General features: G+C 44.1%; 11 protein-coding genes across 15 annotated transcripts; 8 read left to right on the top strand and 3 right to left on the bottom strand.

The window, feature by feature from the left end:
- The first annotated feature begins 13,359 nt into the window (after window positions 1-13,359).
- Window positions 13,360-16,809, top strand: LOC121620441. The gene has a single exon (XM_041956479.1). The coding sequence runs from the start codon at window positions 13,360-13,362 to the stop codon at window positions 16,807-16,809; it is 3,450 nt and encodes a 1,149-aa protein (XP_041812413.1).
- A 6,515-nt stretch (window positions 16,810-23,324) lies between these two features.
- Window positions 23,325-24,614, top strand: LOC121620301 (MIEF1 upstream open reading frame protein-like). Of its 3 annotated transcripts, none has more exons than XM_041956304.1 (2): window positions 23,325-23,401; window positions 24,365-24,614. In XM_041956304.1, exon 2 carries the CDS (start codon window positions 24,402-24,404, stop codon window positions 24,612-24,614), a length of 213 nt encoding a protein of 70 aa, XP_041812238.1. In that variant the 5' UTR covers window positions 23,325-23,401; window positions 24,365-24,401. The 3 variants fall into 3 exon arrangements, with proteins under 3 accessions (XP_041812238.1, XP_041812237.1, XP_041812239.1); XM_041956303.1 differs by lacking the exon at window positions 23,325-23,401 and adding an exon at window positions 23,706-24,253; XM_041956305.1 differs by lacking the exon at window positions 23,325-23,401 and adding an exon at window positions 23,707-24,022.
- Window positions 24,615-25,050: 436 nt separating this feature from the next.
- Window positions 25,051-30,020, top strand: mief1 (mitochondrial elongation factor 1). The gene is made up of 4 exons (XM_041956301.1): window positions 25,051-25,197; window positions 25,325-25,505; window positions 25,960-26,231; window positions 26,680-30,020. Exons 1-4 carry the CDS (start codon window positions 25,051-25,053, stop codon window positions 27,517-27,519), a joined length of 1,440 nt encoding a protein of 479 aa, XP_041812235.1. The 3' UTR covers window positions 27,520-30,020.
- Window positions 30,021-30,065: 45 nt separating this feature from the next.
- Window positions 30,066-35,626, bottom strand: napsa (napsin A aspartic peptidase). The gene is made up of 9 exons (XM_041956302.1): window positions 35,464-35,626; window positions 34,928-35,081; window positions 34,201-34,324; window positions 33,557-33,675; window positions 33,211-33,410; window positions 32,850-32,972; window positions 32,395-32,539; window positions 32,066-32,164; window positions 30,066-30,909 (listed from the first exon to the last, which is right to left on the bottom strand). The coding sequence occupies exons 1-9, from the start codon at window positions 35,529-35,531 to the stop codon at window positions 30,748-30,750; spliced, it is 1,194 nt and encodes a 397-aa protein (XP_041812236.1). The 5' UTR covers window positions 35,532-35,626; the 3' UTR covers window positions 30,066-30,747.
- A 4,488-nt stretch (window positions 35,627-40,114) lies between these two features.
- LOC121621149 lies at window positions 40,115-47,046 on the top strand. 2 transcript variants are annotated; one of them, XM_041957486.1, is made up of 12 exons: window positions 40,115-40,249; window positions 41,971-42,069; window positions 42,271-42,405; window positions 42,514-42,666; window positions 43,231-43,344; window positions 43,534-43,623; window positions 44,137-44,217; window positions 45,173-45,304; window positions 45,429-45,512; window positions 45,662-45,701; window positions 45,914-45,968; window positions 46,197-47,046. In XM_041957486.1, the coding sequence occupies exons 1-12, from the start codon at window positions 40,244-40,246 to the stop codon at window positions 46,927-46,929; spliced, it is 1,722 nt and encodes a 573-aa protein (XP_041813420.1). In that variant the 5' UTR covers window positions 40,115-40,243; the 3' UTR covers window positions 46,930-47,046. The 2 variants fall into 2 exon arrangements, with proteins under 2 accessions (XP_041813420.1, XP_041813421.1); XM_041957487.1 differs by having other exon boundaries at window positions 40,122-40,249; window positions 41,988-42,069.
- Window positions 47,047-47,312: 266 nt separating this feature from the next.
- On the top strand, window positions 47,313-50,194 carry atf4b (activating transcription factor 4b). Its single transcript, XM_041957053.1, has 3 exons — window positions 47,313-47,480; window positions 48,212-48,670; window positions 48,833-50,194. Exons 2-3 carry the CDS (start codon window positions 48,316-48,318, stop codon window positions 49,828-49,830), a joined length of 1,353 nt encoding a protein of 450 aa, XP_041812987.1. The 5' UTR covers window positions 47,313-47,480; window positions 48,212-48,315; the 3' UTR covers window positions 49,831-50,194.
- Window positions 50,195-51,706: 1,512 nt separating this feature from the next.
- On the bottom strand, window positions 51,707-58,020 carry si:dkey-110g7.8 (GTPase IMAP family member 8). Its single transcript, XM_041957336.1, has 6 exons — window positions 57,576-58,020; window positions 56,213-56,768; window positions 55,182-55,279; window positions 54,881-55,012; window positions 54,059-54,649; window positions 51,707-53,950 (listed from the first exon to the last, which is right to left on the bottom strand). Exons 1-6 carry the CDS (start codon window positions 57,604-57,606, stop codon window positions 53,877-53,879), a joined length of 1,482 nt encoding a protein of 493 aa, XP_041813270.1. The 5' UTR covers window positions 57,607-58,020; the 3' UTR covers window positions 51,707-53,876.
- A 900-nt stretch (window positions 58,021-58,920) lies between these two features.
- adsl (adenylosuccinate lyase) lies at window positions 58,921-63,986 on the top strand. The gene is made up of 12 exons (XM_041957100.1): window positions 58,921-59,185; window positions 60,923-61,126; window positions 61,352-61,396; window positions 61,723-61,802; window positions 61,956-62,127; window positions 62,222-62,268; window positions 62,469-62,559; window positions 62,725-62,794; window positions 62,905-63,052; window positions 63,159-63,339; window positions 63,434-63,610; window positions 63,718-63,986. The coding sequence occupies exons 1-12, from the start codon at window positions 59,042-59,044 to the stop codon at window positions 63,802-63,804; spliced, it is 1,446 nt and encodes a 481-aa protein (XP_041813034.1). The 5' UTR covers window positions 58,921-59,041; the 3' UTR covers window positions 63,805-63,986.
- Window positions 63,987-64,911: 925 nt separating this feature from the next.
- On the top strand, window positions 64,912-67,828 carry tmem150b (transmembrane protein 150B). The gene is made up of 6 exons (XM_041957897.1): window positions 64,912-64,976; window positions 65,623-65,682; window positions 66,489-66,556; window positions 66,731-66,858; window positions 66,973-67,150; window positions 67,415-67,828. Exons 1-6 carry the CDS (start codon window positions 64,912-64,914, stop codon window positions 67,621-67,623), a joined length of 708 nt encoding a protein of 235 aa, XP_041813831.1. The 3' UTR covers window positions 67,624-67,828.
- A 21,219-nt stretch (window positions 67,829-89,047) lies between these two features.
- pdgfbb (platelet-derived growth factor beta polypeptide b) lies at window positions 89,048-100,961 on the top strand. Its single transcript, XM_041956896.1, has 8 exons — window positions 89,048-89,928; window positions 93,982-94,078; window positions 95,254-95,310; window positions 96,419-96,612; window positions 96,725-96,919; window positions 97,369-98,215; window positions 98,862-99,013; window positions 99,185-100,961. Exons 1-7 carry the CDS (start codon window positions 89,863-89,865, stop codon window positions 98,993-98,995), a joined length of 1,590 nt encoding a protein of 529 aa, XP_041812830.1. The 5' UTR covers window positions 89,048-89,862; the 3' UTR covers window positions 98,996-99,013; window positions 99,185-100,961.
- Window positions 100,962-105,052: 4,091 nt separating this feature from the next.
- Window positions 105,053-113,615, bottom strand: csf2rb (colony stimulating factor 2 receptor subunit beta). 2 transcript variants are annotated; one of them, XM_041957146.1, is made up of 15 exons: window positions 113,526-113,615; window positions 111,856-112,085; window positions 110,121-110,238; window positions 109,713-109,894; window positions 109,455-109,609; window positions 109,185-109,329; window positions 108,771-108,903; window positions 108,509-108,663; window positions 108,022-108,155; window positions 107,754-107,928; window positions 107,525-107,621; window positions 107,210-107,276; window positions 107,023-107,102; window positions 106,754-106,916; window positions 105,053-106,506 (listed from the first exon to the last, which is right to left on the bottom strand). In XM_041957146.1, exons 2-15 carry the CDS (start codon window positions 111,959-111,961, stop codon window positions 106,096-106,098), a joined length of 2,121 nt encoding a protein of 706 aa, XP_041813080.1. In that variant the 5' UTR covers window positions 111,962-112,085; window positions 113,526-113,615; the 3' UTR covers window positions 105,053-106,095. The 2 variants fall into 2 exon arrangements, with proteins under 2 accessions (XP_041813080.1, XP_041813079.1); XM_041957145.1 differs by having other exon boundaries at window positions 105,054-106,506; window positions 107,748-107,928.
- Between the last annotated feature and the right edge of the window lie 11,231 nt (window positions 113,616-124,846).

Here is a 124,846-nt window from a genome sequence, read left to right as displayed (position 1 = left end):
GGCCTTCCTCCATATTCCACAGGTCCCTCCAACTAAGTTTCCTCTTCTCAACACCTTCCCAATTCAACCATTGTCCCTGTTTGGCTTGACCAACTGCTTTTGCCCCTCTTAACAACTCCTCCTGCCTACGCACCTGTTCCACTACAAGCTTTCTTTTCTCCTTTAGACCTGCTTTATTCCACACTGGTTTGCCTGGGCCAAGCCCCAAGCCTCCCCGGCCAAATTGAACATTTCCTACTATTTCTGCATGCCTAAGAGCTGCCTCTGCCTCCTGCACTGCTGCCCTTGGGTTCCATTTCCTTCCCCCAGAAGGATTCGGAACCACATTGCTAACTAACATGTCCTTACTCCCAGATAATAAAAGTTCTGTCTGGGAGTAACTGATTAATTCCCCACTGTTGGTCACCCAAAACATTAAGACCTATTTGCGGCATAACAGTATCTAGTTCAAGATTCAAGATTGCCTTTATTGTCATTGAGCATGGACATGTCAACAACATTTGCATTGCATAGAAACAAAGATAATAAGAAAGACAAGAAAGATAATAAAATAGAGACACATGCAGTAAAAATATGCCTAAATGCAATACAAATATACCAGAAATAAAATATGCTAAGACAATAAAATATACCAAGAGCCGCTGAGAATATACTAAAGTTTATATGCTGAAATGCAGCTGACAATTAGGTAGGAGTGTGTGTGCTTAAATGTTATGTATACAGAAGGTGCAGGTGAAGGGGGAGGTGAAGGTTGACAAAGTGCAGTGTGCAGTGGCTCATAGACCTCACAGTCTCTCACTCTAGTGAGGGGCTGCAGGGGGTAATAGCTCTGACAGCTCTGGGGAAGAAGCTGTCCCTCAGTCTGTTGGTGGTGGTGCAGATGTTCCTGTACCACTTTCCTGATGGAAGCTGTACAAACAGTCTATGGCCCGGATGGCTGGGGTCCATGGCGATGGATCTTGCCCTCTTCCTGACCTGCAGGAAGAGGGCAAGAGCCTGAAAAAGACCTGCCTTCATATATAAAGTCTAGGTCAGGTAGTGGGCAGCCCACAATGCCCTGTGCAGTATTAACCACCTGTGTTTCCTCTCCTGTGCCGTGCAGCTGCCATACCACACTGTCACACTAAAGCAGAGGATACTTTCAATTGTGGCCCTGTAGAAGTTGTCGAGCAACCGAGAGGAGAGTCCAGCCTGTTTCAGTTTCCTGAGGAAGAAGAGTCTTTCCTGTGCCTTCTACACCAGGTGGGAGGTGTTCATGGACCAGGAGAGATCAAATGTAAGGCCCAGATCACATAACACTGTACTTATAGTCATTGATAGTTGATAACATAAGGGGGAGGAGACTTTGACCAAACTGATCGGTGAGTTGCCATGCGGATGTCATGTAAAGGAGAGTGGGCTGTCTCTGAGGTCATCCTTTCCCTTGAGATCACAAGGTTTTGGGGAAATGAGGAGGTGGGGTCACTCCAGGAAAATATCACTGACTACCACTGAGGGCTTTATAGTGCTTTTCCTTCCACAAAGTTTTTTAACACTTTAGTTACTTGCTAAATAATCATTGATATAAAATATAATCAACAAAATAAAGTATAATGCATTTGTAGCCAAGTAAACAGGGGTTACTGTGTTTTTTGTGTTAGATAGATAGATATACTTTATTTATCCCAAGCTGGGAAATTGCAGGAAGATGATGCAGCTTCTCTGTCTGGTGAAGACGGTAATCATTTGGCACAGCTGCAGTCTCAGATTTTGGAACTGATTAGAAAACATGATGTCAAGCATTGCTAATCTGGGTGATGTCCAAACAAGGTCTATTGTTTACATTCCAAGGGAAAAACAAATTTTGTGGTGAGACGGGAAAAAGATGTGGTCACTGTAGATGAGTTTATAGAGGAAATGGAACGGGCGATAAGAGCGTGGAGAGGAACAAGTAGACTTTATCCTTTCATTGCTTAAGGGGTCGCTTTAGAGGAGGTCAAGCTACCTATGGGAGGGCAGCCAAAGCAGCCTAGTGATCTTTTCTCATATTTGAGGGGAGCCTTTAGAGAGAAGCGCACAACACCACAACTGCTACATGCTTTCTATGCCCGCAGACAGGCAGATGGTGAAGATTTGCGTGATTATTCACATGCCCTCTCCCAGCTGCTTAATTCAGCTCTCCAGCAGTCCCCTAAAGCAGTACCTGATACACAGCTAGCTTTTAGAGATCAGTTCATTGAGGGGGTGCAGGACTCGGCACTAAGACGCGAATTACGTAGGCTTGTTAGAGAGAAACCTGACTCTAGTCTATTTGATGTAAGAGATGAGGCAATGATATGGACCCTTGAAGACCGCCCGCGTAACACTAATGTGGCCAGAAACAGAAACCTGGTAGGCGACAGCACCAATGGGGTTTCAGGGGAAGCAGACTTGACTAGTTGTAATCAGACTGACCTGGCAGTTACCCGACAAGAAGTAGTGAAAATAATTGCCCAGCAGGGTAAAGCTATCACTGAGCTAACAGAAACAGTTCGTAGTCTCGCCACACAGAATGCCAGTTCAGATGGTGGCAGCAAGGGGGGTAGACCTAAAGTACAACCCAAGTTTACAAGTGATGGTCAGCCAATTTGTTTGAGGTGCGAGGGGGTGGGGCATATGGCTAAACAGTGTACTGCACCCCGACTCCTCACGCACCTATCCTGTGGTGCAGGGAAACAGGAGCCCTCCATTTCTGTAAGCCGGGCAATGCGAGGCAAGTCAGAAGGCTCAGACAACACTTTAACCAAAGAACCTTTTCTGGAAAATGCTGTAGGCCAGTGCCCTGAGGTAGACGTCCAGATAGGTGGCGTTCCCCTTAGGTGTATACTGGACACAGGAAGTAACGTAAGCACCCTGACAGAAAGTTTCTTCAGAAACCACCTTCACAAAGGGGACAATGATATGCACTGTACTGCTAAATGGCTCAAACTAACAGCAGCCAACAAGATGCCTCTGCCCTATCTAGGCTATGTTCAGCTAGATGTGGAAGCCATGGGGATAACAATTCCGAAATGTGGTTTCCTGATAATCAAAGATGATGAAAATGAAGAACCAGATCCCTCCCTACCTGGCAGTATTGGAATGAACATTGCCTAGCGGGGCAGACAGCTAGTTCTTGCAGAGTTCAATGCAGCTCTGGGGGGTGAGGTGGATTCTGCCTGGTGGGAGGTTTTCCACAGAGTACAAGAGGCAGAGCTTGTTGAAAAAGTGTCCACAGCACGTGTAACCGGTAAACACAAAGTACATGTACCTGCTTTATCTGTTGCCACAGTCTGTGCAAGGGGACTGAAGAACCAGTCTGGTGGCAACTCCAGCATGCTCCTTGAGTCGGGAAATATCCCTCTGCCTGGTGGGTTGATTGTTGTCCCCACTGTGATCTCATTCAACAGTCATGTGTTTCCAGTCCAGGTAATTAACCTCTCACAGGAAGATATCTGCCTGTCCCCCAAGACTAGGCTAGGTATTCTTAGCCCATGTCAGTGCACTGAGGGTGAAGTGAAGTTTCAGCGGATTTCTGCTAACCATGAGCAAGTGACTATCAACCAGAGAAATGGACAGGTGTCTAACAATGATGTACAGAGCTTGCTGGATTGACTACACATTGGCGGCATGCCAGAACAGCAGGCAGATTTAGCCGAGCTCCTGAAGCAATATGCAGATGTGTTTGCAGTGTGTGATGAGGACCTGGGGTTTACTGATCAGGTGGAACATGAAATCCCTCTGGTGGACGAGACGCCCGTCTCCCAACCTTATCGCCGAATACCACCTAATCAGTACCAGGAGGTAAGGGAGCACATCTCTGAGCTGCTGAGAAAAGTAATTCAGGAGAGTTCAAGCTCCTACGCTTCACCAGTTGTTCTGGTCTGGAAGTCTGATGGAAGCCTAAGGCTTTGCGTAGACTACAGGCGGCTCAATTTGAAGACCAGACAAGATGCGTTTCCACTCCCACGCATTGATGAAAGTCTGGATGCACTGAGTGGTGCCAAGTTCTTCTCCACGATCGACCTTGCGAGTGGATACCACCAGGTTGCGGTACACGAAAAGGACAGGCACAAAACAGCATTCACCACACCATTTGGTCTGTACGAGTACATGAGAATGCCCTTTGGATTATGTAATGTGCCGGCCACATTTCAGCGCCTCATGCAGGCCACAATGAGTGATTTGGTGTTTCAAATTGTGTTGATTTATTTGGATGACTTGCTTGTCTTTTCGCCAACATTCCACGATCATCTGGTGAGGCCAGAGACAGTCCTGAAGAGGTTGAGGGAGACAGGGTTGAAGGTCAAAATGGAGAAGTGCCATTTTCTCCAGTCTGAGGTTAGGTTCCTTGGCCACCAGGTCTCAGCCCAAGGCATAGACACAGATCCAGAAAAGATAAGTGCAGTCAAGTCATGGCCCATCCCTAGCACCATAAAAGAGCTTAGGTCATTTTTTCTCCATGGAGAAAGCACACTCCTTTGAGGACAAAAATGTGCACAGGACCTGCACATTTTTGTCCTCAAAGGAGTGTGCTGCTCGCTATTTTGATATTTTGTTATGTATAGTTTGCTCTTTATAGTCTTATTTCACAATTTTTCACTTATTTCACTGTGTGTAATGCTGCTGCTGCACTGCAATTTCCCAGCTTTGGATAAATAAAGTATATGTATCCATCTATCTATCTATCTTATCTATCTTATCTATCTATGTAAATATCTATCTAAAAATGTATTCATGCTAATGTATTTTATTTCTTGTTTACATAGGAATAGGCCACTGATGTTTGTTTGGTTTGATTTTGTCTGTTTTGTTTTGCTTGTTTTATATTGAGATGTTCAGAATATATTCAAGAAAGACAGGAAAGAATTTGTTTTATTTTTTATTTGACTGTTACAAACATCTCTCTCAAAATTAGAGAATTAATGCTGTGCTTGTTTGAGGGCAGTCTGGGTATTAAAGTAAGATTATTATTATTAAGAGTATTTTTGTGTCCAGTCTCCTCCCTCGTTGACCTGGCCACACATTATTACAGATTAATGTACCAGGCAGTATCTCAAATTAGCTCCAGTGATGTGCACATTGATGCATCAATAATTACAAATACATTTAAAAATAATATATTATTTAGATTATTATTCTATTGTATAAATTCTGCTATGTATAAACAAACTATAATGTGTTTCATTTATGAAATCAATGAACGACTGCAGAGAAAACAAAATGACATTTCTGCATGCAACAAAAACATTTTGAACTCAGAATTAAAGACGTTGGGTTGAAGGTTACTTTCAAGTAAAATACTCAGTGTCTATTTGAGTCCAGCAAATCAAAAATGCCGTCCACTCTCTGCATGCCATCATCCGTTTACTGGTGCGTGCAGTCAGCAGTCAACCTGAATAATAAAAGGACTATTTCACTGACTGAACAATTAAAAAATATGAATATATGCTAAATAATAGGCAATTAAAATATTAATCAAACAGTTAATGTGATTTCTGCTCCTGAACCTCAGCACACAGCATCTGCACATCAGGGCTGTGCGCTGTCACCTGCATCTTAACGCAGGATCTTAAACTGTCATCTGTGAGGCGCGCGGTGTTTGTTTCAAAACAAACAAACTAAAATAAAATACATTTTAATTATATGCTCATTAATTATTTTCAGGAGCCGCATCAGAGGGATGAAAGAGCCGCATGTGGCTCTGGAGCCACGGGTTGCCGACCCCTGGTCTAACCCATCAAAGAACCATAAACAAAGTACCTGGTGTCACCACTGATTTATTTTTTCTTTTTCTCCTTCTCTATCAAGTGTTCTCCATAGAAACAGGATGGCCCTTCTCAACTTCACTGTTCCAGAGTTGGATGTTACCTTGCAAGAAGTGAGTCGTGTCCTGCAGCTCACTCTGAGTCCTGACCTTTACCCTGAGTTCAAACGTTCAATGGAGCAGCAGAGGGGTCTTCTTCAAGAGGCCCACCAAAAATTGGCAACCATTGCTGCAGGCCAAGAGAATTGGGTGACAGAGCAGTTCAAGAGAGGTCTGCTGTCTTGTGCTGAGGCCCTGCCCACCTCGACAGCTCTCTCTGTTGTTCTTCTTCCTTCTAAAGCAAAGACATGTACCCAGCTGTGGAGGGCAGCCGGTCACTCCAGTGAGGGGCTGCAGGGGGTAATAGCTCTGACAGCTCTGGGGAAGAAGCTGTCCCTCAGTCTGTTGGTGGTGGTGCAGATGTTCCTATAGTGCTTTCCTGATGGAAGTGGTACAAACAGTCTATGGCCCGGATGGCTGGGGTCCGTGGCGATGGATCTTGCCCTCTTGCCCTCCTGCAGGTCAGGAAGAGGGCAAAATCCTGAAAAAGACCTGCCTTCATATATAAAGTCTAGGTCAGGTAGTGGGCAGCCCACAATGCCCTGTGCAGTATTAACCACCCGTGCCAGTTGTTTCCTCTCCTGTGCCGTGCAGCTGCCATACCACACTGTCACACTAAAGCAGAGGATACTTTCAATTGTGGCCCTGTAGAAGTTGACGAGCAACCGAGAGGAGAGTCCAGCCCGTTTCAGTTTCCTGAAGAAGAGTCTTTCCTGTGCCTTCTACACCAGGTGGGAGGTGTTCATGGACCAGGAGAGATCAGATGTGATGTGAAGGCCCAGATCACATAACACTGTACATACAGTCATTGAAAGTTCATAACATAAGGGGAAGGAGACTTTGACCAAGCTGATAGGAGTTGCCATGCGGATGTCATGTAAAGGAGAGTGGGCTGTCTCTGAGGTCGTCCTTTCCCTTGAGATCACAAGGTTTTGGGGAAATGAGGAGGTGGGGTTATTCCAGGAAATTATCACTGACTACGAACAAAGGAAGTCTGTTATTTTATTCCACTCCCACTCCACTTGGCCCCCATATGACCCCACTTCTGGATCCCTGTGCAACAGACCTCTATGTGGTGAGGGATTGGAGGGTAACTCCTCATCTTTCCCTTCAACAGTGGAGCTGTAGCAGCCTGTGGGAGAAGGTGCTCCACAGTGGACAGACAGCGGAGCACCTTCTCCCACAGGCTGATACAGCTCCGCTGTCGAAGGGACAGATACAGGAAATCTTTCCTGCCACGTGCCATTGCACTGTACAATAACAGCTAAAAAATTATATTATATTATGTATATAATTTTTTTACTGCTTGCTATTTTGATATTTTATTATAAATATAGTTTGTTCTTTATAGTCCTATTTCACAAATTTTCACTGTTTTCACTGTGTGTATGCTTACAGTCACGGCACACTTTATTTTCTACACTCTGCCATTTGCTGTAGATATTCTTTTTTGTGCAATACTTTTTCATTACTACTGTTTGCTATTTTGCTATTTTATTATTATGTATATAATCTTTTTACTGCTTGCTATTTTGCTATTTTATTATGTATAATTTGTTCTTTATAGTCATATTTCACAATTTTTCACTTATTTCACTGTGTGTAATGCTGCTGCTGCACCGCAATTTCCCAGCTTGGGATAAATAAAGTCTATCTATCTATCCATCTATCCATCCATCCATCCATCCATCCATCCATCCATCCATCCATCCATCCATCAGTGCCACCATGTGGTGTGGTAGTACACTACAACTGTTTTATGATTGATGGGAACAGTGATAGAAAGTTACTGAGTACATTTGTTAAAGTACTCTGCTGAGCTACTTTACTTGAGTGATTCCATTTCTGCTGCTTTATGCTTCCAGTCCACTCCATTTCAGAGGGCTTTATAGTGCTTTTCCTTCCACATTTATTTAACAATTTAGTTACTTACTAAATAATTATTGATATAAAATATAATCAACAAATAAAGTATAATGCATTGTTACAGATTAATGTACCAGGCAGAATCTCAAATTAACTCCAGTGATGTGCACATTGATGCATCAATAATTACAAATACATTAAAAAATAATATATTATTTAGATTATTATTCTATAAATTATTGTGAAATGGGCAGAGAGAGAGAGAGAGAGAGAGAGAGAGAGAGAGAGAGAGAGAGAGTATGTGGAACTGCCACTTGAACTTAAATAAAATATCTGAGTACTTCTTCTGCCACTAGATGTCAGTAAAAAGTGCAACAACACTTTGAAACCATGCAGACGAGTGTATGCAACTATATAGCAGACACAGATGGGTGAACAAAATGTGCATGTGCAGTAAGTAAGTAGGTTTCATGAGCTGTGGACACTGTACAGCACACTTTGCTTTATTCTGCCTGCACACTGGGGTGTTTGTGCACTGAGAGGAGACACAAAAAGAACAAAACATTAAACAAGATGTGAAAAAAAAGATATATAGATTTAGATTTGCCGCTGCATGCTGTTAAAATAAGGTAATGTGCTCCAATGAGCACCTAATTTAGGCTAACGATTGGAGCTGCATTTTGAAGCCAGGAGGAAATGCATTTGGCTGAACACAAGACTCCTCATTACATCTGCCTCCTTTAGGGGTGCTGGCCTTTGGTAGATAAACTGGGGACCCACTGGGTCCGCTGTAATACCTGCAGACTGAAACATCAATGCCAGGCGTACCTGGCATCGACATAGCAGATCAAGTTCAAGCATTCACGTATCCCAAAGAGGATTGGTCTTTCACAACACTGACACTCCCTGTTCGGACTACTATATTCTGGTGAAATGGTATTAATTACTTTGCCACTACCTACAAAGATGAGTACCCAACTATCCATACTAGGCAGTCGATGATGTCTAAATGATGCCTTAAACATCAGGATTCTACTGACTCACAGTTAGGTAGTCCGTGACATATTGTACAAGAAAACAGCTGCTGTCCCGTACAGGAGGTACATTTGTGACATTTGTGTTCACTGAGGAACGGTTTCACTCCTCAAAGAATAAATCCAATAGGATGTTAATGAGAGAGGCAGTGGTGAAATTAGACTGACGTGCAATGGGATATGAAACACATGGGAAGGAAAAGACAGAGAGAGATAGACAGACAGACAGACAGACAGACACACACACACACACACACACACACACACACACACACAGAAAGAGAGAGAGAGACTGACAGAGAGAGAGACTGAATTGCTTAATTGGAGTCACTGCTTCTATATTATAGACAAACCCTCGTGTTTGTAGTCCAACCAAGTTTTCCTCCCACTGACTGCTCTGCCATCCTACCAACTGGTCAGCTCTCAGAGAACTTCCATATTGAGGTAAGCTGTTTTTTTTAATCCACATATATTTATTTATATATTTTTAATATATGTGATTTATTATATAACAGAAATGATGGATTTATAATGATGTGTTCAGTTTGTGTAAAACTCAATGTAGTTGTAAAAGGTTGTAAAAAAAAGTTGGCCTCTGTCACATTGATGCTTTTTGGCAGTTTTGGGGGTGATTTCTTGTCTTGAGAATAGTTTTAGAATTAAGAAAACCGGTTTTCAGAGAGGCTATTTGCTTTTGTAGAAAGTTTTGTTAAATTTAATCTGTTGAAGCCATTTCTGTGACTTATCCAATTATTGTACCTTGATTGTATGAGGGCATTGACAGAAATATGAGAGAGGGATATCTCAAAACAAAAACTATCTGCACAGACTGACAGCACCTGGGTGACATGTGAAAATATGTTTATGTAATTTGGGTGAACCGATTCTTTAAAGAAAGAGAATTTGAAACAAGAGAAAAGGATTAGAGTTTTGAATGTTCGTTTTTTCCTGGTTGAACAAAATAATTGAAGACCATAAGTCAAATGTCCTGTAGTGTTAGACTGAAAAATATGTTTAATGTTATATGTACGTAATAGTCATGGTACTGGTAGTACAGTTTGTATTCAGTAATTGAGCTACTGGAGTCACAAGACCAGTATTCTTGCAGAACCTGAATCCCTCCTCAGATAAAGTACAGACAGCCAGCATTGTGCGGATGACTTGAACTGATGAGACAAATCAGGAAAAATCTAATTTCCCAACAGTCACACCGCGAGGGAAGCATTTCCCTGACAACCAGCAATAAAACATGGCAAGCTTTAGTTTTGTGCAGAGTGGTGAAAAGGGAGTAACTGCTTTCACGTGTGAGCAGATGAGCTCAGTTATCGGTCATTAAGAGGGGCTGATTGGCCACTGAGTCCAGGGGGTATTGTCTCTATTGCATCCAGATTGACACACAAAGAGACCTATGTCAGACTCAGCAGTACCTTTACCATAAATCAGATAATTGATTTATTGGTTCCACTAATCATCCTAACATCATGTGAAGGAAATGTAGCCAACAGGACAGGCCAATGAGAAAAGGCACATGTTGTTTGATACTGCTCATATATTGCTGTATTGCTGATATATTGCATTGTGCCTGTGTATAGGTGTGTCCGTGTGTGTGTGTGTGTGTGTGTGTGTGTGTGTGTGTGTGTGTGTGTGTTTACACAGTCAAAATTGTGGAGACTCACCTTCCTTATGTGGACATAATGCAGGTCCCCATAATGTAAATCATTACATTTGAGCATGAAGCCTTAGGTTAGGTAAGGTAAGGTTAGGTTAGGCAAGTAGTGGTCATGGTGATGGTTAGGGTAAGTCTCCAGGAAATGAATGTACGTCTATGTAATGTCCCCAAAATTATGGAAACCAGACTCTGTGTATGTGTGTCTGTGTGACTGTGTCAGTGTGTTTTTGTCTGTTTGAGGCCTGTGGTGTAGTCTGTGAGTGAAGTACAAGTTTGACTCACAGACTACGGTAACAGTTCTGTGTATCTTATATTTGTTGAGCCATTTAACAAAAAAAACTCATCACATTCATGATGGCACTAGAGAAAATGTCAGTGGGGCACCGAGTCACATTTCAGTCTGACTACAGTGGTGAATTACTGTCATTCCTTGTGCCATATTAGCAGTTTTTTTTCTTCACTCACGTTCATATACTGTATCTGTTCTCTGTACAGTCACTAGTACATGTTTAAGTGCCATTTGTTTGCTAAGGTAAAACATATCTGCTTGCTGAGATGACATAAATGTAAACTCAGACAAGTATTGTCAGTTGCAGTACATGTGTGCAATACACTTAAAAAGCACGTTCATATTTTTCTTTTTCTGCAATCTCTTCTGCATGCGGCTCTAATGTAGTTGCATGTACAGTACACAGTCTAACCCATTAAAGAACCATAAACAAAGTACCTGGTGTCACCACTGATTTATTTTTATTTTTCTCCTTCTCTATCAAGTGTTCTCCATAGAAACAGGATGGCCCTTCTCAACTTCCCTGTTCCAGAGTTGGATGTTACCTTGCAAGAAGTGAGTCGTGTCCTGCAGCTCACTCTGAGTCCTGACCTTTACCCTGAGTTCAAAAGTTCAATGGAGCAGCAGAGGGGTCTTCTTCAAGAGGCCCACCAAAAATTGGCAACCATTGCTGCAGGCCAAGAGAATTGGGTGACAGAGCAGTTCAAGAGAGGTCTGCTGTCTTGTGCTGACCCCCTGCCCACCTCGACAGCTCTCCCTGTTGTTCTTCTTCCTTCTAAAGCAAAGACATGTACCCAGCTGTGGAGGGCAGCCGCTCTGCTCTGGGCAGCAGCAAAGCTGCACAGTGAGCCCTTGTTGCTGGAAGGCAACGTGCCGATGGAGCGCACACAGCAGTCTGAGATATTCGCTGCCAGCCGGATTCCTGGCAAGAGTCAAGATGAAATTAAGGTGAGATTCCACAATTGGTAAGATTTACCAAAGCAAAATGAGCGTTAGAGGTTTCCAATTCTCAGTTGGTCAGGGACACTTATGAAAATAGGCTTGAAGCTTAGAGCCAGAGGGCAAAGGGCAACACATGTTTTTACCCTGATGTTAAATTACTCTTTAAGTGTACTGAGCAATTTCTGATCAGCAGCTTTGTCATCTCAATTCCAGCTCTACCCAGATAGCCTTCATGCCATCATCACTTGTGCTGGAGGAGTGTTCCCTGTTGACATACTGTGCCGTCCCAGCATTGGTGGGCCAGTTTCTGCACGATCATTCAGTGACATCTACAACCAGCTGGCTCAGGTGATGGATCAACCCAGAGCAGGAAAGCAGAATGATCCCTCTGCCATTTGCAGCCTCTCAGCTCTGGAGCGCAAAGCCTGGGCTGCCACCAGGGAAGAGATCCTGGGACAAGGAGGTGACACAGCGGCATCACTGGGGCTGATGGAGAGTGCCGTGCTGACACTGTGTCTGGAGGAGTGCAACGCACCCTCTGAACTGGCTGATACCCTCAATGAAGTGAGGCTGGGAGGAGGAGGAGACAGTCCACGCCTGAGATACTATGACAAGGTAATGGATAGAATCTGGATAAGGATTTTAAATTGCGTAGGATCAGATTTACCACACACTCTGTCATATTGTTGAAAATTATATTTAGTTATAATCCTGCATAAAAAGACAGTAATTGTGAACTGCATTGCTGCCAAAATAGAAAGAGATTTTTTTTATTGCTTTTACTGAAATGATGAAATGGTGGTTGGTGTGTTTCACAAAATTACTCATTGTACACTTAATATTCATTCCAGGCTGTGTGTTAAACAACTGATTCACTTTAAAATTACTGCTACTTTTTATGTAATATAAAGTAATTCAGCTACATTCTCAGAGCAATGCTCAGTTTTTTTTAGATCAACACGAACAATTAGATCTTGAATACAATACAGTTCCAGCATTGGCTCTTAAAAAGAAAATAAAAGTCAGCATATCTGCAATTTAGGGCATACCCCTACATTAACAAGCAAAGCTAGTAAAACGTTGATTTTGAATGATTTTGATGTGCAAAAACATTTAAAGGAGAGATGATATAAATTTACACAGAGGTTTCAATGCATTAGTGTGCTATCATTGCTATCAGAGGTAGTCAAAGGTCATAAGGCTCACTGATTTCCAGTGGACTAAAACACAAACCATCTTTCTTTTTCTGTTTTTTAAACAGGTGGTGAACCTGGTGGTGTTCAAGGATAGCACAGCTGGGATGGTGTTTGAACACAGTGCTGTGGATGGGATGGTGGCTGGGCTTGTGACTGAACTTGTGTACAATCTGTCAGAAACTGCTGACCTAAACCTTGTCCATGCACACACAAAAAATGTGAATGGGTCTTTCACATTCAGTAACGGCAATGGTAATTCTTTTTGTCCAACTTCCCTAAAATTCTTCTTGCAAGAAATACATACCCCTAAACCAAGCCCTGAATTAAAAGCAACACACCCAGTTCTGACTTTTGATGTGCCCTCCTATCCTGATGTGTTTTCCACTCTACGAGGGCACAGAGGCCTGTATGATGCTTGGATCAACTTCTCTTTGCAGCTCTCCCTGAGGCAGACTCTTGGGGAATCTGCTGCCCATCACATGCTTGTCACACCTACCCACATGCGCCACTACAAACATGGACGATGTGATCCTACATACTCACTCACCATGCAGTCTCGCAAGTTAGTGGGTGCCTTGGCATCATGCATTGGCCCGGATGACACAATCAAATACACTTCTGACCTTCTACAATTGTTCCATGTTGCCTTTCTGGAGCACAGAAGCCTCATCAGAAGCACCAAAACTGGTCAAGGTGTTGGTCCCCACCTAGCTGCCCTGCGTCGATTATTGCCATCTGACAACCCATTGAAGAAGTTCCTGAACCCCTTTGGATGTCCGTCTGTGTACCTCACAGGCACAGATGTGATGGAGGGTGTGGAGTGTGGAGTAGGGAATGTTTATGCACAAGATCAGCTTGCTGTGACCTACCTTGGAAAGAGAGACAAGGTTCGCATTGTGCTTAATGGCAAAGGGAGCTTTGCTCTGGCACTGCAGAAACTTCAAGAAAGTCTGAAGAAGAACCTAAAGTTAGTGATGCTTCTTGCTGTTAGATATGCCATTGCATACCAAATGGGAGCCCTGGAGTGTCCACTGAAACAGGGTCAAACAGAGAAAATGAATGGAGAGAGGGATCCCTGCCCCACATGGCCAGAAAATGGCATGAGCCCAGACTGCACTCTGCTGATCCATGGTGGCGCTGGAGAGGAGATGATGCTGAACACCGAAGTGATTGGGGTTATTGAGTTTGCTCTGCAGACAGCCTTAACCCTTGGATCCCAAGTGCTTCAACAAGGTGGCAGGAGTCTGGATGGAGTTCAGAGGTCAGTGGAAGCTCTGGAGGACTGCTTTCTGTTCAATGCAGGAAAGGGTTCAGTATTCAACAAAGATGGCAAAAATGAAATGGAAGCAACCATTGTAGATGGTAATGAAAAGAGGTCAGGATCTGTTGCATGTGTGCAAAGTGTGAAGAACCCAATAAAAGCAGCCAGATGTGTCATGGAGAAAAGCTCTCATTCACTCATTGTGGGAGATGGGGCTGAGGAGTTTCTGCAAGGGCTGGAAGAGAAAGAGAAGCCTGTTGGGCCTGAGTATTTCTACACTGACATACGTCACAGAGAGTTGACTGCGAAGCTAAGCGCTGGAAATACCTCAAAAAACAATCACCCTCAGACAGTTGGAGCTGTGGCTTTGGATCGCTGGCATGGGGTGGCTGCTGCATCCTCCACAGGTGGGTTAGTAGGAAAGCTGAAAGGGCGAGTTGGGGACACAGCAGTAGCAGGGGCAGGAATATATGCTGATGACAAGGTAGCTATTACCTGCTCTGGAGATGGAGATGTATTTCTGAGGCACACTGTGGCACAGAAAATAGCCAGTCTTTACCATCACAAAGGCTATAACCTCAGGCAGGCATGTAGAGAAGTGATGGCTGAAACTCTGAATGGGATCTGTGCAGGGATCATTGCTGTGGACGCTAAAGGTGATGCCATCATTGAAACAAATGCTGGCGTTATGTTTGTGGCCTCAATGGTGAACGGCATTTCACGAGTAGAGGTCCTCAGGCCCCAGAAGAGCTTCTCTGATGTGATCTGGGAAACAGATGAGCTGGTTGCCTACCTTGATCCCAAGCCCTGGATGCCTGGGTCAACTATTCTGAGTAGAAAAACTCTTAGTGGGGCAAGCAGCATCTTCCAGTTGGCTACACCCGATTTTGTGGCTATGCTACAAGGAGCAAGGGCTGTGTCAAGCTTGTTATGTGAGCGATTGGGAGTCCAGCGCTGTGCTTTAGTTTTCAGTCCCACCTCTGGACAGCCAGCACAAATCAGACTCCTCCCGCTCCATGGCTTAGAGCCAAAGTGGCAACCCCTTCTTTCCAATGAAGAAGAATTCCACACTCATGATCCTGGCTACTGCACCTCAAAGAGTGGCCCACGCTGGGATGATGAAGCACTGGCCCAGGTTCAAGCCAAGATAAGGTCCAGACTGCCAACACCAAACGCCCCCTCTTGCTTTGACTTTTTTGGAGACGCTTCCCATGATCACCTATTCAGCCGTATTGTACGTGGAGAGCAGCAACAGTGGAGAGTGTGGGAGGACAATGAGCATGTTGCCTTCCTCACACCATGCCCAAACTCTCCTGGGGTGACTATTGTGGCGCCACGCAAACCGCTTTCTAGTGACGTCTTCAAACTAGAGGATGCTGACTTCAAAGCACTGATCTTAGCCACTTATAAAGTTGCCGGACTACTGGAAGAGGGGATGAGAGCTCGAGGTATTGCGCTGATCTTTGAGGGTTTTGAGACTGACTATGCTCATGCCAAGTTGATCCCTCTGTTACCTTCAACAGATGGCACTATTCCTGCTGAGCAGCAACCAGAACACTTCCAAACCTACCCTGGATATGTGTCATCACTGGATGGCCCAGCTGCTGACCCTGAGGCCCTCAAGAAGATGCACTCCAAAATTACTCAGTGCAGGCCACCTCGTTCATGGGAAGACCCTCAGTCTCACTCCACACTTGCCATCAAGAGCCAGTGGTATCGCAACCTGTTCCAGATTCAAAACACTCTTTTCCACAGCACAGTGGAATACTTCCACAGTTCCTGTCAGTACTCCTATGCTCTGACCCCTCTCACCACAGACACCATCTCCTCACCAATGGGTCTGGGATCTGACTCAGAACCAGTTTCTGTTAACCTGCTGGGCCAGAACATCTACCTGGCGGATTCAATGCAATTTGTACTTGAATACTTCCTTCGCTTCCAGGACAACCTGCCAGGGACGTACTACATATCTCCAAGCTTTAGAGGGGAGGATCCTGATGCCACACACTTGAACCAGTTCTACCACGTGGAGTGTGAGCTGTTGGGTGACATGGACAATGCCATGTCCATAGCAGAAGGATACGTGGCTCATCTTACCAAGTCTATGTTGAAGAAGCACTCTGATTTAATCCTCAACACTGCCGGGACCCTGACACATGTCACAGCCATGTTGAGTAAGCTGGATGGAAAAACCCCACTGCCAAGAGTCCCTCTAGACCAGGCCATTCCCATGATGCCCTCTGCTGACTGCGTAGAGTGGGTCCAAGATGGCCAGCCCCAGTTTGGCAGAAAACTGACACGAAAAGGAGAGCGGGTCTTGATAGAGAAATATGGTGGTGCTGTTTGGCTGACAGAGATGGACCATCTGGGAGTTCCCTTCTACCAGGCATATGTGGAGGGCACTGGGCAGTGCAAAGCCAAAGCTGCTGACCTTCTCCTGGGGTTGGGTGAGACTGTGGGTCTTGGTGAACGTCATTCCACACCTGAAATGGTGCAGGAGGCCCTCAGGCATCACGCAGTACCAGAGCAGTCCTACAAATGGTACATTGACATGCGGCAAGTGAAACCACTCCTTACCAGTGGGTGGGGCATGGGGACTGAGCGCTACTTGTGTTGGCTGCTTCAGCATGATGACGTCAGAGATTTACATATCATTCCTAGGATGAAAGGAATGAAGTACATGCCCTGATCATAAGTTCTACACAGATTTTCAGGCCCTTGGATGTGATATACTTATCATAAGGGGGCCAAAGACTTTCATCCTCACCAATTATCTTTCCTTCTGTGTTCACGGCTCGAAACAAACTTTCCTACAGCTTACTACTACTTGACCCTTGTGCCCTTCCAAGTATTTCTGAAAATCATCACTGAAAAGAGAGCATGAAATTAATGTAGAGTAAGTTAAAACTGGAGTTACAAGTGAGCCACTAGCTGTTCTTAAATGTTAACGCTTAGACTTGGTTTCTTTTCTTAGTGGTACAGCTACAGCACCAATATAACTGCAATGTGAGAATACACTAATATTGTACCCCTTGAATTGTTTCAGTATCTTCATTTCTTTAAGACTTATTAACAGTGTTGACAAAATAATTAAGTGGTATAAATTGTATGAATAAGATGTTCCAACGATGTAAGGACAATATAAAGGAACACATTTCTTAAAGTTCTTGGGCATGTTGTATTATCATTAATGTAAGGAAATTCCTTACACTGTTCCTCAATATAATGTTTTGTTTTATATCTGTCACATTGTTTTTGAATGTAAAGGATTTTTCTGAAAGCCATATGGATTAAGTATCATTGCTCTTTTTAATTAAGTATTAATGACTTTTTAAACAGATAACACCTAACATGTGGATGAATTACTGACAAGGTCAATGGAACCTGTTCCCAGGAGATCATGGCAGCATTGGTTCAAGGTCAAAGGAACAAATATTACAAAGCTAAAATTTGTGTTTAAGTGGAGCATTTTAACTTCATATAACGAATGATAGCACAGTATGATACTGGTCAAGAGATTTGTCACTGTCCCTTGACACATTTTAAAAACAACAAGCTCATTATACAGTGTATATTAAGTGTTTAAAGAGTAAGTTAACATTTCCCCGAAAATCTTCTTTTAGCTGACCTCCTGTGGTCTCAGTTGCTGGCTTTTACAGATGTACTCCAGGACCCTGTGGGTTGTGGCATCACTGCTAGGTGTGCTTAGAGTTACAACAAAACACACTGCTGACCATACAGGATTCATTAGTGTCAGTATATCAATTAGGCTGTAACAGTGGGGTGGGGAACCTTTTGATTGTAAAAGGCCAATCAAATTTTTCTAACATTATTTAATGGCTGTACTAAATTAATTAACACATACATCCCAAACCAGTGCAATGATTGGAACTGCTTCTCTTTGGCAAGGCATCTGATGTCAGATGGTAGTGGTGATGATGGTGTCACTCGCAGTAGAAGGTTGTCCCGAAAAGAGATGCAAACTTCTGTTCATATCTCAAAAATTTGTGTTTCCTTTTTCAAGTTGCCACAGCTTTAATTCACTTCAGATGATTTCACATTTGAAAGCAGAGAGCTGAGAAGTTGCTGGAGTTCAGCTCAGAGGTTCTTGGTAATGTCCACAATGAAGGTCACATCACACAGACACTTGCTATCACTGAGGGTCCATGTCAGGTTTTCCTTAATCCGTATGAATTATTCCAGACAAAGTGACAATTTGGAACAAGTTAACTTTGTCCATTGTTAGCAGCTCCACAGCAGCAAGAAACCTGCCCTTCACAAATTCTCCTTCTCAATGAGGGTTTCAACTTCTTAGATATTAGCTTGCTCAGCACAAAACGTGCCTGCACAACACTGCCTCTGTCAGAATGTGGTTTGTGAAAGCTTAACCCAAAATCTGCCGAAGAGCATTAACTTTATCCAAACACATTTGTCCATGCAGCTCATCCTGTTTACCATGTTTATAGCTGTACTGATGCTTGAATTTATGAATTGTCTTGTGTGCTGGATCAAAAGGCCTTGTGGTCTGCATACGGCACAGAGGCCAGATGTTCCCTTGCCCTGGTTTAACATGAATATTGGTATTTCACAAGAAATTGCCAGTGAACTACAGAAATGACTTAGCATCATCTGTTCAACTTTGACCTGATGAAAAATGTAGAAGCTCTGAAGATGTCGCCGTCCCCAAACATACTACCTGTCTCCAAGGTAACCTCACAAGGCCGCCAATATACTTGAAATTCAACTTTTGCATCAGGTTGGTTCCCCATTTTCTATATCAAGACAATATTTATGAATAAATTCCAACATAGCAAGTCCAACAGACTGACTACCTACTCAAATACAGTGCCAGGAAGAATTGTTATGTAGTTTTAATGTACAGCAGTGCATCATATTCTGTAAAATCATCAGTTAATTTAAACACAAGATACTTGTGCTCAAAAAGAGGATTCATTCTCAGTGAAGAACCTTGGAGCTCTAATCTGCCTCTATACCTGCCAAAGAGCAGTGATTCCTAACACGTCTCTGGGGGTCATCAGGTGGAAACCTCCCTTCAACAGTGTTTCGCCTACTTAGTCCCACTACACCTCCAGGAGGTTAGGCAGTGAACTCCGGCGTCCCAGAGTCACCCCCCCTAGTGCCAGTTCACACTGCTCCTACACAATCCAAACAGCACCGCCACGTTCAACTGACCCAGAGATGCTCCAGGTAGTGGCCAGTACCGATGCTACCATTTAACTATTGCTAATGCTACTGCTAACCGCTAGGAAGAACAGAAGAAGACAATACAGTTCCGATGCTACCATTTAGCTAATGTTATGTGCTAACCGCTACCTGCTAAGAGGAACAGAAGAAGACAATAACGCTAGATTCACCTATACTGTTAATGTTAATTGCTAGCTACCAATACTAACTGCTAAGATACTATCATACTCTCACCGCTTTAGCTATTGTTAGCTGCTACAATGCTACCACAGGCCTAGATGCCACATGTAACTGCCGATTGCCACACTACCATCATCTACCCCTGCCTCTCACCAACTGCACCAAGAAAAAGCGGGGTGGGAATACAAACCCTGGTTCGGGTAGGGGATAGAAAATAAAGAGGTAGAGTCAAAAGATGAAAGTAGGGATTGGATACAGACCCTTGTTCGGGTAGGGGGTGGAAAATTTAGAAGGTGCTGAAGGTGGAGGCCTAAACCACAGACTAGATTTAACAGCCTCTTCTAACATTTCCTTCAAGAAGCAGCAAACCCTACCATTTCCTTCAAAAAGCAAACAGAACAGGAAAACAAACCCTAACATTTCCTTCAAGAAGCAGACAAAACAGGAAAACAACCAAAAAGATCAAAAAACAAGCCAACTCTGTGTCTTACCACGCAAACTCACCTGAACAGGCCGCATGGTCCCAAAGAGAGACTCTAGCTGGCCACACCCCCACCTTATCTAAACTTCCTGGTTCTCTTCCTATTGGCAGAGCGAGAAGATGGGGCGGGGAAAGCAGAGCAGAGGAGAGGTGTCTTGTTCAGACTTTAACCTCTTCTCTTGCCGGGTTAGGCATGCATGTCCTCTGCCTGCCCCCCCACTGTCCCTATTTCACCCCCCAACTACTATTATTTCTCCTGATCCATATCCACTGACTAGACCTAGCAGCCTCATCTGACATCTCCCTCACTGTCTTTCTTAAATTTTGCCCATGCACTCCCAGCTCCCTCAACAGTGAAACAGCTGACCCTGCAACAAAACCTCTACACCCCACTTCAACCGGACAGACCCTGGTCTTCCATCCCCTCTGCTCAGATTCTGTCTTTAAATCTGCATACTTAGTCTTCTTCCTTTCATAAGCTGCCTCCACTGAATTTTCCCAAGGGACTGTTAACTCAATAAAATACACAGTCTTTTTACTCATGGACCATAAGACAATGTCTGGCCTCAGATTACTATAAACTATTTCCTGGGGCACAACTAGCTGTCCTCCCAAGTCGACCTGCATTTGCCAATCATCAGCCCCTACCAGGCAGCCACCTCCCTGCTTTCTCCCTGACTTAGCAGCTCTATTTTTCTCCCCCTCTCGAACAAACTGCACATCTAACCTCTCCTTTCTAGAACTTCCAGAATTCACCTGCTTCCTTCTCTCCTCAATGCCTGCGGCTAAGCTTCTCAGCACCTGATTATGCCGCCATGTATACCGGCCTTGTGATAAGCTAATTCTACAACCTGACAAAATGTGCTTTAAACTTGCTGTACCTGAGCAGAGTGGGCACGATTGATCGCCCTGTACCCAGAGACTTAGGTTCTGCGGGGTTGGCAACACATCGTATGTCGCCCCTATCAGAAATTTAATACGGCCTTCCTCCATATTCCACAGGTCCCTCCAACTAAGTTTCCTCTTCTCAACACCTTCCCAATTCAACCATTGTCCCTGTTTGACTTGACCAACTGCTTTTGCCCCTCTTAACAACTCCTCCTGCCTACGCACCTGTTCCACTACAAGCTTTCTTTTCTCCTTTAGACCTGCTTTATTCCACACTGGTTTGCCTGGGCCAAGCCCCAAGCCTCCCCGGCCAAATTGAACATTTCCTACTATTTCTGCATGCCTAAGAGCTGCCTCTGCCTCCTGCACTGCTGCCCTTGGGTTCCATTTCCTCCCCCCAGAAGGATTCGGAACCACATTGCTAACTAACATGTCCTTACTCCCAGATAATAAAAGTTCTGTCCTAACCTTAGTGCATTTAAACTCCTCTGTTAGACTGGATACTGGCAGCTGAAGCATTCCTTTCCCATACAAAGCTACATTGCTTAAGCACCTGGGAGCACCCAACCATTTTCTAATATAAGAGCTAACTAGCCTTTCCATTCTCTCTGCTACAGATAATGGGACTTCATATACTGACATTGGCCACATTAACCTAGGATACAAGCCAAACTGCAAGCACCACAACCTCAGTTTTCCTGGGAGCCCTGATTTATCTATTCTCTCCAGCCCTTCTGCAACATCCTTTCTAAATTGCACAACCTGTTCAACATCATTCAGGTCCACATTGTACCACCGTCCTAGACTCTTAACTGATTTCTCCCTAATTGTTGGGATTTCCTCACCATCTATAGCAAACTTTCTATCACTTACTTTCCCTCTGTATATTGAAATACTCCTTGACTTACTAGGCTTAATCTTCATACTAGCCCACTTGAGATTCTGATTGACTTTATCTAACAACCTCCTTGTACATGGCACTGTTGAAGTTAGCAGTGTCATATCATCCATATAAGCCCTAATTGGTGGAAGACGCATTCCATTCTGCCGTCTCTCTCCACCTACGACCCACTTGGAAGCCCTAATAATTACCTCCATAGCCATTGTGAAAGCTAGCGGGGACACTGTACATCCTGCCATAATACCAACCTCCAATCTTTGCCAGCCTGTTGTGAGCTCTGCGATACTTGCACACAGTCTGATGTCTTGGAAATATGCTTTCACCAAGTTAACAACTATCTCCGGCACTTTAAAGTAGTCAAAGGAACTCCAAATAAGGTTATGTGGCACTGACCCAAACGCATTAGCCAGATCTAAAAATACAACATTCAAGTCTCTTTTCTCCCTCTTAGCTGTCTGAATCTGATGCCAAATCATGCTAGTATGCTCTAAGCATCCCGCAAATCCTGGTATCCCTGCTTTTTGCACTGTCGTATCTATCATACCATTCCTTTCTAAGTATTTAGCCAGCCTCTGTGCTACGATACTAAAGAAAATCTTTCCCTCAACATTTAGGAGAGAAATCATCCGAAACTGGCTAAGGTCCGATGACTCCTTCTCCTTAGGGATGAAGACACCTCCTGCCCTGCGCCATGCTCTTGGAATACTTTGTTTCTCCCAAACTATTCTCAGGTATCTCCATAGTGTCCTTAAGATGCCAGGTGCACTCCTATAGACACGGTAGGGGACTCCATTAGGCCCTGGGGCCGAAGAAGCCTTTGCACGCCTAACCACCTCCACCACTTCTCTCCACCTAGGTGGGCTCACATCCATCTCCTGCTCCACTTCCCCTAATGGTGGCATGTCAGGTGGAAGACCTATGTTCCTATTCTCCTTTGAATCTGAATACGTCGACTTCAAATACTGTTCAATCTCTGATTTCGTTGCCTTAAGTTGCCCTCCTTTTTCTTGATTAAACAAGCCTTTCACAAAATTAAAGGGGTTCCTAAAAAATGCTGACCTTGCACGTTCCTTCTTCTTTCTCTTCTCCCTAAGGTGTTCTGCCCTTCTGAGTACTGCTAACCTGCTTCTCAGTTCCACCTGCAACATCATATATTTGTAGCACTGCTGTCCTGTGGAGACCACGCATCAAGGTTATTTGATGTTTTGATGTTTTTTTTCCACTAAAGAAGTTGAATTTTTTCAACACACTAAGAAATAGTTAATCCTTCAGTTTATTAGAAAAACATCTAATAAAAAATTCTCAGATTTGGAGATACCTGTCTTCTCTGGACTGGAAGGCAATCAAAAATTGTAATCTGAACAGTAACATGTACCTAAGGAACTTTGTCTGTGCTCATCTGTTCATCTCAATCTGAAATATCTATAGTTATGAATAACTTGTAATTTTTGTATAAAATTATACAAAAAATTAGTTACCATTTACAAATGTATTGTAACGAACGATAATAACCCGGATGTCGTAGTTCAGGCTATTAGTTTCCGGTTGCCACTCTCGCATCTGACCCCCGGCTTGAAGATCTGTGCCGTGGTCTGGACACCAAGCCTTCACTGTAATTTCTGAAACGTAGGTTGGCTCGTGTTTCTTTTCTGTGTGAGCTTGTGTTTTTGCTCCCACTATGTCTTCTGAACGTTTTTGGTAGTATGTCTTGTCAGTAACGCTTGCTAAATGTAAGGTCAGCGCTCTCCTAGCCCAACAGCTAGTTAGCGTGTTAAGCTAAGAAGCTAGTCGAATGTGTGTGACTTTCCGTTGAGCCAGCCATTTTCTAAAGTCATGTGAACCATGATATGATACATTGCTAATAATTTACAGTCGGTGGAGGCAGTGGTCACATAGCCGTCGTTGGAAAGCAGGGAATCAATGAGTCACGATGTTTAGCAGCTGAAGTGTTCATATGTACGTGGTTGCTAACGTTAGCTGACGCTACAGTCTCTACGAGCTGACATTGCACCTGAGAGGCAGTAACGTTTTTGAGTGTGAACCATTTTTTTCATACAACAAACAAAATATAAACCGAGAAAGGAAAAGCTAAATATATTCTATAATCTTCTATTTTTCAGAGCAGAGATAGACTCAACAAAATCGTAGCATTGGTCGTGGATGAACTGAGGGATAAGTAGCTTTTTGCCTCCTTGAATATTACTCTTTATAATACAGAGCAGAGTGTTCAGTAACCTTGAGTGAAAGGTAGGTAGCTTTGCCTGGCGGTCTCTTGCATGGTTCGATGTGCATTGCATCAACTGTTTAGATAAGTTAATCTGTACAGCAGCAAGCTATTGCTCTCTCTCTCCACCTATACTTTGGCTGTGACTCTACTTCATTCTTCCACCTCCAACCATTGACATCCATTGATGATCATGGATCCAGCATGACAACAGATACATTTTTGGCCCATATGACCTTTCTAATATTTTAAATGTGGGTGCTGTGTTGCTCATTTCTTTCAAAAAAAACCCCCAAAATGATGCAACTTTGCTATCTGCTAACATCACTCCATTTATAATCTGACTTTAGCTTTCCTTTTCCCAGGTGCCAGGGTGTCCCCCCTCTCTATGTGTGGTCCCTAATGGGCGGCTGGTCTCGTAGTGCCGTGCTGGAGCTGTACCGGGCGCTGCTCCGTGCAGGGCGTCACCTTCAGTACACTGACCGTAATTACTATCGTCGTGCTGTGGCTCGCGAGTTTCGTCGCTGTCAAGCACTGACAATACCTGAAGATAAGGAGGACGCACTGAAGAGGGGCCAGTTCTTTCTCAGCAGCCGATTGGGTGGGCTTATGTAGGGGGAAGAGTTCACGGGTCATCTGGAGGTGGGTTAAAGGTCATCTGGAGGTGTATCTCCCAGGTGGGTTTACAAATAAGAAAATACTGTGTGTCGTAGCAGCAAAATGTTTATCTCAGACATTTTATTGAGGGATGGGTACCTATTTAGTTTTGTAGGGTAAGGCAAATAACATAGATCGTGATTAAGACTCTGTTGGGTATGACTGCTAATCGATTTTCTTTCTGTAGGTACAGTACTTAATTGGTGCTTTAAGGGTGTTGTCTCACCTGCATATGTAATATTGTTATACTTGACATTCTGGTCACACAACATAGGATGTTGCAACCTCTGAACTAAGCAGCTGAACAAACAAAACTGTTTTACTGCTCTGTCCTCTCCTTAGCAGTCTCTTTCTGTTTTAATTTCTCTTTCTGTGCTCTGTTTTCAGTGGCAGGATGGCAGGAGTGAATGGAGACCGTAAAGGGAAGAAAGATGACAATGGGATTGGCACAGCCATTGACTTCATGCTTTCCAATGCCAAGCTTGTGCTGGGAGTGGGAGGAGCAGCCATGCTTGGCATTGCGACACTAGCTGTCAAAAGAGTGAGTGAGAAGTGATTTGTCTCTAATTCTCCCCATCTCTTTACCTCTCCACTCCCATGTATGATGCTCTTGCTAAAGCATCTGTATCCCAGCGTAAACAGTGTGCACACAATTCTTTGTTGTGCAGATGTATGACCGTGCCATAAGTGCTCCCACCAGCCCCACCAAGATGGAGCAGACGGGAAAGAGAAGCTGGGAGGAACCCGCCTGGATGGGTTCCTCACCACGGGTACTGAACCACGACATGAAGTCCACAGTGAGCAGGTCACTGCAATCTCTGCCCACTTCCTCACATGCTTTTGAACCAGGTGAGGAAACAAAGCAGCCTTTAAAAGTTAAGTTTCATTTGTCCTTCATCGTTTCAGATGTTTTTCATGTTATTTCATGCAATAATTACGAGCCAGTTTTATGATTTTAGACTTTCAGTCAGCTGTGTTTTTATCTGTTGACAGACAGCCTATTTGGAGGAATCTTGCTCTTCCTTTACAGTGGGTGTTGGCTATCTGTAGTGCTGTAGTTAGCCAGTTTCTAAGATGCTCTAGAAGCCCCTTCATTTAGTATTTTTAGATTAAGTTTTGTTGTTGTTTTGAAAACACACCCATACCTATCATCCCATCTTTTCCAACTGTACCTGCTGCCTCCCATCCAGAAGTCGTTATCTGAAATGATGGAAGAGGAACGATCACAAATTCTTCTGCATCTTTGCAACAGCAGTTTGCACAAATGCATATTTTAACTTTCGGTTACGTCTAATCTCCTCAGACTGTATGCGGAGGGCTGTGGGTCGAGCCGCTGTGGGAGGAAGTGGTGCCACTCAGTCAGACCTGCTGCGGGCCCGAATGCGTCTGTCCCTGCAGGAACATCTGTGGGAGTTCTATCAGTGTAATGTGAACATACCTACTGAGGAGCAGGCTATGGCCCGGAGGGCGGCGCTGGACATCTGTGCTGAGCTCAGAGTGTTCCTTCACGCCAAACTGCCTGATATGCCCCTCAGAGAGATGTACCTGAGTGGCAGTCTGTATGATGACCTGCAGGTAAAAGATAACACACACAGGGTGTTTTGATTTTGCTTTGTGTAAACTTACCGATGTGATTTTTTGACTCTTGAGGTGCCAGTTAGGGCCGAATATTTGACTTTTCAGATTTTTTTCCAAGGTTCATTTTAAGTTTTGTAAGTTTTGAGAAATGACTTTGTATAGTTTACAGCCTGCCAAAAATACAGCCAAAAAAAAGGCTGATTCGCTTAGAAAATTAGATTTGTCTTGGATGCATATCAACTGATGATGTGATCCATCTACTTTTAGCAGGCAGCCCTGGTATTTGCCTTGAATGTAGTTACAATCTCCACAAAATTTATGCAGAGGGTTTAGCATGCATATATTATATTAGGCAATATAAAATCAAAGGGTGTAGCAAATGCAGATAACACATGTTAAATTTGTCAGCTCTTGTAGAATTTTAATTCCTTCATCTGTATTTTAGGTGGTGACAGCAGACCACGCCCAGCTCATGGTGCCTCTCATCTTGGAGAAGAACCTGTGGTCGTCCATCCCCGGGGAGGACACCATCATGAACGTGCCAGGCTTCTGGCTCGTGCGCAGGGAGAATTTGGAGTATTTCCCAAGGAACAGCAGCTACTGGGACCGCTGCATGGTCGGAGGTTACCTCTCACCTAAATCAGTCCTCGAGGTCTTTGACAAGCTTGTGGCTGGCTCCATCAACTGGCCAGCTATAGGGAGTGTCCTCGACTACATCATCCGTCCCGTGGTTCCCTCAGAAACACTGACCCTGGAGGTGCAGTACGAGACAAACCGGAAGCTGTTTGTGGACTTCCTACCTTTACTCGTGATGGAGGATGGAACCTCACTGATCGCCAAACCCCATCGCCTTGCAGCAGAGCGCCATGAAAACCTGTGGCGGCAGAGCTTCCGTGTGGCTGAAACAGCACGACTCAGGGCCCTGGACCAGGAGGACGGAGGCTGCAGATGCGCCTGCCTGAAAGTGGCGAAGGCCGTGTGCAAGCTCAACCCTGCCCTTAACAGGCTCAATGCCAGCCAGCTCACCAATGCCATCTTGTTGCTGTGCGAAAAAGAAGGTGACTGGACCCAGGAAGCACTGGCTGACCGCTTCCTGCAGCTGCTACGAGCACTAGTGGGACATCTAGAGGCTGGGAGGCTGCCATGCGCCCTTAGCCCTAAAGTTAACTTATTCTGTGAGCTGACTGATCATGAGGTGGACGAGCTGGGGTATACGCTCTACTGCGCCCTCTCAGATCCTGAGGGCCTGCTGAGAACTGCTGTGGCAGAGCCGCCCCATCCCTGACGACGTCGTAATCATGACACAGCAAAGTGGCATTGAAGTGTCCACTGTGTTGAGGGCAACAATGACCTCAAGCCATAATGAGTATCCTGGAAAAAACAACTGCATGGAATCATCCTCTGTCCTGAAACACATGGTAGGCCGGTAGCAGTTTCTTAGTGCTGAGATCTGTATGAGTTGTGACATGAAGGCCGTGCATGTGTGATCATGCAAATACTATTTTAATCTCATGAAAGTGAAGGCCCATTGGAATTCATGGCTCTCACTAAAGCCATTGTATTAATGAAGTTAACAGCACGCATGCTCTTAGGGACTAATACGTTGGGAAGGAAGACAGACATGGCCGATGCAGGTAAATGTTGTTTACTGTGTTTTGAGATGTGTCCGTACCACTGTGTGAGGGGACAGAATGTAATGTTTGTTGTGTGTATGCCAACCCAAAAGCTAATAAATCGTTGATCAGCCTGCAAGACTTAACTTTCTTGAGTTAAAGAGATGAGCTTAGCTGTCTTTCTGTGCTCCTTTTGTTATCACCCATATGAAATACTGCCAGTGTTTAGATTTAGTGAGTTTAGATTGAAATCAAGTTATTGTAAGAAAACTTCATTAATACAGTGGCTGCATCCAAGATGTAAGCTTTACATGTTTCCAGGGATCTGTGAAAACACAGTAGCTGACTGGAATGTCTGCAGCTTGCATGTTATCTACCTAATCTAGAAATCGAACATGGGAATATACACTTCAGTTATTTGATGTCTGTTTCTAATATTTCTAATTCACGCCCTTCAACTATGGATCTGATAAAGTTGATCTACAAATGGAATATAATACCATTCATGGAAATATGAACAACACAGCACCACTATTTTCATCCAGTTATTTTGGCGTGACCAGAAAATGTTTCCATGTGACTGTCTGTCTAATACAGAGCTGCTCTTTGTTTAAAAGGAGGCTTCTTTGCTACTCTCACTTTTGCTGCTTTGGTGCACACACAGGTCTTATATGCTTTATTGACTAATTTTTATCTTGTACGACCTGCATCACGGGTTAGATTGCACTGTTAAGAGGTCAGGTGTTCTGTTGTAGATTTGCAACCATGAAAGTGTTTTTGTCTACTGGTTCTTGCTTTAATTTAAACTCCAGACCCTCTTTCGTCTCGACCTTCACCATCAATATTGACTGTTTTTAATATGGGCTGCATACACTAGATTGATCTTAATCTGGAACTTTGTAGCAAGGTGTACCTCTGGCTGGATGCGTCAGTCTTTCAGCCACTGCCTGTTTGCAGTTCGAGAAGTCCATTACCTGCTGTAAACATGATACTAACCCACAAGAGAAGGTCTTTGTGCGATTGTTATTTGGTGAATTAGTCTCAGTATTAGCATCAGTTCCTGGTCTGACCTGATTGCAGTTAGAACATGGAGCCTGTTACCTTTGTAGTCCTGTATTTGTGTGTCTTAAAGTCCACAGTAAACCCTGATTAACTTGTAGGTGCCGATCTGGCCCAGTCTGTCTAGAACAGGTAGCCAGACATGGATTAGCGCAGCATACTAGGCCATGTTATTGGTCAGTCCTGGCTCTGTACATGAAGTGTATGGCGCCAACAACAGATGACCTACAGTGATGATCAGTCCTAGCAGGCTGCCTCTGCCTGTCAGGTCTACGTTTATATTAATAGATTACAGGTGCTTATCTCTTTTAGATCATGATCTGATTGAGAGGAATCAACCCACAGATCCTCTGTTATATAAAAGCAGCTTAACTAGCCAAGGTTTCTGATGGTAGATCAGCCTGCTACTCAGAGCTCGTCGGTTCATTGTTAAATTGCACGTGACAGCAGTCACCAAAACAATAGCTGCCAGACTATCAAGTGGAGTTAGCTTGTCTCTCTAAATGAAGACCTATAACATGTTCAAAATAATCACTTGGTTGCTTTATGTTCTCACTTTTAGCCTTAGAAAGTAAAAAAATGCAGTGATATGGAGCAAGTGTCCCCTCAAACCCCAACCCACTCTTTGTATAGTGTACAATATGTTCATAGTTCTGTTGTGCATTCAGTAATCATCATCCAGATAATGGAGAAACAGGTGAATATTTTTATATTTATTGTACATTTGTAACCAAAAAGAGACATTTATTTGCATTGATTGAGTTCAATGTGTTAAGTACCACTTTTTGTGCTTCATTAAGTGCTTTGTTCTGGACGTACTCAAATGAATCCACAGTAGATCTTTGCGTGCATTTCAAGCGTCTTCCTTTGCAGACCTGGTTTATGCTACAAATTACTTCTGTGTTGAAGGGGGAGGAGTCACTGTGCCACATTTGTAATGTTATTTAAAAAACAAAACCCAAAGTAGATCTCTACCTCTACCTTGTGGAGAGCATACTGGCCATGTGCTGTGTTGCATGCTGTGTATTTTTCCCCTGCTTTTTTTCTTTTTTTTTTAAGTTCAGCTCTGGAATTGAGCGGTGCAGCACTTTGTATACTTCAATAAATGTTGCAAATGACATTCTCTCGGTTCATCTTTGTGTTTTTCTTTCCCCCCCAAAGGATAAACAGTTTGAGAGACTTGATTTTACAGACATTTATTTATAGTTTTATTCAGTGACATTTGGTCCTAAAAGTCACATAGGCATGTTAAAAGAAACATCCTGAGATACCTTCAGTGTACAAAAGCAGCTCCAACTATTATCTATGTTATCCTTGGAAACTGGAAATGTGGTTCAGTTGCTAGCAATAAAACAAAATGACATCCAAACATTTGAGGTTCATTTGTTCCCTCAAAGCATCTAAAGTACAAAAATTAAAGCACAAATGCATCAAAATGCATAGTTCTGATTCAGTCTGGTCATATCAAAAGATGAAGCTCAAACTCAAAAAGCAGCATCGCAGACAAGAGCAAGAAACCCGGTGAAGCGGTCCCTTTGTTCAGTGGCAGCAAACATCCACACTGTCCTACATGTGTGTAATGGCTGTAAATGTAGCATCCATTCTCACGCACTGGGAACCAGCTTTTCACGTCAACCTCGTTACTCTAAGTACATGTGAGATCTTAATGTGGCAGGCCAGGCTTTGCAGTGATACAGAATAATCAAATGCTTTGGATGTTTGCAAATCAAGTAACTCAACACTGATGATGAAATTTAGCTTTGCTCGGTGTGATCTTTAAAATCAAATTACCACTACAAATGAGGAGTGAGACATATTTCATAGAAACAGTGCTCAGCAGACTATTTGGCAGGGGCAAACCCCACACGATCAGCGTTCCTGTCGAACACAGTGTAGTACTTCCCGATGAATACATCTCCCAGGATCCACAGGGGCCCTGCAGGAGGCGGGATATCCATGGCCATGAAGCCCGACAGACAGATTGATGTACCCATCAGAGTCTCCTGCATCAAAAGGAGAAAATTACTAATATATCTCTGATTTGAAAGGGTGTGATCACACTTTTCTGCAAGTTTGCCTCAAGACAGTGCTCACATGCACATATGTACACTGAACAAGTTATTGGTCACCATTAATTGCTGTTCCTGTCCACACAGGCTGTGAGGAGATCTCCTCCTGATGCTAATCCAGTGTAAGCAACAGGACACATAATCCACAGTTCCCTCTATGTGCCAGGAATTTTGCACTACAATGACCTTAATTATGGAAAATACTGGATTTGTCAAGTATCAAACGACTAAAGTCTTACATTAGCTTCATATGAACGTTAGAATAAATTTGCACAAAAAGGAAAGGATTTTATTCCCATCTTTAACATCGTAACTGCGTTAAGGAATCACTTCAGTATGAGGAAAAGGAACAATTACAACAATTAATATATTTTTCAACATACACACAGGGGTTTCTATTAAGATACACCTGGAAAATGTCAACCTGTTCTTCTACATTAGTGACTTTCTGTCCCTAAGTTTCATAGATACACCTGTACAATCGAATGCAGGCATTCAAAAAGAATGACCAGAAATATATCCTGTAATCAGAGAAGAATTTTTATGTAATAATGTTTATTTAAACAGTTTACAAATATCCTCTCCTGACTTCCCTGCTGAAGACATTTGTTGGGGACTACTTTTAGCCACAGACAGACACAGTCACCTGTGGAACTGACTCAGAACAAACTACACCGCCCATGTGCATCAAATAACCTGACTGGTTAGACTCACTGATGTGTTTTTTACAGATCTCAGGACTACAATGAAGCTCTGTGGCACAGAGGAATATACTACAACAGCCTTCTGCTACACAAACTTGATATCAAGCAGAAATTCATTGTTAGTTTTGGTACTTTCAATGGGATTTGCTGACAGTAAGAAAAATACATCACCAGTAACCTTTAAGCCTCACAACGGCAGGAGGCTATTGTATTGGATAACATTATATTCTGGATATATCAAATCATTTTATTATCTTTTTAAAAAAAGCGGAGTCTCACATGTAAACATGCAAGTTTACATGTGAGGTTCCACTTTTTAATTGGTTTGAATAACAGTGACAAAATATAAAGTGAGTCACCCCTCTGACATGAGTGTAAGTGCATACCTTTAGGACATAATCCTCTCCAGTCAGGTTAAACATCTTCCCTCCAATGTTGAACGAGATGACAGGCAGAGATGGGATCCTCTTACAGTCAATAAAGTACTAGAAAGGAGGCAGAGGAGAGAAGAACATGCTGAATTTATCCTTTAAGACCAACAAGACAAAGCGAGTCTTGTTGCTCTATGATTCCTGTAGCAGTAGCTAAGTTGCAGCTTTTGCGACCCTGGAACACAAACGTCATCTGCTCCAGCAGAGAGCTTTAAAAGTTACATCACGTCTTCTGACTTGCAGCAGCTGTCAAGTGAGCTTTGTTTTACATGTGTCAGCTCTACCTCTCCCATGAGCAGGGGCAGAGCTCCGACGGCTTTCTGCAGCGCTCTGATTTCCTCCACCGGTCCTACGAGCAGGGACGTTCCCGTGTCAACAATAGCCTGGCAACCGGCTTTGCAAAGACTCAGCTGGTTGCCAACTTCAACTCTGAGGGGCAGGTTAGAGAGGGGGCAGAGAGATAAGAGGCATCAGTTCTTTTCCAACACCTGAAATGTTACTACAATGCAGCTTTTAATCACTTAAACTATACTATGATTTTACACTATCCAAAGCTTTACAAGAAAAAAAAGACCTTTTCATGCATGTACCTTCTTCATGAGAACGTCCAGCTAAAGGTCATACCAAAAATGAGAACGTGTCCACGACAAACGCGGAACAGAAAATGCTTGAAACCAGACTACGCCACTCCAGCTCACAGTTCCCTGTAATAATGACGCCACAAAACGCTCCTTCTCACCCGTTCACCTGGATCTGCCAGTAGGCCTTTCGTGTGACATTGACATAGTGCAGGTCTCCGGTGTAGTACTGGGGGTCTGTCCCACCCAACGTCAGCTCTCCTCCTATCGCTGCTTTAGGATCTCTACGAGAGAGGGTGGACAGAAGCAGAACTGGCTGAAAAACAGACAAAAAAACCCCACACCAAATTGTGCCAAATCATTTCAAAGTGGCTGAATTACTAATTGGTTTTAGAGTAGCAGCGGAAAAGAAAAAGTTAAAGTTAAATAACAATGCAGAGGGCGGCGAATCAAGAGCTACATGAATTCAATATTTTTTATATCATTTATGTCTGTTCTTTCACAATTCTGTCAGAAACCAACCTGCTTATATAGAAAGAGAAAATGTTCTGGGGCAGCAGCTTGGCGGCCATGGCCGTGTCAAACACCGGGACGACGTTAGCCACTGAGATGGAGGGGTAGGCCATGCCCAAGACCCCATCGAACCGTGCCACCGCAAATGTTACGCCAGGCTGTTTGACTGCTTCACCAAACTGCTGGCCAGGAACAGACAGACCTGCAACCTGCGGGCAGAGAGCAGAGCGAGACGTCAATATGTGCACAAAACACAAGCCTTTTCATGAAATGATAGGAAGAGCGTGACCACCAGAACTGAGGAATGCAGTTGAACAAAAAAGGGCTGTGTGAGCGAGTGTTGTCCCAGACTCACAGAGACAGTGTCCCCGCTGATGAAGCCCGACAAGCTGCCTCTGCCGTATCTGATGGAGAACTGCGTGCCATTCTGGACGTATGTGCTCGACTTCTTTGAGTTGTAGCGATGATGAAGCCCTAATGACAGAAGACGGCCGATCAAAACAATGTACAGATTTTAAGGAATGCTAAGTGACAAATGGTCGAAAGAGTTTGAAATGGAGCCAGAGTCAAACCAAAAAAGCACCACAAAGACATGTCAAATCACCACACAGTCACACTAAATGACCAGATGATTACTACAAAATGGTCAAAGTCCACGCCGAGACACAGCTGTTTTGTGTCTTTCAGTCTGGTTGGTTTTATGTCCTTTCGAAACAGGTTGCAGGGACGCAGGGAACTTCTGTTTTACTCACAATTTATTTTTAACTGTAACATTTCTGACAGTTCACAGTTTAGTTATACATTTCTGTGGCGTCATGAAACATTTCATGGAAAAATGACACAGAGGAAGTCAAAACAGGCAAAAAACAGAAGCAAACTCAGAGCGAAAAACGAGGAGGAGTGTGATATTTTAGTCGCAAGTGTCACAGACCGGAAGTGGCCGACAGACACATAAAGTACAGAGGATGCCGAGTGAGACCCAAAAAAGTGTAAACTCACAGCAGGCTAGATCAAGGAAAGAGCAGTGAATGGAGGGGACCCAGAGGTTGGAGGAGCCGGTGTCAAACAGCACAGTGAAGTCCTGCGGGGGGGTGCCAATGCTGATCACCCCGTAGTACTGAGCCTGAGGAGACAAAGCAGCGAACATTAACACAGATCTGCTGTGAAACCGCCACTACATCCTCATCACAAGAACGGTTAAACATTCAGTGTGGACTAAACCTGAAGCAGGAATGTGCAGGTGTAACGATAACAAACGAGACGGCAGCAGTTGATCTGCGAGCGAGGCTTGCTGTAGCTTTGACAATGACACAGGTGTCCACTCAGCTCCATAAAGTCCAACTAAATTTGACATACAGGAATCATAGCAGAGTAAGCCATCTCTGTTTCCAAGTCAACCTTATGTCAAAGTTATTTAAAGTATTTAAAAAGTCAAGCCATGATAAGGTAGGTGAACTAAATCTAATATTTACTTATTCACTCTTTTGTTAACTGGCAATGCTGTTCAAATATTGAACCTGCAGAGCTTTTTTTGGCCGTGTGTAGACTCTTGGACTAACTGGAGAAGTGTGATGGACACTTGGAGTTATTCGAAGAGAACTCCCTCGGATAAAGGCTGCAGCAAAATGGGCCCACTCACTGTGTCACCGTCAAACCCAGGGGGGCAGGATAATGACTAAACTGTCTTTCTACCTGCAGGTTAAAAGTACACAGCAGGGACACATACATCCATGAAGTTGGTCAGCCTCTCCACGGGCAGTTTGGGGGAGGGGGCGCTGTCCGGTGCTCCTGTGCTCCTCGCCAAAGCCCGCAGCTCCTCCAGAGACCTCCCATTGTCGCTCATCAGGCGGCGCAGGCTCCTGGTCTTATGCAGGGGGACTCTAAAATGAGGTGTCACTCATTAAAAGGCACAGGGGCAAGCGTGCGTGCGCGCGCGGAAGACGCTGCTTCCTGGTACAGAGCGCGTGTGCTTTTTACATGCAAATTTTATCTAACTGCGCGAACTGAGCAAAGTGCGAACACCATCTTTACTTCCCCGGTGTCAATATTTCCGCTGACAACTTGCGACACGCATTAATTGGATGCATATTAATTAGAAACACGTGTGACTAATTATGACTGTACCAGAGAACAATAAGTTAATACACACGCCATTCAGTGAAACCTGTAATGTTCCCGTTTGTTGCTATGAAGTGATAGATGCTGACATGTGATGGCAGCTCACTCTAGTTGTCAAAACATGAGCTGATAAACGGTATTTACCTGATGATGGCGGCGCTTTGTGCTATCAGCAGCGCCCCGAGGACATAAAATACCTTCAGCCGTGTCATGTCTGTCCTGGAGGAAATAACACGCACTTCTGTGTTGTTTCTGCTACTAACGTGTACACACAAACACTAACCGCTACTTCAACTGACGCAGACAGCAGAAGTGAAAGCGCTTCGGGAATGTCCGCATTCACTCGGTTTTCACCGTGATGTGGCTCAGTGATTGGAGGAGAATAATCAGTAGGGTGCTGTGATTGGTGGAAGGGGACGACTATCATGCTGTGTTGTAAACCGGCGCACTAGGTGAGTTAACGGTCACGAGTTGTGGTGTGACTGTGAAATTAATGTTTGGGCACAAGTTGGCACATTGTGCAGTTGTTTTAAAGTCCAGCTGTGAAAACTTTTCTTTTTTTTTAACTTATATTTTATTGATTTTCTCATTTAAACAACACAACAATAATAGAACATAGTGTCAGTAAAATTACTATCAGTCTTCATACAGTTTTTTGTAGACAGTCCATTTTTCCCATCTGCTCTCGCATAATGATTGTTGCAGTTTTATGATATGTGTGAGTCTCTCCATAACGTGTATCTCGTCAATGATCTCCATCCAGTTCCTCCAAGTAGGGGGGTCTTCTTTATACCATTTCCTTGTGATGGCTTTCTTGGAAGCTGCCAGTAAAATCTTAATCAGATACCAGTCTCTGTCTTGGATGTTTTCTTGAGTAACATTTCCCAAGTATAGTACAATGCACGTTTTAGGCAGCTCATAGCCTAATACCTTTTCCATCTCCTTCCACACATCATTCCAGTATCTTGTTATTTTGGTACAATGCCAAAAATATGTGTGTGACCCACATTCTGTTCCCCACACAGTCTCCAGCAGAGTTGTTGTACAGGTGATCGTCCCTTTTTCATTTTTGGTGTGATGAAAAATCTCACAATGTTTTTCCAGCAAAATTCTTTCCATATTCTGGAATAACTAGTTGTTTGTTGTGTTTTCAATATGTTATACCACATCTCGTCAGTTATTACTTCCGTTAATTCTTTCTCCCACTTATCTCTTATGTACAAAGTTGAAGTGTTTCTATTTGCTACCATACCCTGGTACAATTCGGATATCACTCTGCTAAATTTGTTCTTGTGTGCATTGCATAGAGTCACAATCACTTTATTTGGTTCACCCGGGAGGTCTGGCTTTATTTCTTTATTAAAATAGTCTCTGACTTGTAAATACATGTAAAAATCTTGATGTTCTAATCCATATTCCCTTCTTAATTTAGGAAAGCTTTTGATTTCTCTTTTTTCAATTATTGTATCTAATATATTCAGGCCTCTATTTGCCCATTGTTTAAATTTCTGATTCAGAGTCCCTGGCTTGAAATTAGTGTCATAGGCCATCCAATTCAAAACTTTTATCTCATTTTCCAATCTGTACTTCCTTACTGCTTTGTACCAGATCTCCAAGGTGAACTTGGTGATTGGATCCAGCTTTCCTTTCTTTTGTTTGAAGATATTTCTATCAGCAATCATACTCTGCACATGACAGTTCTCTATATTTAACTCTATCTCCTTCCATCTTGTGGTATAGTTTGTTGCACACCAGCATATCAATGGGCGGAGCTGTGCAGCATAGTAATATTCTTTAAGGTTTGTGAGCGCTTTTTTAGCATCTAAACTTATTAATATGACACTTTCTTCTTTTCTTTGTATTTCTTCTATTATATGCAATGTCCGTCTTATATTGTCCTGGGTCTGACGCCCTTTAATGAAGCCAGATTGATCTTCACTTATTAGCTCTGTCATAAAGGTTTCAAATCTGCTGGCTAAAATTGACGTATATATCTTGTAATCACAATTTAGTATCGATATTGGTCTATAATTTTTACAGTATTCCTTGTTTTTACCTTCCTTAGGGATAACAGTGATAATGGCCTCTTTCCATGAGGGGGGAAGTATGCCTTTTTTAATTGTCTGATTCAATTATCCTAATAATAGTGGGTTTAGTTCCTTTCTAAAAGTTCTATACCATTCAATTGGAAAGCCGTCGCTTCCTGGGGCTTTATTTGATTTCAATTTCTTAATGGCGTTTTCTAATTCTTTTTCTGTAATCTGTGAACATATTAAGCATTTTGCGATTCCCCTATTGTTGGAAGGTCCAATGAATTTAAAAATATTTTTATTGTCTCATCATCTGCAGCATCAAGTTGAGAGTAAAGGTTTTTATAGTATTCTTCAAATGAATTTTCAATCTCCTCTGGTTTAAATACTAATGAATTTGTTGTTGGTTCTTTAATTCTATGAATTGTGTTGAGTTGTTGTTTATTTCTTAAGCGCCTGGCTAATGATTTAGTTGCTTTTGGCCCTCCTTCATAATAAGTTTGTTTTAGAAATCTAAGTTTCTTTTCTACTTCTTTCCCTAATATTTCGTCAATTTTTCTCTTGGCTTCTTTAATTTGCCTGTACGTATCTGGGTCACTTGTGTTTTTATGTTGTTGTTCTAATGTTTTAAGCTCTTCAATTTTTTCCTGAAAGGCGTTATCCCTATTTTTTTTAATATAAGAGGCGTAGGATATTAGTTTGCCCCTCATTACGGCTTTCATAGCATCCCACAAAATAGTGGGATCTACCTCTCCATTATCATTCTCTTTTCTGTATACATTTATGTCTCTCTTTAATGCTTCTACTGTGAAAACTTTTCATATGAAAGAAAAAATCCTTTGTCAGGTTGTTGAATACCTTTTCCCAGAGTCAATAAGCCCAATAATGTAGACTAAAGCTTGCAGATAGGTAAGTTCTTTGTAGTACTTTGTAAAGAATTGTTTGCAATTGCAAAGCAAAATCAGTGACAATGCCACCCCACCTAATCTTGCAAATTCCAGAAGGGGTATTCCAGTGGTTTAGGATTGCAATACATTTGGGACTTTGGAGAAATAGATTTTAAAAAACAGTGATCAGCAGACTTTTAGCATCTTTCTATGTCAAGCCTCAAAAACACTACATGTCCCGATAGCATCTTTTGTTTGACCATCCCTGTCTGGTAGCTGCTCTTTCAAACTCAGTCAGTCCCTGATGTGTAACATATTTGTATTAAAGGGGCTGTCAAACAAACTTTACACATGAAGCTCATTTTAATCGTCAAGAGGATGCTGATCATCCTGAGAAAACAGCTGTTCTGTGTTGTCTGTAGCTGTGAAGGCGGCTTTCAAATGTCTGAGAAAATGACTCAAGTCACATCACTTGAGTCAGCTTGGCCGTGGAGACTACAAACTTCTAGCAGCAACTCTGCATTGCAAACTTGGGACTTAAAATTTGAAGGACAGTCATCTACCAGACAGGCAAGGTCTGGTGAAAAATGCTTTACCAGGGGACTAAAAGTCAAGACATGTCCTCCCATTTAAATGTTGGCCATTCTTTATCAAATCTGTCTCTCGCAAGTCCCCCAGTTGGAACATTATCCAGAGCTGGGATGACTCTGATGCCACAGCTGATTTTTCAGACATATTCAAAGGTCCTGCAGGGGGCATCCTGGCTGCCTGTGGCCTGAACCTGTGGCCTGGTTCAGGCCTGGCAGAGGAGCATTGCTGCATGTCATACCTCCTCTCAAAAATATTGGAAACACAGGGAAAAGCTAGCCTGTCTCTATCCAAAGGTCACAGAATTCCTCTGTCTGTGAGCAACTCTAAAGCTCACTAATTAGCATTTTACATCTTGTTTCTTTCATTCGTAAAAATGTATAAAAATGAAAATTCATTGTTTCATGAGGCTGGATTTTGTTACCTTTGATGGAGCCAGGCTGCCTGTACCCCCTGTTTTCAGTCTTTATGTTAAGCTAAGCTAACTATCTGCTGGCTTCAACTTCATAGTAAGTGATCAGACATGAGAGTGTTGTCAATCTTTTCATCTAGCTCTCGGCAAGAGAGCAAATGAGGGTATTTCTAAAAATGTCAAAGTCTTCTATGGAGCTCAGTCAAAATATGTAATGGGCTGGAATTACTTTTTGAAGCGTTCAGTAATAACATGCAGTCATGAATGATGAAAGAAGAATTTCAAATACACACCACAGTAAATAACAAATTCCAGATGAGTCATCCAACTGGTTGCTCTTTCTGACACAGACCCAAGACAAAGCATGACAGCAGTAGCAGAAAACACACTTGCTCGGCCTGTTGAACGAGTTACCCAACACTAAAAACACAAGCGCTCTGACATGAAGACTGACAAAAGCACAAAAAATGAACACATATACACACACACCCTCCATCATCATCAATAAGACTTTGGCCTGTTGATAATAAGCTGGTCCTCTCAAGGTAAACTCTGAAGCTTTAGGGGTTTTCTTCAAGGTGAGGGTTAGTTTAGAGTCAAGGTTGGTGTTTGGATATGGCGGTCATGTTTGAGGTAAGTCTCCATCGAATAAATGCAAGTCAATGCAATGTCCCCCTGACTGACCGGTCTGTGTGTGTCTGTGTGTGTGTGTGTGTGTGTGGGAGCCTGAGTGTCGACATATTTTGACCTTCTTTCCACTTGTTGTACATGTTGGAGGATACACCCACACATGTTTCTCCTCTTTTGTGACGCAGCAGGGAAATCACGCCTTCAGGACTATGTAGACTGTATGACAGAGAAAGAGGAGGCGGCATCTGTGGCATCTGTGGCCTGACAAGAGTGCAGGCATGTAAATGCATGGAAGACTCGTTAGGCCATTTCTGACACTGGATCCATAATAAAAGGATCAGACGGCGCAGTGATACCAGCGGCTGCTAAACCAGACCATGATGGTAAGAATCAACGCTTTCTGCTGTTTATAAACAGTCAAATGTATGTTTTATATGTGTTACAAAACAGTTAGGCCTACAGGTTACATGACAGAGAAAAATGTACAAGGGCGTATCTGCTTTTGTTTAGCAGCATTGTGTCAGTTTCACCTTGCAACGGTCTCACTCAGAAACCCAGAAACATGCCATTGTGGTACCTCACATGTGATGTGCAGGCACCACCAATTCACTGACTAGATGACAAATTAGATATTATTCCTGAAGCAGCCATTAAAATTTTGGCCCAAGCAGTGACTGGCCAACTTAAACTAAAATAGCAGCAATCAGAAGACCTCTGAGAGCTTAATCATTACAAACCAGTGAAATGACCATATGAAAACAGCAGCACTTAATGTTGTGTTTAAAATGCTTAAATTGCCTTGCCATGATCCCACTGCTCAAACAACTGTCCAGGTTTTGTACTGGTGTTAAGCAGACTGCAGCACAAACCCCGTCAGGAATGCACACACAGGTATGTGTCTAGTAAAATATGTAGGACAAGACTGAGGAGCACATTATTATTATTCTTACTAATTGCACTGCAGGTGGGTTTAGCAGTGTTGCATCTGCGTGTTTCCTGTAAGCCTTTCTGCTAGGAAGACTTAGATTGTTCTTATCACTCAGTTTTCTCAGTACACTGCAATAACATTTATTTCTGTGGTTGATAGACAGAGCTTAAAACTGAACATGTGGTTACATGTTAGAGAATTAACTGACCAGTTAACCAACAGCACTGGAAGCCACTGTAGACATGCACATGTCTCCATACTTGAAGGCTGTGATTTACTGCAGCATATCTGCTAACAAACATGGCAGATTACAATGCTTTCAGCATTTCATGCGTTTGTCTTACATTGCTCTGGACATTTTGACTTGATAGACTTGCTAGTACAAAAGTACAGGTGTTACTAATACCATTAACAGTGACTCAGTCAGAGGGCACAGTACCAAGACCCTGACACTGAATATTCAGCCAGTGGTGGAAAAACTGTTCACGTTATAAGTAAAAGTAGTAGTATCATATATTATATCATTAGATTATCATTGCTCATGCATTAATGTAAAAAACAGCAATGGTAACCAACACAGCCTCATGCTCAGTGTGTGTCAACTGATTTGTGATTATTTAAGTAATGAAATAAAAAAAGAAAATATCTGTGAATATGCACCAGTATGCACCAGCTGACATGATGAGGGCCTAGAGTTGGGTTCTGCTCTACTTTCTAAGCTTGAGGTCATGTCTTGAAGAAGGCCCCTGTGTCAAAATGTAGTTTTAAAAGCTTCATTATTTCAGTATTATGCTCATATGTGCATATTCTTCTGTTAAAAACCTTTTGGAATAACACACAATGCAACAGCTGCTGACACTTACAGGTGAATCTGGCCACGATAGTTACATATATAGAGTGCAAAACTCAGAAATTAGTTCAGATGTAAGTGTTGTAATCACTTAGACAAATGTGTTGATGGGTTTTGAGGTAGCACCTCTCCACCCCCGCACTCATGTTTGAAGAGAAATAGTTTGCAGGAACTGAACCGTCAAAACACCGGAGACTTCCCTGGTAGATAACAGATAACAAGTACAGTCTGGCAACATGCCTTCATGTAACCATATTCAAAGAGAGGGACTGCACAGTGCAACAGTCAATTAGAGAGTTAATTCCTTTCACTGTTAAACCTCACAGCCGCCTAAACCCCCCAGGAAAAACCACATGATGAAGTGCATCGTCACCAGCTCCTATGATGTCCAACAGCCGGTCTGTGAGGACCCCGACGCTTCAGTGGTAAAAATGAATTCCTGTTTACAGCTACGTCAATGCATGAATCGCTGGCTGTTGTGTGGTGCGTCTGCTGGTATTTGCACGTTATCACCTTGTTCCATCTGTAGTGGAACTGGAGCAGAAATAGAAAATCTAGGACGACCTCTTTAAAATGGGTTTTTTTTGTCGTTTTGTCTGGATTTACTTATGTTTTTTTGTCGTCAGCCTGCTGTCACAGATGGAAGCCAGTTAGAGGTTCAAGTCAAGCCGGTACCTCGTCCCCGGTCTAAAGTGCAACCAAACACCAACAACAACAGTGACGACTCTGTGGACAAAACCAACATCATAACCAATGTAGTGGTGAGCTGAGCAATTTGGACTCTATCAGTGATATTGTTACTAAAATTAACTCGTGACAGCAAGTATGAGTTAGCATGTGCTCATTTTTTCACGTCCCTCTGTCACCAGGGTTGCCAACTTAATGAATACCAGGCAGACTATAAGAGTCCTCCACCCGTTCGTCCTCCCAGACCACCAGTGAGCAAACATGTGACCTCCAGTGAACCTACAGCAGCAGTCGACGGAGACGATCACTATATGAATACTGAGACAGCTGAGAAGGTATTTTAAACAATGATTAGCTTAATTTTCCTCTAAAGATTACTACATGTATTACTACTAGAAATATGAGTCATCTTAAAGGAATAGCATTTTCAAAAACATGCTTATTATCTCTCTATCTGAGAGTTGGATGAGAAGATCAAAATATCTCTCAGGTCTTGAAGTCATTATCGTCGCAATGAGGTTGCCAGGCAACCAACGGAGACTACAGGAAGTCACTGCCGTCATTTTTACACTTTTGTACAGATTTAACGAACAAGATATGAAAATGTTAATTAGTGAGTTTTAGAGAAGCTTGTAGGCAAAACGTTTCCCATTTGGACAGAGCAAGGCTAACTGTTTCCCCTCGTTCCCAGTCTTTGTGCTATGCTAAGCTAACTGGCTGTTGGCTCCAGTTACATATTAAGCGTGAGACACAACAGTGCTGTCAATCTCCTCATGTAACTGTTGGCAAAAAAGTACATAAATGAATTTCCCAATTTTTTTTTAGCAACCAAAGTTTTTTAAAAGCAACAGTAAAAAAAAACAAAAACCTTCTTTGTCCTTCTTATTGTTTTGTGCCAGCCTCCAGCTGTCAGTACTGAGATAATACAATCTCCTCCTCCACCACGGCCCGAACGCCCCCCTCTTCCCTCCATCTATTATGGTAAACCATTTACAACCAGGCCAAAATCTGAGGTACGTTATCACCGCATCCCAACATCCCTGCAGCACTTGAGACACATCTGATGGCGAATGATTGAAGGTCATTTCTGAGCTGTCTGAGAAACAAAAAATAAAAAATCTCCTTCAACTCCCATTTTCCCTGATCTAAAATAATCACATTTTGAATGTTTTTTCCCATCTTGTTCATATTTTCTTGCATAGATTCACACTAATGAGTGTCAACAATCCAGCCGTTCGTCCTTCAGCTCTATACAACAAACTCCAGTCTCACCAACCCTCTGTGATGAAGTGGTGAGTCTCTGTGGGAGTTATGGATCAGTGGTAAATTGAGCCATAAATGATATTATGGACACATGGAAAATGCTTACATGCACAGATGCACAATAACGACATAGCCTCTCTTTTTCATTCGTTCAACCACCTTCTTAAAAGGCTGCCGTTGCGCGATTTGCGCATATCCAAAAACCATGATGTACAAATCTTTAATAATGTTATAAATATGATGATATGTTACAAAATATGTTGTTTCCATGATTCATATAAAATTTGGAATATTGTCATATTTAGAATAATACTAGAAAATTTGTGTGCATGTAAATGTAGCCAGTGAGTTGGGGTAATAAAGGTATTATTTTAGTTTTGAGTTTTGGTCAGAATATGGGTTGTTATTATCAATAGTCAACAATCAACAGCATGAAAGCTCAGTAGCCTGCCTCTGGAAACAGAAATGTTGGAATACATTCAGTGTTTTGGTTATACTCAACCGCACTATTCAACCACTTTGTGAATGTCTTTGATCTTCAGAGCACAGACTGTCCAGACAGACCTGCAGTTCCACCTCGACCCCCTCACTCTGCCCCCGTGTGTGACACCTCGCCTCCACAGGTAAGAGAGCCGCTGCAGAGCACACAGCAACAGGTGATGAACTGTACTTGGACAGGTGCCAAAACAGCAACAAAAGAAGCAGCTGCACACGTCTGTCATGCTGTAATGGAAAACTGAGATACATAACCTCTTTTTCTGCTGCTTTTCCTGTCAGCATGAGTTGCAGAATTTTGTAGGGCCGGCCCAACAGCTTGTCACTCAAGTGACCCCCCACCCCATTCCTTCCCTAAATTGTTTGAATATTAAGCGAGGCCAAAGGGGCTTAACCAATCAGAGCAGTCTGGATCTGAAGAAAATACTGCCGGGACCACCCTCAACACATTCAAGACGGATCAAATTATTTATGGCTTAATGGGAGAAATAAGAAACTTTACTGCACCAAGTTGATTGAACTAATAACTGAACTAATATGACCAAGAGAAACTGAGACGATTGATTGTCTGCGCAAAGCCAGTTCCCTGTTTCTTACTATTTCTAAGTCACCTGTTGCAGGTATCAATCAAAAACAAAGTATTGGACAAGTTAAAAGTTTTGCCTGATGATGCTGCTGGATGAAAAGTCAGGAAATCACCAAAGTCATGTGGAGGGGGATGTGAATGTGTCTTCTATCTAGTAGTTGAGCTTTTCATTCAAACCCACAAGTGTCAATCTCATGGGAGCACTGGAGGAAAAATTCTGTAGGTCTCATCCTCTGTGGCCACCCTGTCTGTAGTGACCAACAAGCTGGTACCACCACCAATGCCATGCATATAAATACTACTATTAATATCTTCATAGCCAAATCCTGTCCCAGATGTGAAGAAGGCATCAAATGCCATTCAGACAACCATCTATGAAACTCTGCCCTGAAGCTAATAATGAAATTTACAAAGAATACAAATAATCAGTCAAAGATTTAAGATCCCTTGTTATATTCTTATATGTTGTTCTTGTCGTTGTTATTGGTCTATTACAGACCAGACCACCACTACCTCCATTCAGCCCACCACCCCCACCTTCGATAGAGGGACCACTGGAGTCCGTGTACAGCGAGATAGAGTATCGTCCCTACCTGGACATTCTGCCAGATGACGATGATGATAGGAGGGTGAGAGACTTTGTTTTGTGTTTGTTCACTCTAAAACTGAGTAGATGACATTCCTGTAGGTCCAGACAATCGTGTGCCTTATTTATTCCTGCTCCATCAATTTATTTCTGTGAAACACTTCCAGACAGGGAGGCCAGCACTGCGTTTCAGACAAAACTGTCAGACTGGCTGCTACTCTCCTTGCCAACAGACCTCCCCGGACACAGAGGTAAGGCTTCGTTCCCTTGCTCCCCTTCTTTACCTGCAAATAAAACTGTGATTTCACACAATTTGTACTAAGCTTGAAGAGGTTTCATACATAAAATCTCTTGTCTCTCTGCAATGGTTTCTGACCGGAAGTAACCTGTTTTCCTTTAGGACATCTATGTGATGCTGAGATGGCTGAAAATAGTGTCAAGTAAGTACAAATGTTTGTTTTCTTGTCATCATTTTATCATTCTCCTGAAGATAAAATTCTTATTTATTAACTGCCAATAATGTGTAACCATTCATTTTAAAAGAAAAGTGCAATACATCCATTGGTGCAAAGACGCACAATAATGTCAGTGTCTTCAGTAAGAAAGAGCATCAAGGTGCACTGTATTTACCTCTGTGCTGTCACCCCGACAGAATCTGATTACATGGCTCCGTCACTGTATGGCCTCAATATAGAGGAAGAAATCAGGTAACCACATCGAAACTGTCCAATGAATTCCTTCTTGTGAACTGGTGACGTCATTTTGATGTGGGACACATTTTGTTTTTTTTTTTGAGAATAGTCTTAAATACCTAATTACAACATCACTTTTTGCAAAACAAATGAAATGTGGTGATGGAAGTCAACGGGCTGATATCAAACTGAGCTACATGAGGGGATTTTCGTGAAGTCTTTCGTGTCACTGTCCCTGTGCAGATCATTCAGTCAGAGAGCCACGAATGTGAGAAAGGCCTTGCGTCTCTACAACCTCCTCATGATGAAACGCAATGAAAGCCTGCGGGACCTCATCGCAGAGTTCAGGTCCATCTCCAACAGCCTGGACAAGGTGGAGAAGAAGACCAAAACCATGAGCATTGCTGGAGGCACCACAGGCGCTGTGGGAGGGATGACTGCAGTGTTGGGTATTGCCTTGGCTCCTGTGACCATGGGCACCTCACTGATTGCCACAGCTGTTGGTGCTGGTATGGTGGCATCCGCTGGGGGTATGGGCGCCCAGGCTGCCAAGGCCAACAAGAAGATTGTGAATAGGATGACAGTTGAGAAACTAGTGTACGAATACAAGGCAAATGTTGTTGACCTGGAACACTGTTTGGATTTTATCCTCTCTGGAATGAACGAGCTGCGACGGCACGACATTGCCAGGTTACAGAGGGCAGGAGCCCAAACTGATGCACTGAAGATGGCCCATCTGTCACAGTCCGTGATTCGGAATAACATGAACAACGACAGGAAGTGTGCACACGCAGGTGGGATGCCATCTGGGAGACTGCTTCAGGCTTTTGCTAAGGAAATGGATCATTATTTCACAGAAGACCAGAGGCTGAAGCAGTCGAATAAGAGCAAGTTTTCTGGTCGGGTTCGCCTGCTGGCTCAGAATCTACAGGATGAACTGGATCACCTGAATCGTATGTGGGAAATGTTTAGCTGAACAAAGAACTTGTTGCTGATTTGTGTGTATGTGCGTAATATGTCATAAAATGTTATAACTGATGTAAATTCCTTATTTACTGCTTATGTTGCTTATGTTCTAATAAACATTTTATTTGTAAAACCTGTGTTTGATTTACTAACGCCAGTATTTAAGGGTAGCTCAAGGTTGATTGCAATAAATAAAACTGCAGAATTAATGGAAACCACTCTCAAAAGTAAAGTACTCTTGTATTACTGTAGTTTAGTCCTGGTGACTACTTTTTAGAATGACGGCAGACTATGCATGGAATGTAGAGTACAACCACAGGCGGAGTGATAATGCGGGCGCTGCGGAAGGATACCGCCAGTGCTTGAATGAGCTTTAATATGAGCACCGCGCCAGAGCGTGCGCCATTTTCCTGTCCGAGGAACAACTAACAACGAGACAGCATTGTTGAACATCGCTCTGTTGGCCGAAATGGCAGTGTAAAAGTGTGCCGCGACCCAGCCGCCAACAAAACAGTGCATCCAGCCAGTGCACTGAGTCACTTCTAATTCAGCAAAAATGTCGTAAGTATTTCTTTCTTTTCAGTCACATTTGTTCGGTGACAGCTGTCCGGCCTACGGTGGCCGCGCGCCTCAGAAGCCTGACATTACCGCGAGCACCAAACAAAATGTTGTTAAACTCAATTTCAAATTAGTTTTCTTATTACAGTTTATTTGACATGCTCTCAATTGTCGAATAGGTGGATACAGGGACTTGGGGTTACATAAAACACGCCCCTGGGATGATGCAACACGAGCCAATAGTATGAAATGTTAACTTTCTGCTTATCTAGATTGAAATCCGTACAGTTTATCGTCACGGATGGTGTTGTTACATGTTTATAAACCGTCAGTGTTATTGTCTGGACTGTCTACGTGGCAGACAGAAAATGGTTCGTTTCCTCTTTGTGTCAAAATGGCGGCCTCGCGAAGGCGGATTGAAGAGAAAAATGTGGCTGTTTATAGTGCGCGAGGGAGGGGCAGCGAGTCCGTGTGTGACCCTGTTTGGAGACGGTCTGACGTCAGAGTCACAGGACTGTCGGAAACACGTGATGTGCAGCAGGTGCACTGCAGTGATGGGGGCAGTGTTGTGCCAAATGCCCCACGTTGAGATCAGAGGGCACTACATCAGCTTAGACCCACACAATTCATATGTGTGCACAACACGGTTTCAAATCGTCCATTAAGTTGTATTAACTGCAGTGTATTTCTGCAATACAGATGTTTTACCACACATGTCTTATTTTATTCCACAGGTCCTACGTGGAAACCCTCACCACTGCTGCATTCGACAGCATAAAAGAGTTCGAGACTTACCTATCATCGTCACGCACTCCCTTCGTGACCAACAACAGCCACTATGACCATGATGATGACAAACTCACTGTTTGGCCTGGAAGACATGGAGGACCTTCTCTGGAGGCCTTCCTCTCCCATGGCTGACCCCATGGACCTCCTATCTGTTCTCCCTGACCAAGAAGAACTACAGGAAAGAGGAGGAACCTCATTGGAGGGGGACACTTCACCTGTGTCACCCCTCACCTCCTCATCGCTGTCTTCTTCCTCCTCTCCTCCTCCCTTCTACTCTCCTCCTCCCTCGCCGCCGGCCGTCCTCCTCCGGGGGGACAAGGTCGGGACTGAGTCTGACCTGCTCTCCCTCCCCTGGTTGGGCCACCCTGGTCAGCTGAGACAGACCGTCTCAGATGACGGCAAAGGTAATGGCTGTAAAATAATCATCCCGATTATCATAAAGCAATCTTTTAATTGCATTTCTTAAGGTATTTGAAATACTTTTAGAGCACCATCTCTTCACTGTGCTAGTGTAACAGAGGAAAAGGGGACAGCTCATTAATATAATGCCTCATTTGCCTCCACAGAGGATATGTTCGGTGACCTGGACTGGATGGCTGAGAGGGTGGATCTGAGCGAGTTTGACCTGGACTCTCTGATTGGCTCCTGCAGTCCTGCTGAAGAGTCCCCCGGCTCTCCAGAAGACCTCTTAGCCTCCCTGGATTGCCCCATGGAGCTTGACTCCCTCCCAGTGCCCGCTCTCTCAACCCCTGTGCTCTCAAGCGTTCCCTCTGCTTCTCTTCCAAGCATACCTACCCCTCCCCCTCCTCCCACTGTCTGCTCAGAGCCCTCTGTCATTGCAGAGGATGAGCCTGAATGCTACATTACTGAACAGAATGTCCCGTCCCCTCCCCTGTGCGTCCCAGAGCCACAAGAGGAGCTGGAAATCAAGTCTGAGCCTGCTTCTCCAGACCCGTTGTCCCACATTGTTGATTCTCCCTCCTCCCCAGCCGACACCCTGGACCTGGGCAGTGAAGTTGATGTCTTGGAGAGCGAGGTGAAGCCAGTGGTGGCAAATGTCGTCCCCCAGGTCCAGAGGCTTGTACTCTCCCTTTCACCAACCCGCATTGTCCTCGTGCTGGCTCCTAAAGAGGAAGTCGCAATCACTACCACCACTGTAGGCACCACATCAGAGGTCATCCGTTCCTCCCCTCCACCAAGGTCCTCCAGAAGCAGACCATACCCTGAGCCCACATGTAAAGCTAATCCACCCTCTCCCAGTGCCACCAGTGTCAAAGTCAAGTCCCTCCGGGGTGCAAGTGGAGAGGAGAAGGTAGCTTTGAAGACTTCAAAGACCAAGAAACTGAAGAAGATGGAGCAGAATAAGACGGCCGCCACACGTTACCGGCAGAAGAAGAAATCTGAGCAGGAAGCACTTCTTGAAGAGCACGCACAGCTGGAGAGGAAGAACATGGAGCTGACGGAGAAGGCTGAATCCATGGCCAGGGAGATCGAGTATCTCAAAGAGCTGATGGAGGAGGTTCGGCTGGCCAGGACCAAAAAAGGTCTCAGTGCTGACCCCTAGTGGTTGAACTTGACAATGACATGATGTGGGTACAAAAAAAAGTGAAAACTGAGGGTGGGGTCAGCTGATTTTGATTTACTTCATGCAAACAAGTATCAGTACCGATGTTTGTTAGAACATCCCCTTTTTAAATATCTAACTATGGTATTAAATATAGAATACATTTACAGTAGTTTTATGCAAACAATTCCACTCAGTATATAAACCTGTGTGCTTTTATCTTGTAATGTTTCTACATTGTTCCTATCTCTGGACCTCAGTAATGTGCCAGTAAGATGTATTTTTAGCATTTTAATATTTGTGTATTGTAGTATAACCGGACCATCTGTATTATGAATCTCTTAATAAAGAGTCTTAAACCTGATCGTAGTAATCTGGTGTGATTTCCCTCTGGCCATCAACGTGTTCTGGGAGGATAGTGGTAAATAAGTGGGAGCTGTAGTTTTGTTTTTTTGTCCTCTTTGGATAATTTATTAAAATGCAGAAGCTTAACAGCTTTGTCAGGACTGTTGAATCAATAGGCACATTAGATCATAGCTGCTTTTTTATAGTTGATGGAATAGAAAGGCCAAACCATGAGTTGGAACTAAGTCAGAAGTTACACTGCAGTCCAGGAGATTTGAACACACACATACCTGTTAGAAGTGGATGCCAGTTAAGCACACAATTATGACCTATTTGTCCTCATCCTGAACATAGTCAGCCTTTGTTCTGTTCTCGTGGTGCATTATACATACAATCATCATACAATGAGCCTGTGGAGGTCTGTCTGAGTGGAGCCTTTTCAAACAAACACGGGGAAGAGGATAATGGAGCCCGCCTGACCAGCAACGTGCTGCAGGCACGAGTATTCAATCAACTGTCATGTGAAGTTAAAAATGCCATTTCTAAGTACAAGAGAAGCCGGTTTCACAAGAAATCGTGTGTCTTGTGTGGGCATGTTTTGCCCCTCTGCTGATCACTAAATTAAGACACTTGCTTAAGTGTGTTTTAAAAAAGAACACACAAGTTCGCCGTGGCCTGTGGGAGAATAGGAGAGCATTTGAAAGAGGGGAAAAAAGGGAGTGCTGACTGGTGCTGACCTAGGCACAGCATGAATAATATTAGCCTACCAACAAAAATGCTGGCGTTCAGCCCGCAGCTGGTACGAGGTGTTCACACTGTAATTGGCCCAGGCTTTTGTCCAGATAGCTTAGGGACGATCTATATCTGGAGGCAAGCCAAAGTCAAGATGGTGCAGAGCTTCTTACAACAGGAAAAACATTTCAGAATAAAAAAAAAGACTTGGCTAACTCTGTGGATGTAAATACCCTCATTTTTCAAGCGCAGTTTCAGGATTATGACTTTCTGAACAATCTATTCATGAAAGGCCACATCTTCTCCTCATTTACTGTTACATAGAGACATACAGTAACCAGATAAAGCAGCCAACATTATTCAAACCTTTCACAGTGGGCCTACAGTACACCTTTACCTTTACTAACAGTACGTTTTGGAAAGGTAAACTTAAAATAAACTAATTTGCGAAAAGTTAAAGAATTACTGGCCTGCTGGACTGTTTTGTCTGCACCCACATAAAAGCCTTGAACTTCTTTTTGTTATTCTATTAAACACTCGAAAAGCCTTACTTCACATTTTTATTGCTTATTTCTTCTTTTTTTAAACAGTTTCCTCAGTGTAATAATCCACAGTCTTGTGTGGGATTGCTGACAGACAAATCTGACTACAACAGGTAACAACAGTGCCACCTAGTGACAATACTGCACAATTACTGCTTCTTCCACAGGGTTATCTGCTTTGTATGTCCTATACACATAAGATAAAAAAAGGAGTAAAATAATAAGATGAAAGCCAAAAATACACAACAATATATCCATAACTTTTATTGTTTGAGAATGAGAAAGTACTGATGATGCAATCACCATTTAGGAAGGACCACACAGGAAGTAACGTCACTTTGGCTACAGTAAAGTGGTAGAACTTACACAGTGCAAAGTGCTTCGCTAAGAGCATACAACGTGACATATTTTTACACTGCAAATATACACGACTTATACAACATATTCACAGGTGAAGTTGGACTCCTGAAGACTCCACATGAATGTTTGAAACATCCTCATATCAAATTGTAAAGTCATGCTTGTTACACAAAGTGCCGCGGTAGCCTACGTCACTAGATGAAGCACAGTCAGTAAAGCATAGGCAGAAGCAGTGTCGGGGTGTCTTTTATAGGCTACGTCATTGGTATAAAATAAAATTTTACAGCATGGCAGTGGTATCGGCCACATATATACTTTTATTAGTACCTTTCAGAGCGTGAATTCTCTTTTTTTCACTTTTTTTTGCAGTTGTAAAGGTAGAGCGATGTGATGTTACACCGGATATCCCGCGGACTGGCTCGAGCAAGAGTCAGAGGAATAAGAAGTGAGGTTGCCTTCAACTCCACAGGCACTGGTTGATCTGCATGCGGTGTCTTAACATGCCTCTGAGAGCTGAATACATATATATATATTTATTTTTTGTTTTCAAAACACCATGATCGATGTCAGGAGCAGATGTGTCAAAGATGTAGAAAAAGGTAGCAAAAGCCCTATGTGAGCTCGTATGGTTCATGAGGTTATGTTGTTTCTGTAGCATGCGAAAGCTCGATGTAGCCTATAGGGTACTGCCCTGCTGCAGGGCCGCACTCCCACTCTCACGCTTTGATGCTGAGGCACGTAGCTGAATCTGCCTTGTCGATAAATGTGCTGGGTGGCATGACCGCGAACGGCGAAGCAGAGCCAGCCCAAGTAGCTCCGCAGGGATCTGGGACTGCACACAGTTTCAATACAGCCTTTCCTTACTGCTATTAGAGCTGCTCCTGTGCATGAATGCTACAGCAGAGGTGCGCTAAGAATGACTATATTGCTGCTTTAGATTCAACTTATTCTTTTTTAGCACAAGACAACCAAAAACGCAGACACTGGCTCTCTTTGACTTCCAGCAAACTGAAGCAAATAATCACAGAAACACTCCAATTTAAATGAACCCGCGGTTTAGCAGTCAGCGTTAATCAGCGGTCCTGTAGACGTACCAGATTTTGCCCTGGAGGAAGCATTTCAACCCCGACTCCCTGAGCAGAAACGAACCAAATGTTAACGATGAGGGCTTTTAACATCGCCCCTGCTTGAAACATCGGAAAGATACCGGGTGTTTCATGAGTGATGGTGTACTTTTAGTGTTCACAAACAACTCAAGACTCACATTTAAACTGGCGTGCACACACACCAGTACACGTCATTATCTTTTGTAACTGTCCATGTTTTGGTTCAGCACTCAATTAGTGGCTTTCACTCAAACCGTTTCCTCTGAACCACTAACCTGAACTGAATGACAGAAATGGCACTTGATGCAGAAATACACAATAATTATTATTAGAATGTAAAGCCCAGTCATGGTACAAGACATACTTTGAGACATTCCTCTTAGTCTTCCAATACCAAGAGTGACAAACCTACTGCAGACACGAGTCCTACCTCCAAATCTGACTGGTCATGGTCATATCTAAAATATCCGCCTTTGGGTTTAGACTTTACGCTTTCAACTTGTATTCGTGCGGTCTGAACACAGTTACAGTGACGAGTACTTCTTTACTCTGCAGTGTTGAAACAGGGTCTCTTTAGCAGCAGTTGATATCTGTGTACATGCTCAGGAACAGGGATCGAGCTCCGCCCCCTTGAAGCAGAAGCGGGACACTTCCCCTCCTCTTGGGTTTGACCGAGTGTTTTGAACAGTTAGTGTCAGGCGTGCTCATTCATCGCGCTCACAGTCCAGGTCGAGCTTGGCTCAGCGATCAGTGAGTTGGGTCTTTTTTTTTTTTACACGCCGAATAAAGAGCCACTCACGACGGGACTCCTGTTCCGGACCGTTTGTTTTCCCCGGAGCTCTTCGGAGACGGGGCGGGCGATCGAGATGAGGTTTAAGTTACACAAGGCGTCATCTGGGCCTGTTGAAGACTCAGAACGAGGATGAAAAGCCGGATCGCTTTCCTTTTGAGCGTGAGCGTGTCACTGTAGCTGGCATCCTCGACAGTCGTCCTCAGGCTCGGTGTTGTCAGAGGAGTAAGAGCTCTCCTCGCTCACTGTCAAATGCAACACAGTTATGTTAGACAGATGAAACCTCAGTGATTACACACACAAACTTCAGACTGCTGAACAAATATACAGGAGAATCAAACTGTGTGACTTACACCACTCGGTCTGTATGGGGAGGAAAGCCTTGTCTCCGTTCTCTCTGATCATCTCCTCTATCTTATCCAGGAGGACGGACACACTCCTGTCCTTGCCAGGGGTCTTGCTGTCCAGGACGTGGTAATAGTTCCCACAGTATTCGAGTAGTCTTTGCAGCTCCCGCCCGCCTCTAAGAATGTGCTCCTCGATGGGCGTGCGGCCCAGCCAATCACCACAGCTGAACAGCACCATGGTGTGGAGGCACGCGCTGTCACCAAACAGAGTCTCTATGTGAGCCAGGAGCGTTCGCCTCTTCCTGGCGGTGAGCGAGGACACGACGGGGAGGACCAGCAGCAGGGTGTGGGGTCCGGGTCGCAGGAGGGCCGCTCCGCGCTGGGACTCCTGACGGATGCGCTTTGGGGTCCGCCTCACCGAGAACCAATCCCAACCCGGTGTGTCGACGATGGTGACCCGACGACCGGACACGAGCGCCTGCCTCCTAAGGCACAGCTCCGTCTCCTGGCCCGACTCGAAGTACCGCCGGCCAAGGATGGAGTTCCCCACCGAGCTCTTCCCAACGCCCTTCCAGCCCAGCAAGAGCAGCCTCAGCTCTGTAAACCCCGAAAGACAGACAGACAAAGAAATGAATGAGACACGGAGACAAACAGTGTGAGAGAATGGGATGCCATCAGGAATTAAAGCAATATTGATTGACCAATGAGTAAGCTATTTCCTAGAACACCCGTTTTCCCAGGAACATCATTATGAAACATGTGCACTCATCTCCCCCCTTCACCACATGATTCAAACACACACACAAACACAGGCACACACATACACACCTCTGGGCGGTCCCCCGATCATCTGCTCCCTCTGTCTAGCGTGCTCCTCCATTCTCATCCTCTCCTCCTCCAGAGCTCTCCTGGCCTGCTCTTCCTCCAGTAAAATCAGCTCGTTCACCTCAAAGTACCAGCCTGCATGACAGCGACGATCCATTATTCATTGTTTTCAATCACTTCTCTAACACAGTTGGTGTACTCATTAATAATGCAATGATTAAAATACAGAAACGGCAGACGTGGCGCCCTGCGTGCAGTCTCATTATTGAGTGACTGAACCTGTTACTTGGCGTGGAAAGCAAACCTTGGTTGTCAGTGATCATTTCCTCCACCTTTTCCATCAGCTCGGGTACCTGGGTGTTGTCCTCTGTGTCTTTCCGGGTGTTATCAAAGGCGTGGTACCTGCAGGTGGAAAAAAAACAAGACGTTTTAAAGGAGCACTCCACTGCTTTTACACACCTTACCTCATCATGACAAGTCCTACTCAGTCTGTTCAAACACTTGTATAATATCTGCTGCGGCTCAGAAGGGAGCTGTAACGAATCTTTAAAAAATAACCCTGATGATGTCATAGTGATGTCATCAAGGTTATCTCAGAGGGCGTGAGACTTTATTCTTTTTACAGGAAGCCTGACACTATCAAATATAAAATGTAGGATCAAGCATTCTGGGGGCTTGAACCATAATAGGGTCTAAAAGTCAGGATATCCAACTTTAGAGACAGAACATAACACGCTGGAGCAGTCTTCGATTAATACGAACAGGAGTTAATGGTTTAGAAGATCAGATGTGCACAGATGCAGGCGTCACCCCGTGAAAGCAGCGCTCTGCAATCTGACTCAACAACGGACAAACCAGAGATACTGTCGTTTTCACGCATTCTTTGTCCTTGTCAAACCGGCTGCGTACATTACCCACGATGCACTGCACTGTTCAGTCAGAAATTCAGGTGTGTTATGCTAGTAGCGGGTGACAGAGGTCTGGTGCTGACTCCACGCCCCTGGATTTGACTGGATGGCTCCAGCGACATCTCTTGAGGCGGTCTGTTTATTTCATGCAGCTCCCTCTGGAGCACCAAACGGCTTCACACAACGTTTTTATGCAGTAGTACTCCCCAAGAGCTACAAACACACTTTGATGTGCAAAAATCCCCTTTTAAGCTGTGTACTGAACTGCTGCCTCACTGTTGCTCCAACCACACATTTCACTAATTATCTGTGACTGTTCTGCTTGCACAGTACTAACAAAGACTTGACAGAAACATGCTCCTTCATTTAGAGCCAGCGTTTTGTGAATTCAAAGGGAGAGGAGTGAGGGAGAAAACAGACGCTGTACCTGCTTCCACATCTCTCCACCAGCCACTGCAGGGCCTCTCCAGTGTTTGCTATGTGCTCCTCAATGAACACACCTTTAGGCAGCTTGTCCACCCCAGTAAAGACCACCATGGAGTACCTCCAGGTGCCTCCCCCCAGAGCCCCCAGCTGCTCCTCCGCGGCCCTCCTCTGGGTGTCAGTGAAGGGCTGGGTGACCGACACCACCAGCAGGATGGCGTGGGGTCCAGGGGGGCAGAGAATGGCCCCCATGCACGGCCCCTCGCTGTCCAGGCTCGGCGGCGGCTGCGGCAGGCTGTCTGACTCGGCGGCGGCGTTGTCGTTGCTGTCGGCTTCGGCGTTGTCCTCTGGCTCACTGGGGATGGCCCACGGCGGGGTGTCGACCACAGTGACCCGCCGGCCGTAGATCTCCGTCTGGCCCACGTTGCTGTGAGTGGTCTCTGTCCCCGAGTCAAAGACCTCATCCCCCAGGATGATGTTGGCGGTGGAGGTCTTGCCAGACTGTGGCCCACCCAGGATCAGCAGTCTGCGCTCAGGGGGGTGTCGGCCCCTGGGGTCCCCTGTGGAAAGACAGAAAGATTAGACTGGAGACCCCCCCACGAGGATGGGTTTGTTGGTTTTATTTTCTAACTGCGACCTCAGAGGAAATGATCTTCATGCTTTGCTCTGTTTAAACCTCCTGTTCGGTCTCTAAAGCCTCGTCTCATCCTCAAAGTGCTTTAAGGGGATGATGAAACTTTTGCAATCTTTCCAACGTATAGCTCCTCTCCTCACACACCCTCCCTCCCTCGTTCCTGTCCTCACTCCTCAGATTTCCCCTTCTTATCTCAGCTCCTTGCTACCTTATACCTCTTCTCCTTAGCTGCCTCCTCTTTTATTCCTGTCCCTTCCCTCGTCTCTCCCCCTAACCCCCCTCCCAGCAAGCCTCCTCTTTGTTCTCCTCGGTCCTTAGCCTTTGGAAAAATTGGGTCAGAGGGTAGGAACCCTGGACTCCGTCCAGAGAGATTGGCATGTGGACAGGATATGATTTTTCTCCAAGTAGAAGTTGCACGAGGAGGACACATTTTTCGATAAACGGCGTGACAGGAGAGTGGCAAGAGGAATGACGCCTGCTGAGCGGATGACAAGAGGGAGAACAGAAAGAGAAAGACGAGGAGGAAGTTTATTGATTCACCCCTGTTACTCACTGCTGCTGACACTTTCCATGTGTGATGCTAAACACAGGAAGTTGACTAAAGCAACAGTTCCCAAGAATCGTGGACATCTGGGTGCGGATGTGAAATGGCTCTGAGAGTTCACGCCACGAGCGGCGATGAAGGAGGAACCTGCGGCGAGGTGTGTGCAGCAAAGGATGAAAACCCACTTACCAGTGTCAGAGGCAGAGGACACAGCAGCCATCTTGTGTGTAGAACCTCTGGCTTCCTCCTCCTCGGCCCCCCTCCTCCTTCTCCTTCTCGCCTCCACGGTGGCTTCCTCTCCTTGCCTCTTCAGAAAGCGACGGATCCTGAGTGGTGTGTGAAAGGCTGGCGGCTCAAATGCTTCTTGGCTCTCTCTTTCACTCTAACCCTCATTCTACTGCAGTGTAACTCACTCTATCCTCTGCTCCCTGTGACTACCCCTGCCTCCCTGTCTCTCCTCATACCTCCTCTGCCATTCAATTTCTCCCCCTCTTTTTTTTTAACCTGTTATCTTCCACACGCCCCCCCTCCCCACCTCCTCAGCCCACTATGGCTCTTTTCCGTCCTTTCCTCCGTTGCGTCTCTCCTTGTCTTCCAGTGCTCCTTCTTTTGTCTTATTTATCTGTCCAAGCAGAGGGGAAAGATTGTGCAACGCAGGAGACAGGAAGCCAAATCCAGCCCCGCTGCAGCAGCTTCAGGAAGATGTCTCGGCATTTTTAAGGCAAAACAGAGGAAGCTGTTCCTCCCACTTGCTCCTATCACAGCAGCAGCAGCAGCAGCAGTGTGGCACTGTATGCACACTGCAGTCAGGAGGACAGATAGCAAGATGGATAGACAGAGAGAGGGGAGAGAGAGGGAGAGAGAGTGAGGGAGGGATCACTCTGTTCTCTGTTTACAGCTGGATGTATCCCCCAGCTGCTGCATCATGCACAAACACGACTATTTATGTGACGCCTGCAGACACAGAAATACTGTGAGGCAGGGACGGGATGTATGCTGCATGAATAAATTTAAATATTGATATAAGACACGCAGCCACAGCTTACATAATACATAAAAGCTCCTATAAATAGCAGAAGTCTGTCAGACGTTATCAGGTTGCATTGAATTCAAAGCGCTGTCACCTTTAGTGGGAATCATTTCTCAAGGATGCACCACAAACGTGATACTGGGCAGAAAAACGGTACAAAACACCTGAGCGTCTGAGCTCATCCTCGGCTCCTAATCAGGTTAATTATGCACAATATATGGCGAGATACATTCACGGACCCCAGGGAAATCACCTAAGAGAATTAGAGAGAAAAAGTCACCATAAAAAGTCACTATACTGACATGATGATGACGTTTGCTGACGTACGTGCACGCACCGTGGGCTTGTTTTCACTCTTTCTGCGTCGCGGCTGTTTTCTACAAACAATTTCAGAGCAATTAGGCGATGACGTAGCGTGGCCACTCTGCCGTACACCGCTACAAGTGTGACGCTATGACCTCACGCCGTACACCGACTGGTAGTGTCGTAAAACGCCCGATCCACGTGACGCTACGAGCTGAAGCGGCGCGGCTACTTGTGAGGCTAGTGTCTGCCGGTGTGCGGGTGGAGGTGCTGGGTAGGAGCTTTGAGTGTGTTTCAGCGGGCACCACCTGGTCTTGCAAACATGGAGGGGGCCGACGAGTTCGTGAAGTACCGCTCACCGCTGGTGTCGAGGTATGCCAGCAAGGAAATGGCGTACAACTTCAGTGACAGGAAGAAATTCACCACCTGGAGGAAGCTGTGGATCTACCTGGCAAAGGCGGAGAAGGTTTGACACATTGCAGCTGGATAACAGCACGTGCCCTTCACGTTATTGTCTATGTATGCACACTTTATTAATCCTGTGAAGGGAAGTGTGCGACCTTCAGGGACCACTATCAAGTTCCCTGCTCTAAATATAGTTTTAAGGAGGGCTCGTTTAAGAGCTCTCTGCGTGGCTGTCAGGTCCAAAACATTATGAAGCATGTCTCTTCACTAATGGGACAATTGTTATATTTTTCTGCATTTAGATACTTTGGGTACTTCTCCCCTCAGTGTCCTGTTCTACACTGAGCACTGATTGTGTTCTTTAGATGATAACCAGAGATAGAGAGTGATGGTCAAGATCCAACAGCATCAGTTCAACAAACCCATACGATCATCTCAGTTGTCACTGTCTGACAGTTCATACATATAGTCTCTGTCACCTTATATTAATAGATCTGAGCTCTGTGATGAAGGCTGCAAACCCAAGACTCCACATTTTTTATTTCTGCAGCAGTCCATGTTCTATATGTGCTGTGCATCAATTTATGCACATTTCCCCAAAACTTCGTCTGACATATTTGCTTTCTTTGGAAACTTGTGGTCCTTTCGGGAATTTGAACAAGGATTGGCTGCACAGCTTGAGTCTGTGATAAAACGATAAGAAAATACCCTCTGAATCGTCTTGACATTTAGCTCAGCCATGTGATCCCCCTGCTCATGTTTAGCACAGCGGGTCAAGGTTAATCAAAAAGCACATAAGGTTTGATTAACCATGCAGGATTTTGTGGTTGTTGATGATTTCAAAGTATCTATTAACATTTCTCTGCAGCTAAACTCTAAAGCTAGTTCTGTAATTGTCATAATTCCTCTGAGTGATCTCTGCATTAGTCATATTAAAGGGGGCAGGGGGAGAGGTTAACTGTTGACAGACCCTCTCTCACATGCATCACCTCATATGACCTGCCGCACACACACTAATCAGGACTGATCAGAGTCCATCTGCTCTTTTTTTTCCTGTATTTTGCGGTGTTGCTCAGGGGTTCAGCTTTGCTACAGTTTGCCTGTGCAGAGTCAGTTAGGCCAGGGGCTGCCGCTGTGTGTGAAAATAGCAAGCGGAGAATGTCACAGTAACAGGAGACCGCCCCCTGAGAGCCTGCATTTTACTAGCCCAGCCTAGCATCTGTAGCCTTTTCCCTGAAAACAAATTTTATATTCTGCAGTGACATTTCTCATGTTGAGTCACTGTTTGCGTGGAATGAGCCTCCCCGCAGTCTGACCCCTGACACAGCAGGGCTTGACATGCTGGGTCTTGGACTGTGTGGTGACGTAGATGGAGGGAGGTGCTTTCAGCAGTCAATTTCTTAATCATCCCATTCTGTGGTCTCATGACCGCTCTGTCCCAATGTAGAACACAACAATCTAATCAGGATATTGAGCGGCGTCTCACGAGGAGAGCACATGCCTGTCAGGACTGTAGAGAGGGCATGTCATCATCAGACTGTTCAAACATCTTGAAGTGGCACGTGATTGCTAGTATGTTAGTCTCTACATCAGCGTGAACACAGTCAACAATGTGATTATCGCATATATAAATCATCTTTTTTCTCCTAGACGTACACATTTCCAGTTCTTTACATCATGTATTTAAAAGTGATTTTTCCAACAATCTAAAGTGTAACTTGGAAAGTGGACTTTGTTCCCTTTTTTCATTGTGTCTCTGTCTCCTTCTTTTCGCCGTTTTCCTCGTTGTCCTCCTCAGGCTTTGGGTCTGCCCATCACGGACGCCCAGATTCTGGAGATGGAGAGCCACGAAAAGGACATCGACTTCGCCATGGCGGCGGAGGAGGAGCGCAAGCTCAGGCACGATGTCATGGCCCACGTCCACACCTTCGCACACTGCTGCCCCACCGCCGCTCCCATCATCCACCTCGGTGCCACCTCCTGCTATGTGGGAGACAATACTGTAAATATGATCGGCATCTTATACACCACTATAGCCTGCAGCATTTGTTTGATTGCATTATCAGTAGCGCTGTATTTTCTCTCCTGCTTGTCCTTTGTGTGCCCTTTGAAAAGAAAATGAAAATGTAATTGTTCTTTGGGATTATGCGTGGAGTTACCACAAGTACCCAGTGCTTTTCTTTAAAGGTTTTCATGCTCTCTAAGTTATCTTGTTTTTCTTCCTCAGGATCTGATTATGCTGCGTGATGGATTTGACATTCTCTTGCCTAAGGTGAGCCTCAGCTGTTTGCCAGAACACACACACACACACACACACACACACACACACACACACACACACACACACACACACTCTCATCCAGTTGCGCATCTATAAAACTGATGGAAACTGAGGCATTTTTTTTCTTTTTCTTTGCAAGCCTCAGCTGTTCAGTAACAAGTCAACAATGTAGAAATAATTTTTTTGCAGTGTTTTGTCACATAGACCAGAATACAAACCAGAAGTTAGCTTATTAACATGCGAGGGTTGCATGTGCATGAGTAATAACAGTGCATTACGCAACAACTCTGCAAAACCCTGTGTTCTTTTCTCCACAGCTGGCCAGAGTCATTGACAGACTTGCAAACTTTGCAGAGAAATATGCTGACCTCCCCACGCTCGGCTTCACACACTACCAGTGAGTCTGAATGCAGCTGCAGGGTCTGATCAGATGCATCCTCTTTGCAGTGTCTTCGTGTGTCTTCATCAGAACACGCACATGGCGTATTATGCCTGCATGTGCTATATCTTCCCTCTCGTCCTTCTCTCACTGCACCTGCTCTGCCTGCAGGCCCGCCCAGTTGACCACGGTGGGAAAGCGAGCATGTCTGTGGTTGCAGGACTTGACCATGGACATTCGCAACCTGCAGCGAGCCCGTGACGACCTGCGTTTCCGGGGGGTCAAGGGGACCACTGGCACCCAGGCCAGCTTCCTGCAGCTCTTTCAGGGGGACCATGACAAGGTATAACACCCGCATGTAGACAGCGATGGAGTTTAAGATGCAGAAACCTTGTACAATGATGGATTTAAATGTAACAATCATTTTCCTTCACCAGGTGGAAGAGCTGGACAGAATGGTGACAGAGATGGCTGCCTTCAAAAAGTAAGTTCTGAACTAAAATGGATGAGATTAACAGTATTCAGTAGAATCATGTCTGTACTTTAAGTATAATGGGAGAAAAGACAAAAGATGAGCAGGAATGAGATTTGAGGTTTATAGTGAAGTTATTGTGTAAACTATAAGGTCGCTGTCATTTAACAGCTTGGAGACTTCCCTGATTATGTTGTTCCCATGCTGCACAGAGCCTACCTGGTGACCGGACAGACATACAGTCGCAAGGTGGACGTAGACTGTCTGTCCAGCCTGGCCAGTTTGGGAGCCACTGTTCACAAGGTAAGCCCGAGAAGCTGGAGACTGGCAGGGATGTGTTGCCATCTAGTGGTGTGTAAAGGAAATTTGCAAGTGGTGTGTTAAACCTGCTCTGCACCTGGCTTTTAATTTGCATTGATTGCGTTGCATTAGCTTGTTAAAGCTCATCTTTGATCCGTCTGTCTGTAGATCTGCACAGACATCCGCCTGCTCGCCAACCTGAAGGAGATCGAGGAGCCTTTTGAGAAAGAGCAGATTGGTATATTCATACAGTTGGATCACATTCAAAAACCGAAATACTCGTTACGCTGTAATGAAGGTGGCAGCGTAAACCGTACGTCAGAATGAAGATGTGCTGCCCTCCCCCAGGTTCCAGTGCCATGCCCTACAAGAGGAACCCCATGCGTGCGGAGCGCTGCTGCAGCTTGGCCCGGCATCTCGTGGCGCTGATGGCCGACCCGCTGCAGACCGCGTCGGTCCAGTGGCTGGAGAGGACGCTGGACGACAGCGCCAACAGGTCACAGACACACACACAAAAGTTTGCTTGATTGTTTTCTAACATGTATAAGATAGTCTTGTTCTTCTACATGTTTACTCATTTCACGCCCCTCACTCATGTGCAGGAGGATCTCCCTGCCCGAGTCCTTCCTGACGGCGGACATCATCCTCAGCACCCTGCAGAACATCACGGAGGGACTGGTGGTTTACCCCAAAGTCATTGAGAGACACATCCGCCATGAGCTGCCCTTCATGGCCACAGAGAACATCATTATGGCCATGGTGAAGGCTGGAGGGAACAGACAGGTATTGATGGTGATGATGGGTTTGCAGTTCACTGTGTCCTGGCCTTGGTTGATCATCGCTTGTGCTTGAACTAGCGCCCTTCTTCTTCCTCCAGGACTGCCACGAGAAGATTCGTGTTCTGTCCCAGGAGGCAGCGGCCGTGGTCAAACAGGAGGGCGGTGATAACGACCTGCTGGCCAGAGTCCAGCGAGACCCCTACTTTGCCCCCATTCTGGGGCAGCTGGACGCCATACTGGACCCCAAGACCTTTATTGGTCGTGCCCCCCAGCAGGTACAATACGAGCAGCCCCTCATCTTTACCCTAGCTGCTGAACTGACTGCTCATCTAGAACATCAAACTAATATATACTTTCTCTGCTTTTCCTCTGCCGTGTCCAGGTGTCCAGGTTCCTGTCTGAAGAAGTACGCCCCCTGCTGGAGCCGTACAAGGCTAAGATGGATGTCAAGATCGAGCTCGAGCTCTGACACACACACGGAAACATGACTGACACTGAAGCCAAGAGAACAAGACTCCATCATGGTGTATGGACTCAATAAAGAACTGAAATAAACAATTTCATCTCCATCATACTGTTTTAATTTCTGTCATGTGTTCATTCTCAAAATTACACACAGTGTTACATGTTTTCATGGAACATAACTGAAACAGGGATTAATAACACAGTGGTGATAAATTATTGGTAATGTTTCATCAACTTTATTGACAAGAACCAAAGGTCATATGTACCTCTTTTACAACCTGCTTTATTATTATCAACCTGTAAATTAAGCAGTTGAGTAAATTATTAATCCATCCATGTATTACTTAACAGTTGCGATTAAGACTGAAATCATGTCTAGACTCCAAGCCCTCTGAATGTGCTCGCTGAGACTTTTCTTTCTCTCCTTATAATCGAAACTGTCAGAAAACTCTGGTTCCTGCTTAGAGCATTTAGACTTTGGGGTGTGTTTTCAGGTAACAGAAAGGAAAAGGTAAACTGCAGGTGAGGAAACACCGTTAACACTGAGAGGAACTTCTACAAGAGGTTGTAAATCTTAAAAAAAATAAATAAAAAAATAAAACAGATGCTAAGTCCAGCCCTGCCCTTAAATAGAAAGAGTAATGTTGCCATATTTTATGGTAAGGCACCACTTGTGCAGGGAATGAAGTGAGCTTAAATATTGCGTTAATATTTTTCCTTTGTTCTCCCCGGACCGCCCTGCCCTGTCTACACCCTTATAGGACCATTGTGATCACATTTATGGTGCACACAAAGTTCACTGCGTTTGTGAAACATAAGGACAAAGTGCTGCGGTGTCAAAGCTCACGTCATCGGCTCGTGTCGTTATGATAATAAATGGGATGGGAGGTTTGATAGAGACCTTTGCATCCTCACCTGCTACCAGACGGTCCTCAGCACCGAGTGAGTACAAACGTCCTCCCTCTCACACAGTTCACTTCAGGCTTTCATGTTTTATTTCTACACTACGTCTCTGTTTTCACTCTACGTGTGACCGCTTTGCTTTTTTAAAGGAGAGGTGACAGTCCTGCGCGTTTCCCCCCTGTGATCCAAGCAGCAGCTGTATTGCAACATGTGGCTGTGGGCTCTGCTCCCCATCAGCCTGGCTCTCGTCGGCACAGCGGGCATTTGGAGTGTGTGAGTATTGAGCTTCCTCCTTTTACAACACTTTCTTCCTTTAAATATATCGAGTTTTGTTATTTTATAATCTCATCCCTCAAGACTTCGGCCCTCCATCATAGTGCCAGTATTTTGTGCATACAGGTTATCAATTAGGATGCAACACATTTGCATGAAGGAGGGACCTACCGTTAAGGTGCACTGTAAAAATTTGTTTTTGATATGCTTGATATACATTAAATAATGACATTTATACAGATGGGACTGACCGGATAAGCTCATTTACTGTGTAATTTTACAATAGCTTTGCCATGAAAAGCCAGACTGTGTGTGTCACTTATTTGTTAAGTTAAAAAAATAGCTTTGATGTAAAATATACTGACTTATTGAAAATCTCTTAATTGTTTTGTAACTGCATACTAAATTTAAAAGTAGTTGTATTGCAATATTGACACTGTTGCCCTGTTTTCTGCATTTTTCCTGTCTTATATTCAATATCAAGAACATGTTACAGTTCACCATGAAACTGGATTTATCTACTAACAAAAACCTGTTCAGGAGTCAAAGGACTGTTCATCCTCTCATCACTTTGGGGACAAGCTGAGTTTAAGAGTCAGATCAGAATCAGAATTCAGTCACGATATGCTTGTTTTCTTCCTGTTAGGTTTGTTATAGCTGTAGCAAATGGATCAGTCAACCTCACCGAAGGATTCCCTTATATCAGGTTGGTATGATTCCTCTCTGTCCTGAGACATGATCAATCAATCACTCAACTTTATTTTAATCAGGAGAGACAAGTGAATGAAGTAAAGTTTATTATAACAGATGATAAGTGATAATTGAATCTAATCAGGAAGTCCTCGGCGCTTAGACTCCACTGGGAGATTATGTAATTGAGGGCATCACCCTGAGCAGCAGCAAGATAAATCCTGATGGTGGAGGTGGAGGTGGTGGAGGGGGTGGCTGATGACTCTGCTGACACCGACAGGCTGAGGGTCAGATGGAATGATGACGCTGGTGATTTGAAGATGAAGCAGCACAAATAAATGGGCTAAGGCGGATAGAGAGAATCATATTTAAAAAGGACAGCAGTGAGATGATTGGATGACGGTGAAGGTGTGTCGCTGCGCTATTGGATTGACGCAGCCCACTGTTGAGACCAGCTGATACCTCAATAACAGCCCCAGACTGTGACGATAAGGAAATTAGGAGTCATCACGCTAAAGAGGGGTAAATAAAGTACAGGCCGAAGCAAAGACGAGTCTCCGTGACTGAATGATCACCAGAGCTTTGCTGAAAATGCATTCAGAGACCAGTGCACACAAAAGCAACCGACAAAAAAAAAAGTTACTTGAAAAAACATCAATAAAAGATGGGTGGGTAAGCTAATAAAAGCAATAAAAAGGTGATAAAGATTACATAAGGTAGCGAGCTGACGTGAAACTGAACGGACAGCTGACCTGCACTGAATGAGCCAGTTCATTAGGTCGAATGAATGAGAATAACTCTGTTTTCTCACTCTCCTGCTAGTGAGTGTGGCACCTACAACCCTCAGAGCTGCCTCTTCTCCCAGATCTGCAACGTCTGCTCTGTTTTAGGTAACAACCCACCCGCATATTTAGACACCCTCGGTGGTGGTCACATGCTCCAGATTGACGAATTGCTTTCACAGAACATTGTATATACAGCAGTCCTGATCTGTCACTCTATGTCCTCTGGATGTTGGTCATCACCATCTTTTGCCCCCCTCTCCCTCTGTCTGTGTCCCTCAGCCGTGTGGATCGTGGTGATCCGTTTCCAGCAGGTGAGGGATTTTGGTGACCATGGAACCGCCAACATTCTCAGCATTGTTTGGGGATTCATCGCTTGTATAGGGATCTCTGTCCTTGGCAACTTCCAGGTAACAGCCTCGCAGAATAAATGAAAGTGAAATTATAAAAAACTTTTATTTTTCAAACCCAACATTTGCTCTGTGCTCACTGAAGTCTCTTCTCTCTCTGCCTGCACCACTTAGCAATCCGTCTTGATGGGCGTTCATCTTTTTGGAGCGTTCCTGACTTTCTTCGTGGGCTTGGCCTACTTCTGGCTACAGCTGTATCTAACTTATCGGGCTCGGCCGTCTCGGGGAGGGTGCTGCATTGGGCCTATCAGGGCGATCTGCTGCGCCCTCTGTACCATCCTGGTCATCTTTAGTATCCTTCCTATCTGTGTGATTCAACGCAGATACACTCAATACTCAAGACGAGTAGTTCCCAAACTGTTTGCCAGTCATCTTGAGTCAAAGTGTGAGATGTACAGTATTTGGTACGGTCCTTTAAATTGCTTGCAACCACAAACCAGAACAAGAAACTACATACAGAATCATATGTTTCCGACTTGTTTTCATGTACTGTTTGATTTACTGTCTCGTGCATTTATTTGGTGTTGCGCTCCTTGACTGCTCTCCCCTCCTACAGTGGCTGTTCTCCACAACGTGGGCTATCGATCCGCGGCTGCCGTGTGTGAGTGGGCCTTGGTCATGGTCTTCTTCTGCCTGTTTGGCCTTTTTGCGGCTGAGTTCAGACACATCGACTTCCACCGGCTCACTGTACAGAAACAGGGTCTTAAGAGTGACCGCCCTACCTCAATAGAAATTAATGGTCATGCTGCAAACGCACTTAGATGAACGTGCACGCATGAACATACGGGTGACACACTGTCTTTAGGGATGTGAGCCAAGCAAACAAGTGAAATGTGAGTATTTTGTCCTTCTTGATTTAATAACTTCCTTTTTATATTTTTTGGAACATGCTCAGTGGAGTTTGGGTGCAGCACTCAACCGAGAACCTCCTTTAATTGTCTTTAACATAGGCACAATGCCTGTGCACTAGATTCATACACATTCATTACTTGGATTAGATTTGGATTTTTCACTCACTCAAGAGAGAGTTTCTGATATTTTTATTACATATTTGGCATTTTGAAAGCTGCAGTGATAACAGTTTGTTTGATAACTGTGTGTTTGTATTTAACTGTATTTAACCTTGCTGAACAATTTTTATCTCATACTTTGTCTCTCACACACACTGTGTAAAACATAGTAAATAAGACGGAATCCCTTTTGACACACACTCAATTAAAAACAGCACAAAGACAATATATTTAATGTTTGACCTCATCAGCTTCATTGATTTTTGTAAATATCTGCTTATTCTGAATCTGATGCATCAACACGTTTCAAACAAGTTGAGAAAGGAGCAACAAGAGACTGGGAAAGTTGTGGAACGCACCAAAACACCTGTTTGGATCATTCCACAGGTAAACAGGTTGATTGGTAACAGGTGATAGTATCATGACTGGGTATGAAAGGAGCATCCTGGAAAGGCTCAGTCGTTCACAAGCGAGGATAAAGGATGCTTTCCTACATGGACTCGGGAACACTTTGGAAAACTGTTTGTTTGTAAATGATTGCATTCTGTTCATTTACCTTCTACACAGCGCTCTTATTCAAAATCCCAAGTGCATGTGATTAATTGTCGTATTTCGTTCAACCCCAAAATTTAGTTTACTCACATCAGACAGACAAAGCAGAAAATCCCCACGACTGAGAATCTTGAGCTAAAGAAGTCTGGACTTGAATGATGACTTGAACGTTGCTGTTAGTGTCTCTGCAATCAATTAATTCACTAAGTGTTTCTTCTCTAAAATTAGCTGAAGCTGCATGAAATTGGACTGAGTTTATAAAGCTCGGGCCTATACTGCAATAAACACACACTAACACATGGTGGCACCATTCAACTGTCATTCAATGCACAGTGTTCTGACTTGTGGAACTGGACAGGAACAATTATTTACAGTCTAATCTCTGCATACATTGTTATCTCTTCTGATATTTTTTCCCATAAGCCTCATCGTTCTCTCATCAGGGTATTTTACACTGTATAACGTCGTCTTTATATTTACAATGTAGCTCGTGATTAGTGCATGGATGGTGAATACCAGGAAAAGTCTGGTCTTTTTCTCCCTCGCTCTCCACCTGTCAGCTGGGTAATACAATAGAGGAAGGGGAACAGAAAAGGAGGATGGAGGTATGAAGGAAAGGTTTTGTTAGCAAGAGAGTTATGTCCTTTATGACATAATGCACAATGAGAACTGTTAGTCGCTGTCAGATACATTTAAGGTGCTTTTATTTTGAAGCAAATGTCACAAATCAAAGCTCTGCAATACAAATTAAAAATGCAAGTTATTCCAGATCACCTCTCTGTAACATCACAGATTCTCTCTTTATTATAAAATCTTATCCGCACGTTGCAGTTGCCCTGCACCTCCTCAGACACGGCGCCGGCCAGCAGGGGCGCTGTGGAGCCATGCTGGCTGGTGGTGATTTCACCGATGGGAAAATGCAGCTCTGGCGCCGTGCCAGCATGTTTTTTTGGAAGATGCCTCAAGTTTAAACAGAGGTTCTACATTCAGCGCAATTTGTCAGGGCTATTTGAGATGGACAAAACAATGGAGCTCTCATAGCCGATAGTGGGAGAGGTCCTACTCTTGGCTCCGGCGCTCAAGCCATTTCTCTCATCCAAGATCTCTGTTTATTTAAACATATTGTCTTGGGGTCTGTTGGCACCGGCTTTAGTCGCACTTTGTGATCAAATTTTCACTTTTGTTTGTGTATTTTATTGATGTCATGAAAAAATGACTGGGGGCATGTAAGGGAGCCTGAGATGGGAACACTGGGCCCCCAGTGTCCTGCTATGTCCCAGCAGCATTCTTTCACATACTCCATGCTGCGTGATCACCGGAGGAGGGCTTTGATGAGCGGGCGCAGGGATCAGACGGACAGCTCGGAATTCTATGGGAATTTCTCAAGTGTTGCTAGTCACCAGTGTTCCTGCTGCAGGCTGCATGCAGATTTTTACACTTGTGGTCAAACAGTGCTGTCTTGGCTCCCTGATAAACTTGTTTACTGCAGCTGATCCTCAGGTCGCCCCTTCTGATGCCTGTGCTTACTGCAAAATGCAGACTGGTGCACTGGTGAAAAAGTTCATTTTGTATATTTCCATACCAGAGAGCTTTGCGTACAAACCTGTGACGAGGATCTGACACACAAGTTCGCCCCTGATGGCGTGAATTTGTTTTTGAAGTGCAATCTATCTCGGCTCTCTGAAGTGACAAAATGTTCTTGAATCATACAGCAGCTCATACAGAGGAATTCAGAGGGAAGGCGTTGGCGCCGAATTACCCTTAACCCTGCTGTTTTCATTTGTGAGCATAAAAGGCTTCTGATAAAGTAATAAAACTCGTAAAATCACCTGTAGCGGCGTGCAAAGGCTGGGAGGCCCTTGGTATAAATGTCAGAAAAAGGTCTCGATCCTCTGCTGTAGTGTAGGAGAACGTGGTTTATGTGACGCCTGCCTTGTTGCTTTTGACTTTGATTCAAGAAGGAGGTAATAGCAGACATGCTTTCGAGGCCTATGCTGTAATCTCTCCTAACACCTGCTCGTGCTCTAGTCTCTCTTATCCCCTCAACAGCTCTCGACTAGAAACAATAGCAAAGCTTTCCTATCGTGCAGGGGAGCAGTCGCCTCCGAGTCCACTATCAGACATCGGAGTGGTAGCCCTCAGCCGCTCTGCAACAGCGCAGCCTGTCAGCTCTTATCATCAGAGAGCCAAATCCTGTGCATTCCATCTCCAAAAGGCCACTTTATCTGCACGACAGCTGGATCTGCCGAAGCTGAAGGTTTGTAGAGGACGGAGTTAAGTGTTGGGGAGAATGATAGGGACGCAAAGAGGCGGATGGACACAACAGACAGAAAAGAGACGGAATTGACCACAAGTGAGAGATCCAGAGGGAGATATGGACATCTAGAGACGGGCAAAAGAGTCTTAGAAAGATGGAAGTGATAGAGGCAGAGGAGAGAGAGAGAGGAGTGGGCACCAGCAGCCGTGATCTCACCCTCCTCTCCTCTCTTTTGGCAGTGGCTTCCAGAAAGCTGCCCTTTTGCTGAAAAATGCCAAGCACACCGCATTCCACCGGCCACACAAAGGCCCTCCCTCGTCTCAGCTGCACAGCCACAATCAGACAAGGGATAATTATATAATTAGGCCCGGTGGTGCAGACAGGGACCCTCATGTGGGGCGTTGGTGTGTCGTATTTACGTTATCAGACAATGAAGAGAGTCTGGCATTATCAGAGGGGGCAGTAGCAGTGTGTAGGGGGCTCCAGCTGTGGCACTTAGGAACAGATTGTTGCGATAGAAAAGAACGGGTCGATCGAATGACCTTCAGCCTGTGGCCCAGACCAGATCAGGGCCTGTATTGTGGCTGAGCCTTGGTGTGTGTGTGTCTGTGTGTGTGTGTGTGTGTGTGTGAGCGTGTGTGTCTGTTGGGATATGTGAAGTGGGGACTTTTCGGGGCTCTCGCAACCAGGAGGAGAGAGACTACATTAAAGTGGAACAGAGAGAGAAGAAACAGCTCGTTCATGTTTGTGCAGAAACGTGCTCACACACTAAATCAGTGCTTCCTCGCCTTTTTTGTCTGCTGTACCCCCGACAACCTTTACTCAACACTTTGAGCTAACAGTTTGAACACTTATCTTTTCTATATCGACCCTTTATCTACTCCTTTTTTTATCCATTACTTCCAGGTAACTTCTGAGACCTCTTTGCTCGCTCGCTGACCACACACTCTGATGACGTGGTGTTCAGGTGTCGCAGCTGATTCTATACATACCTTCCATATATTTTGAGTTGAGTGAGCTGAACTGCTCCCCAGTCTTTCCGTGCACCCCTGGCGGCTGCAGAAATACCCCTGCTTTGGGAATCTGTGCACAGAACGACCACTAGAATTTGCAGCCAAACAGATGAGACCACCTCTCCCCCCTTGCGGAGGCAGGATCCACGCTCCCAGACGAGAATCGAGCCAGTGTCCCGCTCGGCTGGCCACCACCCAACAATCTCCCCTCGCACCGTGGCCTTGGCTCTGGGTGTGTCTCCACTCGCACGGGACAGCACAGAATAGACTATTGTTGATCGCACAAGACAGAGCCAGGGGAAGAAGGGGGGGGGGGGGGGGTGGCGGTGGGGGGCGGGAGATGGTGTGGGGGGGAGAAATTAGCTTTTAACGAGGGAGCGAAAAGCACATGGACAATGAAGCACGGCTCACCCTCCCACTTACATGCATGTGCACTGATGCAGGGCCATTTATTCACACACACACACATGGTTTCCACATACATGGAGCGCTGGATGCTCACGGCTGGCACAAAAGCATAAAAAGCAAATCAGATGTTCAGAAACAAATGAAGCCATGTGAATCTCTGCATGAGGTCGAAGAGCGTGCATGTTCAGGATGATCAGGATCCACCCAACAACATACAAACATAAAGCAGCTTTACAGGAAAAAAAATCAGCATAATGAGAAATAAACGTTTTCCTTTTTATGAAGTTGCAGCCAGCAGCCTGTTAGCTTAGCTTAGCTAGCCTGGCTGTGTCCAAAGGTAACAAAAGCTGCCTTCTGGCTAAAACTCACAAATAAACATGCTTTAAGTTGTTTGTTTAATTTGCACAAAAAGCCAAAGAGTAAGAAGAACAGGTTGTGGTTTTACCAGAGTTTATGTGTGGCACTATTTCTCGTCTGGGAACAGTGACTTCCTGTAGTCCCTGATTGGCTGGCAAGATGCCCATGCGTGGTCTTTGATTACTTTGTGGGCAGATTTTGTAACCTTCTTTGGACACAGTCAGACTAGATGTTCCCTCCAGTTTCCATTTTTTTGTGCTAAGCTAACTGGCTGCGGGCTGTAGCGTCATTTTCATTTTTTTTTATTTTCAAAAAACCTCAAACTGTAGTTGAGGATGCAGGGGTCTCAAAACAATGGAAATACACTTCCATTAAGATTCAGTAATGTTAAAGGCTGCTGAAAACGTTTTGAATTAGTGTAGAAATATAACTATTTAGGATGAGAGCATTATGAAGAATCTATTTGTGTTTAATGAACGGCATTGTGTTCTTTATACCTCATAACCACACAAAGCAGAGAGAGGTCTGACAGGGCTCAATAGGTGTTTACAGGTGTCATAGCGTAGCTGTCCTAACACCTATAAACACCTACTGAACATTGCGAGTTGACTTTCTGAAGCTCCTCCAGAGAACACACCTGAATGTCTTGCATTCCAGACTCGGTCAAAACACAACTCTAATAGCGTGTAATTTATTTTCTGTAAATTCAAATGGGACATGCTGGTGGTTTTGCACATTGTAGCCAATTAACTCTGGATTTCCCTCCGTAATTGACATTAGTTCTGATCATTTTTCAAAGTGTACCATCGATTTTCAGATTAATTTTAAGCTTCAGTGGTACAGAAAATCATGCATGAACAGTGTGCAGTTCTTTACCTTCCATTTACTACTCAGCACATATGGTGTTTTCTCTTTTATAGCGTGTGATCATAACACACACACTTAACAAAGATATTGTGATGTGAGAAAGATCAGATGAGAAACTGTAAAGAATTTCTTTGTCTCACATAACCACCGGTGACTGTTTGTCTCAAACACCTGCAAACAGTCATTAGCACTTACGAGGCTCCGATTGTCTGCCTCTCTGCTGAGATTACTGCTTTTGAACACGTGGAAGAAACAGATCCTCATACGGTACAAAGTATCACTCTCATGGCAACAGAAACAACCCGCTTCAATTACAGATTCTCATCCTGCTCGGAGAACATATTCACATGTAACTCTGTGCTGCAGAACTATATTTGGGCTTCAGAAGTTTCTCGGATGGTGAGAAACTACTATCTAAGTAGAAGTGGCTGCCACCACCGAGCCTTTCTGTTTTCAATCATGCTGTTTTTAGATGTTGGCAACAATCTCTTAAGCTTTGCTCGCCCCCAGAGGTTTGCATTGCTTTGGAGCTTTGGTAAACATTTTCCAGAGGGAAAAAAAGTTTATGGAACATCATGAAATAAAACCGTCTTTTCATGACATGTCCTGTGAATTTGACTGGTTTGTGTTCAGCGTCACTCTTAGTGATGACTGACGCAATACAAAATGACTAAATTGGCGAATTAGTCGCTTTGTGGGACAGTGATCTGAGCCACCCTCTGAGGTCCAGTTGCCCACTCACCATACCAGTTTAACAAAGCCAGACTCAGACTTGAATACACAGCTTCATTGGTCACTTACAGACAAACAGTGACATAATCGATAAATCAGCATCCAGGTCAGAGTGTGGGGTCAAAAGACTCAGTCTCTAATTGTCCGAATTCCCACTGTCCACGCTAACCTTTTGCATGATGCGAGGCGAGCCTGCCAGAACCATTCTCTCCCCTCTAATGTCCTGACCTTTTTGTCTTGTCGGCAGACTTGCGAGCAGGGAGAGGGGTATAGCTGCCGCGATGGAGAATACATGCAGGGATTATATAAGGGCCGTGACATTTTGGAGTGGGCTGTGACCTGCTCTGCTCCTTTAGCACTTTGAGGATCGCTCAGACGTTCGCTCAGACGGACCCCCGAGGTCGGCGCCACTCGTGGGCTGAATTGATGTCTTGATGGAGCATCAGTGGAGCTACAGCAGAACAGGCTCGTCACAGGCTCATTCTGTGTGATGCGAGGCAACAAAGACGTCATTATCAATGCCACACAGTACCTAATATGGCAATGCATCCTTATTCCTGCCTGATGAAGGCTGATTGAAGTCCTCCTCCACTCAAAAATGTGCTTTGCTTATTGTTGCTTTGCTTGAATGTTCGTCCTTCGCTGTGCAGAGTGATAGTGTACAGTATGAGCAGTTTTACACTTGAAGGCTTTCATGTTCATCTGCTAAAGTTTCTCTGTGCTCACCTTCACTCTGAGTTTAAGACAACTAAGACACAGACAAAATGCTGAGAATGGACTTTTCACTGAAGCAGGAGACATCTGATGTCCGATGCTTTCACTTTTGTGAGGAAACACATTTGCATATTTATAGATTGGATGGATTCTCCATATTTCTGCTGTGGTTTGAAGGCGCAGCTCAAAGTGCAGCTTTAAAGTACATTTGAATCTGTTCACAGTTTATTTGCTATTAGCATTTGCATGTTGTTTTAACTTGAGCATGTTCAGAAAACTAAACAGCATGTAGCACTCTGAAAATATCTGCTCTGGTACGTTCACTATCATAATCGGAATAATTAGCCTGTTGTGTGGACACAAGCTGATGTCCATTAAATTGGCACCTGACCAGAGATCTCTGATGAACCTGAAGTCTGATCCAAGGCTGGGCCAGGCCATGGGAAACTTGACGTCAAAGAAGTTCTCCCTCCAAAATAAGTAACCTTTTTCCCCTCTCCTCTCTGGTCCGGCCTGCATTTTCATATTTCGCTGGTATTTCCGGATGGCTCCCACATTTGCAAAATAAAGGCCATCACAGTAATCATTATAATGTTGAACAATAATAACTGGGGGAACTGAATGAAAGCTTGGAGAGGCTTGTTGACCTTTCAGAGCTAAACTGGTCCTGGCTTCTGTCTGTGCACTGCTGGGCCCATTGTGTTCCCAGACCTTATCATTGTGTTGCAGTTTCCTCTCCCTGCTGCGTGTGTTCACATGTGCATGTGTGAGAGGGAGCGTATGAGTTGATGTGTGCTCGCGGTCCTGTCCTTGTGTATTTACCTGTGTGTGTGTGTGTGAGTGTGTGTGTGTGTGCGTGCGTGTTTTTGTGAACTGGGCCGGCATACAACAAAGGTACAGACATACATGCTGTTTCACACTTACTGGACCCCTGTCACACACCTTTACACACACACGCACACACACACACGCACACACAGTCGTGTTTCCATCACTTCAGAGGACATTAAATTGATTTACATTAAATTACTGGAGACTTACCCTAAACCTAAGCCTAAGACTAACCTTACTCCAACCTTAACTCAAATCTTTACCCTAAAATTTCATGTCCACAGGGTTGCTGATTTCACACATTTTGCTGGAAAGTTTACATGTTGACAAAACGGTTCAGGTAACTCAATAATAATAATCATATATAACAGTCTCTTGCTTGAGAACACACATGATGACACCATGTGGCAACATCATTTAACACTAAAAACAGATGCAACAATATGAAATGTAGCAGCATGACATGTGCCTTTTTTAATGTAGTTCTGAATGGCCTACGTGTTACAGCAATCGTTTTTCCCACTGTGTCACAGCGAGAGTTATTATTTTCCTTTGCACCATTTCATCAAAGAAAAAAGGCAACTCCAAACTTGATATTATTAAATCAAAGAGAAAAAGAACTATAAGATAACAAAACACCTTCCACAAATGACTTTATTGATGCAGAAGAGTGATCTCATCAGTGTCTGATACAACCACATTACAGCAGCGAACAGATGGTCGGCAAGACGCTATTTCATTCAAGAGTGAATATGATCTCAGGGATATGTCAACATGTCAGTAATATGAGTGCACAGAAAGGCGCGCGCACACACACACACATGCACATACACTGAGGGAGTAGTTGTCATGGAAAGAAGCAGCAGTAAGAATTTTCTTCCCTTGGCATCACATCTCTATCAATGCTGTTGCTAAATCCTGCTGAAAAAAACGCGGCTTTAACAGAGAGGCTCATTCATAAAAGTTAATAGCTGATGATAGCAGCAGTTATCTGAGTATTACTACAACTCAGGAATGAGTGACAGAGTCTGGAGTCCCCAGCAGCAGTCTGTCCCCAGCATGAGGAAGAAAGAAGGAGCCACTGCCTCCACCTGTTGCCCCCCCCCCCCTCCTCCCCTCACTGGTGTAGGAGAGAGACGTCCTATGATGTCACGGTCAGCTCTGTTCTTCCAGACAATACACCCACACCTCCGGGGCTTCCCCTGCCCCGGCAACAGGGGGAGCTGTTGTGTCCTGGTGGTATGTGTGCTATGACTCATCGCCTCCTTTCTCCCACGCAGGACACACACACGCACACACACACATGCTTAAACAGCCGTACACAGCTGCTGTCAGCCAGAGCTCCATAGTGATACACAGACACACACATACACAAACACACGGTGCATCGGTGGGTATGCAGTGCAGCGCGTGGACAAAAGGGACAGGGGCTGCATGTAGGATGTGGGGGCGGACTGATGGAGATGTTGCCGGGGGCAACTGATATCCCAACACAGCTCTGACCCCGGTTACGACTGTGGCGTATTGAATCAATGGCAGTATTGATACACATGGAGAGAGTGAGGCAACAGAGGAGAGCAATGAGAAAAGGACGTGGAAAGAGTGTGTGTGTGTGTGTGTGTGTGAGATTAGCCGCTTATTTTGTATGCTTTATGTATTATGGTTTACAAGTCTTTGTGTACTTTTATTGTTTTTACCAAAATGCTGGGACTATGTGGTTTGCATATTTATGTGTGTGAATAGATGAGATGGAAAGTGAAAAGTGTGTGTGTTTGTGCGTGTGCCAGTGCGGTGGACTAAATAAATCGCTTCAGCCCAGATTTAATGCATTTAAGATGGGAGTATAAAACAGAGTTACATCGTGAAAGCTGTAACAATATTTTAATTCTCACAACAGCTATTAATGAAAACATTCATTCAGCATAAAATATTCAGGAAGCCATGTGCCTTATTCACCATTTATGACATAGAAATATTCAGATTCTGAAGTCTTGTGCTTGTATCCTAACACATTTGAATGAACTTTATCGACATGCTGCATCTTTGGATACTGATTATAACTGTGTTGCTGTGCGAGACACTGGGTGAGTCCAGAGGTTTCAAAATTACCTGAACCAACAGCAGATTGATATAATGAACTTAAGCAATATATCACTGACAAACTCAAAAAGCAAAGCAAGTTCTTCATAGCAGCATTTATTGATTTTGTGGCCTGTGGGGGCAGTAGAACAAGCTGCAAACACAACACATTATCACTGTCTAAAGCCGTAAATTGTGTCAGAAAACAGCTGTCTAATTACACATCGAGCAGACGCTGAGCAACATTCATTTGGAGTCGTGTTTCTGGCCATCCAGTGAATCCACAAATTCCTGAGGGAAATACCTGACTGCTAGATGCTCCGCTGTGTTCACCAGCTGGTCTCCGACTGTGTCTGAGTTTATCAGAGCTTTTTGCTGGAAACAAATCTGACGAAAAAGTCGGAACTGAGCTAAACGGTAACGGTAAACGAGGAGCTGAAAGATGCTAAAACAGTCAGATCCTGTTGGTTCGTCACTATGTGCAAACCCTGTATGAATTATTCTAGCCTTAATTCCATATACTTTAAAAATAATACTTTAATTAGAGAAATAAAAGGTACAACATTAGTAGCATAAAAACAAAGCCAAGTTATTTCTTCAGTTGAATGAATGTTAGTGACAAGTTCAAGATTACCAGACATGCAGCTTTGATGAGGGAACTGAACTGTAAATGATAAGAAAAACCACAACAAAGTTTCAGCAGCAGAATTAAACTAAACTGTAGAGTCAATATTCAGAGAAAAAGCTCTTATCCATCTAACTTTCTAAAAAATCACTCTGCATGTAACTGGCTAACGTGTGGCTGTTCATAGCAACACACGTTAAAGTGCCGTCTGTTCGTGCAGTTGTCCATACATCCTGACATCCTGACACTGGTGAAGGATAAAGCTGTTCCATACAGGATCTATAGCTGATCTGCTGATGCTGGGGCCGATAAGGGAGTATCTACAACAAACTACCTCTGGCCATCAAAGCTATCCTACTATTGTTCCCCCACGCACAGGAAGCAAGATTTGTTGTGTTATTGTTGGATGAGGGAGAAAGAGCGAGGGAGCTGGGATAAGGTAGTGTGTGTGTGTGTGTGTGTGTGTGTGTGTGAGTGCTCCGAATCTGATCATTGTGTGTGTGGGGTTCTGTCTGTGTTTCAATATGTGGAACGGCGCGTCGCATGTGTGTATATCGATCAGCGTGTTGTGCGTGGCGGCGAGGGGAAGCTGTCGGCGTTCTGTACCTGAGTCAGAACGGAAGAGGAGCTTAAGCGGGGCCGCGCAGGAAAACACCTGGGAGCTGAGGGAGAACAAACAAACCAGAGGAGGGAAGAGGAAGAAGAGGGAGAGGAGAGGCAGGATGAGGAAGGGAATTAACCAGAGAGAGAGAGAGAGTGAGAGAGAGAGGCTGAGCAGCTGCTGCTGAAGCCATGTGGAGTCCAGGAAGAGGAAGAGGAGGATGAAGAGAGAGTTCCGCTTTATACGTCAGCGCAGCATCATTGAGACTGAGCTGCCTCAGGAAAAGTGGGTTTGTGAGTTTGAAAGCTGATCTTAGGCTTTCATGAGTGATCTCTTCCAGAAAGACGTGCCGAAATTTGTTTATAAAGGAGTGGTTTTACATTCTGGAAAATATGCATTTGCTTTCTTGCAGAAGCACAGTATATATATAGTTTATGGGAAGATTGATTTCCTCAACGTTTCTCCCAGTTTGCCGCAGCTTCTTCCCCATGTGCCCTAGATTCCTTGTTAATAATACCTCCATGTCTTGGCCTGACAGAGTGTCACATGCTGTGGGTCACCACTCTCTTCTTCTTCAGCTTTCTTATTTGTAACTAGTGTTTTTTACTTTACAAGCTCCGCCACACCTGCAGTCAGCTACAGTACATCACACCACCAGCTGGAGGCCTTCAGCTGTGTGAGTGTCTTCAGGTGAGAACAGGTTGGCATGATGTGTGGTTTGATTGAGTTTGAAGGCCAAAGTGCTTCTGGCTGAGAGAGGACTGACACGCAAAAATTGTTTAAATGTGGGGCTCGCATGTCCTGCTCCTTTGTACACATGGAAAATGATGGAAGTAGCTGATTGAAGAGTGAAAACAGAGAGTTTTTGTTAGCGTTAAGAAAAAAAAAAAAGAATCAGATCGACACAAAGTAGCACAGACACACACCATAGACTGGCCCAAACCAGGCCCACAGAGGGCCTGCTCTGTTGTAGTTGTCCAGACATCACATCCTCGACACAGTTCCCTGGCTGCCATGCAGCTGAACTGGGCCACTCCAAAGTTTCTTCCCACTCCGTCTCTGCAGATGGCATTGTGTTCAGACACAATTTTCATTGTATCTGGAGTAGGAGGGGATGGAAATCACTGCTACAGCAGACGCAGAGCGGTTTTGTACTCAACGACCCTCATCGGCAGTTGAGAGTCAGCTGCAGGTCTTCTCGCCTGCTATCCTCCCTCCCCCCGACCATGCCGCCCTTCTCCACCCCTCCCACCCCTGTCTTCTGGGAGGTAAAGCCTGGATTTCCCCGTTTCCACTCTCCCTAGCTCTTTAACAACTAACGCCTCGCTCTCACCCTCTCATTTAGCACCACTCCTCTCATTTCCTCTCCTCCCCTGTTAAACCATTATGTCCTTTTATTCAAAGAGCTTCCCCCTCCCCTTTTCCTCTGTGCCTACCTGCTCTGATATCGAACCTGTCTCCACGGCATCAGACACTGACAACGGCATATTTTTCCTTCATTTTCTATTGTGCCATGTTTCATCTGAGGATCTCACCCTAAAGATCTCTTTACTGTTCTGGTCCTGTACACAAATTCTCAACTTTCGTTTTAAATTTTCCTCGACACGGCTATTGGGGCACTATTTGCTTATGCATATTTTTGTGAGATGGACGCAAGCTGGTTTGACAACAGGGAAAACAGCACCAAGGCAGTTTTATTGCTGGGTTTGTCTCCGTGGTTTGTCTCCTGCTCATCTCATGCAACGCTAGCAGCTACAACACGTGAAGCTATCTGTCAGGAAACACCATAAACCACCCTGGTGACATTACTGTCGTCCCTGTTGTCAAACTGGCCTCTGTCAGTCTCAGAGGCCACGGTCAGTCCCGGTACAGCCATGTTCACTGGGAGGCTGCTGCGCCCTGAGCACAGATGATTGTGTCCATAAAATATGATCAAGTTTAGTTTAAATCAGTGAATAAATCTGGAGAGATGTTTTTTTTTACAGTAATCCCTGAGGCCTGGTCCCCAGAAACACTCTGCTCCAGCATCCATGGCAGTATCGTAAAGATTCGAGGAAATGTTTGATTGGATGCAAAATTAGTATACGTCCCTGTGTGCAGGGTGAGTCATCAACATTTTTTATTGTTTTCCAGGAAAACAATAGAAAATCTGATCTTTGATTACCCAGAGTACCTGTGTTTCCACCTCCAGTCACCTACATACAAAGTGCCAACATTGATTGCTCTTTTCCTTCTCTCTCCTCTCCTTGCTCAAATCCATCGGATGAGTAATTACCTCCATAATGTAATTATCAGGTACGGCAGAGATATTTAAGGCATTTTCGGATGCAGTTTGGTATTCACTGAGTGTTCCCTCTGCGCTGTCTGGACCTGTTTGATTGTTCGCTTTGATTACAGGGTCCTCAGCCAAAGTATTAGAACTTCCTACTGAGTGTGTGTGAGATACAGCAGCAGAGGCGGTGTGTGTTAGTGGCAGCGTGTGTGTGTGTACAGTTTACGGGTGTGTGCGGTACATTACACATGTGGCTGTGATTGCAGGTGTGCACACTCTCTCTGTACAGAATCTGTGTGGAGGACTTGACGTCTGTGTAATTTATGGCACTCTGAGGATTTTCAACTTTCAGTGAGCAGCTGCATGGCAAAGCAACAAAGAGAAGCGCTCCCAAATTACAAAGGTGTCAAGCCCGGGTGTGTCACATTAATTACCTGCCGCCTCCTGACCTTGTATTTTATGCCTTTTTCAGTGGATCTTTACAGTCTTTATTTTCCACTTAATAGACCTAACACAGATTCATATGGCATACTGAGGTGCTTATAGGGGATACTAATGACTAAGTAGACTTTTAAAGGAGGTGCTTGAATGTTGAGAGAGTGCTACCCCTGACCCTGCTGCAGAGTTAATACTTTTTTTTAGGCTTCGTAAAAAGGTGGATAGCGCTCTCAGTATGTCTGCTGTCTACTGATAAAATGAAAGTTCAGTAAATGTACATGTATTAGCGAATTTCACACGTTTCCATGGCCTCAAACTTAAACAAGAAAAAAAACCTGAAGTAAAACATCACAGGAAACATTTCGGACAGCACGCAAGGGAGCAAATTTTGTCCAATAACCAGTGTTGGGCAAGTCATCTGAAAAATGTAATCACTCAAGGTGCCTTTAACGACTCCACGATTCTGTATTTAACGCTTGTAGAAACATGAACAAGCAGACAGACTACAGTTTAGATGTGTTTACTTACCACCAACAGCTAGCTTAGCCCGGTGACTGCACTCATATAGCCCTTTTATCCAATAGGCTTTACAATTTGCCTCTCATTTATCCACTCACACACACTCTCACGTCATGCACCAAACGGCAGCGAGCTACGAAGCCAAAACCTTCACTTTGGCATGTGGATCGAAAAAGCTGTGATTAGTGGACAACCTGCTCTAACTCTAGGGGGCCACCAAGTATACCTGCTGTGTCCAGTTTACTTGAATGAGAATCAAAATGTCCATTTTCCTTGTGCAGATTGAAAAGTTTTAGCATTTATTTGGGCCTTGCTGCATTTTAATGTATGTACATTGACTGTGATGTCCATAGTAGATCATCTTGCTGATCTTTGCTGATCATCTGACTCTCTGTATATTTGATACTGCCTTGCTTTGGTCTGTTTCTGCTGGGCCCTTCTTCTTAATTTGCTCCTGTGGATATTGACACCTTTAATGGTTTGGCTTGTTGGTTTTATTTTGTTTTACACATGCACAGCCATTCCAAAAGCTACTAATGCAACTGTCACACATTAAATCTTTAAATTTGCTGATAATTGGGTGTAAATTCCCAATTTTGGTTCTTGTCCCGCTGGCCAGGTTATGACAGCCAGGTCAACTATTTCAACTGTGTCATTCCATAAAGTGAGAGAACAAGGCCATGTCCTCTGTTCCAGGATGTGAACATGTGCAGACAGGACAGCACAGATTTAGAGAAGTGAACTCGTCACCAGAGAGCTGATGATGTTGAACCTCAATCAGAGATGGCATAGGCAGGAATGTGTGAGTCTGAGTCAAAGTAAAGAGGTTCTGTTGAGCAATTAATAAGTAAAGATCAATTATTAAAGTCACACACACACACACACACACACACACACATACATACAGGGGTCCTGATTTCTGAGAGGAATACCAGATGACGGACCATGACACACTCAGCACAACGTCATCAGGAAGCAAGCTTGTAAACAGGAACGACTGGGAGGAGGCTCAGCCACTTTGCAGAAAAAAAAACCGGACCGAAACAAAGTTCAGGGAGGCATTTTTAGATTGACTGTTACAAATCCACCTGTAATCCTGCACCCCCTCCTCCCTTTCTAATTCTGCTTCCCTTTCTATTTCTGTTATGTGATGATTCTCAGCCGCCCTCCTGTCTGTCTGACACGCTGTCCCCCTTTACTCCCTCACATGCTCGACTTTCACTCCCTTCACTCTGCAAGCTGCTAACATGGAGAAAACTAAGTAAGACAAGTATGTAAACGCAGCTGTGAAATACACACCATGTTTCTGTTTCTGTTGAACAAAAAAATAAATTCAATACAGTATAATGAATAATAAATTGAACTCAAATTAGATACTAAATGCTTAAAAATATTATCACATACTATAGGTTCACAGTGATAATCAAGAAGAATAAAACAACATATAATAAATAAATGCATTTCCTGCATTAAAGCACATTTAAAGCATAACGTTGGTTTTAAGTTTTAGAATCTACAGCTGTGCTAGCAGCTCTGAGGCTATACTGCGGCACAGTGGTGGGTTGAGCTAAATGCTAACATGCTCACAATGACAATGCTAGCATGCTGAAGCTTAGCAGGTGTAATGTTTCACATGGTCACCATCTTGGTTTAGCATGTGAGAATGCGAAAATTTGATAATTAGCACTGAACACCAACTTCACGTTCGTGTTGTATCATGCGGACAGCAATTATGAGCGTTCGTGTCAGCCTCCTGCTGTGCAACAGAGTCAGAGATGTGGCTGAGCGACTGGCCAGCAAGCGGCCTCAGTGCTGAGAGATGTAGCTTGTGATTGGTGATTTGCGTGTATGAGAATAAAGGATCAGACTCATGCACATTTGAATGAAAGCGTTAAGGTCACTGCAGTACTCATTAATGTAGTGCTGGTGTTTGAGGATAAGAATGAGAATAAATTAAAGAGTGAGTCCAACTTTTCAAGGACAGAGGTAATTCATTAGCACGCTGTGCATGGCGATATTAATTCTACAGCTATTTACAGTACAGCAGGCCTGCGTGGTATTCATTAGAGTAGTCTCAGTACAGTAGAGAGCGGGGACGTCCCCTGTGAACCAGGACAGGGAGGGGAGGCTGGCAGAGGAATGCTGCTGAACACAGCCTCTCGGAGCTGAACAAAACCAGGCATTCCTCATGGAGGTGTTTATACTCTGCAGCGTGGTGTGGTCCATCCTCGCTGGATCTGTTAGCGTCCTCGTCAGCAGCTTCCTCATCCAACAGAAATAAAACATGTTCAGAAGAGAAATGTTGACGCATTGTGAACAGCTTGGTCTGGCCCTTTGTGGAAAGGAGAACGTACACCCCGTTTTGGCAAAGATTGAAGAAAGAATAAAGAATGTGTTGGTTAAACTGAGAATCTTACAATCAGAATCTGAGCCCGTAAACCCGTCACTGTGGAAATACATCTCATACAAAATCCAGTTTTTCCAGTAATCACTTCACTTTCATGCTCATCCCGATAATAATCACAACAGCAGGGTGGGCTTTCATTAATGTGCAATGCAGGATTCAGGCTCTTTACCCACAACATACCTTTTCTTTTAGACTTTAGACTTTAACATCACTATACATGACAAGCTTTGGCTTTTCCAGTCCAGCCAGAAAACATGTCTGACCACTGCGAATATATTGGCTCATTTTTACATGAAAAAAATGCTGTCTGTAACAGACTACGCATATATACTGTATGAGTCCGTTTTGTCATAAGATGACACTGCATTAGTTTAATGGTCCATATACTTGTACATGGAAGAATGAACCATAGAAGTATGCATAATCCCCTTTGCTCTTCACAAAATTTATATTTACTGCACTACTTAGAGCATGATGGCTGAGTTATGTTGGGTCAACTATGGTGTAAGAATGGCAGAATATGACAGAAATGTGTTTTTGTTACCTTGAAATTAGCCCTTCTGCAGAGTGAGCAGGTCCTTTTCCACGGATGCTGCCATGTTGCACCGCCATGTTTCTACAGGTGCCCAGAATGGACAAACCAAGCTCTGGCTTTCGCGTTTTCGAGTTTCGTGGCCACCGTATAGACTCTCCTCCATGCTTGGAAAAGTAGGGGAGAGGCGAGGGGTATACAGCTGGCTGCAATCTGCAACCTCACCACTAGATGCTGCTAAATCGTCCAGGCTGGTCCTTTAAGTGTACCAAGAGTACAGGCTGGCATTAGCCCACAGGATGCAGCTTTAAAGAGTCTTACCGAGTTGACAGCAGGGCTACAAACATTACTGACCGCTGGCTCTGGTTCAGAGGCTCTCTGACAGAAAATGACAGTATTAGAACAGACAGACACCAATATGTTTCTACCCAGATGTGCTGTGCCTTTCTTTATCTGTCTTTTTTTATGAGTTTCAATCAGTTCTGTCACTTTGCATGTCTCAGTGTCTCTCTCTCTGTCTGCCTGTCTCTCATTTTCTCTACCTTCCTCTCTCTCCAGCCTTTTTTCAATAGAGTGCATTCCAACAATTCTTCACTGTCAGTCTCTCTCTCTCTCTCTCTCTCTCTCTCTCTCGCTCTCATTCAGACCCATTCGTTAGCTGCTGCTGACAGATCCTTGCTAAGACATGAAGGCTTTGAGCTGCTTTAACTCTGTCAGACGTGGCCACAGCCATACTCAGCTCATTCCTGCTGCTTATTGATGTAAAATAGAACAAAAAAATGCATCTGAGAACATGTTGTTATATAATCAAAATCATTTCAAAACCATTATTAAAGCCCCATGCCTCAGCTGCATGATCATTGTTTTTGTGCTTGATGTACAGAGATTAATCACAGTATTTTTTTAAATGCTGAATATGAACAAATCAGCCACTTGTTTCCTTGCGCCTGAATCTACCCCTGTTTTGTCTTTTGATGTGATTCAGCCACATTCCTCCTCTCGGGATGAGGAAACCTGAGAGCCGGGCTGAGCGGTCATACTCCAGGCTTGAGGGGCCAACTAATGACTTCCCATTAGTCCATTTGCTCTACACGATCCTCTATTATCTCAGAGACACGCGCTGGAGAGAGTCTATCCCCACGGCTAATCGGGGGTCAACTGTCTCCCATCTTAACTCTGATGCGTGCGACAGCAGCCAAACGTGCACCTCTGCACACACACACGTGCACACCCCCAAAACCCATGATGCTTGTGTACAACACAAAAACGGTAGATTCATGTTTTTCATCTAGAAAAGCTGACCGTGTGTGGGGAGGCTCAACTATGCGACGACTGCGTCAAATTAACCACTGAAGCTCTTCAGCTAACGACAGAAGAACGCGTGAAATCAAATGGCATCTTTGTTCAGCAGGAGATCAGTTCAGGGTGCTCTGACCTTCTCCGGATCTTCTGAAAAGCTCTTAAATATTTGAGCGAGTGCTGTCATTTCTCACTCGATTGTTAAGCATAGAGGGTCCCTCTGTCCTCCATTCATGGCGAAATTGGTCGCCAGCTCTGGACAGTGAGCGTGTGTGTGTGTGTTTGTATGTGTGAGCCAATATTTGAGGGGGTGTGATCCGTTCTACACAACAGTGCTTTAACATGTGTGAATGGTCTTCATGTGCAACTTCATTGAGTCTGTGTGTATTTGATGCACGTGTCTATGTGTATACATGTGTGAGACTGACGTGTGTTTTTGCACATACACACACCACACACACACACTCCTGAGCTTTAGGATGCATGTACAGTATTTTTATGGATGTTTCTCATTAAGTTGTCGCCTCTGCAGAAAATGATGGATGGCCTTCTCTCAGTGGGATTGTGGTGAAAAGTTACAGGCACAGGTGTGTGTGTGTGTGTGTGTGTGTGTGTGTGTGTGTGTGTGTGTGAGAAAGTCTATACAGTGTGACATGCATGCAGGTCCCGATGGGAAAATCCCTACCTCTAGTCAAGAACCTGCGCCCTCCCCTCCTCATCCTCCTCTTCCTTCTCCTCCTCCTCCTCCTTTTCCCTTTTTCCTTAGAAACCAAACACACCACACACTCATGTTTTGGGAGCCACAAACAGAGCATGAAATAAAATATGTCTTCACATGTACACGGCCATAAAATTGGCAACACTGATAGCAAAGGAACATTATCAAAAACCTATTAAAACCCTGAATTTCATCTCTTTTTTTTCTCTTTGTCAAAGATAGCCTGGAATTGTTCAGCAACTTTTTTACAAGTAAGATAATCTTAAGAATGAAACGTTTTTAAGGCACACACAAAAAGATCTGACGAGCAGTTTGATCATTTCACTTTACACCACCAGCGTTTCCTTAGTGTTGCATTGCGCTCGTATCCTTAGTCACAATTGTTACTCCATACTGCCGGTGGCCTTGGTCAAACGTGCGAATATGAAACGGAGTGTAAATATAGCTCCATAGCTCATGCTGTTTCCTCCATTGACTCTTGTTAGAAAAACAATGGCATCCTATTATTCACCGGGCCATGATTGAACTGGAAGAAAAGACTAACTGTGGGGACTTTGTTTGCAGCTACAGTGCAGTGGTGTTTGAGCAGACCCTGACAATCGGCCTGAAATGCCTTCAGTCAGAAACAATGTGTGAATTTATTGAGCATTTTTGCTCTTTCATGCGCCTCACCTTTCAAATGTTTTTCTCCCTGATAAAACCTTCCCTGCTCTTTCCCTCCTGTCACCGATCATCACGCGTCCTCGAGGTCGGCTGGCTGACATACTATTTTTGGGGTCTGGGGCTGAGTTTGAACATTCAGAGTCACCGTCAGGCATTGTTCAAAAATGTTCCCTAAACATGAGCGACCGTCAAAGGTCAGGACTCTGAGAATAACTCCTGTGATATTTAGAAACACCTTTTGTTTCCTGATAGCCCGGCTAGCAGTGATGCTGAAGTAACAAGAGGAGTCAGTTGGCATGGCAACTATCCCTGTGACCTCTCCAGTAATAGTACCTGCTTAAAGGTCTGTTATGCAATCGGCTGAATTTCGGGTCATGGGTTATTCATAAGTGCTGACCTTGCATAAAGCACCTTTTGTTTCACATAAACTTCATGAATTAAAACAGTGAATGCAGATAGATGACACACGTTTCACTTCTCAGTGAAAAATCACAAACTCACACAGCAAAGTTTCTCACTGTTGACAATCAATATTATTATCAGCATTGTTTAAACACAGTTATTGGAAGTTGCTAACAGCTGATTACAATGTTGTTGTTATTTATTTGTCTGCCAGAACCAGAATTTGTCTACATTTGCACAAATTGTGTGCTCATTAACAGTAGTAGGCAAGTATTCAGAGCCTGAGTATTCAGATACTGGGATCAGAATGGTAATGGAGTACTTCTTTTGAAAAAGTACTCCATAAGTTATGGCGTGGCTTTCAAAATTGTACTTAAGTAAAAGTACATAAATGCACTTAAATTATGAAAAGTAAAAGCCAATGTGACTGTGAGTGTTATGTATATATTATTAGATTATGAATACTGATGATTAATGTATAAGTTGCACTTTACTGTTGTATTTGTCAAGTTGGAGCCAATTTGACTTTATATACTGCATGTAATAATCATATTTTATAATCATATGATCATATGTTTTGTACAAAATGTATCTGATAAGTAACTAGTAACTAAAACGGTTCAGCAAATGTAGTTGAGTATAGCACTCACTTTATGACCACTGCTCACATAACGCGGTTAGTATTTTTACTGCAGAGTTACTAATACTAATGATTCTGCGGTAAAATGTCAGATCATGTGGTAAAAACAGTATTCAGATGAGCAGACAGGCCCACAGGACTTGGCCCAGCCTCAGGAATATCTGCATAAATGATTCACGACAGAGGAAATGTTGCTCAGAGCGGCTGGTGTGAGGCTTTGTGGGCTAGTGTCGCTTCTTTGTGCGCAGATTATCACCCATTCTTCAAGCAGGGGGCGGGAGAGAGATACTGTTGAGCGCACCAACAGCAGACTCTTGGAAACCTGCTCTTCCCCTCACCACCACCAGCACCAGCAGCAGCAGCAGCAGCAGCGCTGCGTAATCAGGCAGGTCCAGGGCTGAGGCGCACCGAGCCACACAGAGCTTTGCTTAGTGATAAGACTCCTTGGAAGACGAGGACCGTGCGACGTTATTTCACACGTTCAGCCTGTGAGCTGCGCTTTGGGGCGCATCACGGTTAAAGAGACCCTTCGCCAAGACAAGTCAGCTGGATTTTTAATTCATTATCCTTGGAATAATTTAAACTTTACTCACTTTCTGTCCTGGATAGTTCTCTCTTGTGAAGTTTTGAGAGTTGTTGCTTGGAAATGTCGTTAAATCCTTTGTAAATTAAATGTACTGGTAACTGCTCGCGCTTTTAGCGGAAAACGCACACTCGTGCGCAAGGTGAACTAAATAGAGAAGAGCATCACGCTGAAGAAGAAGAGTTGAAACTTGGAGGTTTATTACTTATCCAGCACGGAGGATCTTCTTTTTCTTCTTTTTTTTTCTTACAAGAGGGACTTAAAAGTAAGAAGTGCCTCATCAAGCACGGGCGCTTTCCTCTCATCCTCCTTCTTCTTCTTCGGATATCTCTGCCGGAGAGACCACACTGGGCACGGGCCGCCGACGCGCGCGCAGTTCCGCAGGGCGAGCCGCTGTCCCCCCGCGCGCAGTGCTGAGCAGAGAGGGACTCTCGCGCTTCCATAAATGCCCGGTCCGTCGAAGAGGCTCGAGGCTGGGCAGCAAGATGAGCTCGTGGGTACAGCTGCTGCTCGCGTTGCTGGCGGCGTGTCTGCGGTGTGGCGCGGCCGAGGTGAGTGCGCGTCAATCACGGTTTGACGAACTTTTAGAGATGCTTCACCTTCACTGTAACAGCTAGACGCAGTCCAGAGTTAACGAATTTCATAAAAATGCATAAAAACCCTGACTAAGTTTTATTGAAAATGACACGACAGGATAGGTAGCGTATGAATTGCCATAAAAGTATGCTCTTTTATGTAAAATCACTTTTCTGTTTAAACCATTTCATAATTGTGTGGCAACTATTTTCTAAATATTAATTCAACATTTTAAAATATGCTAAAATACTGCATGTAATGAATGTTTTTTACTCTTTATACTTCTATTTTTTTTAATCTCCTTTGGACGTAACATCAAGAGCATATGTGTTCCTTTAACAAACACAACATGATAATCTAAGCCAGGTGATTTTTAGGACTTTAGTGCACCTGCTTCATAACAAACTCCAGTCTTTCCCTCGCTGCTTCTGAGAGGGCAGAAAATAACTGTTATTCCTCTCGTTAACTGGCGTTATGAATGGATGCCCAGGGGCAGACACATGCAGAGGTCGTCCTCTGTGGGTGATGAGCCAGGAAACAGAGGCTGCCATGATAGGCTGTGGTGCAGCTGGATGCTCCATGTGGGTTCAGTGATGCGTGCGTGGATGCGGTTCCAGATGTTGAGCGAGGCCAGAAATCAGTCAGAGAGCAGCATCACACGGTCACATCGTGCTGTGGAGGCCACATGTCTGTTATAGCGGATGACCAGGGGAGACCACAGTTTTTGTCTTCTAACTTCGACACCCAGGGTAAAATATATGTGCATCAACGCAATGTTAATCGCATGTCTTGCTCAGTGTTGGATGTCTAAAAACTTAAATGCAGACAAGTGCAGAACCCCTTTACATTTTCAGCTGAAAATCTAGGGTTTTTGAGTTAAGGGATATTGCAGCAGACACAGACAATGCACTTATTACAGCTGTTTCTGCCTCCAGTTCTGCGCTGCTGCTCCATTTTCAATACAAATCTGTATTGAAATTTTCTTAAAAACTTGTGAAAATGAACAGGCAGTAGTGAAATATGGGTGCTGGATTGATTGCAAAGTGTGGGGTCAAACAGGAGGACCAAACTACTCAGGGTGTTCTCTAGGCCATGTAAGGCCTCACGATAACTGACATTATGCTCATTTTAGAGAAATCGTGGCCTCTCTTGCTAAAACAAAGTCCATATATATGTTGTTTCTGATGCACACAGAATCTGATGTTATCTGCATTTCTGCCTCTGTTCAGATTTCATCTGTGTTTCCGACCAAGACAATTCCTCTCCACAATGAACTGCCGGTGTCGGTCACTTGTAAAACCAAATGGGGTCAAAACACGCACAGTTAACATGGGAAGTGGAGGTTTAAACAAGTCAACAAAGAGGGCACAGCCCATTTGTGAGTTTGCCTTAGTTTTTTTCCATCAAGTCAGATGGAGCGGCGTGGTTCGCTCGCTGGGCTGAGCAACTTCTACACATGTTGGAAACTATTAGCTTTCAGGTGTGGTAAAAATAACAAAAAGGAGAGGAAACAATGCACACAAGCACAAGAATCTCCGCAGGGAGTGAACTATTAACGCAATATTTAACTCTAGCTTCTTATCAAGAACGGGTGTCACAAGTGGTTTCATTCCTCCTTTAATTCACTAAACCCATAGAATTTAGCGTGTGCATACAGTCTTCCATCACTGGGACGATGTCACATAAAGGCAGATTTAGGATGAAACTCAGGTATGATGGATGGCTTTAAACTCCTGTCATCAAGCCCTCGTTTCATTTAATGGCCTCCGCAGGCACCACATGTAAAAGAAAACTCAAATTTGACAGGCCAAGTGTGTTAGAGAGGAGAAGGTTGCGAAGGCTTTGAGGTATACAACCAGGAATTCCCCTTGTCCCATTTTAAAGTTATAGTATGGCAGCTGTGAAGTGATGGAGCCTGTATACAGCGCTCAGTCACGTCTGATAAAGGGGACATTATTGTAAGGGAATGCGTTTGAGGCACATCTAGTCTCGAGAGTGGGTGATAATTCAAAAGCCCTCCACTATATGAAGTGCTGCTTGTACTGAGCATATGCATTCAACAGACCACCGAAGAGGACTCCAGACATTTAAATTCAGCGAACACGAACTCATCATTATCCTTAATTGCATCAGGCGCCTTTCCAACCCAGCGCTAAATTACGACAAAGGAATTAATTAAAGTCACATTTCTTCACTCATTCCAGTTTTGCGCACGTGTAGGCATATTCATTGACTACATGTGAAAGCTCACACGTGTGCTGCTGCTGCTGCTGCTGCGCCGGCAGCAAACTCGACCCCCTAATTACGTACGATTAGACGTTCCCTCTCCTCCCCTGCCCACTGCAGCCGCTGCCTGTACCTGGCATTCCTCAACGTGTCCAACAGACCTTCAGGGGGTGGGAGCCGGCTTCAGGTGATAAGGTCAAAAGTTAGGTTGTTTTTTTGTTTTGTTTTTGGACCTTGTGAAAAGGCGAAACATGCACGGACAACCTAAATGCTCATGGCATGGGAAGATGTTATTGTGGACAACATGGGGAGCAGTGTGGTTAAGTTTCGAAGAAGTGGTAATGCACAAAGTCTTCTGTGTTGCTGTAGATTAGCAGTCAAAATGAATAGGATGCTTCTGTACTTATTATGCTCCACAGAGCCTCTTTAAGGCGAAGATTACCTTAGGCTTACTGATGTCATCCTTTTATGCTCCTGTATACCTACACACAGGTCTTATGAAGTTCCCCCTATTTTAGTATTTTGAATATATCATAATCTTGAGTTGAACCTTATCGATGTGTGTTTACACATTCAGTGTGTGCATTTTGAATCCGTTTGCGTCTGTTTTGTTTATCAGAGCCAAAGTGTTTATTTAGTATTTCCTGCTGCACAAATCGTCATGACAGCAGGCACCACTGCGAACAAAGGAGCACATCCTATAATTAACATCAGACACAATTAGCCAAGTGGGCAGATTTGCTCCGTTGGCGAAGGGAAGAAACCATCATGATGGCTCCTCTGGGGCATCGGCAGCTCTGCAACAGAGACGTAAGCGTAATCCAGAAGGCATTTCCCTGCTGTATAAGTTGACTCTGAACAGAGAGCCAACAATGGGGGAAAGTCAGTGGCGTACAGTATGGGCAGGATGAGAATACACGTTCATGCATGGATGGCTGCTTCCTTTGGCTAAAACCTGCTTCCCGTTGAGATTCATTATATTCTCCAGAACCTGAATGGAAACTCACACAAACGCACCAAAAGTGAATGCATGCAACCTCTCAAATATTGTGTATTTCCAAAAACTGCTGAAAGTTAATTATCAGAGAGTGAACGTTGTGTTTAGCGTCACATGAGCTCCTTAGAGGTCACTTCACCGGCTCCATCTCAAACCACATTCACAGCATTTAAACCCGTGTGAAGAAGTGTCTCGACCCATGTCTGATCTTTGTCCATTTTAAACCGTCTTTTATTCATCTATTATCCCTCTTTTTTTTCAGATGCACCTCCCTTCTCTCCTCCTCTCCATATCACTCCTTCCCCCACTTCCTGACTCCTTCCTGACTCCTTTGACCCCTAAATGTTAGCAGATGAGAAGACACAACGCCAATAGTCATTCACCCTGCTCTTAGTGACCATTGTGTGTCTGCTTTGGTTAAAACTCCCACCCCGCCCACCCCCACCCAGGCTGTCTTACCCATTAATGACTCGGGGGGTTAAACCCACAGTCAGTCCATAGAATCACAATGTAGAGCCTTTGCTTGGTTTTTGGTGCGGTGGCATCGTATCTGTTGTTACCAGCAACAAATCCCATGAGAAAAACAACACCAGAAATGAATTTTGCAGCGAACAAGTATTTCCTGTGGAGCCACAACCTGACATTGTTTATGCCGTCATGCTATTCTTCTTCTTGTGCACTGCTGAATAAAATGTTACCATACCTTTTCCCGTTTTCCCATTATCATGTTCTGAGATGGTCCAGAGTGATGTACCTTATTTTGCTCGGTCTCTGATATTGATTTCTATGTCCTCATGTGTTTCAGGGGGACCCTCTGCCTGCAGCCCTGGTGGAGCTGGTTAGAAACAGCCCCATCTCCTCCATAGAGGACCTTCAGCTGCTGCTGCTCACTGACTCCGTAGGTAAAGATCAGCGCATTCTGATTTTACTGTTCATACATATGGGTGTTACTATGAATCCTAACACAGTTACGCTCTGTTTACATTCTTATTTTAACCATAACAACATCTTAAATATTCACATAACAGTTTTTAACTTTATCACAAAATGTAACCAACTAAATCTGCCCTAATCCATTTCAAATCTTATGCCAATACCAAAGCATCTAGTTATAATAACAGTGTTTGTCCACCCAACTCCACTAATTTTGTGTATCTGCAGTTCATTTATTTAAGTTACATAAAAAATAATATTTTGGCAATGTCATATTAGATGCTGAGGCAGAAAACATCAAACAGCCTTATGAGAAATATAATTCCCTGCTTGTCATTGCATGCAGTGTGCCACCTCGTTATAAAAAACAGCATATAACCAAAGTAGGAACTATACCCGAGGTTATTTATAGCAGAATGTAATTTATGGTTGTGCAACCTTTGGGCGCATGAGATCCTTTCAAAATAAAGTGCATAATGTTCTGAAATCAAGCAAAAGCATTTCTTATGTCCTAAAAAGATGGCAGTGGAGACAGTTTGTACATGTTGTTTTCACTCAACAGCTCAATAAATGAACCCCAGTGATGCAGAGACAGCAAACTTTAAGCACTCAATATGCTGACTCATGTAAAGATGTCAGCTTTGTCGTTTATAGAACGACGTGCAATTCTAATTGCAGAAAAAGCTACACTAAAAGAAATGTAAAGGATAATTATAAGGGGCGTGGGCTATGCAAAGATAGACTGAGAACTAGCATGACAACAATAAGTAGCTACTTTTCAAGCCTAATTGTGACATGTAAACATCACCAGCAATAAAACTGACTCGAACAAACTCACACTGAGAAACAAGAAGCAGGGAGAAACACACAAACACTGACACACACACACACACACCAACATACGCAAAGTCAGAATATAATGGCTCAACAATAACATAAGCTGTGAGCCCCACACCCTCTTTGTTTCTCCCTCTCCTGTTGATCTATGTTCTTGTGCGTGTTCCCATTTACACAGCTGCATGCAGAGGGCGCTATAACGCCTTAGAATAAAATATACTCCACATGCCAAAAAACAGACCATTCATAAGTCAGTCGCCATGTTTACATGAGTCAAACGCTGCATTTGTTTATTGTTTTGTCTCAGATGAGGAGGACGGGATTTCAGCAGCCAATGGAGGTCACAGACTACCAAGGAGCCTTGGTGAGCGAAGCCCCCCTCCTTCCTTTTATGCCATTTGAAAGACCAGTTTATTGTGTATTGTGAAAGAGGGAGAAATCGCTGCCTTTACTCCCATGTGGATTTTTTTAGATCTTAAAAAACTCATACTCATAAGTAGGTTAATAGAAGGTTGTGGTGCCGGCATGGAGGATTCCTGATTTTCCTCATGAATGTAGAGGTACTCCATCCTCATTAGTGCGGCCATGTTCAGTCCGTCTTCCTGGAAGTTGATTAATGTGACAAGTATGACTTTAGTGACACGGTAAAATCCTTCCCATTAACCTTTTTCGTGATCACGATAAAGCAGATGTCTGAATTACTAGACATCAATCTACAACAGTGGGTGACTTTGCTGGATTCCCTCTAGCATGAGGAGATACTAATGACCCTACATTAATCCTCATGTAAACTATGCCCGATATCTTATCTGTGTCCTCGTGTTTTCAAACATAACAGTCTAATGGAGCAGTGAGCCTTTGTGAGACAAAGCGGAGTGAAATTCCCCCATATTTCTGTGTAACAGGCCGACACAATGCAATCAACGAAGTGAGATTAGAAGGGGTTGTAGCATATCTGCTCATTTGAAATGCATGAGTCTCACTTTATAATCCGCCCGGATGTTTCTGCTCTGCAGCAGCTAGAAACAGGCGCTTATGCGAGATAGTTGTAGGTGACCTGCATAACCATAGCCGCTATTGTGTAAAATGGCACATAGGGCTTCGATGATGAGAACTTACATGCAACTTGAATGCAAACAAGCCAGGTGAGTCACTATGGTTGAATGAGTAACTTATGTTACTTAAATGAGTAAATTAGGCCTCTCATATCCAGCCAGACGCTCATCTCCAAGCAGCTTAAGAGGGTTGATTTCTGCATGTGCATTAAAATCTTTACAAACATACACAAAAAGAAGGTCGTAGTTGTCTTACTAGTCCAAAAAATAATATTTAGACTATATGACCATAAATAAATGCCTAACAGCTACACAGAGACACAAAGTGATGAGCAAAGAGATGGAAAAATGACTGTGCCCAGGGGCCATTGCTTCGAATCCATCCATGCTCACATTCAGTCATATCTCATCCTTCAGATGCCCAACCAGCTCAGCAGGCTCTGTGTAAAGTTCGTACAGAGGTGGTAGAGATCACCAGGGCGATGTTGGACCGTAGCAACGCTAACTTCCTGTTATGGCCGCCATGCGTCGAGGTGCAACGCTGCTCCGGCTGCTGCAACACCAAGAGCCTGCAGTGTGTCCCTGTTGTCACACACACCAGATACTTACAGGTAAACAACCACACACACAGGACACAAAAATGCTGACATGTGCAGCGTTCCAGACAGGCGCCATGTTTGTGTTATTGTCCTCCAACCACCATCTTCTTCTCAACCTCTCCAGGTCATGAAGATCGAGTATGTCAACAAAAGACCCACTTATGCTAAAGCCGTGGTGTCAGTGGTCGATGACGTGGAGTGCAGATGTCAGCCCGCTCCACGTCCCCCTGCGCCCAAGAAAAAGTCATCTCGCAGACAGCACAGCCACCAGCATCGAAACCAGACACTCAGCCACGAATATGGACACGAACACGAACAGGTACAATGCAAACGCTGTTTTACATGTTATCAGCTGCTGTTGTATATTTCACCCACACTGAGTAGCGTGTGTGTCCTGAAAAAATGACAGGACTGTTTTATGCATCCCAGCATTGACATTGACACAATTTATGTTCATGTGGGAACATTAGGCTAAGGTGTGTAATCAATTTTCCTTTGTGGACAAAGAAGACTTGATTTTTATGGTTTTAAGGCCTTTATTGTTTTGCAGTAATAGCAATAATGCAGTGGGTTGATGTTAAACTATGTTCAGACTCATATTTTAACAGTAGATATTAAACACATTGAAAAATCTTACTCTAATTACTCAAATTACAGCATGCAATGTGGCTGGTACGTTGAATGCGTGCAAGTGTGCAGGATTAACACTTTGGTTCAGTGTCTATGGGCTAAGCTGACATTTAGCTGAATTACATTTTGTTGTCAAAGGTCAAGATGCAAACCAAGGATGAACTCCATCAGTGGGATGAGCTGAAGCAGAACCAGAGGGCCCACCTGGAGGATCTCCTGGAGCAGCACTGGAACCCCAGAGGAGACACCTTCACCCAGCCAGGAGAAGGGTACAGCCTGGCTGGGGAGGACTCCTCTCGCTCTGGAGAGGCTGCTCTCTTTGCTCCACACTGGGAACGTAACTCCACCGGCCCAGACCAAAGTGGGAATCCAGAGAATGTGCAGAGGAAGAATGGCAAGCTCTCAGACGGCAACAAGACTGTTTCCTCAGTGGATAATGTTGGTGTTGAGGTAAAGAACAAGCTGGTAGAAGGTGGGGATGGGTTGCTGCCCAACAGGACCGAAGGGAAAGTTCACGAGGGAAACGAGAGCAGGGACGAAGGCGCACAAACACTGAGTCCATTATGGCAAGAAGACAAATCCAAAATTTCTAAGAGCCACACGAGTGGTTTGTCTCACCCTGCTACTCAGGATCCTCAAGCCAAGCTCAGTCCTACTGAGGCAACCAGGGAGAGAGTTGAGGGCAGGATCCGACCGACCAAAGAACCGAATCCAGAGCCTCGAGAACAGGCGAGACGGAGGGACAATGAGACTCCCGAGGAGGTGAGGATATTACAGATTGAGGAGGAAAAGCTGGAGCAGGAGAGAAAAGAGCTTCTGCTTCTCCACAAGAGGCTGGACCAAGAGAAGGAGATACTGAGACAGCAGCAGATGAAACGAGAGGAAGAGGAAAGGCAGAAAGGAAGGGAAGCGGACAGTCAGCATGACCTGCATGGTAAACATCACCATCATCATCATCCGCCAACAGTAACGACACAGAAACCAGGTAACAGACGTCATCGTATACACTAATAACAATCTGAAAGGCTGTGATGTTAAAGTTTAGTAACCTGTCAGAATAGAATGATGTGCTGTTGATGCGTTGTTGCCTCTGTTGAAGCGCAGTCTGTTGTCTTATTTTATGATGTCCGCACCATAAAAAAAAAAGAATGGATTAAATGAGTTAGACCTTTTTTTAAGTAAATTAATTAATCTATGATCATAACAGTTTCCTCAGTATTGGAAGTTTCATCAGTTTTGGAAACTGGAAGTTGTTGTTAGTGTGAAAGTGATGACGACTTGATTGAGCACCAAGCGACAAGTGAATGCAAAAAAGATGATAATTTATTATAATTGTGTTAGAGCTGGAATAGGCTCCTAATTACTGTGATTATATAAATCTAATTCATGGTGCTGTTCGATGGTGCCGCCCTCTTAAATACAGGTGCGTGCCTCCCTTTGTGTGCAGCAAAAAGTGTTTCCACTGCAGTAGAAATGCTGTTTTTGAAAGGCTTCACGCCAACAAATATGTTGTATGCCCTGCTCGTTGTACATTTTGAGCTCAACAGTAGTTTCACATTAACAGAACCACAAGAGAAATGAGAGAGAATGAAAGAGAGTTCTTTAATAATATGTAAATCCTATTCTGACAGCGACAACATCTACGACTACCCCGCGGCGGCCCTCAGCTCCAGCAGGCCCCAGACCCCCAGCCCGTCCAAAGAGGAAGATGAGGAAGAATCGCAAACGGATCAGCAAGGCAGCTATGAGAGCAATGCTAATGTAAAACTAAAAATAAACCCAGGTGAGTTCACAGAATGTTGGAATTAAGGAAAAATGAGTGAATGAATTTATGAACCAGTTTTGAATAAGTGCATGTAATATCTCTATTTACTTAATATCAAAGCATTTCATATTTAATTCTCTGTGTCAGTATTTGAAGTTTAAAGTACGTCCCCCTATGTTTCCCCCTCAGGGACACAAAGTGAACTTGGTGCATGTGGGTCCAGAGGTGAAGCAGAGTGACTCCCATCATATAAGTATTTATTCACTTGTCAGTAACCTGCTCGTCCTGTGAGATCTCCTCCGTAACACTACTAATGACTGTCTGGTGAACCTGTAACTACACCTGTAAGGAGTAAGAGGAGAGTAAGAAGAAGATGGGATATAAATAAAAGGCGGACCTTGTCAAGAGAACACTCGACAACGTCAGTTGCTGGTATGAATTAACGAGTGGCACCCGAAGACTGACAAATTGTGTGCAAGCACAGTACCTGTGGGGGGACTGAGACTGCATCGCTGTAGAACTGTGGAGAATAGTGCAATTTCAAATCTCTTCTGGAAACCTTGTTCTGATATCAACAGAGAGAAACTGCACTTATACTTTGGTAAAACCGAGTCTTTACGGGGTTGAAGTGACAAAGTTTGTAGCTGAAAGACTTTGCTTTGTGAACACCACAATCAGACTGGACTACAAAGTGCATTCGGTGGAAAAATGGACATAAAAATGGACGTAACTCTTGTGTCACTGAAGAACCTGTTGTATTGTGTTTGGATAATCTTGGGGACAATCGTCGATAGACTTCAGGAACAAGTGATGTTGACTAAAATGAGCAGTGTTGTCATGTGTGATAGAGGTCACATACTGAGAGCTCAGTGTTGGGAAGATAAAGCTGTGTAGATTTACCCTACCAAGGCCTGATATCAGTTATTAGCTCTGCCAAACAGCAATGGTCTCTCTTTAATCATATTTAATTATATTTAACTCATTGCAAACACTGGAATCAAACAGATGTGCTTAGAGAGCAAAAACAGAAAACGTTGCATTAGTGAGTTTTGTCTTTTCCCAAATCTCATCACAGGTGTGCAGAAAACGGTGCTATCTGTCTACTGAGTGGTAGCATCACACTTGTGACCCGACATTGTGCTATGTTTCTTATTTATTTATCTCTACCATTACTGTGGATTAACTTTCTATAGAAACACTGCAAGCCAGATGGCAGGTGTGGTCGAGATAAGCAACAGTGCGTCGCGACGGCTGCATGGGTCGAACAGAAAGACGGAAACCTTTCGTGACCTCCCAGGATCACGCGGTGTTTAACCTCTGTGTCAAAGTGTGTGCACATGTTTTCCATGCATAAGTGTGTGGCATAGTGTGTGTATGGGCTTGTGCCTGCACCTACACTTCTGTCATGCATCTCAGTACTCATGTAGAAGCGTCGCTCTGTCTCTCTCTGTCTCTTTCTCTCTTGTCTTTCTTCCACTGATTAATGTTTGGTAGAAGCAGTCGCGTTCCTTTTAAACTCTGGGAGGAGGAGAAAGAAACACCTTCCGATGACAGATTTTTCTCAAAGCGCCCCCCCTCTGTATTTGGTTTTATTAATCTCCAACACATTGTTTTTGACATTTCATTTACAGGAAACTAAAAGAGTCAAAACAAGGAAATCAGTCATTTAAAAAGACAGCAAAAAGCGAAACTTTGCAGATGTAGATATTGCTTTCTCTTGTCCTGTGTATTTCCATTAGCAGCAACACACTGGCGAGGCTTTTTGTGTCCAACAATCTATAATCAGCCAAACATCTTAAGTTATTGAAAAAAAATGGCTTGTACATTCTTCATGCCAACTTACAACTGTTACTGATTTTGTCTGTTTTATTATGAGAAACATTGAAAAAAAACAGAAAGTTTGTGATAACTTTGCCACCTAATGCTATTTTCATATGGATATAAGAAGCTAATGTGCTTAAATCTACTTTGTTTGGTGTTTTCTTTCATTTTAACCAATTTCTCTCCGATATCCACAAATTAGCCTCCAAAGTTTTCATATGGAAAGTGTAAAATGCAAATGTACCAACTGATTTTAACAAGACTAGCAAGACTGTAGCCATGCCAACGACTCCGTGAGGTTGTACTCAGACACAGTGGTGCTTTGAGCTAAATGCTAACATCAGTATGCTAACATGCTCATAATGAGGATGCTAACATGCTGATGCTAGTCAGGTATAATGTTTAGCTTCTATGCTAACATTTTAGCTCTAAACACACAGTACACCTGAGGCTGATGTGCATGTCATTAGTTTAGTGAGCATTTAGTCGTAAATGACTCAAGTCTCGACCTGATGATGGCGCTCAATGAAAAAAATGAAGGGATCAGCAAAGTCACTACAGTTCATCCTGAGGAACATGAATGTGTCTTTTTACTGTCACCATCCAACATGTGGTGGCGCGAGAGGAAAAGACAGACGATCACCAAAGTCACGAGGATTCAGCCTCTTGGTGACTGTAGCAGAAGTGTGTCTGAAAGCAAACCTCGGCTTATGGCGTGGACAACTTCACAAGACCTATCCTGTTTGGCGTGTTGTGTCTACACAATGTGTCTGCAGCTCTCCAGAGACAACATGTGGACTGCTTAGATTCACGCGTATTCAGCACTGCGCAGTGAGGTTTGTTCAATACGACAAAGGAGAGGGAGAAAACAAAAAGTGGGGGTTGATGTAGTGTAGGTGAACTCTGGCACACACTCTGTTTGTGGTTTTATTTTGACATTTACTCACTTGACTGTTGGCTGCAAAAAAGCCCCAACTCAGCAGGCAGCTGCAAAGTTATGTCTGCTGATTATCAAGTCGAGAAGTCATCTGCTCCCCTGTTTAACTGGAATCATGCGAGGAATGGCTTTGAATCATGAATAAACGCTAATACCCTTGGATTTAAACCATCTTTAGAGGAAATTCTTACACTGCATGTATGTTTTTGTAATTATGGTCCTCACACATTTTGGTCTTAAAGAGCCACGCTGTTCGTCTTGACATTATGTGTAAAAGAAATCACCAGGATTAAGTCTGTACCAAATGAAAACCTAGCAGAAAGCTGCCCAGCATCCGCGTCTCACCCTTAATCCCCCTCTACGTGACTCCTGCAACTCGGTGTGCATTCATGCATTACCTCCCGCTGCCCTGCCGTCAATCTCACACAGACGTTCTACTTCTAAACAGCAGACTGTCTCCAAATTCAGCATCGAGGTGGGATGCCTGTTTTTGCGCGGGCGCCCGAACAATTCCCAACCCCCCGCGGGCTTCAAGCAAGGACGGGGAAGAGGAGTGCGTGGAGGATTGTTGACTGTGACAAACACACACAGGCGTGCTCAGGCTCATTCAAACACACACAGGGGTCAACCACCATGACAGTGTGGGAGGGTCTCCGAGGGACCACAGACTGTGACCAAAGACACGAGATGGTTCATAGCTGACTGGTTGACCTTAAAGGACGATGTGGCTTGTTGGGTCCCAACAACACTGCTACCTAACCAGCAAACACCCATTGGAACAATATAATGACCCATCGTGACCAGAACCTAACGAACAATTTGACAAAGGCCAACCCCATTACGAACCATGACCCACCCATTATCACTGGTTAGTTCCAGTCAAGTCCTGTTACATAACATTAACCGTGTTGGAATTCATTGGTGGTTTGTTCCTGCAGTTTACATCATGCTCACTGAACTCGAGATGAGGCATCGAAGCATTTGACTACTTCTACATTTGTCAATTATACCAAAAATACTTTTTACACCCTCAGAGCTCACTCAGGCCTGATCGCCTCATGGTAAGAAGGTCCAAGCTTTGATTCCCCCCTGTAGCTGGACTAACCCTCTCTGTCTGCATGGGTACCTGGAATTAAACTGAGGGTTTTAAACTGCCTCTTGAGCACAAGTAAATTCATCAAAAACCATAGCGTATTTTTCCACCACTTCGTACAGCGGAAGCATTTACTACTGCAACCACACTCACAGGTGGTGTAAAAAGCCAGCCATCATAAAGTTGCGGCCACGTTCTCTGGACTCTGGTTTAAGCCTTGATACAAAGTTGGGGTCATGGTTAGGATCAGGCTTTGTTTGAAGTGCGAAGCAGGTGTTGTTAAATGTAATAGAGTATTAATGAACACGATGCCCTCCTAAGTGATGGAGGAGTTTGTGTGTGTGAAGTCAGGTGTGGAAACATGTGGAGGACCTCTGGGAATGTGCATCCATGCAGAACAGGAGCAGCCTCAGTGTTACTTAACTGAAAGCCTGTTCAAGCTCTGCTCTCCTCTCTCATCTCATCTGTTTGGATGTTTCGGAGGATCCCATCGTCTCTTAAACTCTTGCCAAAACGTATATTTTTAAACACCAGTGAGAAAACTGTAATTGTAATCAAACCCTGCCTTTGTTCCAGGTCTTCTCCATCAGCAACGACAAGACGATCGTAGTAAAAGCAAGAAGAAGAAACCAGGCGATGACATTAAACTGCCCTGACAAAATGCGTCTAATTGTCTTATCTTTGGCATAACTGTTTCGCTCTGGCCTGGATTCCCTGATGAACAGTAGTGAGGAAACAGGAGGCCTTTGAACAGGAGGTTACACAAGCATCCGTGTGGCGCCACGCACTCCCTACACCTTCCAGCTCTTTTATTTTCCTGTTTTTATGTACGACAAAGGACAGGGACACGCTGTACACAGATGACCACATAACTGCCCTGTCATCAAGCACATACACACTAACACTGACACCCACCTCTGTCCTCTATCTGTCCTTTTCTCTGTTCACCGATGAGGGTCAATATGAATCTATCACTCGTTCAGTCGCTCACTCAAAGCTGCCTCCCTCTCCAGGGAACAATAGTCCTCTGACGGTGACGGTGAGGAATGTGTTTTTTGGGCCCGAGCATCTGAAAAAGCCAGGAAAGCTGAGAAAACACGTCCAGCGCACCTTCCCCTCGCCTTCCACCACCGCGGTCAAGGCCAAACAGATGAGTGTCACGTCTTTGTGGGCAGCATGACTGAGTCAGTGTGTGTCAAGCCGCTCTTCAGCTTCACCAGACAGGAAGTTGTACCTAACGATGGGCTGAAAACACAGGAAGTTGATATCAGCGTGCCTGGAATTCCAGCATTGTGTTCTCTCCGCAGAAACAAGAGCGGCTTATGCATCGCTCAGGCACAATATGTTCGTGATGTAAATGCGTGATTTTGCATCGCGACCTCACACATGCATGTACACCACACATGCCTTACACACTCACATTTGCTTCCAGAAATTGACAGACCCTGAATGCTCCATGCGACCCTGTCAGGCTCGACAGATGTGGAGATAAACAGGGCAATAAATTACGTAACACTGTGAAGTTGTGTGTGTGTGTGTGTGTGTGAGTGAGCGAGAGAGAGTCTAGCTATGCACAGCTCTGCAGACAGTGACATCCACCCGGATCTCTGCTGCCAAATTGCTATATGTATGTAGGCTACATAGGTCTAATGTGAAAATGTTGCACCTGATAACAAATATAAACACACTGGTTGTGTGACCAGGTTAACGAACGACAGTGCATGAGATGAAGGAAAAAATAACCACATTAAGTTTAGTATAATGAATGAAATGCGGTAGGTGCTAATTGTACATGTGATGTGAATGGACAGAAGGGACAGTTCTGCCATAGGCTACAAAGTCAAAACACAGCACCACAATTATGATGTTGTGTATATTTGTAATTTCAGTGAAAACAGCTTTTTGTTGAATATTTGTGAAACAAAGCTGAATTCTTCTATTATCTGGAACGAAGAAAATCAAAGTTTTGATTAATTTGGTAATAATAATGAGGCAGCAGACATACCCAGTAATGGAGTAGAAAAACTGTAGCTAAACCTGCCGAAGCAGATCTCAGTGCTGCCATTTAAGCTTTGGACTCTGGCGAAATTAATGCAATTATAAATCAAAAGCTTAAATACATTCACTTGTAGATTCATGGAGTAAAAATACTAATGGCAGTGAGGCCGACTAACCTCACTGATATGAATGAGAAATATCTGTTGGAACAGAGCAACACAATTCTACAGCACCACAAACTACATCCTCCAAAATGACGGTTAATGTCGATTCATTACGTTGAATCAACACTTCTCCAACAGTTCATTCAATAAAAACTAAATGTTATAACCTTGGTCAAGGCAGGATTTATTGCAGGACTGTTGCATCAGCTTTTGCTAGTTGTACCTTTTAAACTGTCAACAAACATTTTACAAATCTGCTATGACAATGTAAAAGAGCTGCAAACATCGCTAACCATAGCAAACCATTATTTCACCGGATGCATTAATCATTCATGATCAATTATTGACATCAGAATAGATATACGATAAATAACATACCTGAAGAAGTGGCCTGGCCTATGTATTAAAGGTAGCTTTGACATCTTTTCAGTACCTTGTCATTTCCTTTCAATCATCTCTGTAGGCCTAAAATAAACAACGACAGCACCGGTGCCGCACGGTATAACAGTATCAACACAGCAGCATGCGGTTAACACTGTACATATACATTCAGCAACACATAGGCTACAACATCGCCCACTAGATCCAAACTCACACTCCTTTGTGCAAACATGCATACGTACGTCATTCCGCTCCTCATCTCAGCTGTGAGAGAGCCAGTGAATGTGAGGAAGTAGTAAAACAGACATGGCCCTTATGAAACATCTTACATGTTTGGGAATATAATCAAGAAAATAAATGAATTTCATCTATATATATATATATATATATATATATATACATATATTTATGCTAAGATGAAGTCCATCCCTTAGATTCACTTGCACACTCACGGGCTCAGCTCACTACTGCCCTCCACTGGTCATCCAACTAACCTGATGTTTGCTCAGATAAGTCATAAAACCATCAAAATGGTTCTCAAGCAATTCTTTCTAATGTGTAAAAAAAGCTCTTATTCATATGCATGATTGCATTTTTCAAATTGAAGCATACGTGGCTTAAAATAAAGCTGAATAAAAAAAACAAAACAAAAATCACTGCTGAGGAAGCCTGATAGGTCTGTCCTGATATGCTCATCTCTTGCAGGTTATTTTTCTGCCTGCACGTGGGCTGTGGGAAGGTGGCAGTACCCTGAGGCCTGTATGGTGCCCCCTTGAGGCCAGGGACTGAAAGGTCCTGAGGTGTAAGGTGAAGGCTGGTGGCTGGCGGTGGGCTCGCCGAGGCCTGGCCGAACGTCCGTGTCATCTGGCCACGTCGTGGCATCTGCGCGGCGCTGGTCCTGCTCAGCGCTGTCGTGCCTGTGTGTGTTCGTGCTGCCATCGCCGTGAGATACAAGATCCTGTGTGGACCTGGACTCGTTTCGGTTGGGTAGACGCACGTAACCTTCCCCGTAAAAGGTGAAGTTTACAGGGGAAGGAGGCGCAGAGTCATCTGACGGGGTGTCTGTCTCTCTCACTCCACACTTGACATCCACTGGATTGAAGTTTGACTCTGATGTCTGCCAGACAGTAACAATGCTGTTCAGTAGGACATTTAATGGCTACAAACTAAAGTGCTACTGAATTAAAATATCTGATGCAACTGTAGGAATACATGATGTATGTTGGACTACAGATATTTCAGCAGCTAAACACAAAAGCACAAAGATGAAATCTTGAATCTCATATCATGTTTCTGATTCCCATCGAGTGCTTCTGAAGGTGTCCAGATAGAGATGACCCAGGCTGCGACTGCGAGCGACTGACCTGACAGAGGATGTACGGCCCGCTGAAGCTCAAGGAGGACGTGTCAGAGCTGCTAACCTCCACAGCAAGTGGGTGCTGGTTATCACACCTCCAGCAGCCCTCGTCCTGCTCCAAACACTTTTTTTCACTGTCTTTGGTTGGCCACAGCGAAACATCCGAGGAGCTGCGGGGAGACGCAGAGCAGGAAGTGTTTTTGCCAGATAACAGAGGGTCGTCTGTAAATGATCTGTCTGTCTGTGTCTGGAAAAGCTGAGTGCGGGGCGCATTACCATGTGGACACGCTGTCCGAGTGCTGCACCTTGCACATGGACGTGTTCTCGCTCTGCATGAGGTTCCGGCTGGTGGCAGACTGGCACACAAAAACACATCCTGGTTTACGATCAGACAAACACAAACATGCAGAACCATTTCTCGATGGAAACGGTTGCATCAAACTATACAATGACGCAGTCTCACCTTGAGCTCAGACAGGATTTTGCTTTTGCCTGGAGAAGGAACTGACTCCACCCACAGAATTACCCTCCTATTTGTTAAAAGTAAAGTATGTAAAACAGAGTTTGGTCACACTTTAGTGCAAAGTAATGAGAAGTACTGATTTTTAAATGTTCTATATATGCATTCAGATTTACTGGCTTAATTTGATTGCATTTTAGACTTAGACTTTGTAGACTTTGTAATATGCATGTGCTCCACTCCATTTATCTGATGGCTGCAGTTACATTTAATTTAACTTTAATCTTTAATAAAGCATGTGTATAGAAAACGAAGGACCTTTGACAAGCTGGAATGGTGCAGTAGAGCATGAGGAAGACTGCGGCCACACACACGCTGACGGAGAAATAGATCAGGGTGGTGAGGGACCAGGTGGCTGTCAGGGCACAGAAAACACCAGAAATGGTGATAATGATGAGAATTCAAACACTTCATCCAGAAAAAAACAAATATCAGCATCGACACTGTCTGTATTTGTGTGCATGCTGCTGCTGTACAGTACCCTCACTTGAGGTCCAGTCCACAGGATCAGTCCATTCAGAGGGGATCCCCCCGTAGATGGAATCCTCTCCGGGGACGATCAGGGACCTGACCTTCACCTGGTAGCGCTGGGACGGGGCCAGAGAAGCCACCAGGATGTTCAGGGACGTGGACCCCTCTGAAATGTTCCTGATAGAACATTTCTGAGACAGAAATGCATTCAGTTTTGCCAGTTAGTGTGTGTGTTTAAGGCATGTTTGATCATGTGTATGAGAGCGTTGTTAAACGTTTGTCACCTTATCCTGTATCCTGTAATAGCAGAGCTGATAATAGTATGTGAGTATGGGGTCTTTGTTCGGTTCAGTCCATTCCACGATCCAGCTGCTGCCTTTCTCCCACACCTTTACCTGCTGTGGGGGGTCGGGACGAACTGCGCAACAAGAGATGACTTTGTAGAGGTTTTGCATTTTTCAACATTATAGCTTTTCATATTTGCATGGCGACTACTGTAAACAGCTCAGTTCTCTGACTTTTGACTTAAAACTATCTTCTCTGATTGGCTGCTAAGACACTGACTGGGGTGCAGTAGCGGCGTTCAGACACTAGGTGGGGGCACTCAATCACCTCTCAGCTGCTGTGCTCTGTGTGTCTGCACAGCTTCCTGCAGTTTTATCGCCCTGCTGTGTGTTTAATTTGGCAGGACACGTTATCTCTACCCCCCGCCTCCCCACCTCCTCTCAGTCTCTCCTATAACGCTGTGCCCTCTGTCTCGTGTCGACTCACTGTGTTGGTTGGCCTCAAAAACCTTGGCATTGCGTGTTGGTAGGAGCTCCAGCAGCAGATGTGCAGGGTCGGTGACAGTCAGTGAGCAGCTGTACCTCAGCACCGTCCCGCTGAGGTCAGAAGTGACTGTCGGGTTCACGCAGCATCTCTCAGACCTGAAGGCAGGGATTAAAAGGGGGGGGGGGGGGGGGGGGGGGGTGGTCACATGAATGGAAGAATGAAGGATAACCAGGTGGCGTTGTCAGCGTCACACTTGTCTTACGGTGCAGTCTGGTTGCGTCGACAGGCCAGCTGGTGGGTAATGAAGTGAGCCTGCTCTCTGCTGACCTCCCAGCTGCACATCACCTCCTTCTCCCCGTCCAGCACACAATGCAAGCTGGGAAACTGCCCGGCGTCTAGAGCCAGAAAGAGAGAGAGAGCTGATAGCAACAGCTGCAGAGCTCCAGACTTTTCCCCGGCTCCCATAAAAACGGACGGAGGAGAGAAGATTAGAAATGTGAGGACAGGAGATAAGGAGCGGGGTCTGTTTCGCAAGAGAAGACCCTTCTGGAGTAAAATGATCCAACTCATTAAATACACAAATGGTTAAATGTCAGAGTTGAAGCTAATTTGTGCCAGTTTTGTTAATGGGTCGCGTTTAGGTTTTAAATGATGCTGAATGCTGTCCTGGACTCACCCTGCTCAGTCTGCCACGTCGCCACAGGACTCCAGTGGCTCCACTGGCCCACGCTGGTCCGGGCCCTCACCTTGGCTTCATACCTGTGACCTGGAAGCAACAGCCGCTTCTCGAGTGTCAGACTGGTGTTTGTGACACTCTCAGTCTGCAGAGAGCATCAGGAGAGCAAATGCTGAAGTCAAGGTCAAAGACATCTTTGGAACAGAGCATCGTGTGCGTGGTGATACATTAACTACACTTGTCCACATGTCCAGCATGTTTGATGCTAACCGTCCAGTTGTCCTGCCTGTCCGTCCTGTAGCGGAGCTGATATGTGATGTTCCTGTTCAGGGAGGAGGAGGAGGGGTAGGGGCTGGACCAGCTGAGCCGTCGGCCTCCGTCACCTGCATCGTGCGTGGACAGACCGACTGGTGGCCGCGCTCTCACTGTACAACACAGAAGCACGCAGCCAGCGGTGGAAGTGATGGCACTGCATTCAAATGTTTGCTTTAAATGTGTTCATTTGTGACTGATGTCGTGTGAACTCACAGCGCTGAGACAGAGCCAGAGGCTTGCGTGGGACAGATGAGCAGAGGGTTTCTGTCTTCTCTTTGAGGAAGAAGACAGTGTGTCTGATGCCGATGGAAAGAGCACTAGTTTTATACCTGCACTGGACCGTCCTGTGCTCACTTGTGTCTTGTGCTGCAGGGCCGTAAGGCAAACACTGCTCCCTGCAGGGACACGGACACAGAACTGAGGGATGGAAAACTCTGACATAACCCCATAATCCTACACTATATCCTGCGTCGTGAAACAAATTAGTTTTAATCTTTCAATGCAGTGCCATATAAAACGCTGTCTTTGATGTCAGTCCTCTACAACTACCCAGCCCCGGCCTTGTTACTGAGTGTCTCTTTGCTCCCCCTGCTCTCGTCCTGGCCCCTCTTCTGGTTTTACCTGTTGTTTTGTGTCTTGAACCAGAGCTGCAGCGTTGTGTTCCCGTGCTCGCTCCACTCGCAGTGGACATAGGATGCATAGTCATTGTAGCACTGTAAAGATTTCAGCAGTGGAGACTCTGGGTGGGCAGGAAGAAGGAAGAAAGAAGAAGAAAACATGGATTCAGAAGATTCCTGTGGCAAGTTGATTTGCTGGAATATTCCTACTATGCACTTTTTCTACTTTTGATAAGAAAATCTAACTTCAAGCCCTCCTTCCTGACTGACTGCAGCCTGTGGATTCCCTCCCTCTTTAGACCTGAAAGATAACAGGGCAAACTTTCTGTCTCCTCGGCAGGACAGTGCAGCTGTCCTGATAAGGCTGGACACAGAGGTCATAGCAGGCTGTGCTCATCACTGGCTCCTTCGAATGTATTACATGTGACCTCATTATCATTTGTTTTATTGTGTTTGTTTTTTCTTTAAAACTTGATTGTCTGCACCTAAAAGCGCCTGTAAGAGGGCCACACATTTAACTCAACCATGTAGTTTATGATTGTAAATGTATCCTGCACCTTAAATTTCACTGAAAATCCATTATGGTCCTTTAAGAGCTTCTAGTAATGACAACAAAAAAGGTCATAGCAGGCTGTGCTCAACACTGGCTCCTTCGAATGTATTACATGTGACCTGAGGGAACCATATGACGGGACCTAAGCAGGCGTAGTCTCTTGTTTTAGCATCCATCACTCATCACTGGGACATGCAGTAAATCTAATGGTTACAGCGAGGCTTTGGCCAGGACTGGGCGGCTTTACAGACGCTGCTCTTCACTGTTCTCCTCTGTCAAGCTTCAGTAAATGTTCCTGTTTAGGACGTCCACATCTCTGCAGTCACAAGTTAACCAGCTCTCAACATCTCTGTCACACAGCTGACCCCCACTGACACTGATCCCCCCCCCGTTAACCTTACACATTAACTGAAGTTCCGTGCCATGTGACTCAATCTGACTCTGCGTTACATTGACGCACATCTTTTTTTTGATTGCTACATGTACATTTCAGATATTCTGATACTGCACACTGTGACCTTTTGCACATTCCTGCACAAAACTGCACAGCTCTTTCATTTTAATAACACATTGTACTTTTTTTTCCAATGTTTGTTCAGATTTTCTTGTTTTATTTTTTATTTATGCTTCTTGACTCGCAGTACTTACTTTTTTATCTTTCTTTGGATTCTTCTTATCATTATTATTTTCGTTATGCACCAAAACACCGAGGCAAAGTCCTCGAATGTGAAAAACTGCCTGACAATAAACCTGACTCTGATTCTCTTTCACTGAACGACTGATCACATTTTAGAGGCTGACAACACATTTTGCACAAGACTTAGCAGTGGAGTTAAAAGCACAGTTTTCCCACTGAAGTTTGGTGGAGCAGAAGAATAAAGGAGCAGAAAATCTCAAGCAAAGAGCAAACACTTCAAAACGGCACTTAAGCACAGTACTTGAGTAAATATGCTTAGTTAAAGTCAACCACTGATTGTAACCATCCTTTATATTCATATGATGTATCACACAAACTGCAAAAAAACAAAAACAAAAAAAAAACCCATCCATATATCTAGAGATTTATCTGAGCAATGATCCAATTTCTGATCTAAAATATCAAAAACTGATGAACTTCAAAAGATTTTCAAGCATTCAAGTTCCCAAACAGTGCTGAGTGCTGCAGGTGAACGCCGCAGAGACTTACTGTTCTGTGAGCTGCTGCTTGCATGGATGCTGCAACGGTCTGGACCCGAGAAAAGAGCTAGAGGAGGGAGCGCTGACCAAAGCGCGATACAGAAGAGAGGCATCATTCCTGGAGACAGACACAGCCGGGAGCACGCCCCCCCACCCTCCCTATTTTTTTCCTGAGTCGGTCTCACCAAACGTTACTGTGTGCATTCACATCGTCAAGTCTCCTGTGGAGGAGAGGGGAGGCTGGGCACACACAGGGAGGAACGGGTAAAGGGTAATGAGATGATTTGTTCATTTACTAGAAATAATGAAGAAATGAGTCATGACCACACTACGAGCACTCACTTCCGCTTTGAATGTCTGCTTGTTGTGGGTTGTCGCCACACATCCGCCTGTCTCTTATCTCTCTCTCTCACATGTGATATTAAAAAGACACACATTCTGTCTCTGGAGACGCACATCAACGAAAAACACCAAATATCGACTGCGCACATGAGCGGTTTGCAACTCTGCCAGGCCGACAGGTAGTTGTTTACAAGAGCATCATGCAAATCCTGCTTCCATTAAGTTCTGAATGTTCAATTCATTATCATTTGTTTTATTGTGTTTGTTTTGTCTTTAAAACTTGTCTGCACCTAAAAGCGCCTTTAAGAGGGCCACACATTTAACTCAACCATGTAGTTTATGATTGTAAATGTATCCTGCACCTTAAATTTTACTGCAAATCCATTAAGAGCTTCTAGTAATGACAACAAAAAAGGTGAAAAAATTACACGATTTCTACAATTCTGCATGTAGATGGATGATAATGTGACTGAATATGGAATAATTACTAGCTTGAACACACATTTGTTGTCAAAGCTTTAATTCATTCATTTGTCAATACTTTTAATACATTCATACATTTTACTGCAGGTCTCAGAATACAAATGACAAGAAATAGTATTGAATTTAAACTATTTTGCTTGTTTTGTAGCAAGACTTGTGCAAAATCTTTGTGTGTGTGTGTGCAACCCTCTTCACAGTTAGAACATCTTCAAATAAAACGTGAAAAAAGAAAGAGGGGAGGTGTGATAACCTCAGCACGGTGGAATCAATGGTAACACCAGAGGGGGGATTTTAAGGGTCGCTCATGCATGAGAGGCTCCACTTCTGCCTGTGCTGCTGTTTACAGTAGCAGCTTCGGGGGAAAACCCACCAGGAGAATGTGGGAAGCCGACACTGATTCTGAAACCAAATAGCCTCCTTTTATCGTCTGCATGCGGGAGATCACATTGGGCGGCAGGCTGACGTGAAACCTTGAAATCGAACAGGTATTGAAGACAACCTGCACATGACGGCGGCCGAGAGTGGGAATGAATTGAAACCGAGTTAAATGTGGCCATGTTACACAATGCTGGCCACTGTAAATTCACTGTAATCCAGCTAATTTCTAAGTAAGTGGATGTCAAAGCGCCGCTCAGCACTTTTTAATATCAGAATGAAGACCAAGAAGTCCAGCTGCCTTTGACGTCCTCCAGATAAATGTGTCCTGATGCCTTCATGGCAAAAGAGAGCTGAACACACATTAACCTCACCCTATATGACCTCCAACTGTGACAGATAAAACCAATATGAAACAACCGTGACACTAACAAAGCATCCAAACAGAAGCAAACGCAGTAAATCCTTCCAGTTACCTACCTCACATGATTTCCTTCGCCCGTCTGTCACCATTGCTTCCTTCTTGTCAGCCAGCTCCTCATGAACACTGTCGAGAACTCTGTGGGAGTTTCCTCTGTGACAGCTTCAGGTTCCTCTTTCTGACCACAGTGATAATGTCTTTCTGGCATCAACACAACATCATGTGTTTTAATGCGCAAAACGCTCCAGCTACTGGTTGTTCGTTTGAAACCTCCAGTTATTCTGGAGCCACCGGGGGCGCAATCAAAGCGGGTGCCGCGGCCACCCTTGTGGATTTACTGAGCGCCCGTGTGTGAAAAACGTGTGGAGGAGCCACTGGGAGGTGCAGCTACTGCAGTTAAAGACAGATCCAGTGATCTCCTGTGGTGCATCTTTGGTATATATTAGGAAGTTGTAACAGTAAAGAGTAAAAACGGACAAATCAGCTGAAACCAAGTCAGGCAAGCAACAAGCAGCATTCACTTTCTTTCACATTTCCTCTTCAAATGCAATAAATCAAACCAGTTTTTCTTCCTGCTCTCACAGAGAATACATGTCATGGTTTCACGAGGGTGCTTATTCAAGATCAGCAAGTAAGCTAAAATTATCAGCGGTTAATCGACCGCATGCTTTGAGATAGCAGCACGGCTCTGCCGCATGCAGATGAAAAGCTCAGATAGAGATCGTGAGATCGTTCCAGTCATCTACAATTTCAAATCACGGCCCTTTTGTTCATTCACTTATCTGCGTGCACGGCTGCTTTCAATAAATCTGTCTGATTTACGGTAAACCGCTGCCTCAGATATTTTGCACTTTCCAAATGACTTTAAAAGCCCCACAGAGCAGGCTGGGTCAGAGGTGGGAGGAGAGAGTCATCAGCCAGAGATGGTTCATGTGGTGCAAACACTTCCTGAGATCTAGATTAGATTACATTAGGTTAGATTAGATCATATTAGGTTAGATTAGGTCAGATTAGATTAGATTAGATTAGTTTTAGGTTAGATTAGATTAGATTAGGTTATATTAGATTAGATTAGATTAGATTAGGTTAGATTATTCTATTCTATTCTATTCTATTCTATTCTATTCGGTTGGATTAGATTAGATTAGATTAGATTAGATTAGATTAGATTAGATTGACTAGGAAGTAGAAGAAATTATTATACGAGACAAAAGTTTAAATTAATGAATTATTGAATTATTTTAATTAATTTAATTAAGCTGGAAAGTAAGCACATTTATGTAAGTACAATTTTGAGGTAGTTGTGCTGGTGCCTGCAAACGAAGGGTTTAATAAGTTCATTTTGATGATATGTTCTGAACCAAACAGTCACATTTTGATTTAAAGTTCTGGTTATGCTTGCCATATAAAGTTCTATACTATTTTATAGGTGTAGTTAAAGGTTACAATTCATTTGTAATTTTCTTTTCTCTCTTTGCTCTATTTAAATGTCAGTGAAACATCGGTAAGCGTTTCATTTTAAACAAGAGCTCAGCTCTCTGCTTTCCAGTTATGATACTGACAGTTATTCTGGTTCAGAGTCAGAACTCATATTGAGTCAGAACATTTCAGTCACCAGTTCAGGCCAACCACAGTCACTAAATCAGCATTTAAATTGCCATTACTGCAAGAATAGAACAGAATAGCATAGAGATAGATTTTGGTCAGGTTTGTGCTGGTTAAAAATAAATATAGGCCACACAATATAAATTTAAAGCCTGCCTCTCCTCGACACTGTTTTTTTTCTTCTTGTTGCTTCAGTTGAATGGTCGAGCTTCACTGTGCAGACTGATGTACGTGCAGAGTTTGACACTAGAAGCCTGTTTTCACTTTCATCTGCTGAAAGTGGAAAGTTTGTCTGTGCTCATTAACAATCCAGTGTTACAGAGGCGGGCCTACCTGCACGATTTGTGACATCACAATTAGTCTGGAAGCCAATCCCAGTCCAGTATTCAACTCACGCAAGTGAGATGTGGAAACCTGAAGCGTTTATTGCACAAACACTGAGGATCAGGAACTCCTATGAAGTAGAAAAACTTTTAAAATGACACGTATTTGCATCATCATAGATTAAGCATATTTTAATGAGGGAGAAATAATTAAATTTAGATCATATAATGTTTTTTCAGAAACACATTATTGGTGTTTTATATACATCCTAAAACATGGCTGGAGGGGAGCTTTAAACCAAACTGACTACATTTAATTGGATAATAAACCTCTATTTCGCAAATGAAAATGGGTTTTTACTGACTTTGAATCAGCTCTTGGAGCCCTTTTCGCTTTCCTGCCGATATTAATTACTCAAAAACAAATTAGAAACTGAACTCTGACTTGACTCTGACTCAGAAACGATTTTCACATCTTTCTCTGAAGCATCAACAGTCTTCTACAGAGCCAGTTTGACGGGTTCGTCAGTGCCCACACTGGCCCGCCACACAGATTCCAGCAGCACGCTTTGCATCACATTTAAACAGTTACGCTTTATACGTTTTAATATGACTTTAAAATCTTGATGCTTTGTGACGCATCAAGGCAGTGTGATGCCTTTGGGTCACGAGGAAGAAAAGAAAAAAACACTCCAAATGAATGTGACAAAGAGAGGCAGATGAAAAATGTAAAGGACATTTTAAGGCCTCGTGGGAAAGGCCAGAAACATCACCAGATCTGAATCATACAGAACAAAACCTTAGTTTAAAGACAAAGATTTTCTCTGATGGTGAGTTCACTGTTTGTTGTTTCCGATCGAAAAGCCAGTTCATGTCAAGTCAACTTCATTATTCGGACTATTTGTTATTCAAAGACTCAGCCGACCTTTTCTTTCTTTCTTTCTTTCTTTCTTTCTTTCTTTCTTTCTTTCTTTCTTTCTTTCTCTTTCTCTCTCCTGACCTCTGACTTCCTGCTAACAATCTTTAACGCCTCAGTCTGTGTAAAGTTGATGATGAGTGAAGATACAGCATGACCAATTCCTCATTTCAACTGCTGCCACTTGTGCTGTGACTCACACAACTCACATTTGCGACACTTAAACCAAATGGTCGCTGCCTTACAGTCGATGCCCTAGAACGTGTGAAGACCCGCAGTAAACAAACCATTTATTCAAATAAAACAGATGAAAACGTGACTTTAGACACAGTGTGCACGAGGGGCTCAAAACATCGAAATATCCTCAATTTCTTACAGGTTCTCAGGTTTTCTCTTTTTCCTTGCAACACAAACTCAAACATTCAGCCACTGGCAACTGTGGCTATAAACTTGCCAGTATTCGCACTTCACAGTGCAGGGAGTGTTGGGAAGACTACAATGGCTTCATTCTCAGAGAAAGAACGGAAGAATCTTCCCCTCGTTCTCAGAAACAATGAGGAACTCGTCAATCAGCTTTCTGATCTCTACATGTCAGCTGCTTGACGTTTGAGTAACGAATCACAAATGGCCAAAACACAGAACATGAGAAATACATAAAAAAAGAGAGAAGGAGCAGTGTGTTAATAGTGTCAATAGTGAGCACGAGGTCACTCTTCTAATGTATTCTGAGGGGTTTCGGGGTGGTAGTTTAAGGAGTACTCACACATTTTACTCAAATAATGGTAAAAATGCTCTGTTAGACATAAAAGACCTGCATTCAAGATTTCTCTTCAAAGTAAAAGTTCTTGTTGGGCATCGTGATTCCTGTCAGAGAGTAATATTTGCCTCTGAAATTTAGCTGAGTAGTATAATAACACTGAAACATTAAAGTAAAATAAAAGTTCATTACTGGAATGAATTTGCATAATACAACAATAGTAGTCATACAATAACACAATGGTAAAATTTCCGAACATTTGAATAACGTCACTTTGAACTTTCCGGGCAGTTTTGCAATGTCAGTTCCACCTCAACTGTGCCACCTAGTGGTCGCAAACAACAGCTGCTGCGTGTGAGCTCACACCTCTGCTGTAGATGCATGGATGCAAGCGTGGGGCTTTTTCCCTACTGTTATTCAAGAGACTGGACTTTCAATTTAAGAGCATGACTCATTGATTTATTAAGAATTTGCAGTGCTTTCCTTTAAAACCCCGCCTGCTCGCACTCAAATAGCCCCAGCCTGGGCTCAGATTGGCTCTGCTTCTGCTCTCCCAAATCGAAAGACCGCACTCCTGAATAAAGATAAGAATAAAGGAGTAGAAAACAACATGCTGGTGAAATTCTTCAAGAAAACAGACGACTGCTCAAAAAGTAGTTTATTTCAATCTTCCCTCAAAAGTTTGTTCTCAGTCTGGGGAGGATAAACAGAAATGAGCCTTCAATTTGTACAGGCTGAACTGAAGTGGTGCTGAGTACCAGAGGTTTGGATTGAGAGTTATTTAATTATGCAACCACCTCTGGGGGATCAAATCCGTTTCTGTTCGAATGACTTTATCTCTCTGTTTTAGTGAAGGGTAAATAACATCATCTCCTCATGCCCCAAATGAAATGCCAACAGCCACGGTGTGTTTCCATTTTCAGTTTCATAGATATGAATATAAACCAAAAAACACTTTTCCAGTGTGTAAGAAAGCACGCTCAGTGTGCGTGCTTGCACATTTTAACATGATTGAAGTTTAAGGAACAATAACAGAGGTTGACACGGTCTGCACGACCGAGCAGGAACCAACAGGACACTGTTGTTTCCTTTTCTACACTAACAGCTATAGCAGCGTGCATCCTGTTCAGCCTCGTTGGCAAATGTGCACAAGAAGAAAAATGAAGGGCATCAGATTAGTGTTTGTTTGGGTTACTTTTTTCCACTCTACCAGGGTTATTTATTTGCATGTGACAGTAGTTTGTCACGGCTTTTTATTTTACTAAAGGTGCGGCCAGCTTTCTCTGCTCCACTGCTTTTGAATTTCAATTTCAAATGCTGTCCCGTTTTGTGATTTCTGCCCAATGATTTGCTGTGATAAATCCTGCCTTGTGTCGCTCCGACAGTGTACGGGAGCATGAATTTATCCTCTCAATTACAGGGCTGAGGTGGATTTTACACTTATATTCATCCTTTAGGCAATTTCGGACACCTATGCAACAGAAGCAAAAGTAATTTGCATGAAAAAGATTTTTCAACTCGGAGAGAGGAATCTCATTTATAAAGACACACAACTCTCACAGCAGAACAAGACTGCACCCTGCATCTGAAACAAGTCTGAAAATGAATTGATCAGTGACAAGATTTTAAACCTGAACCGCCAACTCAGTGCTAATGGCAGTTATACACAGCGTGATCCAAATGGCTGCACCAGTCTGTTGACTGACAGTGCTGCTTTCAGGACTGCACCGCCATCATCCTGCTGGTGTAAAATGATACTGTTTGAGGCTAATGAGAATGTAATGTCAATTAATGAGATCAATAATGAGTGTGCGTGTGTGTGTGTGTGAGAGAGAGAGGGCGGGGGGTGGCAGAGCAGCTGAAACAAGGAGAGTCAATTATTCAACCCTTTATTAAGAAAGGCATAGTTGCCCAATAAGAATACATTATAGTAATTATAAAGTAGTTGTAGTTTAATCTGAGCAGAGTGCTCTGGGCTGAAACACAGCTGCTCTCTTTCTTCAGTCTCATTAAATCTGCGCCTCCTGTGCTCCTGATGTTATTACCGTCACAGCACAGTTGCATTCCATTACTGCCTGTTTCCCAAAATCACTCGAGAAGAATGAAACCAAGAGCAGGACCAGCAATCAAATTGAAATGTATGCCGGCGCCGGTGCACGCAGCCATTCAAATGACACGAGCACTCAAAAGCGTTCACTTAACAAGGCGTGTAACAGCCCGGGAGCAACGACACTTCCCGCCTGCTGCAGACAGCGCTAAGCAACGTCTGGAATCAAACAATGCTGTTTATCTGAATTAATAAATTCTGTGGTTTTACTTGGGATAGCGTGCAGTGCACTCACTTCCTCTTTCGCTGCCTGTTTTGCTTCTGCAGGACTGGCAGCCACAGTCTGATCCGGGATGTTCAAGCCGCAGCTCTGGAGTCGACGGAAACGCGGCAGCTTGTAAGGCGAAATCCCTCAAAGCTGCAACTGCATCTCTCTCTCTCCCTCTCTATCTCTCTGCTGTCCATCTGTTTTACAAACACAAAATATGTTCGTGGGCTTCGCTTGGAGTGCAAATGCATGCACACACTACACCACAACACGCACTCATTCTGGAGGGTGATTTGCCTCAGAGTCTCACAGGGGTGAATCCCATGGTGCAGCACATTAGTGCGAGGAAAACAACACATTACAGGGAAGCCTTGGGGCATTTGAGATTGTTTTGAAGACCTCTACAGTTGATTTTAGCAGGCTTTTATGAAAATGGACTGCCGCTGTAATGTGTTTAAACAGCTGAGTAAAGCTTTTTTTTTTAAAGGGAGACAAGAAGTCCCAGGATTAAACTCAGCGTTGGCCAGCATCCACTCTGCTGAAGTGTCCTTGAGAAAATGAATCCTCGCCTCGTCAGCTCCAGAGCACTCGAGCTGACCCAGACCTCTGACACTGAATACAAAAGAGATTTTCAAGTGCATCACATCTGTATTATCACAGGCCCTTCTATGGCCCCCCCCCCGGGTCCTGCAATGATGAATAAGACTTGACCCGTAATTTGAAATCGCTTCTTTTTTCAAACTCATGTCCTGGAGGTAAGGCATTTTTACCATGCTGTGTTTTTTAAGTGCATTCGGCGAGGGATTCAGTCACCCACAAAGGTAAAACAGTCACAGACATGGCCTCACAGCTACGTGAAAAGAAAGCGAATCAGGAGTAATCACCATTTATTGTTGGGGAGTCAGTCAAACGTCTACAAACTGCTGAAAAATGACTACGAAGGGATGCAAGAGGAGACGCAAGACGACGAGATGCAAAACGACATCGAAGGGACTACACAGAGACAATAAACATACATAGAGAGATGCAAATAACTAGATAAACTACACAAGAGGTTCAAAATGACAACGAGACACAACATTAATACAAAAAATACAAAGAGACAATAAACTCTAGCACTTCATTCAAAGAGATGTGCATAAGACAGCATGAACATGAAGGAATCTTGATGGATGTTTATGACTGCTGTCATTTAGTGTCATTTGGTCAACTCATCCTAAACCAAACCCCCGTTAAAAATAACTTAATTTACCAAATGACACTTCATAAACATTCATAACAACACCTTGATATTCATGACAGGTGTTATGTCAGCCTTACGCACACCCTTTCAAATGACGAGAGACCCAGTAATAGAGAAGCACCTGACTATGAGACAACTAACTCACACGACTGCATTGTGAAAATGACCATAAGGAGTTTCAAAGCCCTCACAAAGAGACATAGAATGAGTTCAAAGAGATGCAAAATGACCACAAAGAGCCACAAAAAGACAGAAAAGAAACACGCAGATGCAGACGACTACAAAGATACAGAGATAAAAAGACTACAGTGGATGCAGCCGTGGGGATGTGTCTCTTTCAGTCTGGGTGTTTTGGGGTGGGGGGGGGCTTTTACTTGTTTGTGCCCAGGGGCCCTTCTGTTGCATCACCCATCCATGACTGTAGAGTGTTTTGCGTTTGCATTCAGCGACGCAGCACTGTACGTTACCATTCACACGTGAAACCATTATCCTCCATAAACCTTCTGAAAGGCACATGACAGATCAGTGGATTTTCACAATATCATCATCCTCCATTCAGCCTTCTTTTTTCTTTCCTCCCTTTCTCTCCACCTCTCTTCTGCACCACCCTTTCACCCTTGATAGCATTTAGCCAGGGGCCAATCTGCTCCTCTTCCTCCACTCTCCACATGTCCTGTCTAATGCCCTCCATCATTATCACCCCATCCCTTTCTTATTATATCATGTTACCCAATTCCATTTTTGTCACCGGCTCTCACAAAACTAAATCGGCTCTTCCTCCCTCCTCTTCTCTTTTTCTCTCGCAGCCCTTCGTCTGCCGGCTCAGGTAACTTATTGCTCCAAAGTTAATTTCAGTCTCCGTACTGCAACACACCAACACACGATTGGATTACAGTGTGATTTAATGGATGGAGGGACATTTTCTCCACTCTGAAATTGATTGTGTCCGGGGACTGGCAGCATGTGACGGCTTGACATGAGTTGCGCTTGTATTTTTCGGAGCCTGTAAAAGGTTACCGTTGTAATGGAGCGAAGGAAGAGTTGTGAAATCTGATGGTATCACTTATTTTCAAAACCCCTGGATTATAACGTGAACATACCTGCTTCCCTTCTTTCCCCCACCTTTTCCTCCCTGCATCCTCACCCTTCCTTCCTCTCTCCTCTCTCCAACTTTCCTCTCCCTCCATGCCCTGCAATCCCTCCTCCTCCTCCTCCTCTCAAACATCACACAATCCCCTCCTATCCCAATCCAGCGCACCCTCACTCTCTCCCTCCCTCTTCCTTTATCTCTCCCTCCCTCTCTCTTTCTCCCCTTCATCTCACCTCCAGCCAGCCGGAGCACCCACCTCCTCTTCGCGCAGCCCGCCTGCTCTCGTCCACTTTCTCTCTCTCTCTCTCTTTATACCTCTCACTCTCTGTGCTGTCTCCTGTCTTTTTTCTCTCTTTCTCTCTCTTTCTGTCTTTCTCTCTTTCTGTCCTCCACTTCTCCTCAGCCGCCAGAAGCTCGCAGGCTTTGCCGCTCTCCCTTCAACCACTGAGGATTCAGAAGCACTCGGGACGAAGACTCTGTCACTGGAGGTGAGTGTCTACAGTGTGTCTGTGCGGTGTCATTAACCGGCATCAGCTGCAGCTTTGTGAGGCAGGTGGGATGACTGGTGAGAGGAAGAGAAGGAGGGAAGAGAGAAAAAGATGTAGCGGAGACAGCCAGCCGTTCTGCAGTATGAAGAGTGAAAGGACAGGAGAGTGAAAAAGATGTGAAAGGGACAAACAGCCCCAGATGATGATGGTGATGATGACGGCGATTGTGTGTGAAAGAAGTGAAAGAAAAGCATGAGAAGATCGGGGCTATTTGATGCAGCAGTCACAATCGACCGCTGCATCAAAAAAGAGTCAGAGAGAGTTCAAGGAGACGCAAAGAAAAGCAAAAAACAGAAAAGAGGGTGTGGGGGAAAAAAACTAACCAAAGCATGAAATATTAACTAGAGAGAGCAGCCGACAGAAAGTGGGAGAGATATTTCAAGTAACGGGAGGAAAAGATGAGAATGGGATGGTGGTGCTTCTCTGGTGTAGCAGCTGCATGCCTACAAATGCAGCGGTGCCTGCCTCCTCCTCTCCCGTAAAAATCCCATTCACAAACAGGACCTGAAAACAGGCGACGGTGATTGGCTCCCCGAGTGCTGTGTGTATGTGTGTGTGTGTGAAAGAAAGATGGAGCAAGAGGGAGGGAGGTGGGGGGAGAAAACCCATTACATTCCTGTGTGGGTGATGCTGAGGCTTTGGAGCAGATGCTTAAATGAAACTGCACCGTGTGTGCTTGTACATTAACACTGTAACATTGCTCATATTGCACAGCCGGTGCTGTAGAGGAATGTAGAGGCGGTGAGAGACGTGTGGTGACACTGCAGTTTAATTTGTGGATCCGTTTTGTCGTCTCATTGACGGACAGATGTGTGGACAGACTGAGGTGCGAGGGCTGATTTTGCACCAGACTCAAACTTCCTCTTTTTTTTCTAACTCTTTCTCCTCCATTGCGTCATTCTCAGTGCTGCTCCAGATTGTCGCCCCTCTCCCCGCAACCGTCACCGCCACAATCTCGCTGCCACCGCCAGCCCCGTCTAGATTAACAGCTGTCCAAACAGCGATGCTCTCCTGCCTCGCCAGCGCCCGCCAATTAGGAAGTGATATTTGTTTGGGGAATGGCGGGGGGACGTTGGCGCGCTAGGCTTGGAGGGCAGGGATGTGATGAAGGAGGGAGATGGAGGTGAGAAAAGAGATGAGGAGGAGCAGGAGGAGAGAAGGATTACTTCAGGTCGGAATGAGAAAAAGGAAAATAAAGCTGAAATGAGACAGGAAGTAAATATTTCAATAAATTAGGCAAAACTTTTACCTGCACATACCTTGAATATATGTAGCAAAGTTCATGGCAGCCCAGCGAGTGGTTGTCAAGATATTTTTCTCTGAACTGCAACCTCATGGTGGCACTAGAGGAAAAGTTGAATCACAGGCAACCTGATGTGGACCGACCGACTGACATCGCCTTTACTAGAACTATGCAGCTAGCATGCCTAAACGGAACAAATGAGACAGAATAATCAATAATATGATCCTGTAGATACAAAAAAGTTCTGTTTTAGTTGATGTTTGAAAGAAAATACAAAGGTCATTGCGTGGATTGTGAATGCTGATCATTCCACCATGACAGAAAATGCATGGTCGCCCTTAGTTTCAAATCTAGACTGCGGAACAGCAAAAGGAGCTTTTTACGCTGACCTTTGAGTGCACCCCTGAACAAGTGGGCTTTCTATTGTCGGTCAGAGATATAGCTTGGAGCAGAATCCATTTAATGCTTTGTAAGTGAAAAATAAAAATTTTGAGCTGCATTCAAGAAGCAATGGGAAGCTAATGACAGACCGAGTGCTGAAATTAGGCTAATGCATTTTTTGCATTGCTACCAATTGAAAATGATGTTGTGCATTTTTACTGAGTGAAAGTAACAATAATCCATGAGGAACAAATTTCTGCGGGTCAATGGCAGACAGAAATGGTTTCACTTTAAAGATAAAGATTCCTCAATTGATAAAATCAGGACTGAATAACCCCTTGATTATCATTTTGTTCAGGTTTGAATATGAAATAGTCCCAAATTTCTGAAATGACATGAAACCAATTTGTCAGCCTGGGTGAGGAAAACAGAATGATCTAAATCATGTCCTCATTAAACTGGAGAGGCAGAAACAGTCTTACAAGGCAACCAAACTAACAAAATGATTTGGGTTGACAGGAGGATATAAGTGTGTATCAACTGCATGTACAGAAAAAGATATATAGTATTGATCACAGAAAAGCATGTATTAGAGAAAGCAGTAGGACCCAGAATTGACCCCTGAGGTACACCTCAAGTACAAGAAGAAATGGAGCTGCCGAGTTCCAAAGAAAAATGCCCGTCAGAGAGACAAGATAAGAACCAGTTTAAAGGTAACTTTGGAAAAAGAGGGTGAGACATACTGGACAACAAAGAGGAAGAGTAAGAGAGAGGTAAGAATTTTAGTCTGCCTCACTGCAGAGGAGGCCGAGTATGTTAGAGGCCATTATTGTTCCTGTTCTTTACAACAAGCAGGATACTGTAGAGTACATATGGGCTATACTTTAACCATCCACAAACCCCTCCAGCTTTCCCTCCTGCCCCCTGCACCCTCTCTCTCCACACAAGCCACACATCAT

This window comes from Chelmon rostratus, chromosome 17 (genome assembly GCF_017976325.1).
Source record: "Chelmon rostratus isolate fCheRos1 chromosome 17, fCheRos1.pri, whole genome shotgun sequence".
In the NCBI taxonomy this organism is placed as follows: domain Eukaryota; kingdom Metazoa; phylum Chordata; class Actinopteri; order Chaetodontiformes; family Chaetodontidae; genus Chelmon; species Chelmon rostratus.
The sequence above is the reverse complement of the archived record's forward strand: the minus strand, read 5'-3'. Positions and strand labels throughout refer to the sequence as shown.

Bases quoted from the DNA above. Each gene is read 5' to 3' on its own strand.
- LOC121620441 (XM_041956479.1), top strand. From the start codon at position 13,360: ATGCGCCACTACAAACATGGACGATGTGATCCTACATACTCACTCACC.
- mief1 (XM_041956301.1), top strand. From the start codon at position 25,051: ATGGCAGGAGTGAATGGAGACCGTAAAGGGAAGAAAGATGACAATGGG. The intron at 25,506-25,959 runs GTGAGGAAACAA...TAATCTCCTCAG, and splicing joins CTCACATGCTTTTGAACCAG to ACTGTATGCGGAGGGCTGTG. The intron at 26,232-26,679 runs GTAAAAGATAAC...TCTGTATTTTAG, and splicing joins GTCTGTATGATGACCTGCAG to GTGGTGACAGCAGACCACGC.
- napsa (XM_041956302.1), bottom strand. From the start codon at position 35,531: ATGACACGGCTGAAGGTATTTTATGTCCTCGGGGCGCTGCTGATAGCA. The intron at 33,676-34,200 runs GTGAGTTTACAC...TTCTGTCATTAG, and splicing joins TTTCCTTGATCTAGCCTGCT to GGCTTCATCATCGCTACAAC. The intron at 32,973-33,210 runs GTTGGTTTCTGA...CCTCTCTCGTAG, and splicing joins TTCTCTTTCTATATAAGCAG to AGATCCTAAAGCAGCGATAG.
- LOC121621149 (XM_041957486.1), top strand. The intron at 44,218-45,172 runs GTAAGAGAGCCG...GGTCTATTACAG, and splicing joins GTGACACCTCGCCTCCACAG to ACCAGACCACCACTACCTCC. The intron at 45,969-46,196 runs GTAACCACATCG...GTCCCTGTGCAG, and splicing joins AATATAGAGGAAGAAATCAG to ATCATTCAGTCAGAGAGCCA.
- atf4b (XM_041957053.1), top strand. From the start codon at position 48,316: ATGACCATGATGATGACAAACTCACTGTTTGGCCTGGAAGACATGGAG. The intron at 48,671-48,832 runs GTAATGGCTGTA...TTGCCTCCACAG, and splicing joins CGTCTCAGATGACGGCAAAG to AGGATATGTTCGGTGACCTG.
- si:dkey-110g7.8 (XM_041957336.1), bottom strand. From the start codon at position 57,606: ATGGCTGCTGTGTCCTCTGCCTCTGACACTG. The intron at 55,280-56,212 runs GTACAGCGTCTG...TTCCACCTGCAG, and splicing joins GTGGAGAGATGTGGAAGCAG to GTACCACGCCTTTGATAACA. The intron at 53,951-54,058 runs GTAAGTCACACA...TGCATTTGACAG, and splicing joins CCCCATACAGACCGAGTGGT to TGAGCGAGGAGAGCTCTTAC.
- adsl (XM_041957100.1), top strand. From the start codon at position 59,042: ATGGAGGGGGCCGACGAGTTCGTGAAGTACCGCTCACCGCTGGTGTCG. The intron at 61,397-61,722 runs GTGAGCCTCAGC...TTTTCTCCACAG, and splicing joins TTGACATTCTCTTGCCTAAG to CTGGCCAGAGTCATTGACAG. The intron at 62,795-62,904 runs GTATATTCATAC...GCCCTCCCCCAG, and splicing joins TTTTGAGAAAGAGCAGATTG to GTTCCAGTGCCATGCCCTAC.
- tmem150b (XM_041957897.1), top strand. From the start codon at position 64,912: ATGTGGCTGTGGGCTCTGCTCCCCATCAGCCTGGCTCTCGTCGGCACA. The intron at 64,977-65,622 runs GTGAGTATTGAG...TCTTCCTGTTAG, and splicing joins ACAGCGGGCATTTGGAGTGT to GTTTGTTATAGCTGTAGCAA. The intron at 66,557-66,730 runs GTAACAACCCAC...TGTGTCCCTCAG, and splicing joins CAACGTCTGCTCTGTTTTAG to CCGTGTGGATCGTGGTGATC.
- pdgfbb (XM_041956896.1), top strand. From the start codon at position 89,863: ATGAGCTCGTGGGTACAGCTGCTGCTCGCGTTGCTGGCGGCGTGTCTG. The intron at 96,613-96,724 runs GTAAACAACCAC...CAACCTCTCCAG, and splicing joins CACACACCAGATACTTACAG to GTCATGAAGATCGAGTATGT. The intron at 98,216-98,861 runs GTAACAGACGTC...CTATTCTGACAG, and splicing joins AGTAACGACACAGAAACCAG to CGACAACATCTACGACTACC.
- csf2rb (XM_041957145.1), bottom strand. From the start codon at position 111,961: ATGATGCCTCTCTTCTGTATCGCGCTTTGGTCAGCGCTCCCTCCTCTA. The intron at 109,895-110,120 runs GTAAAACCAGAA...GTGTCCCTGCAG, and splicing joins TTCAAGACACAAAACAACAG to GGAGCAGTGTTTGCCTTACG. The intron at 106,507-106,753 runs GTCAGTCGCTCG...ACTGTCTGGCAG, and splicing joins GGCCGTACATCCTCTGTCAG to ACATCAGAGTCAAACTTCAA.